The sequence below is a fragment of the Aythya marila genome, assembly GCF_965140915.1.
Source record: "Aythya marila genome assembly, chromosome: 4".
In the NCBI taxonomy this organism is placed as follows: domain Eukaryota; kingdom Metazoa; phylum Chordata; class Aves; order Anseriformes; family Anatidae; genus Aythya; species Aythya marila.
In genome coordinates, this window is record NC_139045.1 from 14,038,461 (window position 1) to 14,182,639 (window position 144,179).

At 41.7% G+C, this 144,179-nt stretch overlaps 1 protein-coding gene across 6 annotated transcripts; it reads right to left on the bottom strand.

The window, feature by feature from the left end:
- Positions 1–53,145: 53,145 nt before the first annotated feature.
- TECRL (trans-2,3-enoyl-CoA reductase like) lies at positions 53,146–117,937 on the bottom strand. Of its 6 annotated transcripts, XR_014317451.1 has the most exons (13): positions 117,657–117,937; positions 103,988–104,039; positions 84,739–84,783; positions 83,288–83,391; positions 71,963–72,078; positions 69,592–69,697; positions 67,802–67,874; positions 66,402–66,445; positions 63,216–63,273; positions 61,835–61,920; positions 61,384–61,429; positions 53,628–59,746; positions 53,146–53,551 (listed from the first exon to the last, which is right to left on the bottom strand). XR_014317451.1 is itself a non-coding variant. In XM_082759791.1 (12 exons), exons 1-12 carry the CDS (start codon positions 117,888–117,890, stop codon positions 59,619–59,621), a joined length of 1,077 nt encoding a protein of 358 aa, XP_082615917.1. In that variant the 5' UTR covers positions 117,891–117,937; the 3' UTR covers positions 53,146–59,618. The 6 variants fall into 6 exon arrangements, 5 of the variants coding, with proteins under 5 accessions (XP_082615917.1, XP_082615918.1, XP_082615916.1 ...); XM_082759791.1 differs by having other exon boundaries at positions 53,146–59,746; positions 83,303–83,391; XM_082759792.1 differs by having other exon boundaries at positions 53,146–59,213.
- Between the last annotated feature and the right edge of the window lie 26,242 nt (positions 117,938–144,179).

Genomic DNA, 144,179 nt, shown 5'->3' on the forward strand with positions numbered 1-144,179 from the left:
TGTTGGCATTAGGGTGCCTCATAGCTCTCCTTTCAGACAACGGGGTTGTTTCCAGGTCCGATGGCATTAGTAGATTGTGGATTTGCCCTTAAGAATAACCCAATTCAGGTCTTGCACAAGCAAGTTAAGGGAAAGCAGCCTCAGTCTTGGCTGCAGATCTCATGGCTCCTGACACTGGGAGCCACCTCCCTCAGCCTGAACTCTGCTGGCAGCAGGAGGTCTCTTCCCAGAAGCTGTCAGAAGCACAGAACAAACATTTGCTGCAGCAAATGTAACTTCTGGGGCAGGAGGATGCCATTAAACCCAAATCTGTAGCAGGGGCAACTTCACAGCATCTATCAGAAGGTTGCAGTAGCCACCTCTCACCCACAGTGTGATACTTAACAGGCTGCTTGGGCTGGCTTGGGAAGGCACTTCATACTCTGTAGTAGTTGAGGCATTGGGCTGGGGAAAGAGAGGGGGAAAAAAAAAAAAAAAAAGGTGACTTCTATCCCAGCAGCTTGGACACCTGCCAGCCAGAAGCAGCTTCAGATCACACAAGCTGCAAAAGAAGTACCCTTCACCAGCAGTCTTCTCCAAAATGTCAGGAAAAGACAAAATTTATCCACAGTGGTGGCGAAGGGTGAGTGGAAAAAGGCTTCCGTGTATATTTATTTTTTTACTTCTAGAATCATATCCTTACATCCCTTTAATGTGGAGCATGAGTATGTTAGTACAGAGGAAAAACTTGCTTCAATAGCAGGTTCTGCTGCGCAGCAAAAGGCTGTGGCTGCACAGGAGTGAGCCTCCAGCCCAGAGGAGGAATTTCACATCATCTTTGGAGGCTAATAAGGGCATGACCTCCTCGCCTAAGGAAAGAAAGATTCCCCAGGGGATGCTGTTCCCTGCTGGGTGTTTTACTTCTTGCCAGTCCCAGCCTACAGTTCTGGCCCTCCTTTGCAATCAGCAGCACTTGTGTTTTTTCTCCTGCACCACTTCCAAGACCAGCAGGTGCGGCTAGACATGGGCTTTGGGGTGAATGATCAGGAAAGGCTTTGCAGCCAGCGTGATCAAGAAAAATGGCAGCTGCTGTGCAGAAAGCATGGGACGTGAGTGAGATTATCAGAGAGAAACTTCGGGTGGCTGGGAGTTGGTGAGCCCCGTGTGCTTGAATGCTGAGCGCTGGTGTTCAGCAACTGGGGCAATGCAAGTGGGCTTCAGTACATCTGAGAAGTTTTTTTTTTTTTTTTCAGTCCTGGTAAAAAGTAAACTGCATTAAATGGGTTTTGAAGGTTCAGGGGCAGAACTGGACCCTAGAACGAGGTGATCTGGAGAAACATCGGTGGAGCTGATGTATTTACTTTGGTGTCGTTGCAATCCAAATGCTTCCTGAAAGTGAACTGATTTCTGTTTTTGTATTTTGGGAGGGGGGTAGGAGGGAGAAGAGAAGCTTTAAGGATGACAAAATATCCCATTTTGATTCTGGGAAGTCTCCCTTTATTTCAATGGCATCATTTTTAAATTATAATGCAATACACATATGCAATCTAAATGACTTCATAAGACAACGTTTAGATCAGTCCCAAGTAATTCTCTTTCTCTGAAAATGTCATAGTTAATTCTACTTCTTAACGAATTCAGATTTGGGAATCTCAAATCCTTGGATGAAACCAACTGTTCATCATTTTATGGACGGCTGTCTTCAGGTGCTCTGTTTCGGGCTGTGGCAGTCACTCCATAACGCAGACTGCAGTGTTTTCCACCTACTCTGAATCTTCCCTGTTTGGGGTGAAATCCCATCAGAAAAGGACTGCCTTCTCCTGTGTAAACTGTGAAGCAGAAAGGAGCAGTGATAGTCATCAAGTTTTCCAGTGTCTCCTATAGTACTAATTCATGTCATATATCTTGTAGCAGGCATTAACAACAAGTGTATATATAATGTTTGACATATTTGCGTTCTAACAACCTTAAACTCCAGGGATTCGAGCCAGCTTCATTAAAACGGTGGGAGAAAACGTTAACAAGTCATTTTAAATGGAGTTGGCACATATACTCCTTTTGACTGCGTCGCTCACTGTTGTCCCAGTAATTTAGTTTGGGTCTTCTGGCACTCTGTGTGGATGTGCAGAGCAAGCAGCGTGGCTTTCTTAGAATCACACCGAAAATTTATCAGGATCTTAATCTCTTCCTTGTACTCTATACGTATACAAGTGTGTGTAGGTAGGGATAAGTGTGTATTTTCAAATATGCAAAGCACTCTGAAGCATAAGCTCGGTTTTTGGTGCCTAAGTCTCTTAGGTGTTTTACATCTTGGTTGTTAAGACAGGTAGTGGGGTTTATATAATTCTGCTGTCTGTGCGTGCGTGCGTGTCTCGTTAGCCTAGCAGGCTTGGAAGCTACTGGCCAATTTCAATTACATTTGGAAGAGAAATAAAGGTGTTAAAAGGGCTATGCTCCTACAGGTTTTTAAGTATTTGTGGCTCATAGTGGAGCCACTGTCAAGAAAAACCTAACTTTTTCAGACAGCAGGAAAGCGCGGAGAGAGTAGTCAACTCGTTTTACTAGTTCCTACAGCTCATTTAAATTATTTCAATATACCTAATTTATACAGTGCAGCATGTGCCTATGCACATTGATCTGTGTATTATACACACGGATATTGTTCGCTGAAATCCTTCCAGAAATTAATTGTGCTCCCCTTTGTATAAAGCATAACCTCAGCTCCACCTGGTGGATGTGTGGATTAATAAGACAAAGCTGCTGAAATAGATCTTGTCTGTGAGTTTGCATTTTGTCTAGTAAAAAAAAAACCCAGGTGTATCACCAGTCATACAGATGTGTATTTATATATATATATTTATATTATGTATTAATTTTCCCTTCACCCCACTCCATTATCTTGAGAATAAAAGGTAGGGCTTTATGAGAAAGGCCAGATATTTTGTCTGAATTGCACTGCCCTCCTGATTTACAACTCTCCCACTGTGACCCCTGGAACAAAGCTTGAAGCCCACTCTAAAATCTGAAATAGTCATCAACTGGCAAATGCTACTAATTCTTCACTGTACTGTATTTTTCTAAAAGTCAGAGACTAACAGTGAATATATTCTTCTTTTACTCTGCTTATTTTAGGCAGGCATTGTTTGTAGGCTTTCTGTTATGCAAGCTGTTCTGTAGTCTGCAATTATTTTTATTCCAAGTGGGATAACAAAAGGAATTCTGAAATTAATTTTTCATCAAAAATTAGTGTGAGAGCTGGCAGAGTTCTTGTTTTGATTTTGATCACGTTTTTAAAAAGCAAAAATGAGAGCAATACACTAATAAAATAATAATAATAATAAAAAATAATCCCTTCTGTTCAGAGGACGCAGTCCCGGCTTCACGTTTTCAGGAAAATGAGTGATGCGAGTGGTTGAAACAGCATTTTGGTGAAAACTAAAATGTTTTGGTTTGTGTTGTGGCAGTGAGCTGTGCTGCTTCTGTCAATTTTGCATGAGGCCCTGGAAGCAGGACAGTGAGAATCTCAGCATGACTGAGAATCAGTCTGTAAGGTCAGCTGAAATGCTACAGCAACACTAATGAAGCTCTGGGCTACTTCATATCATTTAAATGCATTCTGAATTGAAGCAGATTTTGTTCCAAAAAATGTTTAAATGAAACAATTTGATTTTTGTGTGCACACACCCTTTAAAAATGTGTTTCTGGACCCGACTTGTTTGGATAGCCTCAGAAACAAACCAAAACAAACACGCTTTTGATTAAATTTAACAATGTGGCTGGCAAATACATCACTCTTCGCCCCATTTGTCAATTATTAGAATACGTGGTGGTTTTTTTAGGTTTGCAGATCTTATATTGCATGTAGCTAGGAACTTGGAAAAGCATTATGGATAAGGTACTGATCGGAGTAGGAAAGTGTAAGATGGCCTGATAAGGAGCAAGTCAAGCCCTATTGCTTCAGCAGATCCCCGCTGAGAGAAGAAGCAAAGCCCAAAGTTGTGGCATGGGGTAATCCAAGGCTGGAATTCACTTATTCATCAGTCATACTGCTTCTGCTGTACAGTGACGTCCTCGGTGTGGTTGGAGCTACAAACAATGAGCAAACCTGAACGCGGATGATAAATGGGAAAGACTAAGTTAAGGCATAGCAAAGTGCAGCAAATATCCAGGTAGAACAAATTTCTCCGAGTCAAGAGTCCTTGCAAAACAAGGAAATCTTGCAGGCAGTTTTAGTTGTTATTAATGTGTTCAAGCTTGTTATGGAAAGCATCTTGCTCATCACAGAAGTTTAGTCTCATGCGTGCCTGGCTTGTGCCATCATGAGGCATTTGGGAGTGGAGATGTTGCATATTCTCTCCTTTTTATACTTTGCATGTTCCTATTTCTAGTATGGTGAAGAGCTTTATATAGCCACGCGGTTTTATATGTCTTAGTGACATTTAGCCTACATCCTTCTCTCTACTTCTCAGTTTCCTAATGAACAAGCTGCAGGCTGCATATTTGCATACATTAATGCTTTGTCAACTCTAACTCAAGGCGGAAGACTGTCCCGGGCAGAAATACCATCTTGTTTCTGTTGTTCCTGTCAAAAGACTTAATGCAGAAGAATATTTAAAATATATATATATAATAATAAAAAAAAATATGCTCAACATTTGGATACTTTTAACCAATTCTTTGCACAGGATGCTTTCCTGCCTTGGGCATTTATAATAATACTTTAGACCTCAAATAAGAACAGTTTCTCAGTGCATGAAGAAATATGTGTATTAATGATTAGATACAACCTTTCTCCTTAAGCTGTGTACGCTTGTGGCTAGAAAAAGGCCAAAAAATGGCCATTGCTCTCTAGGAGCTGATGCAGAAATTACAAGGTGTGCCGAAGGTCCCCCAGTGTTCTTCTGTCAGAAGGGAGATTTAATCTCTGCTGCCAAAAATGAGACAACTCCCTCCCCCAATATAATTATATAAGCTTCAGGTTGATTAAAATGTGTCATCTACTACTAAGCAATTCACTTCAGAAAAGAAGAAAGTGGCACCAGAACAGTTATAAGGCCTTTCCTCTTGCTGGCAGTCATCAATGGGGTGCTCCAGAGGAGGGAGATGTGCAGAAAGTGAGAAGCAAATCCCTTGTGACAAAACTGTTCCCCTTTTCTGCTGTTTACATCCTTGCACTGGGTGCTGAGGGCACGATGGCATCTGCAAGATGCTATTTTCCCAGGAACAAACCAACGAAAGTATGTTAGGAAGCAGAGCTCTTCTGTGGTTTTTGTTTGTGTGTTTGTTTTTTTTCTTTTTAATTCCACCTCATGAAATTCATGTGAACTTTCCATGACATTTATAAAGCAAAACCCGAAACGACAAGAGGGCAATCCTGCCTGCGTGCTTCAGCGTTCACATGCAGGTGTGGCAGGGGATCACTGTCCAACAGGGCCAGGTATCGAGTCGGGGAGCAACGCTCCTTGGTTTGCAAGGATCAAGGACTCAGCACGTCACCTGTGGAGCCCCTGGTTCTCCCCAACCCTTCTGACACCAGCAACCTCGCTTCTGCTTCGCCGTACACAGTGCAAGCATTGCAGGTGCTCTCGGGGAGCCAGGCTCTCTGTGCGTACAGAGGCGAGGTTTGCTGAGGGGTGCTCCCTCAAAAAGGGCATGGGTTTACAAGCTCACCATCTCGTGTCCCCATGGAGGCCCTGAAATGCCAAATAATGAAGGTGTCATGGTTTAAGGACGCGTTAGATTTGTAAAATATTTGTTCTATAGCAAAAATGGTTTGATAATGCTGCTCCGTAAGATGCAGGGAAGGAGGCGGCCCTGACAGATAAGCACGTGGCACACACCTCTCCCATCCCCTGTAGCCAGACACTTTTCCGTGTAGGGAAACATCTTTATTTGTGGTCGTGGTCACTGTTTTGCTTGAGCAAGCAGAGAAACAGGCATAAAAAGTCAGAACTGCACGTCCATAGGATCACCGAGTCTTTTGTGGAGACTGCAGGATTTTGTAGCACTTCTTTACAGCATCGCACAGAGAATTATTGGCTACACAACATGGGGGTTATGTGGCAGCAGCAGAGGTGTTCACTTTCTTGGGTAGTAGCTAGCCAAAAACCATCCTTTATATCCTATTTTAACCAGAAGGGCAAAATCTGATCTGATCTGAGCAAGAAGAAAGATAGTGGGTGCAATGAAAGTGCTGAGAGCTCTCCCTGGGGCTGGCTGAACTCTCCATCCGAGCTGCACAGCTTTAGGAGGAGGCAGGAGAAGCAGAGATCCAAGGACGTGTTTAAGACCAGTGACTGCCCCATGGCAGTAATGCTCTGGTTTGTAGGGAGCCTCACACAGGCACTTCACAGTCCATAGATAAGTAATGTTTAAGGATCACAGAAATGCTAATTTTGGGGACTGGAAGAAAGTGCAACCCTTTTCAAACTAGTCTACATCTTTGTAGTGTTCTGCCTAGCTTTTGTTTAATTGAAATATCAGACGCGGTTTATGATCTGCCCTTTGCTGCTGAGAATTTTGGGTGCTACCCTAAAGAAAGCTTCAGACAGAGAAGGTAGAACCAGATAGCCAAATTCATCTGAGCTGAGCTTTTGAATGACTTGTATCTGTACTGTGCTGGTTGGAAAGCTGAGGTTTTACCATCCTCCCCTGGAGCAGGTTGTTATTCTTGGCATCAGCACTGATGTTATTGTCAGTGATCACTTTTTCACTTTGTTTGCATGCGGTAGCCCCACTCCTCCTCTCCGGGGCTGCTCCTTCCAAGGATGCTCGCAGGCAGACTTGACGCCCAGTCACAATCCCAGGGGCTCCTCCCTGACAAGTGCTTGTTGAAGACGGAGAGGCAAAGTGCTGCTTGGTTTAAGGAAGGGGATCCTCCCCAAAACTAAGATATTTGGTGCCAGCTTAATTGAAATCAGATAGCATGCAAAAAAAAAAAAAAAAAAAAGAGGCAGCAGAAAAAAAAAGGTGAAGCAGAGCACCTTGTATTAACGTGCAGCTGAGGGTTAGCTATTGATTGCGGAGCACATGTCAAAAAACGAGTTTTATTGTGTGCCCTACAGTGATTTTTGTGTTTGAAATGAAACCTGGTAAGTAGGCACTTGTTTACCTCTGTACATTGCTGCCACGTGTGTGACAGGAAAATAAAACAGTCATGAAATATCATTAGTGTTTTCTTTTTGTTGATTACCGAGTTTCTGTGGCTGCGGGAAATGTTGGGGAGAATTTATGGTTCCAACCTTTAGTTGAAAATTAATGTAATTGTTAAGCTCTGGGATTATGAAGAGCTGTCTGCATGTCAAGCAGTAACAAGCAGAAAGACCTTACAAAATAAAAAAAAGACGTGATAAGTCCGCCTGTGTCAGGGAACTTTTGCGCAATGAGAGTAATAATCTGCTTTAAAAGGGGAATGTATATGGCATTAAATACGAACAACTACTGAAGTTGGCAGGCAAAGCTTGTCATGAAGCTGGTCCATGAAGATTTACATTAAACACGTTCCCCCCCCCCCCCCTTTTTTTTTTTAATTCAGGATGATAGGTTGTGTTTGCAGGCTGTTCTCACTTCTGGGGACATTTTTACTCCTGACTCCAGCCCAGCAATTCCACTGGCTTTGGTGGTGGTGCTTCTGCCTTGCTCCCCACAGACATCAGCTCAGTAACACGCTCAAGCCTGATGAGAGAGAAATTTCTGTTCTGCAGCTAACTCCTACCAACTCCATTTTCCTGGCCCTGTTTGCTCGAAAATGCTTCCTACTGAATTCTGCCATCGTCTTTCAGAACAGTTAAACGGTGAGACCTGTGGCTGTACTAATATGATGTTTTAACGTCAGCTTTTGGGGTTGTTGCCTCTGCTGTCCATAACTTTTTAAGCTGTGATTACTGCACCATCATCTCCTTGATGACTCCTTTACCCCATCCACAGCGTGCTGCCCGTGCATGAGTTCTGTCTGTAGAGACTCGGGAGAAATGATGTCACTCAAATCTGTGAAATCCTTTAAAAAAGGGCATTTAAAAAAAAGGTCTTTATCTGATTTATTGTATGATATTTCTGTTCCTGCAGCATCTTTCATCTGATGATTAGCATCAAAGCACTTTGTAAACCTTGATTATTTAGCCTTCTCAATAGTCCCGGGGTATTTTGAGAAAAAGATTTTGCTTAGCTCACAGTTAAAAGGCAACTTTCTTTGCAATGAGATACAAGAGATACTTAACAGTACAGAACAAGGTGATCTAAGAGCTTTGGCCAGAATTAAAAACAAAAATAATAATAATAAAAAAATGGTGGTGATTGGCTAAAGCCATGGGAGGAAGCTGATATATAAACAGGACTGTAGGAGTTTGGTGCTTCACAGGCAGTGGAGACCTTCCCTTGCTTTTTCACCTCTATCTTATTTTATTTGTAAAGCTTTAGAGGAAATACAGAAATGGGTACTGAGCAGAGATTGCAGGCAACCTTGTTGAACTAGAGTAAGAACTAGAACTTGTATATGGGGTTGGAGACCATCAGTATTGGGTCTGGGGCCGTGGCTAGATTTTAGGAAAGGCAAGGGGCATGGGACGCTAGTTTTCTCATGGACAGCAGATGAACTGGATGAGCAGAACCACAGCCAGGATCTGTGGTCCTAGAAAATCTTCCGTGTATTGGCAGCTGAAAGCTCAGGAGTCCAATAGCTCACAGGAGGGCTGCTGGGGACCTGGTAAGGTAAAGCAAGCCAGCCAGGCTGGGAAAGGGCCAAGTGATCATCCTTCATCAAAAGGGACGTGTTCACACAAAACATTTTAATTCTGCCCGTTGCCTGTTTCTAATGGAAATAGGTTTTTCTGGAAAACAGCTACCCAATGATAGGTATAAGCCCTCAGAGGTATTTGCACACGCTTCTTACTTCACATCAAGGAACAGTCAAAAGAATCTCACTGAACCCATTCGTGGTAGGAAAATCAAACGTGCTCAGTCTTTGTAAGCTTGGAGGAGCACATATGACCATGGGATTAGCAAATACCCATCCGATTAGTCACCTCGTAGGCCTGGTTTTCAGACACCTTTAAAGAGTTTTACACCCAAAATAAAGGAACCAGATTTCTGAATGGCTCATCGCTCTTTTGGGAACTACCTGTTCCCCCCACATCATGAAGATTTTCAAAGGGTAGTCTGGCAGATCATGCTCTAAGCCACCGTGACACAGGCATGCATCTCGTGTAGCCTTCAGTCACTAAGTTCTAAAAGATGGTGCTGAAATCAAAAATGATTTGCAGCCTGCAAAAATCATGGCCAAATTTGTTTAACATCCTTTACGACAACGGTTATGTCACATAATTTTTAGTGAATCTTGTTCACTAGAGGCTGAGCCTGGGCATTCAATGATGTAGAAGTCTGAAGGGATCATGAAGAATTTGTCTAATTGGCATCATGCATGAAGGCTGCTGGAGCATTGGGAAAGGTTAGATCTTCTGCACCAGTAATGATCTTATTGCCATAGTTACAGCCGTCTGATTCTTATTCTCCCTGCAAGGCGGCAAATCACATTAGGAATATTTTCAGAAAACCTCAAAGTCTCACCTAGGATGCAGATAGCTGAGTGGCTGCATGAAAAGCCAGCTCTGCCTAAAGTCATGCCTAGTCCTGCTTCACCTCTGGCTGAAGCCTTCATTGCTGGTAAAAAATTAAAAAATAAATAAATAAATAAATAAATAAATAAAACACCTACCTGCCCCTTAATCCTTGAGCAATTGCTGCATGGGGCATGCTGAGCCCTAGGGAGGGCTATGGAGTGCAGCAGCAGTTTCCTATGTGCTTTGCTTCCCAGGGGAAGGGGCAGGTATGTGTAGGTTACGTATCTACGGGTGGCTGGGCAGAGAATCCTTTGGGGCCAGGGCGACGTGCAGTTAGCTTGTCTTGGCAAGGCTGAAATGCCACTGCAGGAGATGAGCTGTGATTCCAGCTGTTCCTGAAGTACGGGCAAATGGACCAATCTTTTATTCACTGTCAGGAAGCCATGCTCTACCTGAACCGTGCAGGTATACAACAGCACAGGCTGTGAGCGAGAACCAGAGCAAGGGCATTTATCACTTAAGAAATGTGCTTTTGACTGGAGATCCTTGACTTTTATTCTGTGAAGCAGAAGAAGAGGGAATCTGTAAAGAACAAAAGCTCAAGGAAACACAGTTGCTAACCCGCTATGGCGCTTTTATCTCCAAATCCCTGCTTCTCTGCACATGTTCTTGGTCCTTTCCACTCCAGGTCTGGGCTTGTGAATGTTCTCTCACCAGGTGAGCATGCTCTTCAGGGTGGCCTGACCTGGGCTAGCCACACTGCCCCTAAATCTGGGCTTACTACAGTGAACAGCCACAGCGGTATTTCTAGTTGTGTCAGCAGCACATGACTGTAGGCAGTGTTCAACTTCCTACATTAAAAAAAAAAAAAAAAAAAAAAAAAAAGCTTTCTGTGAAAAAGGCTTTTCTAATTATCATTATTATTATTTTTTTTTTTTTAAGCGTTTGCCTACATCTGTTTCACAATCAAACCCTATTATTCAGCAGCATGGAAGGGATGAACTCTGTATCTGCTTGACATGCTCCACGCTAACTGCATTATAAACTCAGAATATCCTGAGCTGGAAGGGACCCGTGAGGATTAGCGTGCCCTCTTTGACCTTATGGATTGATGTTTTGAACTGTCACCTGTCGCAGATTGAATAATGGCCATTAATACCTAAAAGTACGTGTGTATTCAAGAGGGAGAGGAGCAAGGACTCTCTTTTAGTCAGCTGAACAGCTGCATTACATCTGTATAATATCTCTGTGAAGCGACTGTTTTCCTCTTGGACTTAAACCGTGGCTTTTTGCTTGTTGAGCAAATTGATGAAGATTTCATCAGCCATGACTCAGAAGGCATTAGACCAATGAAATAATGATTTATATAGTATTATGTTATTCACAAGCTGTTGGAGCAATGGGTCAATAGTTTTTAATAGTTTGCAATAAGAGAACAAGTTGTGGTCTTCAATATGGTTTTTAAGGTGAACCCCACTGATTTAACTGCGAATGCAGAGTTTACGTCGGCAATCGCATCTTCAATGTTAGGCTATAACCAAGCTGTAGGAAGCAAAAACTCCATACTGGGTAAATTATAGAATACTTTATTTTACTTGATCTTGCCCAGCAAGCTAAAATAAACATGCGTCCTTAATGTATCAGAAATTCATGTAACATGTTAATTACTCAGTGTGCAGTCATTACACTTCCAGTAGCACTCATTACTCCGACAGCTCTCAAGTGTTTCTGCAGCAACACTTGGCTTGTAGCTGTAATGATACCATTTTGCAAGTTTCTGAAGGTGTTTTTTTTTTTTTTTTTGTTCTGACTTGCATTGATTGCATTTCATTTACCTTTTTGCCACTGCTATTGTTTATTACCAAGAGCTTATCAATTAGCTCAGTCAAGACCCAACGAATACTACTGTTTCACTCAGTAAAAATCAATAAGGAAACTCAATAACTCCTTCCAGAACCCAATAAAGAAGCAGCAAAGTAAAGTGTTCACAGCAGATATGTGCAGAGTGCTTTGGCTGAATAGTTTATCTCGTGAAAAAATGTTGTTTTTCTTTTAACTGTAACTACCTACTGAACTCAGCCTGAATCTGCAGATAATTTGTTCCTATCTTGCCCTTTTGTTTTTGCTTAAAAGTGCTGAAATCGAGGTGGCATTTTCGGAGAGGAAATATTTTGATTGTTTAGAAATCATATCTTGAGATAAAGTTTAGGAAATGTGAACAGGTTCCATTTTTGAAGGTTAAAACTGTGCTAACACCAAACTGACATGTTGTATGGAAGGATGGGAAGGATGAATTTTAATGCAAAAAAGGAAACATTATGCTTTTCAGCTCAGACCAAAACAGCCACCCTCTGCTTCCACTTCCTTTGATGATTCTATAGTTGTCACGTTGACCTTTTTGGACATCCATTTTTCATGTTTTATAAAGGGAAGTCCCTCTGGAGTATGTTTTTGAGGGCATGGACTGAAGCTCATTAGTTCTGCTTATGTTGAGGCTAATGTAGCAGCCTTTGTAGTAGACAGCAATAAGAAATTACTATGTCTTGTAGTTTGGGATGAAAAATTCAAGAGGAATATATTGGATGATGAGGTAACTAATTCTAATGAAGAAGCAGTAGAGCTTTTATAGCACTGTTACAGCAAGATCAGTTTTCAAATGCCATTTATATCTGGCCAACAATTTTTATTCTCTATACTAGTGTAGCAGCTCGAGGCCACCAGCCAAGCCAGGACTTGGTATCTTGTGATGCTGCATTGTTTGTGCACACAGTGCAAGACATTCCCATCCCAGATGATGTGCTAAACCGAACAGATAAGACAAAAATACCGAGGGAAGGAAAATACTTGTTTTGGTTTTGCTGGGCTGACCAATGGAGATAGGGGAGAAGTTCAGAGAGACTTTCTGGTTACCCATGGAGTTGCAAGCACAGCCCCGAGGCAGACACTAGTATCTTGGTTTCCAGCAGGATACTTTAATCTTGTGTTTATCCTTCATATGCAGAGGATTCAGGGCACAGTAATTGGGAAAAACCAGTGTTTCTCACATTTTGAAATGGTCTAGAGCAAGCATCCTTTTTTTTTTTTTTTTTTTTTTTTTTTCCTCACACAACAAAACAGCTCAAGGCTTGTCAACAATTAACAGTATGAGTAGAAGCAAAAGCATATATTTTTAAAATCTGCTTCACTTTGATCAGATTAGGAAATACTGTCAGGGCAATTAGAGGAAAGTAAGGAAGGATGAAACTGCTCTCGGAGTAATGGAAAAATAATCATCAGTGTGTTGGCCAATTGCATGTCATCCCTGCTGGATGCCAGAGGAGAAACATCTAATTTCAAATTGCTTTTCGGGCCTTATCCTCCATCATGCTCAGCCTGCTTGGTTCCCAGGCAGTACCAACGCAAACCAGAGGCACCCAGAAGGTGCCCCGAGCATCTTCTAGTATCAGCCACCCTGTCATTGACAAGAGCAGCTCACACACTGGCGATGAGAACGACACAAAGGAGTTGAACCAGCACATGAAAATAAAATGCGTTGAAAAACACGGTGACTAAACAAGATGGCATTTAATCCTGATTTATTAGCACGCTCGCTGCCATGTTTCCAGTCCTTGTTTGTTGTTTTGGAAAAGTGTTTCCTTGGATGTGCTTACACATTTCTGTCTGCATATCATCAGACATCTCCAAAACACAGCTCAGCAGCTGGGAGACTGCTAGTGCTCTGGAAAGTGTGCTCATCTCTGGGAGCTGGAGTCCTCTCGATTTTGGAGAGGAGTGGGTGGAGGTTGTTGTGGAAAGACTTAGAAACTTTGCCTTCTTACTCATATCATGCAACTCCTAGAACGCCTATGTAAAGAATAAAACAGGACTTATGGGGATGCCGTCTCTAAAGACTCCTACAAAAAAGACTAAAAATTAATGTATTTATTCACTGCAGTCATGCTCTGACCCATGAAGTGAACATACCTTGAACTGGTATGAAGTCTCTCCTCTTCATGGCCCAAAAAGCTGATGGCAACAAGAGTGCTTTACGACTTTCTGTCAGCATTCTTGGGCCCTTATAACTAACAACCAGGGCAGGAAGACTTTCTTAATACACCTCCTCGATGATCTGACCGGCAAATTTTTTTTAGCAGTGTTTATTATTTTCTTCATCTTTGGCCTGAGTTGTCAAGAATGATAACTAATTATATTTTATCTCTTTTTAAGAATGGTTAAGGCAGCTCTGCTGTGTGGTTTGACCTCCAGGTAACCTGCCATGGCACGAGATTTGTGCAGTCTTTTGCATGTAATTGTTTTCCTCTTCATTTTTCTGAACGTTTGTATTCTTCTAGGGGGATTTTTTGACTAGAAAATACATAGAACCACTCCAGTTAGGTTTGGAAGAATTTTTGGGGCCCACAAGATGATTCACTCTGAATATCACTGGAAATTCCTTTAGGCTTATCAGCTTTTCTACAGATCCACAACCCTTTTACTGAAACTAATACATAAAACTGCCCTGCCTCTTAGTAATTCATGATCTTTTTTTTTCCCCAAAGATAAAAGGTTTTGTTTTGTTTTCCTGAGGTCCTGCTCCCAGATGTTTCAATGAAAACATGCTTTTTCTTATAGAGGATGCTGAAAGAACCACTTTAAAAGCATATTAGAGCAGTGGAGGTTAACAAGGTCTTCACGAGTCCAAATTAACGCCAGAAATGGTGTTTCTGCAGTCTTGTATATCATCATCTTCTTGTGCTGAAACAGTAAAAATGAAATAAGGATGAGTAGATTTTCTTTCTTTACTGTTCCTTGATTTGAAAAGCCTCTTAAGTTTTTTTCTCCTTCCAAATCATTTCTTTTGACCTGTCTAACTAGACAAATCTGGCAGACACACCCATCTCTGCCTTGGAAGTACTTTTGATGTAGGATCCTAAGCTGTAGTGAGACAGACCTGGCAGCGTGATGGGGGACAGTATGCCTGAAGCTGTCCAACCTTCCTTCTGGTGTATTCTTGAGAAGCCTGTGGTTTTTATTCCCTTGTGGCTTCTCTTGCAGTCCCACTGGGTATTAGTTCACAGCATTTCAAAGGAAAATGTTCTAATTTGAAATACAGTAGTATCTGGTGTTGATACTGTAATTGCATATTCATAGATCACTTCAGAGCAGTTTGCTACTTGCCAAAGTAGTGAAATTGTAAGCAAAGATCCCATAAGTCATGAAATTGTCTTACAGTCATACACCATGATATGTGTATGTGTGTTGGGTATTTCTTCACGGTTTATGTTTTCAAGCTTTCTTCTGCCAGCTGAAAGGCAGGTCACTAATGAATAAAAGACAAGGAGAGAATTTCCTTCACGATACAGAGGGCTTCAGGAACCACAACTCGAGCATGAAATATCACTAGATTTGTAATGAAATAGAGAAGTTGGCTGCCAACCACTGTCCTTTACCTACTCCTTAAAAATAAAACCCTCGAAAATGGGACTAGCGTTCCTGGAAAATTAAATAATGCTATCTTTTAATACGTTCTTCCTGTTTTGTAGGCTTGTGTTTAGTTATTTGATATTAAGCACAGAGTTAGCAGCAGAGCAGAGGTGTTTAGTAATGTTAAATAGCTGAATATTTAATGTATCTCTTAGTCCCACTGACCTGTGTGTGCATTTCTGTTGTTGTTGTTGTTCTTTAACTGCTGTTCCACATCTGCAGTAAAATGGGAGAAAATGCTTTGAGAAAACTTTTACATTACTCCTTCCAAAGATAATTTTGTCCGCGTTCCAAGCTTTTGTAATTTAAAGCCAAGCATATGCACTGTCCATACATTTCAGAAGGCAACTCTGGATTAAGAGCCTTTTGGATGAAGTTTTAATGAATGATTGTGTTTTCTCACTGAATCAGTACAGGGAGTAAATTTTTAATCGCTCATTAACAAAGTTAATAGTTTTGAAAATCATTACAGTGTGGTTCTATTATTCTGTTTCTTTTTGCAGTGCAACTAATGCCCTATGCATCATAGTAATGTTTTTCTTTTGGCACTTCCAGCAGAAGTTGTTACAACTCAGAGCTTCCTCTAGGAAATCTGTTATGAACATGGCAATTTAGAAATACTCTGAGATTTCCACGAGTCTTTAATGGATTTAGGAGCACTATAGGCTTACTCAAGGGCCAGGCATTGTAGTGCATATGGGCCCCTTGAGAAGCAGATATATACCTAATGCTGTTTTCAAAAACCTAGCGTCTTGATTTCAACATGCATTAGGGACTGAATCTCTGTAGGCACTCTGTATAACCCTATAAGTTGCCTAGTTTAGTTTTCTTTCCTTTCTTCACTATTTAATATATTTTGCATGGTCCTAGGACCACATACATACTGATGCTGACAAACAGTCTTTTGCCTGGCATCACAAGAAGAGCTTTATTGTTCCACCCAGCATTTATACAGTACTATGTATTCCTTTCTGTCTACAGGCAGCATTTTCCTATTAACTGTGGTTTTTTTTATATATACAGACATATCTTTTATAGGCGGACTTTTTGCTACAGCTGTCGCCATGAAAATCATTCTGTTGCATTCAATTCAGATTGACTACTTCAAGTGGATAAAAAATATCTAAAATTATTTGCTGCAACTTATCTCAGAGAAATGCCTGTATAGTCCATTGCCCACTGAATGAAGAGTATTTATAGCAAGTGTTAGATGACAAGCTTCTTCCTTGCTAACTAGAGCATTACATTCATTGACAAACATTGTCGTGAGTTTGCTTGTAAGCAAACAAATGGCATTTAGAGGTAAGGAGAAGAAACACGAGGACACTGAAAGTGGCTTGGAGAAATTTGAATGCTTAGAGCTTGTAAGCCTTAGGGAAGACTTTTATCCCAACTGAAAATACACAGAGTAAAGTACTGTAAAACAACTGATGGTAGAGGAGATAGATCATTTTCCCCTACCCGTACTGAAAAGTATGTTGGTGTTCTGAGACACCAAGAGGCAAGTTTAAAACTAAGACACAGATGATTCCCACTGATTTGAGAGCAAGGTATGGTACTAAATTAGATAAATTCTGCTGGTGTTATTCTTTAGGAAGGTTGCATGCTGTGCGGGTTCATGCCCAGACTGCTCAAGAAGTCTGTTGGTATCAGGAGCAAGTATTTACTGTTTTGCAGATGATGCAAATATTGGAGCCTCTATTCAGAATACCTTGCAGCTTGTGCCTAAATGTAAAATAACATCAGGAAGTTGGCTTGCCCTCTCTTGCCTATATACCCCTGCCAAGCATTGTGTAACTTTGTCTTTTTGAGTTACAAGATCTCTGGGGTCAAGGAAAGCTCCTCTCCTGCAGCCCATACCTCTACTGAGTCCTTGAGGTACTGCTGTGGTGGCGTTATATTTCTAAATGATGTTAGCTTGTATTTCCTTGGCAAAGCATCTTGTCTCCGTATTTTATCACTTTACGTGCTTCTTACTGCTTTTACTGCTCTTTCAGCAGTGTTTTTCCTTGACCTGCATCAACTTCTTCATATGCATCTGTGTCATGATGAGGGCTGTCATCCAAGAGATCTTTATGGATGAGATTTCCTTTGTCTGAAAGAGAAAGACCCTGCAATATTCTCAGTCTTGTTGTTTTGCAAAGAATAAAGCCTGTTGTCAATAACAGTGAATTGGGTTACGAAGAGAAATGAATTTGGAGTGCTTTTCTGGACAGGACTACAGGGAATCAAGGTTTTATTAAATGTGTAAATAGGAATTTGTAAGAAACTATATCCACTTGCTTTTACCTACAGATGATAAAAATGTGTTTCTTTGGCTGTAGGCATATTATCTTGCTTGTCAGCTATACACAATACTCTATTAACCATTGTATTTAGGGTTGCCATTCACGCAGTACTTTTGTTCTCCTTTCAATAGATGTATGGGCATAGAATATCTTCGTGGTGTATATGTGTGTAAAGCTCTTTTGTGCTAATGGAAGGTACACGTGGCTGCATTCATGCAAAAAGGAATCATCATCACCTGTTGCTCTTTTATCTCTACTCTCCCTGTAAGAAAAAGAGACCCCATTTATTTAAAAAGGTGACTCTACTTAGAATATTTGCTTACAAAATGGAAGGAGGGAGTCTTGCAATGTATTGCTGGGCAGGGCTTGGAAAGACTGGTCTCAAGCTTGATCTGGGCTGCAGACTTGGCTGTTTACCATTAGACCTGGCTGCTTCTGCAGTTGTGCTGCGGTTGCTTAATGGGCTACTGCTGATATGTAGTTGCTACAGGTCATGCCGAATTTATGCACACAATTGTAAAATTTGCTAGGATGGACACATGTATGTTGAGGTCAATACAGAGTAAGAGCAAGCAGTGCTCGGATGGAGGCTAGTTAGCACGTGCTGTTTCTTACTGGACATTTAATACAAGGGGAGATTCAGCAGGCTTTGTCTTCATAAGAAATCAGTGAACTGTGCTGTATGCTAGAAAGCCTATTCAGAGCTCTTAGAAATAGCAGTGCTTGGAAAACAAAATGGACTGTTAGCATTGGCACATTCAGCATGGTGGTATTTTTAGGAGTGCTTATTGCTAATATATTGATTCTAATTGGTAGTTCCCACTTTTAATTATCTTACATTTAGTTACAGCAAATGGTCCCCTTGTTCTTTAAATCTAAATAAATTAGTGCAACCATGTGTTTAATGGCCTCTTTCATATTTTCCTTTTCACCAGTGCTGGAGTTAATTCTGCTCGAGCTAAGCACTTCCATGTTTTGTGGCTGTTTACTTATCTATCCTTCTTCAGGAAGTACCACAGTCGAGATTAATGGATTGGCACCATCTTGGTACTTGGGTGATTAATGTGGAAGCTATTTCTAAACCATTAGTTCGTTGTACATGGCATTTTATCTTTGTTTAGGAAAAAAAAATGCATGAAGTGCAGATGCTAACTAGAGATTAAGCAAACTTGATTTATTTTGAAATGTAAATGTCGTGAGAGGGGGTTGCCTCCGAAGGTAATTTCCTCACTCATAAGTGCTCAGTGAATAAAATGTCTCTGTTCTAAGCCCACTTACACTTACCAGTTTGTGAGGTGTCTGTCCAAATAACTGTGCATGCCAGAAACACCAATGTGTGTTTTAAAATTAGAAAAAGCAAACAGAACAACAATAAAGCAAAACAAACAACAAAAGAAGAAAGGATAAATAAGTAAATAACCCACCACTACTCAAAATGCATCTTTTTTAAGCATGCATGGTAGTGGGGACCCTGAATTATTTGGTATTCAAATTCCGATACAAGGTTTTGTATGCTTCACTTCTGAGTGAAGATATTTCATTGCCGACAATTCTTGTTAACACTTCTTATCTAACAAAAGCTGAAGGCTGTCCTTTAATGCCTTTTTTTTTTTTTTTTGGCTGATTTAAATTACATATGTGATTTTATAAAGCCTGGGTAAAGCTTTGTGTTGGAGTCCCTTGGGGGCCTCAGTTTTACTAGGCACAATTTCCTCTGAATCCAGCCAGTTAGTGAGGAATAAATTTTGATCCCGTTTCTAACCGAGCAGCACACGTCAAGATGACCAGCTAAGTGCATTGTGCAGTTGGGAAAACCTTTGGGAGAAAATGATTCTGGGGGGTACAAGCTCCAATACAGATCCACGGTCACTACTTGCAATATGTCCTCTGAACTTGTCAGGGAAGGCTGGTCAGTAGTGTGATGTTAATGAAATTGGTGGCATAGTTTTCATTTGTGGTCACACTGCTGCTGATAGACCGGTACCAACTGTGACGTCTTTAATGAAGGTTAGATCTCATGTGCTGTGTATTTAAAACTCATTTCCGTACTCCAGATCTATGCTTGGTAGACACAGAGCTTTCCAACAGCCCAAAATGGTACGGGAAGCTCTAGTCCTTGATCAGATAGGAAGTTAAACATACAGAGCTAGTTGATTTGAGTGATGTAGATGACAAACCAACGCCATGGTTTGGAATAGCACAATGAGTTCTGGTCTCAACCCTTAAATACTTCTTTTTCCCTTCCATTCTGTGCCTACGAAATATTGTAAAACTTCACTCTATGGTGTTTAAAAATGCAGCCTGGTTTCCAGAAGTGTTTGTCTCATAGGAGCAGCCAGGGAGATGGGAGGAGTGTGCCATGTAACTGGGGAGAGATCACAAACAACATCCATCATGGTTCCCCAAGGACAGGCCTACTTTGGGCTTTCCAGGAATCCTGATGGCTCGCGTGTCCTGCACAGCTCTGCAAGTCAGGCTCTGCATATTGCCACTGAGGCTTCCCCGTGCAGATCTGAGGTGCTCGTAGTCCTGGTCATCACGTTTCTGCAGAGTTTACACATACTAACCTCCTGTGGGTGCGGGCCATTCACAGGACGTGCAGACTGCAGAAATGTTTTACTGTGTCCTGCGGTCTGTCTGTCGTGTGTCATCTGAAGTCTTAGTAACCAGAGAGATAACTCTTCAATTGAATAGAAAATAATTTTGCGAAATGAGAGCTAGTGAGAAAAAAAGAAAACTTTATAGCAGAGGAAGATAGAAAACACTGTGATAAAAACATCAAATCATTAATGGATTAATCCATTCATCAATTACTCTTCAAACTCTATGTCAAGTCCTTGTCTTTTGATTTGTATCCAATGGATCAGCATTACTTCCAGGAATAAAGTCGTTTTTTTCTTCCTTTTGCTTTCCTTCCTTTCCTGTCTAGGACACATAATCGATATCTATAAATTTCTCCATTTTTATTGTTCCAATGTAAAATCTGTTTTAAAAATACCTTTAGCTAAGACTTAATAGGCAAAACTTCTCTTTTTCTTCCCCAATGATTGCTGAAGGCATCTTGTTTATTATTCCTGCTCAGCACCAGCAGTGCAAACTTCATCTGATAAGAAAGGGAAGGCAGGTCAGAAAGGAAAGAATGGAGGTTAACAGGAAAGGAAAGAAATTTTCCAGAAAGGAAAAGAACGGAGGTTAACAGGGAATGTGCATGATGTGGGCCTGTTGTTTATTCCTAGATTCCAGATTTCAAAGCTAAAAAAGATCATTCTAGTCTACCATCAGCTTTATTAATAGATCAGAGCCAGTAAATCCTGCCTGGAGCCTGTAGCTTGGGAAGAGATTCTCTCTCAAAAGGAGACACTGGATCCTTCTTGAAATGCTTCAAGCAGCAAAAAATCTATCTCATCCCTTAATTAGAATGTGACTGTTAATTATATTCTCTGCTACATATTAGCATGCAGTCCTCTCTGGTGTGAATTCAGCTTACCTTTCTGACAAGTAATCCCACTGTACTGTTGCAGGCTACATGGAGAAAAAAAACAGCAAGCAGCTGTTTTCTCCATGAATGCGTGATTAGGGACTTACAGGGTAATTCATTTCCCTGAGTGTAAGAAGTATTTCTTTTCTTTCACCATTCAGTAGTGGTTGCTGTATATCTCAGCGTATCGTTATATGAGGAAGGGGGACGGTATTTTGTGTGGGCACACTCCTTCATTTATATTGCTTCAATGTGGGAATTTTTGGGGATGTTTTCATGCTGTGAAGCCTGGGCAGTGTCTGAAGGGTGGGAGATCCTTTGTGATGAGCAGAAGGGGAGAGACACTAAAAAGTGAGGACCACTGGGCTGAAGATCGCTCACTGGCATTAAACCCTGTGCTAAAATAGATTGTTACGCTACAGCAGCTTGTATCCTACAAAAACATTTTAGTAAGTGTCTATTTAAATAATCTTTTCAGTCTGACCTTACCAGAGAAATGCCATATGGATGCAGTTAGAGTCAAAAAGTTGTGTGCTCCAGAAGATTGGTTGGTTCCAGGTATATATGTAGTGGCATGGATGTGACTGGATTTTGCAGGTTCTAGATTAGCTATTTTGGATGGAGAATTATTCTGTGCAAAACTCCTCAGAATGTGTAAAAAATGAAAATATAGGAGGAGCTGCAATAAGGACTGGTATTTGTAAAGAGTGTTGTCTGCAGGCAGGTCTGTCAGTTTGACTATTCATTGTCGTGAGGTATGTAGTGTGAAAAGGACAAAAAAAGGCGTGAAGTCTAGTAAATAACAGAAGTGTTTCCTTTTGGTCTGTTCTTTCTCCATCTTTAGTACAGTCTGCAGGGGTAATACAGCCAGACACAGGCTTGTGATCTTATTCTGGTGCCTACTAGCAAGAAAGTGAAATGGCATCACCTGTTCCCTGCAGTATGACGTCTTTATTAGCAGATCACAGTGTTATTGAACAAAAAGCATTTCTGAAGGAAGTTCTTTTATTTATTAAACTAATTTTTCTTGTTGTTTTGTTTTGTCTTAAACAGACTGGGAAGCCACCTTCTCCTGTGCAGGAAAAGGAAAGGAGCTGACAGATTCAACACAACAAGCTTCTCTGACCAGCGACAGCATGGAGGACTAAAAACCCAGGTAAGTCTGTGACAATGTAACAGGTAAAATTGCATTGACAGGTCATGTACAGCATTTGATCTACGCTTGTGCATAGTCAGATGCCTGCTTACAAACACCATCAACTAGATTTAGAAATAGCTTTTGAGTGTCCATCTGGATTGGCAGGGGGCATGTTACTAAATAGACATAAGTATTGAACTCTCTACCTGATAGAGTTAAAAATGTTTGCACATCTTGAAAGTACAGCCAATATTATAATGAATTACCTACATATTCAGTGTCCACTTTGTCCTCACTGTGCTTCTTTAAAATCTGGAGCTCTGTTTCTCAAAGTGCTGCAGCAGATACTTGGGAACAGACAGAATGTGTTCTGAAGGACACAAGCAGCAGGAAAAGAAACAAATTTCCCAAACACCTTTTTCTATATTTTTTAAAGGCTATCTCTATTAAAGTAACTGTATCTCAAAATTTTGAGTCACTTGTCCTTCTAGTGGTTGCACAGGTCAGAAAACTGTCCTGTGACTTGCTGTCTGTCTTGCACGTGAGAGAGAGGCTCAAGCTGAAAAAAAGGCAAAAAGATGCAGCAGGAGAAAAGTTCAGTGGCTACCATTTCTACATTTAGGGCTCAATGCCTTCAAATAGGGCTTTGTACGCTCATTCTACTAGCACATTTTTATGACTGCCTACAGTGGCTGAGGCAGGCTGGGGTGTTCTGAATCTGTTTGTTTTCATTTTGTGCAATTTCAGTGCATTCAGCTGAGTCACGTTCTCCATGGTAGCTAAAATGTTACTGTTTTACAGCATGTTTACCAAATTGCAGAGCACACACCTACTGCAGGTCTTTTTTTTATGTTGTCTTTCAGAGAAAGTGATTTATTTTTTTCCTGAGATAATGGTGTTCTTATAACAGACAAAAATTATTACAGTAGATCAATTACTAGCACAAGCAAATCTGTTGACTTCAAAGCTTGAATTCTTTCTGCTAAATGATACTCATTACCTTTTGGATTGGTATAGTTTTAACATAATTTTATCAAAAGTGGTTAAGAAATTATTTAACACTCAAAATTTCTGTTTTCACAGACTTGTTTTTCTAGTACATGTTAGTGTTTTCCTTGACAAACAACTAACTAATGCAGATATGCCTTCCTGTATGTATATCTGTCTGCCTTTGGCAGGAAGACCAGGTCTTGAATCTTCAGTTTTGCATTATAAACCTGAACAAATCTAATCAAAATCAGAACAAAATCATATTTGTGTTTCCAGTTAGCTGAGTGTCACTTCTTTCAAACCCTTTCTGATGAATTTTGAGTAGCTATAATTTCCATGAGATGCTGTTGTTTGTCTGGAACAGTCTGCCTAACTAGCTCACTACTGCAGGAATATGGTAGATACAAGCTGGAGAACAAATGATTGGCCCAGAAAACAAAACCTGAGCCCTGCATTTGCCTTGTCTTGTCTTGCCACATCATTGTTCTGATGTGTGTGTGTATATGTATATACATATATATATATATATATATATATATATATTATTTTTTTTCTAATTGTATTAATTAGCACAAGGGAAGATACCAATGCAAATATCTCTCCTATTCAATGTTTATCTTTGTCTCAAGAGCCCCATATAAACTTAATTCAGACATTTACATTATTAAAGTAATGAAAAGTGGTACGTGTATCTTGCTATGTCCCTGGTAGGTGAGCACTTGGCTAGCAAACTTCCACTTTACAGATATCCACTCCAGGGAGAAATATTTAAGGCCAACTACTGAAGAAGACACTGATAAACACACAGTAGCTGAGCCATACCGGAGCAGTGGATTTACACACATACTCAAGCACTTTCCCAAATAGAGATGTTGCCTTAAAGCATAAACCTGTTCACTAACTGAGACAAGATGTGTGTGTAGTTACCCGCAACAAAATGGAAGGAATGGCACCATTGGTGCAGGATTCTGCTGGGGAGGAGGAAATCAAGTTTAAAAATGGACATGTATTGCATGCTGGAAAAGAAAAAAAAAAAAAAAAAAAAGAAGAAGAGGGATCGCAAATATGTGCATGTCTACATGTGTACACTGACATCTGGCTCTAGAACTACTACTGTTCTTTATGGTCAGGGTTTGGGTATTAGGGGGTCTAGGACACATGATCTATGTCTCAACTGTGAGCCAGGCTCTGTTCATTGCATCCCAGCTGAGAATTTGACCTACCAACTTTTAGACTGAAAGGGGTGAGTTCCTCACCCCTCTAATTACAGCTGTTCCACTTTGAAAGCATCTCAAACATTCCCTGGAACAGGGAGAGCCTGTTGTGTGCTCTGGCACATCAGGTCATTCCTAGTTCATACCATTGAGAACCACTGGTGAGAGTTTGCCTGAAAAGGGACTGCAAGCACCCATGTGAATTCTCTAGCCACTTTACTTGTGTGACTGTTTGGTTTGCTGTCTTGCGTCGCATTAATATTTGCAGTTTTTATTCAGCTCAGTTGCTGCTCAGATTTTTCCTCTGTGTAAACAAAGCAGGAGTTACTGCAGAAATTGTATTATTTCTGTTTGAGATCTGCTTCTTGCAGTGGCAGCTTAAGTAATGTGAATTACCTGGAAAAAGCAAGGTTGTGACGGGACGCTTAAGGGCTCACTCCCAGCCTGAAGTGAATGAGTGAGTGCACATACGCATTTGGGGTGTGAAATACTGTAGGCTTATAGCGTATGCTTGTAAGTTTGTATAAGACATACAGCAGGCTTGCCTGGATAATAAAAGGTCTGAGATTTTGTATGTGCACTAACAGATGGCTCTGGAGGTGTACCATGGTCTCCTGGCTCTCTCTGCAAGAAATTTCTTGTAGTGCTTTATTCTGCATCAGAGTTGTGGTACCACTGCGGCTATAAATCCAAACATAAATGAAAAGGGGATGTGGAGCAGCTCTGCACCATCACTTGCTGGTCCCTTTGCTGTAGTGGCTGATGTCAAGTCACCATCCTGGTAATTCCTTCCTCTCTCCACTATGCAAGTCCAAAGGCAGTCCTTGTCAGTGGCCGCATGATAGCCCTTCTCTTTGGGACACCAGTTCATCGCTGTCAGTCTCCCTACACAGGCTCTGAAGGTAGTGTTTCACAGAATCACCTCGGTTGGAAGAGACCTCCAAGATCACCTGGTCCAATCTCTGACCTAACACCAACCAGTCCCCACTAAACCATATCACTCAGCTCTACATCTAAATGTCTTTCAAAGACCTCCAGGGATGGTGACTCAACCACTTCCCTGGGCAGCCCATTCCAGCCCTCCATTTGTTCAAAGCCATTATTCCTAGTTCTTTCATGGGTAAGGTTAGGTGGCAAAAATACAGGACCTAGCAAATTACAGCCCCATCTACCTTGTTCCACATGTTCCACATGACATTTTCCAGCTCAGGCTCTAGCCTCTCATCAGTGTAACATAAGATCCTGACAGTATCTTTGGGGATCAGTGTAGAGGTCAGATGCTACAAAGGAATGTTTAAGTAGGAAAAAAAAAAATAAAGACCAGGTTGTCAAAGGCAGCAAATGATTATTGTTTTTTCTTTTTATTTCATGATGTAACACTCGCTGCAAAATACAGTACAGACTGCAGTAGCTAGGCTTGGGTCTGGAAAATGGGCAGCCTGTATGCCTGCGTGTATGTGCCTCTTAGGGAGTCAGGTCAGCTGCATCTCAGGTGGACTTTGTTGGGTCTCAGCTCACGTTCCAGCAATCTTCAGATTTATATGCAGCTCTAGGCCAAGGAAAATGGGGGACATGAAGCTGGGATGACACATCCCTTGCTGTCCACCATTCGAGCTCTGTTTCAGGATGCAAGACGAGATGTGCCAACTGGCTGCTGGGAGTGGAGGTGGGTCTCTGTGGCAGCTGGATGGGAATCGGGCTGTGGTTTTGATTTCCCCATCCTTTGGAATCAATCCAAAGAGAAGAAAACTGCTGCAAGGAAAGGCTACACAGCCATGTGGCCACTGAATTAAGGAGGGGATGGAGGAGTGATTAGTCAGGACAGAGGAGGGTAAAATAATTCTGTGTGCACCATTGAGGCTGCCGTGTCATCTTGTTCAAAGAGTTTTGTAGGATTGTGATGTAGTATGTTTGCACTGGATCTCAAGGAAAACACTTTAGGGCCATGTTGTAAGTATGGTTTGGAAGTCCATGTAATCCATTGCTTACAGTTCTGGTATTATGCCAGAACATAGGTACTCAAGAGATGCTTCTGCAAAGCAAAAAGATAAAGTTATGGAACCTCTTTTAGAAATAAATGGGGTTGGTCAAGGTGGTGAAATTACATTTAACAGTGTTCTCTTTCTCAATTTGGAAAGACTGATGAGATCATTTCAGTGTGAATGGCTTTCCAACAGGCAACAAAAGGAAAACAAAAGTCAAGTTTACAAGAGATTTATGATTTCAGAAGTAATTATAAGGAGCAGTACTAAGATAGAGCACCTAACACAAAGTAACTGAATTGTCTCAAGAGATATGTATAACAAATTCTGTCAAGAATAATTAAGGTCACCAAACATCTTATATTGAAAAATCTCACACAGAGAAAAAAAAATAGAAAGGTTCTTGTAGTCATTAAACCAATTTCAAACCTGAAAGATCTTATAAAAAATAATCCCAACAGGAAAGGAGGTAAGAAAGAATAGGAATGAGATACCCATAAGGCAGAAAGTTACGACATGGAGTTTGAAATCTCTGGTTCAGGGTCCCTTTCGTGACTGCCAGAATGAGCCTCTCTTACTCATGTCAGAAAACTGTTTACCAGAACAAAAAAAAACATCAGATTCTATTAATGACTTAATGGCACTACTTCTGGGAGTGAAAATTCGGTATTAAAAAAATATGAGAAGTATTGGAAGTTAAGTTTCCGTCTGCTATCTCGACAGCCCTTTTCTCACCTGGAGTTAGAGACCGTGAGCTGTAGCACCCCTTTCTCCTACCCCTTCTTCATAAAACATGCTTGGAGAATCTGAAGCTCCTTTTTACCATCTGGATCAGTGCTGCGTGTTGGCTAAGAGGACAGGGGCAGCTGCCAGGGAGGGTGAGTCAAATTCCCAGCACCATTACGGATGCAGAGTCATGTTGAGCAAGCAAGTAGCAGCAAGCCCCCCGCACTTTGTTTTTTCCTTTGTAAATTGGAAGTTGAACTATTTACCACCTTGTGCATGTTGGGTGTGTACATAAGGAAGGCACTGTGTAGATGCTAAATATCTCCACTCAGTTGCTTAGCTGTAAACATTAATAGGCAGGAAAGCTTGACTCGGTGATCTAATCTGGACATTAAATCAACAGGCTCGCTGCTGGTAGCATTAAAATGTGCACTCCTTTAAAATCCTGACCTTTAATCACACACATTTAGTGGGTTAAATGATAACCTTTTTATGTCTAGAAAAGACTTGGGATGATCTAGATATTAAAATTCCAAGTGGTGTCTGCAGCAGCAGCGTTTCATTCAGCTTAGCAGGTCTTCACCTGCCTCGGCTGACGAATACATCCTTCTGCCAAATAAGAGGACACCATGCATGTCAAAGTGGGAAAAGAGTCTGACAGTGGTGGTAAGATGCTTGCATTTAGGAGGGAAGAGTCACTGGATAGCAAAAAGCCTCACCTGAATTGACAAGTTAGAAAAAGAAGTAGAAGGATGTAAAAGACCATTATGGTGGGCTGTGTTGTGCTTGATCGTGTTATATTTTGAATTAGGAAAGGTCACAATCTGGTATGGACATTTATTGATATTTGCTGGCATTCTTGCTATTAAATCTCTTTCAATACATCCAACTTGCGCCTGTTCCCGTCAAACTTGCTGTAGCTTTCAAAATTCACCTAAACAGAGAAACTTCTCAGATGTGATCTGAAGAAGATCTCTCAGTGTATGTTCATACACCAAGCTAAAAAGGATGCCATTTAAAAAGACCTGACCATTGCTTTGATAAGAGTTGGAAGGGGAAAAAAAAATATATATATATATATGTATATATTATTATCATAGTGAGTTTGCTTAACCATGAACAGAGAAGTGGAGCCTTTTTCTGCAGTTGACTCCCATATTCTATAAGTAAAAATCAGAAGAAAAATGTGGAAAAACAAGGCTTGCAACTGTAACAGTGCTGTTTCAATGAAATAAATTTCAAGGGCACATTTACATTTTGATGCCATTTTCAATGGAAAGGTGTGGAAGCAAATAGTTTGTGCATGTCACTTATGTAATGCTGAATTGCTTGTCTCAATGAGTTAAAACATTTAATTTTCATGCTATTTCATTTAATTCCATTGAGGCTTTTGTACTCTAACATTCATTTTATGCTAAAAAGCTCTATGTTAGCTTTTATATTGCTTCAGTGTTGATTTAAGACATCCTATTCTCTCTTTAAACAAAATGGTTCAACATTATCAAAACACAGCCGTTTGGTATTTCATGAGAAATCTCAACTCTTGTACTATTTTATAATACACATGCATTTCAAAATGTCAGAAGATCCCACTGAACAAAAGTATTTCCTTTCCAGTTCTGGTGGAGAAATTGCTTTTGGACTGTTACAAGTACTGACAGCATGCGTTATTACTTTTGCTGGGTGGTATTTCTTCATTATGTCCTCAGTCTGAGTTCTGTCTAGAACATGTTTAAGTAGTCTTAATGTTGGTTTTGTATCACAGTTTCTTTAAATGTACAGAGAAGAGGTATCCATTACTCAGTGCTTCAGTGGTCACAACATCACACCATCTATGAAGGTGGTGGTCCATGACCTTCTAAAAAGGCATTTTGTTCAATTCCCGTTCCTATTTTCCTAATATAGCATTCATTGCTGTTTTCTGGGCGGCTAACTACTATTTCTATTCACAGATCAAATAGCTTTTCCCATTAATCAGCCAGCTGGGCTCTCTGTTTGCTAGGTATAGTCCCTTTTCTTGGAAAGGACTCATTTTTATTACTTGTTTAAGTGATTCCTCAGGAAATCTGGGGTAGTTATGGGGAATGGGTGAGTTATAAGCTACTTCAGGCAGTATAGCCAGCAGGTGATATCTACCCTTTCTCAGGGAACATGAACCTTAATTCCAGTTGGCTTCTGTTGCAAACCTCTCATCTTTGTGAACCATGCCTTTGCTGTAACTTTGTCTTGGATAAACCCAGTCAACTGCCTGAAGCTTCTCACCACGAGGCAGGTGATTTATATCCCAGCTCCTCCCAGTAACTCTCCTGCACTCTCTTGAAGACAATCAGAGAAGCATGGAGGTAGGGTGGAGGTTAAATGCTTTATGTTATGCAGCTGTGCAGGAGCAGATGTGTTGATAGGCCTCAAGGACTGGCATGGCCAAGGCTAGAGCTAGGACATCTCAAGCAGTACTTTTTGAGTGTGGGGACTGGGCATTAACAGTTTCAAACAGCCTGATGCCTTGGAGTATTGCATTTTGCAAAATTCTTCATATAGGATTTCTGACTGAAGATTTCTGTAATGGTTTGGGTTTATGGTAAACAAGAACGTAGACTTCTTTCCCTTGTGTTTGCCGAGAAGCCAGCCTACAATGGGGAGTGCTACAAGTGTGCTTTCCACCTTACTTCTTCAATATTTGCAATCCATAAACACTTTCTGACTCGGTGAGATACATTTTGATGGCATGAGGACTATCAAGAAAGAATCCGCCCTCCTGTGTTATTCCCAGAGCGGGGAGAACAGGCTCTGAGAAATGTTGCAGCTTTGTTTTTGCCAAAGCTTACTCGGGGCAATACAACCAGACAGGCTGCTGATGAGATGTCTATCTACGTGTCTGAGCTCAATCAGATAGCCTTTTCCCTGTGTTCCTCTGGTGAACTCATCACTAAGCCTGCATTGCTGCATGGTGGGACGTAGTGGAGGGAAGAAGAGTGGTTGGGAAGGTAACTGCTATCACCGCCTAACACAGAATTTGCCACCTCTCTCTTTTTGTCAGAGGCTAAGTACTGGGGATGTTAGGCTCTGTCATTGTTGGGAAATTGTTTTTCCATTTACTTAATGCCCTAAGAGCTCTTAGAACTGTATCGACCCTCTGTGAGGGAAAACTAAGGCTGGTTTCCCTGACTTGTCCCTTTTTCTAACAAAACAAGCACCCAAAAGGGTATAGCTTGTAAGAACTCCAGAGGACACCGTGGCCTTTACTCCTGAGCTTTTGTGTAGGAGTAAAACTGAGTTTTTTAAAAAAAAAATGACAAAATAAGCCTTTCTAATGGTGGTGTTACGGAATCATTTGCTGTCACAGTGATGCTATCTCCATCAGCGTGTTGGATACAGGCAAAGTGTTCCTTGGCCACGCTGCTCCAGATCTTCCATGGCACATTTTCCATGGCAGATGGTCACGGCAGAGCTGGGGACAGCCAGGACGAAGAGAAAACATGCTGCCCCCCAAATCACAATTTCCAAGGCTACAAAACGGAGAAGTACAATCAAAGGCATGGCTGTCATTTGGTGACACTGGAAATGTTTTGCTAAGTGTTCCAGTAAAGATGATACAGTAATGGTGTCACATTGTGCATTTATATGTCACGGTGCTTTTTACAGTAGCTATAGACTTGCAGATACACTCCTTGATAATCCTACAATTTTATCATCAGGGAGTGATAAGCTCTCAGATATGAAAGCTGATGTCAGCATCTTCTGCCACTTTGATCTGCGTGAGTTGATGCCTTGAAAATTAATGAGAACGCTACATGTGAAATCAGAATCAATCTGCTGTGGAGTTTTTTCCCCTCTCCGCCTTTCCAGGAGTGCTGGCAGGGGGAGGAAGGGGGGGAGAGAGACATGCGTTATCAAATTTTAAGCGTGGCAGAGTATAAAGGCTGTAATCTCATCTCAGGATTCTTATGGCTTTAATAAACTCTTCATGCTTCATTCTTGCAGTTTACTGCATCATAGGGACCCTTCTGCAAAATTGCGGCCATAAATTTTTCCTTCTGCTGGACAGATTTTACTCCCTTGCTTTGGTATATATGTCATCCTGCTTTCAGCAGAGTCAAGACATGACAAAACTGATTAAACATTTGTATTACCTTTTCAAAATAGATAGAGAACTGCAATTTCTTAGGTGGAGGGAAAGAAGGAGAAGGCGTTGTGGAGTATGGTTCATAGGTGCTTCTCAAACACGCAAAGAAAAGTAAGACTCAACTCCTGCCACCTCTGGGGATGAAAATTCTTTGTCACTCAATCTAAGATGGGCAAAATATGTTTATTACTACTGGCATTTGGCAAAAGGTATTAGTCAATCATCCAAAAAAGCATTATTGTCCTGCCATCTGCTCCCACATCTGCTTAAGTCCTGATGGCCCCCAAGAAACTGTCTGCCGTTAGCAGTGATCCCTAAAAATAAAGTTCCTTTTACAATGGGTAAGCGAACTAAGTAGACCACGTTCTCCCTTAAGATGGTCTTCTGGCTGAGGCTGCGCATTAATTATGTTCTGGTTTGGCAGCTGTAATTTGCAGTGATTATTTGCCGGCTCCTGCTGGAGGAATTTGTGGGGTGGAGCCTGTTGCAGTCCCATCGTGTTTCCATCTCCCTTCTTTGTCTCGGCATGGCCTTGACTCACCCTGCTGCTAGCAAAGCTTTCCCTGTGCGTGCTGCTGACGTACGTGGCACGAGGCTGGTGGTACCGATGGCTGCTGACGCGAGAGGTGGTGGAGCTGGCTGTCGGGTGTGCCACCTTTGTGTCACTGCTCCTGTCACTTCCCCAGTGGAGGAAAGAGCCATGCTGCAGTTTCCTGGTCTACACAGGTATTTTTGGGAGGCTATTGTTCTTCTGAACCTCTAAGGCACTTAAGGTCCTGCATCCCCATTTCCTCCTCTGGCAGGAACACAGGGGCACTTTGTTCAGTTGCAGGCATTTTATTCAGCAGCAATATTGTACTGTTTTTGTCGAAGGGACGTGCTGCCATGATGTTAAGCAAAAGGAGAAGCTCTCGCATATGAACAGAGGGATGTTTTAGGAGTAAAATCCTTTTGCTTAGCAAAATGATCCCTGCTGGAAAGAGCCTCTGACCGGCAGGTAGGCTCAGTTACTTCACAACACAGCAGATGTCAGGAAAGGGAGGAAACCAGCCTGCCTAAAACTTGAGATTTGAGAGGGAAATCAGTTAATTTGGGGCTGTAGGCTTAGATGGTTTGTGCAATGTTGTTGCGTGTCCACGCTTCTCCTGCTCTCAGTGATGACGATCGCTGAATGATGGAGCTGCACGGATGGTATACGCACGATGCTGGGGAGATAACTTTTCCAGCTTCCTTCAACTTCCTTTCCAGGAAGGCAACCCCAGAGCTGCCAAGGGAGAGAAACTACAGAGTGCAATAGAGTCAATACAGCTGGCGATGTATCTGCTCCCGTGACAGCTGTTGGTGCACACAGGTGAGCTAGCATCAAATGAACAGCTGGAAATGGGAGCAAGCATCTCTGGGCACACTCCGTGTGTAGTCAGGTTGTGCTCTACATTACATGGAAACTGTACTTACAATTGGAAGTGGATTTTTACACGTTGTGTCCTCGTCGCAAACAGTTTTGAGCAAAATGTCAAATCAGCATTGAAACGGAGGGGTAGGGTGACATTAGTAAAACATTTGCTGTGTAATGTTTTTTTGGCCACTAGGAAATGCAATAATTAGAATCTAGCTCTTTGGGGCTTGGGGTTGATGTTTTGTTGTTGTTGCTGTTTTTTGAGGTGATCAGACGAGTTTTTAAATGGACAAAGGCATTAAAAGTTTCATGCCCATCTTCCTAAGGTTGCCAAGTAAGCTGTAAAAGAAATAGGGTATTTTTCCATGACAAACAAACAAACAAAAAAACTGCTTAGTGCTAAAACTTCAGAGTAGGAGTGTTCTTGTTTTTCTCCTCTTTCAGGGACTCGCATTCAAATTAATCGTACATAATGTATTGAAGTCTTTTTTTTACTGATAATGAAAAATAAATTCAAGTAATCATGGTGCCTTGGTATAAATGTCACAAAGTTTGAACACGCAAGTTTATAGTTTCAAAACTCAAAGGTCTTCCGATTAAGAACTAATTTTAAATGTGTAGCTATCATGCTGGTTTCAGCAGGTAGCACATCTGATGGGATGCAGTACATGAATTTAAAAAGCAGTTAAGATTTATGCATCTGCATTACCATTGTCAGAAGAATCTTGTGTGGTTTCTTTTCTCTTTTTTTTCTCTTTCTCCTAAATGGCTTGTGTTAAGTTCTTAGATTACAAAGAAGGGGAAGTAAAGATACTAAGACTTCAATATAAAGACAAGAAGAATGAGACAAAAACTTTTCATAGTTCAAGGAGGATTGTAAGATGGATGGGAAGGAAGCAGGATAGACAATTTCTTGGATTTTCTTCCAGCCTTATTTCCTGTGATCTTGTAAATCTGAGAGCTCATTCTGAACATCCATATCCATGGTGGGACCCAGTGCTGTGTGCCGGTGGGGGTGTTCCTATAGATTAGGAGTTTCCTGACCAGGTACAGTTGTATTTGTGCATGGACATGACTTGAGGATTGCTGTCTTCTCTGCTGTAAATGAAGAGCAGCATTTAAGCCCTTCTTTTTAGCTAGGTTTAACCCATTGTGGAACACGCAGCTCAACACAGCTTTAGATAGTCGATTGTATTCACAGTGTTCCTAGAACCTCTGTCCTTTGGTAAGGAAATGTGAATTAATTCAACTAAGAACATGTTCTTTAACAACTTCCCACTTTATTATTTTCTTGCTGTTAGACTGCGTGAGAGTTTGAGGCATGCCTTTTTCTACAGTGACTTTGCTCATCTCCTTACATAGCTATCCATGAGGAGCACTTGTGCAGTGTGTTGCACCCCTGGTCTGTAGAGCTCTCTGCTCTTTGTAGTCCAACATGCTGAACGGGGAACACAAATTCCTCAACAGCCTCTGTGTTGCCTCCACTATAAACCCTCTATGAGATCCATGCACTGAAAAGCCTTTGACAATCTTTATCACGTCTCACTGATGTTGTGCCTAACAGGTTGGAGAGAAAAAAAAAAAGATCGAAGTACAGAGCACCATATTTTCATTCTCAGTGGGTATTAAAAAACAAAACGAAGCTTTCCAAGGTAGTTATTGGGTTTTAGAAGAGTGGTTTCTTAGGAATTCAGAAAGCTAGCCAGGAAATTGGTATCCAAAAGCTACTTCAGAAAATCTGATTCCTGTTAGATTGCTAAAAAATGCACCAGGAAAACTGAAATGTCCATTTCGGGCCACTTTCAATATTTGAAATTTTAGGGAGCTGTATAATTACCTAGCAAGCTAATTTAAGAAGAGGTTAAGGTGTGTGTTATTCTGGTAACCTGTACCTCCATCCCTTTCCATCTCCTCTGGACAAGATGCCCCAAAGAACTGATATTTTTACAGAGATGCTGTGCTAAAATAGATGTAACTGAGCTGTGGAGCAGAGCCTGCCACCAGCACAGCCACAGTGCTTTAGGGAAGGTGCAGTTTCCATGAGGAGCCTGGGGCACAACCAGGGCAAGGAAATACAACTTCCACAAGCCACTTTGGGGATCTCAAAGGAGAAAGCAGCCACTGTAGCTTTTTTTCTGCCAGTTTTAGCCAGGCAAGGACTATGCTCATTAACCTTCACATCGCATTGCAAGGTCTATTTGCTCAAGACTTTGCTTGAAGGAGAGAGGTTATACGCTGAGCTGATTTGACAATAAAAGCATCAGTGTCAGTTCTGCATTCTTTTATGAACTCGTAATGTTTTAAATTGAAATACATTTGTTCAGAGACTGCCACGGGTATACATCCATCACAGAGGAAAATAAAGTATCACACTATTTCTGATTCACCAGCAGTTGTACCATCAGAGGGTGCTGATCTATGTCAAATGTGCTACTTAATCAGGAGGAACAGGGGAAACAAAATTTTCACAGACACATCCTCCTTGCATTGTCCCGCGGTGGAGTTTGCTGCATTTTCGAGGCAGTGGATTCCTAGCCAAAACCTAGCTGCTTGTTGGAAATCTTCAAAGACATCTAGCACAGCTCCTTGCCAAGCTTCTGCTCCAGACCTGTTCGTACTCTTGTGCCAAATATCGCAAGAGCCAAAGGCAGGCTGCAGGTTTGGTAGCAGTTTAGGCTATCTTCTTTTGTTGTCCCATGTTATTGCTGTCATTTGGCTTTTGCTATTTTTTTATTATTTTTTTTGCCTGTTATGCCTGTTCAGCTACTTAATCTGTTCTCACTGCAATGCTACAAGAAACAGGTTAACCCACACACTAATGTTTCAGTGCAATGCTGCAATTTGATAACAATAAACAGAAGCTTTTATGAGGCTGTAAATGTCTCTTCCATTTATAAATATTGTACTATAACTGCAGGCTCTGGGGTTATCACGCAGTCAAACCCTTTATCAAAGCCAAATATTTCCTAAAGTACCACTCTTAAAAATCTTTTGCAGGCATTAATGTTTCATTAGTTCTCTCAAATGAGTCTCTATGGGAATCTGGATGGCAAGTAAAACCTACCTCTAAAACATGGGAAAATTAACTGCATTTTTAATTCATTTCTTCAGGATTTACTCCACATGGCTTTTGGTGGTACATACTTGGTATTCCAAGTGAACCGTGCAACTTCTCAGTTTTAAGGTCGGCAGTAAAATCAGTAGCATTAGATCTATGAATGTGCACTGTACAAACAAGTACTCAAGCCTCCAGACAGGTTTCTCGCCCGTGTGCCCATCCATCCCTCCATCTCTCCCTTGATGTTCCATGGAGAGTATTTGTGCCTACCCCAAGCATGTGTATACCCAGCAGACCGTATTACAAAGCCTGCCAAAGCTCCAACTACAATTATACTACTTCACAGCACCCTGCAGGGACAGCTCATTTCATCTTGAAAAGCATGTCCTTCAGCTTGCAGCTCCTCCTTTGCAGGATGCAGCTCTGCTGCTAGTTCCAGACCTGCCTCATTTCTACTGAGCTGGAGAATCACTGTGCTGCGTGGGACCAGCCTGTGCACTGGCAGGTCTGTGTGTGCCTCTCTTCAGCCTGGCACCTCCTGTCTCTGCTTAATGAGCCCAAATTTCCAGAAAGAGGTGGCCAAACTGAAGTTGCACCCATGGTGCAACAACCAAAGGAGCACTCTCCAGGTATTTAACCTCTTCACAGATTCTCAGGTCAGTACCTCTAGCCGTGTGAAATAAGTATCCTCAGATCCTGTTCAGTGTTGAAGTGTGAGTAAGTAGCAACCTGTTGTTACTGCACAGTAGAGCAGGGCTTTGCAATTCATGTGAAAAAAACTGATTTTGTTGCCTGTAGTGACTTCATTTTTTCTGGTTCTTACATGGTCCTTCAAGCAGTGCTTAATATTGTTTGTGTAGCTTGTTCAGTAGACATTTCATATAAAGATCAGCAAGAGCGCGGATGGATGAGACTGAACCTGCAGTGTCCACTTCACGAGTGACTGACAGTTCATCCTTTCTCTGGACAGGATTTTTTGGGACTGATCTGCAAATGTGTGAGGTGAGCACCTGCAATCGATAAGGCCTCTTAGAAACACAGACAAAGGCAAACACCCGTGTGCTGCCCAACCTAGTATGGCAGGCACTGGAGGGAAGAGAAAGCCTGGGGAAGGCAAAAGCACACCAGGGAGCCGAGTCTGTCCTTGGCAGTGATTTTGCCCATCATTATACTTCGTGTCAGCATAACTGCAGATTTCTGCAGAACACTGATGCCCGTCTCATTCATGTCACTTCTCTGTTATTGAACCGATTGCAAATGTGTTTATCGATAGTTCCCCAAAAGCATTAGTAAACAGGGAGTCAGCAACATAAGGGTTATGTAACTGGTGGGTCTCCCAGGAATCTGGTTGGATGAATCTACTTGGACCAAGTCGTCTGCATGATCTGTTCCTGTGGTCTGGAAGAAACTGTCCAGCCTTTGCTGGAAGGAGAAAAAAAAAAATAATAAAAGTTGTAGAGTGAAAAATACCAACAGGGATAATGAAGTTATAAGAAGCAGTGAGACTGTGTGGTGTCATTGCTTTATTTGAGTTACATGCAGTCTTTGGTGTAGTCAGCACAAGGCCATGCATCTATCAGTGCCTGGTGTAGTAGGCACTCACTGGGTGGTGTTGAGTATCTCAGAGAGTGGAGTCTCAGCAGAGGAGCTGAGCACCTCAAGAGAAGTTGTCAGTGAGTTCCTGGTGACCTGTTGGGTTCCAATGCAAGAAGCTGTCTTCTGAAAGTAGGGTGTAGCCAGAGATTGAGAGAACTTGTCTTGTTTCCAGGTACAGAGTTATGGAAGCAGTTACGTGAATGGTGTGTCCAAGGATGTTTGGGAGCTAAGAAAGGTTCAGAGAAAAGCATAAAGCATTCATGGTCTATAAACCTGTTTTTTTTTTGAGGCACACCTATGCTTATCGCGAGCTAGTTTAACTCTTGTAATTTGATTATCCAGCCTGCAAAAACCTACCTGTGACAAATCATTACAATAGGCCCACAAAGGTGCTTTACAAACCTGTGCACTGAAAGCATTTCTGCTGAGCTATTATACGGTCATTTGCAGCGAGTATAGAATTGGTGAATTCACTCCCCAGGTTCTCCATATTTCTTTTTCTCACATTTTATGAATTTGCTGTCTGTGGCAGTGACAAGACACCTGCAAATACCTTGCAGGAAAGTTATTCGTCATCAGTGCAGGCAGTTTGAAGGCATAAGAAAACCGCACTTGGCAGGAATTTTTTTTTAATGAGAGCGGTTTGAAGGAATTCAATGTGAAAATTGTGAAGGGATTCTTTGCACATGCCTTCAGGTATTCAGTTGCTTTCCTGTCCACAAATAAAAAGAAAAAGAGAGAAAGAGAGAGAGAAAGAAAGAGAGAGAAAAAGAAGGAAAGAGAGAAAATGCTAATTTTGAAGTCATTTTCCCAAATTCTGGGCCTTGCTGATTTCATATGATGGCTTTGCCACTCAGCTTCTCACCAACAGGAACCACAGAAAGACTTCAGAGCTAGGGGAACTGTAGTTGGGATTGTTAATACTCAAAATCTCCACCAAAAAAAGGCATCGTGAAAATAATTGGCTGGAAAATGAAGTTGGCCAGAGAGAGTCTATCAATAAAGTGGGAACGTTGAACAGGGAAGGAATGACTAACCCCAAGTTGGGGTAGATGATCCATCTCTTCCCATGACATCTCTCTAAAGCAACTGCTTGTGCTCATGCAGGAATTACAGGGTCAATGCAGAGATTATTTGATATTGATCTTCAGCCTGCCTTTATGCAGATCATAAGTCTGTAAAATTAGAGCGGTCCTTGCAAATTTATTAAAATAGCTTAAAGCACCTATTAATCACTTTGGAAACGCAGGTCAGAGACTGTGAACTGGAGCAATAAAGCCGTAAGCCACTACCAATTAGCTGTGGAGTTTGCACAGCAGGGCTTCTGGGCTCCCTTGCGTGTGGGTTTCCCAGCCAAGCACGCTTACTGTTGCTTTTTTCCTAACTAAACAGGGCTGCTGGGGCTCCCCAGATCATCGCCGTACCCCACCGTCAGCCATTAATTCTCATTAAGGAGGGATACCTGTAGATTATCACCAGGACAGTCGTATAAATTATTAATATCAGAACCAAAGCGTGCCAGATGTGAGAAATGGGAGGCACTGGAAAAAGCCATGGGCATGCATCACTGGTCAGGGGAGCAACAGGGGCTGGCTCCTTATCTACACAGGACTAGTGGCTGTGCTGTCGTATCCCATTGCTCCTGATAAAGGAAGAGGTCACTGCCGTGCATACTTGCTGACAGAATGAGGTCGTCGACGTTATCCCTGATTAGCTGAATAATGGTTGTGACAGCTTCTTCGTTGTCTTGCCTTAGAAATGACAGTTTGTTTTCTATCCCCACCGACCTCTTTTTTTTTTTTTTCCTTAAAGGGAACAATGCTTGCAAAACAGGTCCCGAAACTAAGCTCTGGGGGGCTGGATTTTTTATTTATTTATTTATTTTATTTTTCTTTCTCCTTGTGAAAGGATAATGGGAAGAGGAGAAAAAAAAAATTAGCGGGTACTGTGGTGGCAGGCACCCCGTGTGTCTAGCAGTGTGTCTAAAGGATGCTGCTCCTCAGGTGAGGCAGGCAAGCAGCTCTTGGGTTATGCTACCAGAAGGATCATAGAAACAAGCTGAGTTAAAAGCAGTGCTTTTTTTGGCAGGGGAGGGTGATTGTCCCAGCAGCTCTGCTGTCACAAGTGGTGGATCTGCCACCCTGCAGGGTCTCAGGGGCACGTGGTGGCTGGAGATATATGCTGCTCCTCCTGCCTCTCCCCGGGGTTACGTCCTTGCAGCAAGGATCACCAGACAGCTCTCCCCATCCCTTGAGAAGGAGGATGGCAGTGCCATGTCCCCAGTGCATCTGCCAGAGCCCTCAGCTGGTCAAACTGGGTGTCACAGAGCCAGGCAGCTCTGCTGCAGAGACCCCCAGCTGCAAAAGCAACCCCTAAAGGGGAAGGTTTAACTCATTTGCTTACATGAGGAATTTATTGAGTTTGTCTTAGGAAGGTAATGTTAAATCATTGCACTGGGGCTTCTTATTTCTGATAAATTTAGCAACGTTTTCCACAGAACTTGATTCAAACTGGAGAAGGCACTTTTACAACAAAATGAGAGTTTAAGTTCAGGCTTTATTCATTTTCATAAATTTTGAGGCCAGGCGGACGCATTAGATCATCCGCTTTGCCCTCCACAGCATCTCACCCCGGTGCCCCAGCACCGAGCACAATAACGTGACTAAAGCTCCTCTTAACATTTAACGGCCCCATTAATTTTCAATTGATGCACCACTTAGACTAAGGGATTTGCACCCTTGACCTTGGGCATCTAACACATAAACTATCAGATTATGTTTTTGCAACTCTCTCGTACGCGTTCGCTCTTTCAGCGTCAGGAGCGCAGGCAGCTATAACCAGCTCAGTCAGCCGACATAAAAACCACTTAAACTTCCCTGGCACAGACAAGGCTAGAGACACAGGAGAAATTCAAATGTCCTTGTCTCGTTTAATAAGTTTGAAAGTGTTATTAAACATCGAAACGTGGCACACCTAGAGGAAGTTTGCGGGGAGTACCTTTTCTCTCTCTCTTTTTTTTTTTTTTTTCTAATTCCTGTTGAAGTCTCCTTGAAAAATGAGAACTGCGAACAGATTCCTCATTTTTGGTGCTGTATAGTGATTTGTATTGAAAGTGAACTGTTTTCTTTTCCCCTCCATCTGTATAGTTAGTGAATCGAAAACATTTTGCTGCAAAACCTTTAGGGATTGCATGGAGGATGGAGTTATTCTAACTGATGCATTAGGGAACTAATGTAATGCAGGTTCGGTTTTCCTGTGAAACTTCTCTTGAATTTGAACTGAAATGCAATGAACTAGATCACGCAGATACACTTTGGTAGGAATGGCTGGATTATAGAGAATTGGTATGAATGAAAAAGTTACAGCTGGAGCTGACCTGTGCCTGCTCTCTGGCACCAGACTTGGATAAATTTGGAGTTTGCATTTGTGGATATCATCGGTTATTCACTCAAGCAGCTCACGGGAACTAATAAAGCACTAAGAATTCACGAGGGCAAACTTCAGTGCATTTAGGTGACTTCTTTCCTAGAAAACTCTTTCAAACACTTCTTGCTCTACCTGCAGCAGGGAGAGGTGAGATATGGGTACGGTGGCCATCAATGAATGAGCTCCCTGGGGTGCTGCACCTCCAAGAGTCCTGTGCTGTGTGCAGCACATCTTGGGCTTCAGCAGGAAAGCAAGGAGGATCCAAGTCCCTCTGCAGTGCCTGAGCTGAGTGGCATTTTCCCCAACCACATGTGGGCTTCCTAGGTGCTGTGGATCTTTAAATGTCATTTGAATTCAGGCTTCTTGCCAGCGTAAGGTGTTTTCAGGCTGCTCACAAACCTTGTAGAAACCTGATAATCTGAAAGAGGGCCAAGGATAGTGAAATGCCAAAGACTTAAGGACCAGGTTTGTTACCCAGCTTAGAGACAGAGTCACAGTTGTCTTTGGTGCGAAGTGCTTGCAGAGCACCGACATGATGGGACTTGGGTGCAGGCACACACCATCACATCACCTGAGGGATATAGTTCATTATCCCGTATAATCCACTGCTTACACTGAAAATAACAACAAAGCCCTTTGTAGAAAGAGAGAAGGGGCAGCCTGGCATGGAGTGAAAAATAAAGTGAAAATCCAAAGTTATAACCACACACAGGCAAAATAATATTTTCCAAGGTTGGTATCAGGGAAAGTTAATAGAGCTCTAATGAATATTAATTTATACCCACATAGATGACTAACTTCTGTGTTTTTGCTGACATGGCGAGCAATCAGTATTTAAATGTCTAGTATTTCTTTTGATTTGCCACAATTAATGTTTCAGGGCATGTATGTGAGTTTATAAATTAAAAAAATTTAATTAGAAGTTGTCGCTTTTGGTTTTTTGTAAAGATTGAATGGCAAACAGAGCCATTAAGCCGTGCCATGCTCAGAATCAGGATGCTGATGTAAATACGGATAGATGATGCTAACGACTCTGAGTTATTTCTTTTTAATCTCCTCATATTTTGAATGGAAACATGGCTTTAAATGAAAATGCTCATTATACAAATTAGATGGATGTTATTACTAAGCACATTAATCATTTTTTCTCCAAATGTTCACTTTACAAATGTAATTATTTTTAATCATACTGGTTCCACTAAATTAGAGATTTGGTTTCCTTTTTGTACTCACATTTAAGGTCTTTGTATTTAAAAGCACATTATTTTTTATAGATTATTTCCTGCCATTTTACTTCAAAAGCACCTAATAAAATTTCAGTAAATGTGATTAAATAGCACAGAGAAGTTGCCATGGCATTTTTCTTCCTTTTAGCGTCAAAAAAAATAGCTGGTTTCTCTATTACAAGCTTGCAGCTTCACAAGGATGTGGGTGGGTAATTAATCTGATTCCTCTCCGTGTATATCACAAATATATTTTCTCGCAGTTCAGTGATTGATATCAAGCTATTAAGTGCTTAACCCTGGCAGAAGATCAGGACAAGGCCTATAGGGCATTCAAATAACACCTATAGCTTTTCTGAAAGTTTCACAAGGTGCTTAATCGACGGTGTTGTCACCTCAAAAGCAAGCGTGAATTGTACCCTATTCTTGTAAAAAAAATATCCCAAATCCTCGAACCCATGGGAGACTTTGTGGACTGCTTTTCCCCTGGCAGTTTGCAGCAGAAAAAGCAGCACAAGATGTTGTGTTATCAGCTGCCATCTGGCAAAATTTCTTTGTCTGAGCTTTTCACCTGCTTTATGGGGAAAAACAATTAAACTCCACACTGAAGACCGTTCAGCCTCACAACCGGATCCAGTCGTTTTCAGCACTGCCCCTCTGTTAGTGTGTATAATTAATACGGACTTTGAGACATTAAGCAACAAATTCTGTAATTGAAAGATATTTCATGTGCAGATTAGGAAGCAACCATCTGCCACCTTCTTTGTGCATTACTGTGGTTTATTTTAGAAAGAGAAGAAAAACCCCTAACATATCCGTTGTTTTGCAAAGACCAAACATGCTCCCAGGAGAGCCTGGCTTTGCCTTTGCTGGAAAGGTAGTTCAATGCTGAGTGTCGGTTCACGATCTCTGTGCACATTTTCCACAGCGGTTTTGCAAGTATGTTAAGGAATATTACTTCTGTGAGATTCTACCTCGCCCAAAGTTTAGCAGAAGATAACAAAAAATCTGTTTTATGCTAATGAATAGCATATTATTTGTCTGTGGTACTAGGTTATTTCTGTTGGCAATCCCGTCCTGCAATCTTGGTGCCCCATTCAGCGTCCCTGACCTTGATGTTGGATGTATGACCGTGCCCTCGCTTCTCCCTAATTTGCCTACAAAAAGGTTCATACAAAAAATGGAGTGAAGGTGAGAGAGATACTGATGAGATTTTGTAATGTGGGATGAAGCGGAGATGTGCTGTGAATATTTGTGATAGTTAAGGGAGTAGAGTGTAAAAGAAACCATCTATTCAAAACTATTCCTTGGGAAAACTCTGTTCATTGCATATGTTAGCAATTCAGTGCAACTTGAATATAGTATGGGAGACTGTTCTCTTTTCGTTTGCTGTGTGGCAGGCTGCTGTTGTACGGAGCATGGTGTTAGGGCATTAGTGATGGGTTGTTTCAAGGCATTTTTGAAAATTGGCAAAACATCTATTCAGGTTTTGTAAAATTGAAGAAAGGAAGAGCAGGGAAGAGGCTGGCAGAAGAGAAACCTCTTGATAGCTGTTCTGTGCACTGGCTCACGTGTAACCCGTAGCATGCAAGCCTCGGCACTGACAATGGCCTGAAGATGCCAGGGTGCTCTGCTGTGTCCTCTGTTACATTCTTCTGCAAGACCCTGAGGCTGAAACCCACTGCAGGGACATTTCAATTCAGTGTATGCAACTCCACTGCTGCATTTTAATGGTTTTTACTGAGATGATTAAGTCTTGGATTTGCAGGTAACGTTCAAGGAGGCAGGTATCCGTGTTTCCCTGAGATGTACTTGTCTCAGCCCCGTAGGGTTTTTGTAACATCCCAGCTGAAATACTCATTTCTCTTTTGCACTTCTACCTAGATCACAGAGCTTAGTTCCTTCTTCACGCCCCATAGCAGGGGACCCACAGTGGACTCATCCCCTCTTCACATCTCTGAAGATAAAAAAAACCTTATGGTGAATAACCAGCCAAGTCTAGTACCATAGACAGGGCAGTAATTATTTTACCAGTGTCACTGCACCTCAGCAGCACATTACAGAGCTGGCAACTCCATTGGCAGTGGAATGAATTTGGCTTGGCTTCCTCTGACTTCTTGTGCTGTGATAGCTTCTCGGAGGCTGATTTGGGTGACCTATCTGTTCCTTCAGTGGGATACGCTGCTAGCATGCAGCTTTCCCAGTGCTGTGAAGTTTACTGTGTTTGTGATGTCTGCCTTTTTGTCATATTTGATAGAAATTTGCAGATCTTTGAATTTAGTGAGGAGGGTGAAGGCATTGATGTACACATACGTGTAGCACAATTACTCAGGCTTCGTTCCCTTAGGGGAGCTAGGTGAAAATGTCCACTGCATCCTCGGTGCCCATCAGTGCATAAAATGGTGAAGCTGTCTGTCTTAAAGGGCATTTAATTATGGCACAATTTTAAAAGTGAATGAGTGATAAGTGAGTTCTACTTACCGTGTAGTAAATGAGCTTTTTTTTTTTTTTTTCCTTCACCCCTCAGAATCCTTGACATCTAACCTTTTGCTTATGTAAAACACTTCAGCTGTTCATTCGCAAGTTTAACTATGCTGAAGACTATCCAGTGGAAAGAAATCTTATTATCTTCAGCTTAATGTTTCATTATCTGGCACAATATGAGGATATTAGACTTTGATTGCTGGTTCTCTTTGGAGATTACAGCATTTAAGTTCTTATTCCTATCTTCATTTTAAATTTTATCTTTTTTTTTTTTTTTTTTTTTTTTTAACTAGTTACATTTACATTACATTTATATCTTGTCTTGCAGGGTTTGGGGGTAAAAAGTTTAGGCAAGAAATTAAATATTCTAATTATATTTGCCTTGAATTGCCCAGATTATTCTGTCGTTCATCCATCCATTTTGCATCCTAACAGTACGTAGACAAAACAGTGGGCATCGAGCAATTGCAGTGGTGACTCGCTACTTCACACATCACACATCTGGCAAAAAAATCCCTTCAAGAACAGTGTGATGACCTGAAGCACCTATGGATATTACAAAACCATTAATCTGTGACAATGTCACCCAAAGTTACAGTAAATAAGTTATCAAAGTGGTTTTATGGATGACAGTAATGTATCTGTTTGGAATCTGCTGTGCTCTGAAAGGCATATACATTCGCTATAAAAGGATCTTCAATCTTTCTGAATCATTTCATTCTTTTTTACACACTATAAAATTGCCACTTTTATGGCCAGGCTTGATGTACGATATGGCTGAAGAAATGTATGAGTTAATTAAAGAATAAAGAGCTGTCCCTCCTGCTGTGCATTTCTGTTCATGACATTAGCATTTTAGGACCAGTGGCTTGTTCTGTGCAGAGATTTAACTGTACGTGATTCATATGGGGCTGTGGGAGGTTATCACTGTGGTGTGCGTACTCATACTGCATGGGAGCTGGTGATTTCATCCAAAATCCAGAGGCTTTGTATCTCTAGGACGAGCTTCTGCACACCTAGGAAACATTTACACTTCTTTGAAATTGTCAGCAAGATCCCAGACCACAAAGCAGAGTTATTTTTGCAAACAATAATCCCACCAAGGAAGCCATCATGGAAAACTAGGGCAGGAAAGGATCACTTGAATTCTGTCTGCTGCAAACACAAATGGCCATGCTGTCTCATTCTAGCCAGGCATGCATCAGCCTCTGCCTTAAATCTCCCTGATATTTGCTTTCCATTTGTTTTTTGTTTTGGTTTGATTTGTTTTCTTTATTTTTGCTCTTTCTCCCGCCACTAGAAGGCTGTTCCAGGAACTCGCTCCTCAAATAGCTAGAAATCACCCTCAGCTTTCCAGCCAAAATTTATTCATGCCAATTAATGTTCATCTGTTCTTGTGCCAACATTGTTCTTTAGTTTAAATTGCTCTTCTGGCTCCCTGAAGCTTACCCCGCTGTATTTATAGAGCCCAATCAGATCTCTCTTGGTCTTCGCTTTGCTCAGCTAAATAACACAAACACCCTTAGTTCACTCTCGAGAAACAAGCTCATTATTCCTTTGATCATCCTTCACCTATGCCCAGCTAGGTTTATATTTTTTGCACAGAGCTGGCAAGAAATGTCCACTGAATTGCAGCTGAGGTCTCCCCAAGTTGTCCTGTATGGGAATTAATACTCTCCTCTCACAGAAGTGACCTATTTTTCATTGGCCTTCAGAAGCGAATGTACGTGCCCCAACACCTACCTCTGAGCCTCACACTAGCCATGTATTTCCCGGTCAGTAGCCCTCTTCTCATGCCAATGAGCAAAAATGGTATGACCAGGGAGCACCCTTCAATTTCTTATTTTTCCCCTTGAATTCTGGCTACTGTGCATTAAATAAGAAACTTTCTTCCTGTGTCTCATAAGCATGTTCCCTTTCTTCAAAAGATTATCGTTTAGACACCCAAAAGGATGGCAATTGTAGCATAGGATGATCATCGGAAAGAGAAAGATACAAGACCTCCTTTAAATTTTAGGAAACATGAAATGCTTTTTAGCTTGCTTGTCATTACTCAATATGAACTAAGGCATTTACAGAATGTATGCTCTCCAAAACAAATTTAAAAGATAAAATATTCTAATTGCTCTTTTTTCTTGTCTTTTTTTTTTTTTTTTTTTTTTTTTTTCCCTTTCTCCATATTAGTATTATTATTTTAAGAAAAATAGCAGAAATTTGTCAGGAACTGTAACTTCTTACTTTTCTGTATGACTTAGTCTTGTGCCGTAATTTCAAAGCCTACATCCAATAACGCAAGTTTCCTTTTAACAGCAGCTTTAATAAGTCATCCTACCTCTGCACAGCCTTTATTATTGCTGGGCTCTTTTTGTCTTTTTTTCTTCATGTAAATACCAGTATAGACACATTTTTAATATCCTATGGATACCAGTTTTCTTCTTGAGGCCATTTTGTTCTGTGGAAAGACATGTAGAGTCTTTAGTTTACAGTAATGTCTTGTTCCCATGGGGCAAAAGCCGATCCTCCTGTGGTCACTTTCCAATCTCGTTGTTTTGTCACAAGCAGGCTAGAAAAGCTAGAAATACAGTTACAGAAATGAACAGTACAGAAAGAAAAACAGCATAGGATTTCTGAAGCTATGCAGGTTACAGGGCATTAAAAAGTACATGGCTGTGTCGTATTTCTTTCTAGAACCCAGTTTTGTCTTCACGAGCATGTTACACAACTATTATTCCTCTCACATACTAGGCTTATCATCTCCGTGTCCTTTCCAGCCTTCTTCATGTCCTCTGTGTTAGCTCTAATAAAAGTTAATCCATAAGAAAAGGCCCAAAAGACCAAGCTGACCAAGCTCAATTAGTTCTCTGATGAACATAATCAAAGCCAGACCTTCAACTGAAAGGGGTGGCACTCGCAGAGACAGGATAGAGCCTGCTCACTGTGTGTTTGAGCACAACTTTTATCGGAGTCTTTTAAACTTAAAGCATTTAGCTTTATTACTGCAGTACCTTATGCCCACTTGCCCTCTACAAAAGCCAACTGGAAGGGCACTCACAGCCTTGCTACACGTAGACTTCAAGTGAGTGGCTAGAACTAGGCACACATTTTTATTAGTCTGCCCATGGTAAGGAAGTCCCCTTGCAGCATGCTGCAATGTTTTTGAGGCAGTTCTGTCCAGATATGTTGTGTTAAAGAGGGTGGAAAACAAGGATTTGGGCTGGGAGGCGGAGGGGAGGTAGTAAAGAGGCAAACAGCTGGGGCCATGGCACCAGGATTTGGGAGCAAAATCCTTGTGTCTGTACATGCAGGAGGAAATCTTAAAGAGCAAAACGTATTTTATTACATCTTAACTAGCAGACTAATTCATTCAGGGACGTCTGGGTCCCTCTTACTTCTATACCATGATTCAAAGTAGATTTTCTGTACTTCTCGTCACGGTGTGCAGTCAATGGAGTTTCCCATACTTATTTCTGCCCTGAAACATCTGCACGTGCAAGATACTATATATGTATTTGGAGAAGAACAGAGGAATACATATTTAAGGGCTTTTCAGACGACAAAGGTCACTTCTCAGAAGTTTTGTCCTGCAATCAAATATTTAAAAATGCTCTCACAGTAAACGTATGCCTGCCTGTGGTACTCACTAGCAGCTTGTTCTAACCTTACGATGCTGGAGACAGTCCTGAAATTCTCAGCGGGAGCATTCTCACTGAAGCCCTATAAAAGGTAATGGGTAATTAATATCATTCAAAATTCTTCAGTAATGGCTGAGGATGGCAGAATTTAGCTCATATTTCCTTTTGGGACCATGAAAGTTAATTCCTATACTTTCTGGCAAAAAGGCTGATCTTTCTATTCTGAGTGTTTTTATTTCAGCGCATATAAGCAACAGCAAATGCATGCACTTCTAGTTTTGTATCATTCTTATTGGAATTTAATTTGTCCCTTTACTAGTGAAGGAAGATCTGAAACATCCTCAAAGTTTAACGAGATGTTAATGTGCTAGAAAGAGCCTTTGAAAGAGCTTGTTTTAGTCAAAATATCGCAAGAGTGTTAATTCCGCGACTTTCAATAACACTAAAAATGTTTATTGATAAATGCCTCATTTTCTTTTAATAACACTTGCTTTAATGTTGCTGTAAAAGGCATCAACTTTGGCTTAATGATACAGTGTTAGTAGTTAAAAATCTACCTTCGATGGTTATTTGTATTTTAAATTTGGTGTTTTCATTTGATCCCATATGCTTTTGACAACCCTGGATTGAATTAAAGCAGGATCCTGGGTACCTTATAAAGGCAAGAGAGCAGCTAGATCCGAGAGGCAGCACCTGAGCTAATGTCTCTTTCCTAGCTGAGTGATAGCCTGGCAGTTTGCAGTGCCAGCAACTGCAGTTAAATCAAATTGACTTTTAGTGTTAGACCAATGGTGCTAATAGGCTGGGTTGACTGTCTATGAGTGGATATGGAAAGACAAATACATTAAAAGCAGAGGTCAAGCTTATCTTTTGCTTTCGGCAGCACAGGCTTAACAGTGTGAAGTTCATCTCCCCTCCAAGAAATTATCGTTCCTCCAGTTTATCTCAAATGAGTTTGCTAATGAAAATCTAGAAGGATTTTTCCTTGTCACACCATCCTCCATAACTCAAGACTTATTGCCCTTGCATCCCTTCATGCTCAGATGGGAGTAGGGATTGCTTTCCTTTTTGGTTTTGCATACCGCATCTAGCACGGTGATGTCTCGACCTTTGCTTTAGGTGTTAATGCTACAACTAATGAGGAGCAAGGAAAGTATGGGAAACATGGGGAGGCTGTGAACTGGCTGGGGGAAATATCTGGTAGGAAATATGGATTGTTGCTTCCTCCAACAGCCAGCAGAAAGGGCAGTAGGCACCCCAGTGAACCTGCAGCAACATTCCTCTGCTGCTTTCCTGAACTTTTTGCCAATGCTAAAATAATGGCCTTTTCACACAGCTGAACGCCGTGGGCAGTGGAACAGTCTTAATAGTCCTTTCAGTGTTGAATGTGATGTACTGAGGGCTGCAGAAGTCTTGGCCCATCGGTTCATACAGGGCTCGGTGAGCATGTGCCTGTGACTTGGCTCAGGGTAGTGCCCAGAAACCTCTGAAGACTCGCGTCAGGCAGATTAATAGCATCTCTGGAAGGAGTTAGCCTCAGTACTGAGTAACTAGAGTCAGCACAGCAGTAGCATTGACAGCACAGTAATAATGCCAGCGTGTTTGCAGCTGAAGGCTTGTACCACGCAGTGAGGCAGGACGAACAGAGCTGCGTTTCAGGAAGGACATCAGCAGAAGTGTCCAAATGGCTGAACATCAGGCATGCCATGCTGCCTCTCCCCTGTCTTTCGAGAGTACAGAGATACAAGGAATGGGTAGAGAAGGTGCAAGAGGTCTGATGCTGGAGAGACAGCATGGCCAAAGCCTTGTGCTCTTTGTACCCTCAGTTATTCAGCACGTTTCTTGGAGTTGGCCAAAGCCATTTTCCAGGGTGATTTTTCTTGGAAAATGCTCTCTCTTTGATATCTGAAAGCTCTGTAGGAAGATTGTCAAAAGCTGAATTCATATGGAGAGCTTTGTTTTGAAGAGTTTCATTTCACCCATCAGTAGTGCTGTCTGTTTGTATTAGTCCAGATGATAACAGACATTTTTAAATGCAGCTGTTGTACTCCGTGCTGGGAATCGCAGTGATTTTTACCATCTTGCAAGGAAACATTTCAACACTATGAAAATCCAACTTTTCACTCAAACATTTTGACACCCAGAAAGTTAAAATTTTGGTGTGGTAATTTGATGGTTTCAGTATAGACCAAGCTTGAAATCCTGCTCCACAGAACATTTTGAATGTGAAACATTTTTTTTTTCTAATTTGATTTAGAGAGGGCCAAATAACAAGCCAACTGTGTACCAAAAATCTGGAGCTTCTTGCAAGTTGAAAATTCTGTGTTTTGTTTCCCTCTAATACCAAGAGAGAAAAGGTTAATCTGAAAGTACACTGAAATTCACATTTACAAAATCCAGTCTCCACAAGGCCGTGAAATCCTTAATTTGTTTATTTCTCCCATAAGAATATAAATCACTGTTGCATCCCCCAAATGTTTGTGAGTTTATCAAAAGGAGCATTTATTCAGCATTCATTCCACTCTGTCATTAAATCCTCTGGATTATATGGCTGTTGTTGTCTTTTAAATTCCTGGTAAATATGTTGCTGACAACCAGCTGTTCCTTTCAGTGCATCATAACCAAGCCTCCTAGAGTAGATCATTAGTCTGCTCGCATCCATCTATTTTATTTATGTCAGTCAGGGAGATTACAACAGCCATCTGCAACCGTGGACAGCTTTTGTTTTGTAGGAATGCACTGCGGCACCATCGAGGGCAGGGGGACGTGGGGGACAGGACAGAGCTTCAAGGATATCAGCTCGCCGAGGGCAAGAAGGCTTTCCAAGAGCCCAGGGTAGGGACACCTTGGTCTCTGGTGACTTTTTCCCTTCTTGCCCCAAGGCTGCTTTGAGCCAGGCAGGCTCAAAGATGGGGAAACATCCAGGGGCTGGAAGCTTGAGCAAGGCACAGGGCACTGCCTGGTTATCCTTGGGAGCCAGCAGGTCTCAGAGAGCTTCTGCACCATCAGTTTCCTTCCCGATCCCCAGACAGTGCTACACGTTTCCCCCTTGGCAGCATGCTGACTCCTGCTGCTGCTTTGACTTTTCCATGGTCTGATACATCAGGCTCGGTTCACTCTCAGTTCAAGCTGTGTCAGAGACTCCCATGTGCATGGTGGTCAGAGGTTTTCTCTGCTGGGGAAATCAACCTTTATGTTTTCCAGCTTGCAGGATTCAGCCTGGCTGGTTCTCTCTCTGAAAGCAAGGGGATGCTGTCCCTCACACCTGCAATTTACAGGAATTAGCAATGAAGTGATGCTTGGTTTGAGGGAAAGAAGCACTGTGAGAAACTGGGTCTTAAAAGGGAGATTTGGAAAACAAGGTCCCCTCTGGGAATTGGTAAATTTTGGTTTCTGGTGAAAACATAAATATTTGACACTTTCTGTAAATCAAAAATCAGAAAAGAAAAAAAAAAAAAGTCATTTTGGATTGATTGAACTATTTCTCTCACAGCTTATGCTGAAATACGTAGTATTTCATCTGTCTGTGAAATGCAAGCAAACTGAAAGATTAGTTATATTAATTAGAAAAAATAGAAAAAAAAAAAACTAACACTTTACTTTCAAAGAACAGATGGCTTTCACTTCTTGCGGCTGTAGAGTGTTTTGCTGCAACATAAAGGCATGCAGCATCTCCTCTGGGGATGAAGGAAATTGAAATGGAGAGAAAATCTTGCAGGGAAACTCACTGGCAGCTTTAGGTAAGCAGTAGAAATAACAGGCATGATCTTTGCTCCCTCTAACCTTTGTTGGTTTCATTGCCTGCTGCAGGCTCACGGGCCCTGAATCGCTCTGCTCTGAATCAGGGTAAGGGACTGAACCTGGGGCTGCAGTAGACTGGTGGCTGCTCCTTCAGCTTAGAGGTTGACTTTCCTTCAGCAAGATAACCAGGGATTTCCCCAGCAAGGACAGCAGTGGACTGAGCCTGCCCAAAAGTGCCGGAGCAGCAGCCCAGACCTGGTGAGACCCTGTGCACAGACTGTGTTTGGGACACTGCAAATCACTGCCTGAGATCAAGGCGTTAGGACATCTGCTTGCCCTCAGCTCTCTGCCCTTCTCCCCATCAGGACAGCAGCAGCAGAAGCCCCGTCTGCAGAGATTTATTGTGTCAGAAGGTGGTTTTGTCTGTTTTCTCTACCAGCTCACCGGGCTTAACCTTTTGACCATCCTTCAGCCTGCCTCATAATGTGCCTATTTTATCGACAATTGCAGTTAAAATGGAAGGCAGTTTGGCCAATCCTGCCGGCTGCCGCTTTGAAAATTTTGTCGTGACCTTGTTTGTGTCCTTAATTCTTGCTGGAGATGCTCATCTCCTTGCACTGTAACCAATGAATCAATTTTATTTTCTCTGCTCCAAGTGGGGGGTGGGAGTTTCTCCCCCCTCCGTATCTCCAATAAGAAAACTCCTGCAGTTTTTCTCTCTTTGTAACTGCCTATTGATTGTGTGTGTCAACCATATGTTTGTGGATGCTGAAGGATCTGATTTTATTTCTGTTTGCTCAATGGTATCTGAAAAAAAATGACTGCTCAAAGGGCTGCTGAGAAGTGGGCATCTTGTCAGCATGTTTTATAATGCATTATTCACAAATAATTGCGACACGACGTTGTGATTACACGAGGCATTTCCTTTTTTCTTTTTTGCTTGCTTTAAATATGCCCTTTGGATGACATATGCATCTGCAGTCCCAAGGCTACAGAACTGCAGTAGGCAAGGTTGCCTCCTGTTGCATGTGCCTAGATTTAGTGCCCTTACACAAACTGTGCCAGTAAATAAAAGTAATTTTTCAAAGTGTTTGCAAGCAGCGGCTGCTGTGCTTGTTTTTGTTGGTCTGGGCAGCCCTGTGCCACTGAGAGCCAGTCAGCGAACCACCAGCTGGCACGTACCACGAGTTGCTTGAGGGATGAGAAACTAACATCAGTGGCTTCTTCAAGGATGACAAACTGCATTAGCTGTTTGGCAGGCTTACCGAGAGAGCTAAACCCATCTTGCATCGGGCTTCAGCACCTTGGCCTGGAGTCCACGGCACATCTTCTAGCAGAGATGCGGTAGGCTTGTGGCATCCCAGCCCTTGAGCTGCTCAAAGAGAACTTGGGTGCTGGAATAGCTGGCTGGGGCCACAGCCCCTGGGCATTCAGCTCTGAAAAGGAGCAGCAGTGGCTGAAATGGTCTTTGTTTCATCAGGGACTCAGGCCCGTCAGCACAGGAGCAGGGTGGTTGTGGAGAGCTGTCATCTCCTACCTACGAATGACTCCTGAATTCCCTCTTTCAAGCTCAAGCTCTCTGGCACAGTCGTGTGGCTGCCCTGAGGGTTTGGCGTCGCAGTTCATAAGTGCAAGAAATTTCACCGCCTTCTCTGGTAGGAATAGCACTTTATTTCCCTGACAAAAATGAAGACAAATAACTGCACATAATAAAACAGCATGCTTTTGTTTAGTCATTATCAGTAATTCCCTGTGTAACTTGCAGTACTCTGTGCAAGTCCATGGTGTGCTCATAGTGCATGCGTGAAAATTATTGTAAAATTGTCATTTCGAAACCAAGTGCAAGAATGTTTGAGGTACAGTTTCTGACAAATATTTGCATGTTATCAAAATAGATTACCTGTTTATTTAAGTGTTCTCAGGGTACTATGTCTTCTAAAGTTAATTTCAGGTCTGTAAGCAAGATCAGCACTGCCTTTATTACATTGCAGTAAATCTTTATTATATCTGTGCTTCCCTCTCCTGGGACAGATGTCCAAGGCACTGAGCCCTTGGGGAGACTGCAGCTCTCAGATTACTATGGTCCTATTCACTTCGTCCTTGTGTCTGTATTACTGCAATATCTTTTCCTTTTACCTGCTAGGGCTCTCTACATAAGGAAACATTTCAAACGTATGTGAGATTATGTTGCAGCTTTTATCCACAGATTTATGGTTTAATAGTAAGATGCTGTTACAAACTTGATTAGTTAGACCTGGAAGAATTATTCTTGTGTTTTGCAGGGAGGAGGCCATGAACAGCTGCAGAGGTTAGGAGCAAAGGAAATGTGTAGGAGAGTCATTCTGAAGTTAGGGTGTGTGGGACAACAGGGCTGAAATAGATAACACAGATATTTCATCCGTAGCCTTTTGAAATCAGGAGTTGGTTTTCCTTTGACATTACTGCGTTAGGTCAGAGGTTGGACTCGATGATCTTGAGGTCTCTTCCAACCTAGAAATTCTGTGATTCTGTGATTCTGTATCTCAAAGCTCTAATAGATAAATAGTAAGAGTTAGAATGAAAGCCATACTGGTCCAAACGTAAAGCACATTCTGCAAAGAGATGACGTAAACCAGAGGGTGGAAGAATACAGTGTTCTTATGTGACAGTATTCCCTGTTGGTTTCAGAACAGGTACTTTGTTTTTCATTAGATGCAATATTGGACATGTCATCTTTAATCCATTTCTGTCAAGCTCTGTTGTCAGAAAGAGTGAAATTTCTCTCCAAAAAGACATATCTGTTAATCCCTAAAAGCACACTGCAGCCACATTCTAGTCCTTCCAGCTCTCTAATCAATGTTTCATTCTGCAAGGATGCCCTTGAACCTAGGAAATGGCTTCATATTATGTCCTAGAAAAAAAAAATAACATTTTTTTCTTTTCTTGTCTTCAGGAGAGGGACACTTTTTAAAGTATTTGTTTATTTTGTAACTCAGTGTCATGGTGCTCCACCAGTCAACTGAAAATTCATCGACTTTTCAGTATGAGTAAGAGCAAAAGAATGCTTGACGGGGTCTGTTTTCTTCTGAGCCTGCCCTGTAGTGCTTTAAAAGAAAGAGCCCCAGATGGTGGGAGCTGTGATTTTAAAAGAAAAGCCTTCCTTGTTGAGAATGGCGGAGTATTTGGAACAGCAGAAGGGATCACAGGTAGAACTGTATTACTTCTTCCCAGGAATAATGTCATGTATTACGAGGAAGCTGGCTAACGATCAGAATTCTTCAACAAAAGATGTGAAGTTTGCTTTTTTAAATAAGGAATTCATTAGCATTGCTGAATACTCTTTATCATATTTCTTTTATCTATAAATGATTTCCTCTTGCTTGGTTACTCAGCCTTCAAATGCTTCAGAAGTTGGATAAAAGTAGATATATGTTAGAAATCTAGGTGTTGTGAAGGTGTTAATATGTGGTAGGTTTTTTTAATCCAAATGCACGTACTTCAGGACCCATTAGCTTGTCTTTTCACTTGACAAAAGAGGTTTTAGATTTACCATTATCTTGCAAGGCAATTCAGTGCAGAGTATTTCAGTCGCACGGTGACTGACGCCCCTCACATAGGCCACTTCTTGTCCAGACGGACAAGGAAATATTTTCTCAGAGCCATCCTCACAGGGCAGTGCCAGAGTAAAAGCCAGTCTCTGGTGAGCTAGGCAAATAAATAGCCAACCACTGGTGCCATGATAAAGGCCCAGGGCAGCTCTGCTCTTGGCTCCAACACCTGCAGAAAGAGTTACATGCCCAACTTACATACGTAGCTGAACACTACGTCTGCAGAGAACATTAGAAAAAAAAATATTCCATGGTGCTAAATCCATGTGTTATGAAAACTGCCTTTAATTGTAGCTATACAGCAGCCTTTATACACTCACCTGTGATAAACCAGGCTTTTCATAGTAAAATATTATTCATGTGGGTACTTGTCACTGTGCAGTGACAACACAACACTTCATTTACGTTTATCTGTGGAACGCTGGAACTGGCATACAGTACATTTCTCTAAAAGCTTTCATGAATGTTAATGACAGAGAATATAGCTTGGAGACAAAACTTGTGCCTAGGAAAATACAGAAAAGGGAAGCCAATAAAGCATCATGTGGAAAATATTAGCTTGCTGAAAAACTCTTTATGGTTTGAATTAATTTTTAGTTCAGCAGCACTTGTTAAAACTATAAATAGATAAATAGTCTCTTGCTTTCCTATAGCTTTCTCCCTCTTATAGTGTACTTTAGAAGTCCTCACATTCAGTGATTTTTCTTTTATTATATTTAGCTATCACTGCAGGCTCTCTTTCAGAGAACTACTTTGCTATCAGGTTGCTTTATCTCAGTTCCTAGTGTGATAAAAGCCAATTTAGAGTCACTTTCTTTATACAAAACAATGGAAAGTACAAGATATTTTGATGATAATAGCATGTTTAAAAAAGGATGACCATCTGCCTATTCACTTCTCCTGTTTTCAGTGTTCTATGGAGAGATGAAATCACTGAGACAATCTTCAGTCCTGTCAACTGGGAAGATGTGTTAACTGTCTTATAAGACAAGCATATGGCTGGGTCTTAAGGGCTTTTTCAAACTGGGCATCCAAACGCAGGCTGCCAAGCTGTGTACAGGAGCATCTGCCACTTTGGTTCCCCATCACAACGCCTCACTGCATCACCAGAGAGCCTGAGCTGGTGCCTGCTCTTGTCAAGGTCAGCATTTCATGGCAAGAGCAGGCCACAGAAATGTAGACCTGTGTAACCAAAGGCTCAACTTTAGGCTACCCCATTTGAAAGTCTTGAAATTAGACTTTGAGAAAGATGAGACTTACCCATCTGGAGGATCACAGCAGAAAACCAGCAGCAAGCTGCTGGGTGAACACAAAGGGACCTGAGTGTGAGGAGTCTCCACCGATGGGAGAGAAAGCAGTGCTTTGAGCAGTGGTGTTCACACCAGCCTTCCTGGGCAGGCCAGGAAGGACTCCGTGGAACTTCAGCTGATTATTTTCACACTGTCCCCGCCAGAACTGTTGTCTAGTAGGCTCACGTCTCTGTACCTTGCTGTATTTGTGGTCTTTTGGCTTGGATGGCCTAGCTTCTGAAGCGTGTTGAGCAGGAATTGCCCCAGTAGATAAAGGCCCTACCTGTGCCAGTATTTGTGCTGGCTCCCTGCATCTAACCTGAATCTGTCTCACTCCAACTCTGACCACTTGATTCTTCTGCTATGCATTGCTCTGCCTCCTGCTTCTTGTGACAAACATCATTATGTTGCATCTAAGATGAGGGCTGGCAGCAGCATCAAGGAAGCTCAGGCTGGCCACTGGAGCAAAAAGCAAGGGTAGAGAACATCCTGAGCACCACAGGGCTGTGGCTTCACTGCTCTACAGTCCATCACCTTTCCAGGTGAAGAAAAAAAAAAAAAAAAAGGAGTGAGCTCAAAGGGAAAGAACTGCTTTGTTTGTTGTAAGTCGTAGATTTCACGGCCCCCACAGGGGAGCAGGACTGAAAAATTTTGTTCACGTTTTCCTGATTATTTTCCCGTGTATGCCAGTGCATGCAGAGTGCTGTGATGGTGAGATCCTTCACAATGTCTGTTGAGTAACTAACTCTGTATTAAGGGGCTAAAGTAGGGTGCAACTACCTGAGCAATGGATCACATTGAATGTTGGCTCATTCCCTCTGACCTTGAAACATGATGATATTCTGGCACTCAGGTGACCCTGCCCCTGTCTTCCTCCTACTGATGGCTCTGAAGAAGTTAGGTCTGTGCCTAAGAGAGAATACTGCCAAACATGTTTTCAGTTAACCATTTATTTCCGCATTAGCCCTTAATACAAGAAAATATCAGAGTATTTTGAGCTCGATAAGAACTCTTTTTTTTTTTTTTTCCCCCAAGTAATTAGTAGTCATGACAAACTTTCCCAAGAAAATGTTTGTGTGGAGACAATTGTTTTGTTTCAGAATATACATGATGCTTGTGGCAAAAATTACTGGCAAATACAGGGAGATACGTTATCTGTTCTAAACACAGAACTTGCCCTGAAAATCACAGAAGGTAGAGTAATAGAGAAAGATCCATGAATGTGCAGGAAGTTGGATTTATTGCTATTTGTGAAGTGACTTAACACAATTTAGAGCAATTTTAGCTAGTCAAAATCACATCAACGAATCCCAATTTTTTATTTTTTTTTTCTGAGACAGCCTGTTGCAGTATATCTTCGTTTGTTATTACCTAGTATTTGCTCCTACCCTGATTTTAAAACTTCAGTCATTCAGTTAGGGAGCCAACACCCTTCTTCCCCTACCCTCACATACCAATTGACCTACTAAAAAGCAGAGAGGTAAACAGTTCCTGAAGTACTTACTTGGCTTAAACTAATTGTTGAAGAGGAACTGTGCTCCCAGCAGTTGGAGTCATGCCAGTAGTGTGCCTTGAACAGACTTAAAGCTGCAATAATCTCAACCAAGAGACTACTAGATAAATGCGTAATTTTACCAAGTTACCCTTCCTCATGAACTATTCAAACTTCAAGACTGCCAAAATGAGACATTTAATTAACCTGAAATTAAAATAATCCCAGTAACTGGAAAAACAAAAAGAGACAACAGTCTTATGACTCACATGTCTAACACTAGTTGGAAAAAAAGTTTCAAAATATTTCTGTTATGTATAAGGGACTAAAGAATACAGAAAATACTTTTTCTGAAACAGATCTTTATTAGTAGTCTGGGTTAGACAACTGGGTGTTCACTGTAACTCAGGTTTTCCATTGAGAGGATTAAAAATAAAATAAAATTAGGTGTTATCAGCTTAAAAAATAAAAAAATATGGAAAGTGATTTATTTACCAAGATGAAAATGAGTTATTGTTGCTAATGGGCAAATTGTGAGACTCTAGATTAGACATTAGAAGAGGAATATAAACACAAATTTGGGGGCAAATGAACTTTGTTAGAACACTTGGGCTGGTGCTAAGATAACATAGCCTCTAGGAGACAAACTGCCTACTTTGCATCTGCATTTTGGTATTTCTCTAACAACTAAAGGTTTTCTGGCAATCTTTTTCACAGGCTTAAGGGAGCCAAAAGACCTTGATAAATGTGCAATGGTAGTAGAATGAAACTGGAATTAAGATATACTGAGTTAGGCCATAAATGCATGCTTAAACAGTTCTGATTCTCTTGCTGTCTCTAACTACAATTGTGCTTCTGCATGGCAAGGATCCACTGATGTGCAAATGGAGCTAAAGAGAGTTTTCAGGACTTGAATAACAAATCCAGGGGATTCTAGAGGATCCCCTGGAAAATAATGTCCTGGAAAGCAAAGTAGCAGTGAGAACTTACTGGCCAAATTGAAGTGGAGCAGAAGCCATTCATCTGTGGCAGTTCAGATAGGGACTGAAATTTTGTCAAAATCCCTCTCCTTTTTGATAACAAGCTGTAATCTGGTTCACCTTGTGCCCAAGGATTTCACAGTGCTTGATACAAGTTAAAGTGAACGGTGTCCAGATGCAGTTGGGCATTGAACAAGAAGATCTTAACATGCTTGTTAGTCCAGAAAGTCTTCTGCCATTTCCAGAACTGTTTAATGTGAGAAAGGGGGTATGGATATATATGATGTACCCAAGGTCATGCAGCAAATTAGTAGCAAGTTGGGAAGCAGCTCACAAACAGTCCCCTCCAGGGACTGCGGGGCTGATCTGCCTACCTGAAAATAAAAGAAAACCAGATATCTCTGCAGTGAATCATTTTAAGCCAATTTGTATTGAACATTTTGCTATCAGAATCAAATAAAAAAGAAAGATGGGGGAAAAAAAAAAAAAAGTTGTAAAAGTAGTCTAAACTGTTTTAACAGCTTAGCAAGTCATCCTTTGATGTGATGCTTTAGAGGAGTTGAGGCAGGACATGCTGTTTCTGTGCAGTTTAATAGATGCAAAAATCCATGCATCTGGTCAACATCTAACGCCAAACCTTAAAATCACCAGATCTGAATGCATGCAGTTGAGGTGTATTCCATTAAAGTTTGTCCTCTTTGGTTACTGAATTAAATGGCTCATTTGCTCTGCATTAGTTATTGAGCTGTACACTCTAGGCTTCAACTCTTGTGAAGGGCTCAGAAGATGATAGGAATCATAGCTGCTTTTCTCCGCACCTCTGGATAAAATTTCTTCAGGTACAGCTTGTGTTTCTTTTGGGCCCAGAGAGACATCTGGATGACCATCAGGAAAGCAAAAATGCCGACTATCAAGAAAAAAGGGAACAAAGAAAAAAAAAAAGGATCGTGTTTTCTTTCAGTGTTTGTTTCTGTGAACACAGGAGGGTTTAGGGAAAAGTCTGAAGTCTCTTCTGTGGGCAGAGACAAGTTAACCCTGCCCTCGTTCTCAGCCTTGCAGTGGCTGTGATAACGTGTCCTGAGGCTCACAGCTGCCATGTCAGAACGTGTGCAGAAGATGTTCACATCTTCTAGAGACACCCTGAAACACCTCTGGCCTCATCATAAATCACGGCCTCCTTGGGCCTCATGCAGTCGCGGCACAGAATTCTCTGTGACCACGCACCGACTATTTCTCTGATTTGCTTCTGGCCTATAACACTTCTTCATTTTTACCCTCAGCCTCCAACCGCAACAGGGAGCTGTGCTGTAACGTCTTGTTGTACAGCTGGACCCTGGAGCAAGCAGACAGCCACAGATGAAGCTGTCCAGAAGTGAGGTCTCACAAAAGCCTCAGTGTAGATGCATTGGCCCCTGCTGTGGTCATCAAGGCTCAGTAAGAGGTCTTTTAGGTTCCCGTTCTTTCAGGCTGAGAGGTAAAGAATGTTTTCCTTTTTTTTTTTTCTTTTTTTTTTCTCTCCAAATTCAGTACCCGTTTTCTCCCTTAAAATGAGCTGGGGGATCAGATTCATCTGGCATCTGGCCAAGTTATGTTTGGGACAGTCACTGAAAGGATGTGCACACAGCATCCTTTGCTGTTTTCTGCCCCCAGGAATGCAGCCCTACAATGCCCCTGAACTTTCAGATCATTTCCATACCTGGACCTGTAGCACAAAAAAATGTTTTATCTTTCAAGCAAAATTAAAAGTTTTATTTTTATTTTGTCATGATGGAGTTTAAGCTGCTTCTGAAATCCCTTCCTTTTTCATTTGTAAACCACGTGGGGCTACTTTTTGCAAGTAATTTTTATTGTTTTCTGTTTTGGAATGGCAAGATAATTAAAAAGTGAATGTTCTGGAGAGCTCAGTCCCAGGGAGTTCAGTCCCAGGGACCATATTTGTACGGGTATTTAGGGCTCTAAGGATTCAGGAAAATACTGAGCAAGATCTGCAAACACTGCTAAGCAGGTTGATATTAGGAGCTGGGTGCCTGATAAAAGCAAGTGGGAAAATCCTGGCACCTTTGTGTGTCTTTGCTCATTGGAACTACTCAGCATGATGATCCTTAAGGGTCCCTTCCAACTCAGGATATTCTATGATTCTATGTCTTTTTAGCTCTTCCTATTAAAAGTATCACTCCAGGTTTACAGTGAAAAGAAAGTTCCCTGTATCATGTTTGACTACAAATGAAAAAAAAATATGTATTTTTAAATTAAATTTCAAAGTTAATTTTCACTGTGAAAAGTGAAGAAACAATAATACTTCACAAAAAAAAAAAAAAAAAAAAAACAGGTTTAGATCCAAAGAAGCTGACTGGGGGTGTCTCAGTAGTGTTTGTGCCCCCCACAACTTTCTGAGGGTAGCGCCTTGAAGGTTTGTACAGTCATGTCACTGGGGAGATTTGATGACAGTATTTTGTGTGCTATAAATTTGGGGCACTTTTTAATTTTACAGAATTCACCTCCACAAACAATTTCAGAGCTCTCTCTGCTCTATTTCAAACTTACCTGGCAGTGTTTGTGTCATCACCGTGAAACTAATCCAAGAGCCAACCTGTCGCAAAGGTAAAGGCATTGTTATTTGTATGCACAAAACAGAAGGGAAAATCTTCACAAGAAGAGTCTAACACTTTGCACTGGAGAGAGAAGGGGAAAAACAGCTAGAAAGGGGCCACCCGGTGTGCTGTGTGAGGGTGAAGAGATGGGGGTAAATCATTTGGTTGCTGGGGACTCTGCAATGGAGGAGAATATATTCAAAAGTCATGCTACACATGTGAGGGAAGAGAAGGGCTGGTGGAGAAACATTTGTGGGAGCAAGGAGACTCTGAAACAAAAAATATAATGCTTGATGTATAGGGAGATGTGTGGAGGAGCTGCAGACTTGCTGTGGACACAGGCTGAAAGTTTTACAGGACCTTACAACCCGCCCTTAGCAAAGAAACAGGAGAAAGTCACGTACCTCATATGTATAGTTGGGACAGGATACCAGCAAGAAGAGCCATGTGAAGGGGTTGTAGGTTGGACTTGGAAAACAGGCTTTACTTCCTTTATAAAAGAGGGAAAAGAAAAAAGAAAAAGACAAGCCCGTGGTTTTATTACAGGGAGGGGAACAAGGCCCTATAACAAGCTAACTATGTGACAAGGGTCACTTTGGTCAATGCTTCCAAAGTATAGCTATAGTCTGGAAATTTTGTGAAATCTTTGAGACAGCAAAGCTGCATTTATCCCAGTGAGAACACTGCTTAGCAAGCCACGTATCCGTTTGTACAGGAAAGGTTTGGCATGTCCAAAGGATAAGACCTTTGTTCAGAGGAAAAGAGAAACGAGTAGTTTAATGTGTACTAGCCAGCAGGAGAGTGCTAAGGGCACTCTTCTGGGATAGAAAGGACGCAGATGTATCTTACTCAGCCTGACTCCTGGCCATGAACCTGTCCCCTCTTGCATCCTCATCCTTCGTTCCTGAGCAGAACAGGAAAACAACTCCAGAGCTAACAGCACGACTCTCCGCAGCCACTGATAACGCTCATATAAATTGCGACATTTCACTTTTCGAGTTATCGCAACAGTTCTGTCTTTAATACTTGTAGGCACTGAGGATGCTTAAAAAAAAATGATTTTGCTGCTTTTAAACTGCTTTAGACTCCTTGCAATAAACAACATAAGCACCTGCCTAACCACAGTACATCAAAAGCTTTCTGGAACAGAAGAAACTGACTTCAGTGTGTGAAGTTGATTGTACCATGGTGAAGTATTTTCTTGAGCAGGATGCTATTGTGGGAAATTACACCATTATTATCTGAAAATATATTTTATTTTCTAGTGTATCCAGTATATATAGGTTTTGTTCGCAAGGTATAAAAGATCCTGAACGAAAAACATACCTGAAGCAGCCTTTAAAAGCATACACATGCACACTTAGATAGATGTCTGTGTAAGTATTCATGATTTTATCGTGTGTTTGTACGTATGTGGATGTGTATCTGTGCATGAGATGGGTATATCTAAAACCCCAGCAATTTCACTTTTAAAATTTTGAAACTGATTTACAATTGAATTCTCTGTTGTCAACAGGATGCTTTAGAGGAATTCCATGCTTAAATTCACACTTAAATTGTAGGTGTGTATAATTAAGATAAATTTGCTACAAGTTTTAGAACAACAACAAGTGTTGTTAATATTTCCTTGTCATCACATTTATTTTGAGCACATCATACTGATGGCAAGGTACCTACTTAATCTTTCTTTATTCCATGCTCGTAGATACATAAATTATTATATACCAGCAGAAGATGGATGGGTTAAGCACACTTCAGTCTTAAACAGACAAATATGAAACAGACCTGAGTGATTTTGGTGAGCTAACGCTACGTTGATAAAGTGATTTCCAGCTTCACACATCTGCAAGACATTAAAAACATCTTTTCAGTTGTATGCCTAAAATGCTAGCTGTGTTACAGTGCATAACCAGAGTCCCCCCCATCCTCTACAGCTTTGTCTCTGTCTCCAAAATATACTCTGGAAGGACTTCCACAGCCACCCTATGGGAGTGGATAATGGATAATAATCAGGAATTTAAAAGTAAAGGGAGCCAACATTATTCCTTGTTCTGCTACTCTCTGCTTATGCCATTTCCAGCCTAACCAAATTCTCACACTTGATATTTAATATTTAGTTGGTTAAAATCTTTAGAAGAGGCACCAGGTCTCCCTGTTTGGTTACATAGCATGTAGAACAAGGTGGCTTCAGGTTTGTCTGGAGAAGAAAACCAAGTAAATCAGTAGAACAACCTCATTTTGTATTTTTCATTTTTCCCTTGTTTTATGAAGAAAATCAAAATGGTAGTAGACATTTCAATCTCGGACTGAACTTTTTTATCCAGTTCTGGGTTTGAAGACCGATTTCTCCTCTCACACTGAAAAAATGCAGTGTTAAAAAGTTATGTTTTAGTGTATTGTTTATCACTCTTTTTTTTTTTTTAAGCTGGCAAAAATCAAGAAATTAGAATAATAAGGAGGAAGACTGCTAAAAGCTAGAGACATTAAAAGTGTAAAGTCACAAAATTAATACAGAAAAAAAGTGAAATATGATTTTTTAGGCCAATTATGAAAAAGGCAGCCATAACAAACTTCAATGAAAGCTAACTGAAAGAAATACAGAAGTTAATTTTGTACTGAAATGTGCCATTACCTGAAAGAACATTGCAGATAGCATTGCTGAAGAATTTTCCTCTTTTTGGCAGAGAGATTTCTGTGTTTTTTGTTAGGAAAGTTGAAATCAGTTCTCCTACTAGCAAAGCTGTTATTCTGCATGGATAGGTAGTCATGGGTCAAATCCTGCAGTCCTTTTATTTTGTTTTAATTACAACTACCTAGCTGTCATCTATCATAAACACCAGATGTAAAACATTAAATAGGCAGAAAAGGAAATTCTACTATAAAACATTATATCAGGAGCTGTAATTTTAGCCACAGCATTAGAAGTGCATTTAATTTAGGTGCTTCTGATTACAAACTAGGAACATGATTGTTTCCGTTTACAATTGCTTCAAAGAAAAAAGAAAAATGTTTAAAAGTTTAAAGAGTTTTTGTGAAACACTGCACAGATTGAAAGATGTGCTACCTATATCACTGTGGAGAAAAACAGATTTATACACTATAGATAACACGTAGTAATTCTATAATCGATTGTAAGTTAAAGCAGGGAAAGGGCATTTCTGCTGGGATTCTCTCTGGATCACCTTTGGCTCTGCAGCTGCATTCAGCTAGTAAGTAGCTCTTATGTCACTCTTTAGAAACGTGGCTGGTAATGCTCTAAATTGAAAAGTACTGCTAAACGTAAGCCAGTCTTCAGAAATATAAAAAGTGGGGCAGTGGAGAAGTGCAGACAGAAGCCTTAGCATCTTTATGAGGCTGAACTGTTGAAGTCTACATCCTGTTTCCCCTCTTTGCATTCCACGTGTACCCTGGAAGATAACCATCCCTGCACAGCTTTGAGCAATTTCTCTAAATAGGAAAATCTTTCAGAAGGGCCTGCTGACACTCTTCAAATTACTCTGTACTGTTGTTTACAGCAGCTATGGATGCATACACTTAAATCAGGATATGTACTAAAGACAAGTCCTTAAAGAGAAAAAATAAGCCTTACAAATATTTTATTCATATGTTTAAGAACCTTGTGAAAACAGCTTCAAATCATTTACTTTTGTATGTTGCTGTTTTAAGTTGTCAGAGAATCTGCCAGCACGAGGTCTGAAAGAGAAAAGTTTTGAGTTTCCTTGGGTATGAATTCCTCTAAAGAGCTGTAGGAATTCAGACCACAGATCTTCTGATGCAGAGCTCGAGCGGATGGCTGTATTGTGCAGCAAACATCCACAACAGGGCTCTTGGCTTGCCTTGATGGCACCCTTTTCCATGAAAGTTATAGCAGAGCATGTCACAAGAATGTTTCATTTAGATATCTGCTCCTTTGCAGAGATCTTGTCAAGGGCTAGTTTTACTGGGAACTAGTTTGCTTGGTTTCAAGTAATCCCTGAGCTTCGGAAGGGTGCAGACGGTCAGGCTCTGGGTGCACCACTGCCCACCACAGCCTCCTGGCACCACACTATGGGACTATTGCTTCCAGCTGCACAGCCCCATGAAGTAAGCCTCTTCATGTGAGGGTTTTGCATGTCTTTGCTGTGCCTTATTTGGGCAGGAAAAGCTGAGGACTGCATGGCCAACCCCAGAGATGAGCACTGCCAAAACTGTGATCTTTAAGGGTTCTGATTTACAGAAGCATTTAAATTTCACACAGGAGCTGTTTGAGTGCTTTTCAGAATAGTGTTTGTCTGAAGGACAAGATATATTGCTTTCTTCTCTTACTATTGTATTTCTGGAAATTGATCTGCAACTGATTTTCAAAGAGGCTGGCTGCTTCAGTTACCCATGCTTGCTTGGGTAAGTTAATACTCAGCCATTCCAGCTGCAATGCCAACAGAAGATGGAAGAGAATACACATTTTCATGTCAGAATTTCTTATCTTACTGAGCCTCTGCCCTAGGATATAGTTATGTTCATTGAAACATCAGGTTCAGCAGTCACCTGTGGGTGCAACTATGCATTTTCCTCTCTTCCCAGCAAAGACTATTTTGACTCTCCGTCTAATTTGCAAGGTTTTATATCTCTCAGGAGATTTTTTTTAATTTTTTTTTTAACCTGTGTTGAATAGCCTGTTTGAAATACATCCTCAGAATGATCCAGGTGAATTGTTTCTTACAAATACTTGCACGGCTGTGAGTAGTAATAATCCTGATGTAGTCCTCACAGCTTGCAGATGCAGTGCATTACATTAAGCTCTGTATAGGCACGTAATACGAGGAGACCTCCTGGCCCAGAAACCTTGGTAGATTATCACTAAATCCAGTCAAATGACACAGGACTGGGAGAGTGGACATATATACACACACGCATAGCAGCATTACTGCATTTTGCTAAATCATGAATTGTTCCTATTACACAATCATTAATATATATATTTTCTGTACTTACCAGAAAACCAAGGGCAGCAAGAGACACTTGTCTATGGCCAAATGCTAGAAAATAGAATGAAATGATAAATTGCGTTTTACAGTATGCACATGGTTTGCTATGGGTGAAATTAATCTAGTGCTGAGGAGCAGAAATACTTCTTTCCTGACAGGCTCTGCAAGAAGGAGTGGATATTATCACGCAGTATGAAGACAATGCAAATAGCAAAGGCACTCTAGAAATGCCAGTCTTTCCACCACTGATCTCAAGGCGGTTTTCACCTAACTTTTCCTATCATTTGTCAGCTTCACTCATCCAAGTACTTTGTCAAAACAGTTGGTGGTTATAATCCTTGGAAAGGCAAGGGGAGGAACAAAGTGAACATCAGTGGGAGAACCAGGCTGGCGGTTACATCTTTATCCCTATGTTTTGTCCACAGACCCTTCTATCTACTTGAGCAGAGAACCCAGGACATAAGCTAGACATTATTTTTTTGAGTAGTGAGGCTTTACTGTATCTGCTTCACAGTCTCACCATACAAGAGGTGTATTTATCCTTCACATTTTTTACCTGCCCTTCACCTGCCATCTCCTTTTCGCTATCGTCCCCAGACCACTCTAGTGCAGTACCATGTTCATCTCCAAAGTTACAGTTTTCCTGTAAACCGTGGTCATGGCTGAGGGCCATAAACCATATGTACGTCCCTCACTTCACTGACCAAGCCTCATCCAGCCTTTACTTCTGCGAATGTTTTTTCTCTGGCTGGTGCATGGCTCTGTTTGCCAAGGGCATATGCGAAAGCTCCTGCCCAGAATGGGCAGCACATGTCAACAGCTGAGTATGTAGCTGCTAAGCAGATGTTCTTCATGGGCCCTTTGTCAGCCTGGTCTGATTTACCACTCCTGCATTCCCTTCTCTAACTATCTGCTCGGCTTTCCTTACCTGTCGCCAAAATAACCATCTTCAGATGTGGCTGTGGAGGTCACCTTCTCCTACATCCAAAATAACTCTATCTAGCTAACTGTGCCAGAGGGCTGGTGATCTCCAGCGTTGACCCGTTATATAATTGTCATTTTATGGCATAAAGGAATAAACACAGCTTCTGGCTTCAAGCTGCATCTTGAGCAAAGAGTTTTCCCTATAAATAAAGTTGTACCTACTGATGGAATGGCCCAGACTGATAAAAATGGTGTCTCAGAAGGTTTCAGTCTTGTTTGCAGCATTACTGCCTTGCACATTAGCTATCAGGGACCCAAGAGGAGTGTCACCTGCACACCAACCTTCCTTCTGCCAGTCTCTGTCCAGGTTAGTCATGTCATCTGATGTGAGAACCAAAACATCTACCGATTTTGGGGGATTTAAGGTTGCACCCCAAAAACTAAATAAAACAAAGGTAAATTTTGCACTCTACTTATACATACATGGTGGCGTATATCGCGGATGGTTGATGTAGTATGCGATCCAAGAAGTGAATCCCCAGTAAAAGGCACAGCCCTGGAATGGACAAAAAATACTTTTTTTTTTTTTTGTTAGAAAGGATGCAAAGCAAGTGTGAACTGCAACTATAAATTCTCATAAGTGCAAAACCCAGATGACTACTGAAAGACTTTGCAGTGGCTTTGTGAGTTACAGAATATAGATCTTTTAAGATGTTATGAAGCCACTAAAAATAAATAAATAAATAAATAAATAAATAGAAAAGGATGCACAGTGCAGATTTTTCATTGTTGAATGTTTTTCATTCCTGTTGTAGGGACTGACATTTGTTTTCTTCTTATTATTTGATTCCAGCACTGAAGGGCACGTTTCTCTGAGTTGAACTATTAAAAGCCTGCGGCTGGTTAAAACAGTTGAGCTGTGACAATACCTTAAATTCAGTATTTCCAGGCAAGATAGAGCTAGCCAAACAGAACGCTAAAGCAGCTGAGATAATAAAGGGCACATCCAAATAGGCCTGTTTTAAACCTGGTGAAAAAAGGCCCTCGGTGCCTTTAAGCTATGTACTGCACCTATCACCATAGATTCAGCCTGGCTCCATCCATTTGTGAAAAGCCAGCACCCCAGCTACCTTTGCTCGGTGACCAAAGCCATGGGTTTGGAAAAGCTCAAGCAGAGATAATTTCATTGTGTTCCTGCCCTTCTTAAGGGTCATTGCTCCCATCCTCTGTACAAGGAAAAAACCCAAACTCACCAGCCAGCCAGCTGAAAAGACTGTGGAGGCTGGATAAAGCCTTTCTACGTGTCAAAGTTAAAGGTCCCACACTTCGTACCTTCTCAGGTAGTGTGCTGGCACTGGCTACAGCCCCATCCCAAAGCAGGGCAGCAAGTCAGACTCTTCTCAACCTTTCCATACAATGCCACTCTGGTGCATGTGCCACAGACGTGAGGGGACAACAGTTACTGTGGGTCTTTAACTCCCACATGCATGGATCACTGTAGAAATGGCACTCTGGCTCCTAAGCCAAATAGGTGCTGTAGCTTATATTCCTTTTTATTTTTCAAAAACGTGTATTGTAACACAGCATCTCTAGTTGTGCATATCTTCTTAGCTCCTTTCTGACTCCGAAATGGAGATATCCTGACCGTATGTTTATCTTCTTCACAGAAATGTTAAATGTCTTGCAAAACTTTGCAAGAGAGGCTCGACAGAGAGTGGGGTGATGCAAAATGACTGAGTTTCAGTAAGTGAAGTGAAAGGAAGGAGAGCTTATAATGACACATGGCTGAAATTCGGAGGGCTTTTGGGAGACAGAAGACTTTATGTAGCTTTACTGAGGCTTCCATCTATAGAATGAGATATATATATACTTGTATTTTTAATTAGCTTTTAACTTCCTAATGCAACAGCTGTCTCTTGCACTGTATTCCTATTGCACCAAGAAAGTGGACTGTGATTTCTGTCAGCATTGCTAGTTATTGCAGCAGCATATCTCATAATAAAATAGCATTCAGTCTGAAAAATATCCTGGACATGACAATAAGCCCCTTGGGTAGATGAGCCAAAGTGGACACTGACACGCAGGAGCTAAAATGGACATCGATTTCAATTCATGTCCTTGGGGATATGACCCTGAGATTTTTCTCATATTTATATTTTGACTAATCGTAATCGCTGGGGCTAGAAAATAAATATTTTTTTTTTCCTGTCTTCTTCCAAGGACTACTTCAACATGAGGATATTCTCTCTTGCCAAAATAATAAGCACAGTCACCTTTATCATATTTTTCAGAGGAGTGTGCCCTCCAGAAAACTTGTGAACAAATAACGTCTCCAGAAGATGTCTGATGTAGTGTAAACAATGGCAGAAGCAGGCCAAGCTGGAGGGGGAAAAAAAAAAAAAAGGAAATGAAGGTAAGCAAAAGATTTATTTTTATTACTTCACAGTTTAATGTCATGAAAAGAACGAGGACTAATATTCCAAAACTGCAGAGTCACAGTGAAACTGTGGGATTTAAGATTTTGTCTTAATTGAAGCATCTGGAACCAAAGATTAATAGAATCATTTTCAGTGTTATACAAAGTTGCTTTTGTGTTGTAGGGAAGCAGCTTATTTTTACTAGCCTTGAATCAAAAAGAGCTCCTAAAGCTCTGAGTGTGATACACAGCCCTGACAGGACATTAAAACAGGACAGCTGTGTATACAAGCAGACGTCTGCTTTTCCAAAAGACGTCTCCCATGTTTTAAGGCTACCTTAATGCTCCTGTAGGATGTGGCTGACATTTAAAAACATTCTGAATTGCTTCTGAATGGTTTCCTTGTCCTTTGCCAACTCCAGTATCTGCATGGAGGTAGTTTGTATTTCATTTCCTTGTGGACACAAAATGAGATTTTGTTGCAAAGTTAATCCATTCTGATGGCTTTTTTGTTCCCCGTTACAAAGAAATGAGGTAATTGTTGTAGGAATTATTATACTGATTCTCTTTTGAGGAAGATTATGAAACAATAACAGGCACTGCTGATTTGCTTCAGAAAATGAGTTGCGGCTCATAGAGATTGAGTTTCAAAAACAAATGTCAAGAGTGATTCCTGGTGGCATTTTATCTTGGTTACATTTACCATGCTACCAGAGCCTACCTCACTGCAAACCAATTATAAGGCATAAATGAAAAGTGGCTTTCAGCATGTGAAATCTCAAATACTTCTATTATGCATCTTGTATGGTAGCCAGAGTCAAAGATTAAACAATTTCAAAGTAATTAAACCAGAGAGATTTGAGCTAGGAAAATTTCAAATGATTAACAACTTAACCAAAGGCTAGAGCAAACTTCCAGCTTTGTTGGGAATTTTATAACCGATTTGGCTGATGATGAACCCATTAAGGAGGGGTCACTGGAAGGATTCCACACACCCCTTGCCCATTTAAAAGAAGGTAAAAGTATTTCTGACTTTTCTGTGCCTCCAAAAACTCTCTCTTTTTAAGCATGTGAGCAAAAGAAGGAAGGCAAATGCTTTGCAACTCTGGATTTGAAATCATCTATTCTGTGTTCTTGTTCCCAGCTCCACTAACTCCCTTAATGTCTCTCCACTAACACCCCCAGAATGGGGACAATCAGACTGAATACATGTTCCTTAAATGTGCAAAGTTCCCAGCCTGGTGCACAAACCACCATCCTGTGGAAGGGTCATGGCAGGTGGCAGCAAAGCCAGGAGCCTCTGAGGCACTTATGGTGTTTTGCTGCTTGCTGCTTTCTCATCTGCAGCAGTTCTTGATCACTCACATAATCAGATCTGCTTTGTTTCTTCAAGAGTCTTGCAAAAGGCTCGGGTGTGGCAGGGACTATCATAGGTCCTAAAAAGTTGTCTTGGTCAGCTGTCATCTCTTCGTTTCTTTTTGGTACACTCTTCAGTTCTAGCAGACGAACCAGGCTGCATTTCTTTGTGGTCAGCAACTATTGTATCATAGCTGAGGTGTTTTGTTTTTCTTGTTAGGGGTACTCTTACAGTGATGGAGAGAAACAAAATTGTCAGGTTTGTGCGTCTGTGTGAGCTCCTTTTTTTTTTTCTTTCTGTAGAGCTAGATACAACATGTGCTTTTCACTCTTCCATAGAAGTGGCTAAGCTCTTACTTTTGTTTGCTGTTTGAATTTAATTTCTTAAAACTCTCAAAATTCAAATATGTGGCACATGGCCTTGGAGAACAATTACTCTTTGAAGAGCTTAGCTTCAAAACTAAGGTGAGCACCTAGTTGAAAGCTGGCAGGAGGGCTCCCCATTGTGTGAGAGGGAAGGCACTGTGAAGAGACACCTGAAGAGAGTGGGACACCTGAAGTCTTGTCCTCTCCTCTCTGTCAAGCCTGACTTTGGGTTACTACCCCACGTTCATTATTTTACCTTCTGTTCAGGCTGCGTGGCTAGAGTGCAAACAATTTGGGGCAAATACTGCATTGTGATGCAACTGGAATTGTATTTTCAGCCAGGCTTAGGAGTTCTGCTAAAACTCCAATTTGCTATCGATGAGAGCCATCTGAAATTCTGAACACTGACTCTGGGGACCAGTTTCCAGGACCCTGCCCTGCAAAGCCAGCCACCACCCCTCTGGCTCCCTGTCCTCGAGGACACAGCTCACACAAGTGTCACTTACTGAACCACTGGGTGGCGGAAGTTCTTCGTACTTTCCACTTGATCATAAATAGTTGAGAGGCGAATGTAAAAGAGCAGATATATTAGAAGAGGCCCGGTGTACTCTGTTAGAAAAAACTAGAAATGAAAAAGAAAATAGCCAAATCAGAGTGGGAAATTGTGCCAATAAAGGCATGAGAAAAAGAATAACCCCATCCACAACACCCATTCATCCTTCAAGTGTCATTTCAGCTTCATTTTGAGGATTTAAATGACATATAGGTGTTTTTCTGCTGTCTCTTTAGCAGCGGAGTAAAATCCATCTAGCAAATGAGAAAGCTTTCTGTGCAGAACATTAACCCAATCGTGAAGGTTTTGTGAAAGATGGTCAAAATCACAGTTATCTCCTCTTTCTACTTCTGACTGTGCCATAAGATCCCTATTTTGAATCTAAATACCATTTAAAACGAATGCCCGAAAGCTGAAGGCAGCTTGCATTGCACCAGTGTTTTTTGCAATTATGCAAGGCACTGGTCCAAAGCCAACCAAGCACGACAGAAGGAAACATAGCTTTGAATCCTGGTTGCTAGCAGAGTCATCTGGAAGGGAGGGATCATGGCTTGAAATTTGGCAGTGGGTAGAAGAGCAGGGCCAGCCTGCCTGGTGTACGGTATTCTGAGCCTCTGTTTGCTGTTGAAAAGGGATTGCCCTATTCAGGCATCTCTAGAAGCATCCCATAGTGGGCAAACTGGACAAATAAAGTCAGTCTGTAGAGCAGAAAGCAACAATTTCATCTCTCCTCTGCAACCTCAGGTAGCCTCCAAAGCTGAGAGGAGGGAAGAAGCAGGGGAGGGAAGGGGGACATACAATGCCACGAGCCACTTTCAGGTTTATGTTTTGGCTCTGGTTTGCTACAGTCCTATCGCCTTTTGTCATGGCAGATCATTAAGCTAAAAACAGCTAGAGGAAGTAAAGCATGGTTAGGATGACGTGAGGTCTGGATTTGATCATCCATCTCTGCTGTAATGAAATAGCAGTACAAAAAGTACAGTCCTACATGTTTATGAGGGCCAGTAGCTGGTAAATCACAACTCAAGTGCATAGTATTGCTTAAGGTTTTTAACTAACGGGCTGTTTGGCTTTAAGGTGGCCATTTGCACTGCTGTAGAATTAACTGTAACAGGTAAGTACCCACGGCTTAAGGAAGCAACACTGAATTTAGACTACCTTTCCCAAAAACAGTATTTGGCCCGCACTCTGACCCTCATCTGTTCCTCTTACCTCTCTTCAGAAGAGCTTTGAAACAGAAAGTTTTTCGGGCACAAATACTCTACACGTAGTTTTCCTTGCTTTGGGACCCCTAGTACCGTTTCTTTTCCCCTACTGCAGGAGGAAGCTTTGGAAACAGCAGCCTTTAATAGCAAGACTGTGTCCAAAAGTAAAAAACTTGTGTGTTGTTTAGAGGAGAAATGTCACATTCTTTTTTCCATGTGACGCCACGACATTTGTGGAAAAAATGGAATTTAGACTCTGAATGAGCCCAAGAGCAGTAACGTGTCTGTGTGCATGGAAACGTGAGAGTAAGGAGTGTCTGAGAACCCACATTGCTGTAGAACACACCACAGCCACAGAATTATCAGATTTTTGTGTCAGTAACAGTTGTACTGGTCTATTCCTAGCAGTTTGTGAGCTTATTGTGCTAGGCATTCTGCAAACACTGAGAAAGTGCCTCTGCCATTAGAACCTAGTGCACTAAATATAGGCAATGATAGTACAGGAAAGAGATGTATAGATAATATGCTCTGGACAGGTCAGTGAACTGCTTGCTTCAGTGAAGCTTTTTCCCTCAGCCATGGGATGCACCACGAAATATGCCCGTAGCTGCCAGCTTTCATCATCTGCTTAGCGTGAGCACGCAACAAAGCTGCCAGGAAAAGACTGGCAGGACTTAGCACCAGGTTGTGGTTACTTGTCATTGCCCCAAGCGTCCCCTCCTCACCCCCTGTCTGATTTCAGGTGCTGAAAGGAAGAGGAGAGCTTCAGCATTTATTAAAAATAAATAAATAAATCCAGCCAAGGCTACAGGCAGCTGAATTCAGGTGGCCGGATAAGGTGATTTTGATATAGGAAGGGGGATGTGGGGCCACCCCTCAAGCAACCCAGAGAAGCAGCTGCCACGCTGACAGCACCGACAGCAGCTCCCAGGCTGGAGTGTTTTGGAGCTGAGCAGCATCAGCATGCTCGAGGTGCTGTGCAGGCCAGGGACAGCGTCCTGCCTCGTCTGTGTGCCCGTCACATCTCACACAAAGCGCTAATCACCCGTGCAGAGGCATGCACTCTGAGATTTGCAATCAAAGTAGGTATTGTCTAGTAGGCAGGACTGTATTTGCCTTTGTCATGACTGCTTCACATTTCTGGCTTGTAGCTACGATTGGTAGCGTTCAATTTTAGAAGATGAGTTTCAGTTTTACTGCTGTGGAGTATTTTCTTTTTGACACTTTGGGTGAGTTTCGGTCTGTTTCCCTCTGCTCCATCTCCCGTGATCCAATTTCTGCTCTCCTTCTCTGCCCTATTGGTTGTAAATTCACCAGAAGTGAGAAGCGAGTTCCAGAGAAACTCTGCTACAGAGCTCCCTGGTTCAAGCAGGAGGAAGAGAAAGTGGTCTTCAATTAACACAAAACTGCAATCAGTTCGAACCAAAGGCAATCAAAGACAAGCACTATTATTTTTCTGTTGATTTTCAATAAATAGATGCAGCTAAGCCTACCTAGTATTTTCATAACTGGGCTTGCAGGTTGTTAGTTGTATGTTAAGGATCAGTCAAGCTATTATTCTCAGAGATTCTCAAAACCCTGAAAAATTACTAAGATACTAGTTTTTGCTGACAAATCCTGAAAAAAATATTAAATTTTAAACATTAAAAAAAAAAAAAAAAAAGATAACATTGTAACTTGTGGTTTCTGGGGGAAAAGAAAAAAAAAAAAAGACAAAAAAAAGGGATGATTTAAAACATACAGCGTGTATGCTCTGCAGAAATTGCCAAAACAGCCAATATTCAGAAGAAAATTACTTTTTCTTTATCATCTCATGGGCCTGCCTAGATTATTTTGATATATTTGGTGCAGCCAGATATGGTAGTCCATAATAAACACAAAGATCTTTTCCTGGTGGAGCATTACATCTCTATTACATAGCTCAACAGAATTTAATTCATCATTAACCCCCTGAAGAAATAGAATAGGCGACTGCCTTTTTTTTTTTTCCCCACAGCTGCACACTCTGTATGTCATATTTCATACCATGCACAGTGTCCATTTCTCTTATCTTCCTTCTTTCAAGTGTCTGGCTTTACATACTTTGGTTACCTCTTACTCAGTGGCACAGGTAAAGTGCTGCTCTTGAATCAAGACTCTCCCAGGCATGAGCTCCATGCAGGGTGCTGAACCCAAGCTTTTGTAATCACCTTAGTTTTCAGGACCTTGGGAACCCGATTCAGTAATACCTAAACGGGAAGCATCTACTAATAAACAATTGAAATATGGTGAAAGAAAGCCAACATGAGCCTCCAACCTTGTCTCCTAGAGTTGATGAGAGAACTGGGAAAGCAATACGAAATAACTCCTTTCCAGACAGCAAAGTATCTCATCCTACATAAGCAGGATGGTACCTGCTTCCCTAGAGTTTCCAAAGGCCATTTTTTAAAAAATTTCCCAATTTAAAAAAAAAAAAAAATTTTTTTTTAAAAATCCTTTGTTCAGGTTATTATGCCAGTAACACCTAGCTAAACTAAGTAACAGCCAGGTCAAGAATTATAATCCCAGACCTGATGAGGCAAAGGATCTGTTTAGGGAGAGCTGAATGCAGCAGAGGTGAAAGGAGGTGTTTGAAGTGTTTCACTCCCTGTAACGCAGAGGGAATGCGAGGTGAATTTCCTGGCTGGTAGGGACAGCTGGCGCAGTGCCTGACACCATCCCAACAGGACCACTGCAGGCGATGGAAGGATTTCTGATGTGAGCTCATAGGACTGCATGTACAGCTTGGGAAAAGGCAGAAAAGGGCAAAAGGAAGCTATAAATAGAGGGGATGGACTGGAAGGAGCCTGAAAAAAGTCCAGGAGAACCTTTATAAATGAACAGCCCACAGATTAGCAATCTTCACATGAGGGCATCAGCTAATTCCTCTCTGTAATGTTTACAACATGCCCTTTTTGTAATACCATACGGCGCACCCGAGCTGGTATCATGTTGCCTTTTGGCATAGTCTCACATTATCTCATTTATGACAAGCTGGAGAGTGGAGCTGAGGAAAGGCTGTACAGCCTTGTCCACGCTGATCCCTTCCCGCAGCCTTTTCCATGCCATGTAGGGGCAGTTTCCCAGTTGGTCAGTGCTGGTTGCAATGGTTTCTCTCCCAGTGCCAATGGGATGTCTGGGTTCAAGCAGGGGAAGCGTTGGCTGTGATGTGAGGGCAATACCTGCAGCCAGGACAAGGATTTGGGGACACTGCCTGAAACTCTGAGCACAGCAGGAGATAAAAAAAAAAAAAAAAATCATGTGTGTCCTGGGTAACTTTGATGGAAAAACAGCTGCAGGATATAAATTATCTAACAGACGGAGCCGAGTTTCTCTGATAAATGTGAGACAAAGGCATTAGATGCAGGTCTGAGCCAGGGTCAGACTGAGACAGTACGTGCCACGTTAGGAGGAGGATCTCCTGATACCAGACAGGCCATTACCATAGGAGGGTGTACACACAGCAGCTGGGATTTCTGAGGAACCCACAAGAAACAGGCAACTGAATCCCCCCCAAGTCCCCACATCACATTAAACTTCACATCTAAACTCTCTTAGACTCTTTTTACAATCCCAGCCCAAAGTATGCTTGAGCTAATGATCATTAAAGAACTTTATTATTTCTGGACTAATTTCTACTTCATGTGCTCTGGTACCTCATTAAAGGTCGTATAGTTACCTGGGGATGATAATGGCATCGTTTTAGCAGCGTCTTTAAATCTTCACCTTTTAAAAAGTGTTGTATTTTCCTGTCTGCAGAAATCCTTGGCAGCAGCAGTTTTGCATCAGGTAGTAAAATTATTAAGGGCTTTTTGAATATTCAATGATTTTTCGTCCAGTTTTCATGGCACTGGACGACCCATTCTACAGGATCTGAACGGTGCAAACAGAGGCACCTGAAACTCTCCTTGTCCGGGCAGATTTTACAGTGACTCAGTATTTAGGAGTATTTAAGGTTTCATTGCAGTATTTACTGCAAATACCAGAGATAGGATGGATTTGTTGGAGGGTTTTACAGGCAAATTGCAGCTGATGCAGGAGCTGGAGAGAGAACAGCGATACACGCTGCTTCTTCCTGAGCCAGGCCTTTGTTTCCTCTGGGGAAAGAGGCAGAGGAAATCACGGCTTCCTCCCATCTCTTCTCCTGAGTCTGTCTGAAACATCCAGCAGGGCACAAGACAGCTTCATACCCTGCACAAAATTCTTCCCTGAGAGCATGTGGCTTTACAAGTTTCTCCTTAAAATGGAAACTAACAAATGCTCTTTTTAAACACACGTACACATGCACGTTATGTATATTTGTGCCTATATATACTCAGTGAAGCACTCACGTTCTGTGTGTAACCACAGACCTCTATGAATTCAAACTTTCTGCCAAGTCTTTACAAGGCTTCAATAGCATTTTGAGATCTGCTCTATAATCTGCCCCAAAATGCGTATCCGTCATCTGCTATGTAGACACCTAAATGAAATGGTGCTTTTAAACACCTGGCTATTACTAATAACCCCAACCAGCTCTTGCACAGCACTTTTCATCTCGAAGCCTCACAGTACTTTGTAAAGGAGGGAAATACTGTTATTTTCTTGCCACAGAGCTGGAACAGGAGATACATTCAGTCAAGGTCACCCCACAAGGTGGGCAAGGAGCCTCACTTCCAAAATTCTGGGTCACTCTTCTCTTTGTGTTCACCTTACCCACAGTGTAAGGTTGGACCAAACTTCCCCATCCACAATAATTTTGCCAGACTTCTACGTTTTAGAAGGCCTAAAGCTTCTCACAAATATGTGTAAAGATCGACAAATTGTCAATGTCCCTTGTTTTTCTGCATGCACCCAGGACAGGGTCTGTACTTATCAGCACCATACACTGAGTATCCCTTTGCTCCTTTAGTAGCAGAATTGGTTCAAAGTGTGTATAACTGAAAAAAATAAACCAGCTTGCTCTGTTTATGCGTATTGAATTCTCTCTACCTTCACTTTGGACTTTAAGCAGTAAAAACTCCAGGGTATTACTATGAACAGCAATACATGGGTTATGCAGCCTGTGCTCTGCTCAACAGCAGCTAAAACATTAATTTCTCTTAGATATAGTTTTTCTAGTAGCTCCCTAGCTCCCTTTGGCGCCTGAAGAATGGATCTTCTGGCATGGTTCATCACGAGCTGGTGGCATTTGTTGCCGAGACCGGGAGATAAAATTGCAGTGCTGTTTGCCTTACTAGAAACAGAGGCTGAGCAATCCCAATCATCCAGTTGGGCAGCCTCAGCAAAAGAGAGGTCTCCTCTTGCCTTATCAGCTCACTTCACGCTGCCACTGGGCAGTAACAAAGAGCCAAAAGTGTATGTGGCCCAAGGAAAGGCATAAATAATATAAAACTATGGCAAGAAATCAGCCAAATGCAAGCTGTTCTCTCCTGATAACCCTGGAGGTTGCAAACTATTAGACTTAATTAAATGAAAAATAAGACTGATCTTATGTATGTAGTTTGTCTTTGTGAAAGGTTACGGTGTTTTGCGGTGTTTGACTCCGATCAGCTCAAGACTTGGCCAGCTGTACCCCAGCAGAGCAACTCTCACCGTGTGCAATATTGTGTGCTCAAGCAGAAATCTCTGCCAAGTACAAACTGTTAGCTGTAAACCGGAGGTGCTTTGTGTTACCAATAATTATAGTTGGAAAAGTGGCTGTAGAGGAAATAATGACTTTTTTTTTTTTTTTTTTTTTTTTCCTGGAGATCGCCTGTGATCAAATTCTCTATTGATCCAAGAGTTTAAGCAATCAGAAAAGTTTGGGGAAATTTCTTGGCAGTTTGTGCTGTAGTCATTCTTAAGCTGCTCAAGGATTTACACAGAGTCACATGTTCTGTTTCTTGGGCATTGCTGCCAAGTCCTTCAGGCACCCCACACTTCAATTAAATCATTACTCAGTTGGAAGGGTCCTGTCCCGCAACAGCATGTGAATTGGCCCCAAAATACACAAGCTCTAACATGTTTCCAGTGAGAAATACCTTCTCTACCTATACATGCTGCAGATCCTCAGCTCTCTCTCCTACCTTGATCCCAAATTCCTTCCAAAGCAATAATCATATGAGTATTCTTACATTTGCCTTCTTCACACTGACCCACTGGTTTGCTGGGACTCACAGCCCTCCCACTCCTCCAAACTCCTCAGATCCTGTCTTTTTTCTTAAATTTTAATTATCTGTACTACTTATTAAATCCCATGAGGAGGACATAAACGTTTATCAAATTCTCTTCCCCTGTTACTGAGTTAGGGAAAGCATCCTAAGCTTCTCCACTAGAAGCTCAGAGCTGATTTTGGTGTAGAGGAGGCTAAGGAAAGGAGTCTACAGCAGTTTGGCAACCTCTTTTTCAAACCCACCGATATTCATAAATTGCTTCACAGCCCCTCATCCCACAGACTTCATGGGATTACTCCACATTCACAAGACCAACTCCTTGTTCTCAGCAATGGTCACAGCAAACTACTCCTCCCCTATTTATCACCCACCTACGCCCACAGGGCAGAAAAAAAAACAAACATTTTTTACTATGTGAGTAAGAGTAGAGGACCACGCTGCCTTTACCCCCAAGAAAACAGGCACACCTCATTAAAAATATGTAAATATTTTTAATACAATCTTAATCCTACTAAATATGGTTCCTTCTTTTTTTTTTTTTTCAGCCAGCTATATGGTTTATAGTAGCAGAAGTCTATTGAAATGGTAACTGTGCATGCAAATGGGGGGCAGGAAGGGGAGGGCTGTGCAAACACAAAGCAAAAAAACAACCTAAGGAACTAGGATAAGCAAATGGAGCAGTTTTGCTGCCAGCCTCAGTATTTTAAGGCTCCCAAGAGTCAAAGTATTTAAGCAATCCCTAATTTTAACTCAGTTACAAAAAATATTTACTGAAGCACTGTGTTTCAGGATTAATCTTTCTTACAAAATTCACAGACTTGGAGGCATAATATATTTTTCACAGCTCCATGTTGTTTTCGCAGTTCTATTTTGATCCTTCTGGTAGCCTGCCTGGATAGCAACTAGACAACAGAAGCTGATAAATCAGAAGCTGCAATCACTGTTCAAACAGGGAAAACTTTAACTCTGGTCTGAATTTCGGCAGGAAGAATGGCTTTCTTTTTCCTTTTGACTCCAGCAGCTGTACGCGTTTGTAGCAGTAAAATGCCAACCATGTTTCAAAAGTCACATGCTGCATCGCAGTGTATAAAAAGAGGTCTCTATCAAACATGCTTAGGCCCCATATTGGACAGAGATCTAAAATGAAAAGCCATCACCACAGTGGTGGGAATTTCAAGCACCTCTGGGGGTGCAGGCTTTGCAGGGAGCATACAGAAGAGATCTGTACACTCGGCTCTCATTCATCTCTCTGCAGATCAGTCAGCAAACCTCAAGCGTGCCACCCATGTATATCATTGATACTGTATTAGTTCCCAGAGTAAGGGAATTGATAAGGCTTGTGCAGAAGCAAATTAGGTATTTCTGCTAATATTTGTTTTACTAAAAAGAAGACAGATGAAAGGGATAGTTCTAACAACATCTATGATGCAAAGAACGTTTTTGTTTTCTCCCTAAATAGCTTTCTAGAGATGCACCTTGAGGGTCTGAATCCTTCTAAAAGAGCCAAGTGAGGCTGGTTTTATACCCACGTTATCCCAGGAAAGGGCTTCATTCTGGAGAGAGTCAGAGCTTAGTTGCTCCAGCGGAGGACAACCGTAAATCCTTCGCACCATTTTGTCTTTCCTCTCTTCCTCAGAGCAGCTCAGCCTCTGAAACTTGTTGACATTTGGGTAGCCCATCAGGGCTGGGGTGCAACCTGAGCCCAGGGGATGTCTGACCTTTCACAGCACAAACCAAACCTATTTGCACAGCCACCGTGCAACCGTGTTTTCAGAAGGCAGAGGCTGAGAAGGAAGCGTCCTACCAAGTGGCAACACCTAAGAGAGTAGGCAACAGGAGACGACAGGCCCTTGAGTCATCAAGGTGATGTCTGACAAGGACTGTAAATCAGAGACCATACATGCCCCACAAGAGAAAGTGAGGTTTCCTGACTCAGAGATGTATGTTCCTATACATAGGGACCCAAACTGTATTCACTTGGGAATGGACCATGGCATCGCCTTTTCTTTTACAACATGCCTGCAAAAGGGTGCTGCTCCTAGGAGGTGAAAGTGGGTAACCCTTTCCCCTAGCCTCTACCTTTTGAAAAACACGAGCTCCTCTTCTGTGCTTAAATCCCCAAGACTGAAGGACTTGGTGTCCTTCATCCTCAAGTAGGCATCTCAAGTATGATCCCCAGTGAGGTGAAAAGCCCCAGCACACAGACCTCTGTGCTTAGTTTTCCCCCAGCAAGATCCATGCCCAATGCATCATCCCTTGGAGCAACAGCACATCTCCATATGCTCCTGTGCCTATTTTTAGCTTACAGAACTGAATGTGGCCCTTTGTACTTCAGCTATCATTTTGCTGATGAGATAAGAATATTTTTATTCTCTGCCTTGTTTATTTAAATGTCAACCCTTTAAATCATAAGTGTCCCTCCCTGTGTGCATAAATCTGACGGAACAGCAAGGGGGTTTGAATGGGAGCTCTAAGCACAGTAAAAATAGCCGTAAAACTGTACATCCTGTGTGCAAATACATTCTTAATTGCTATTGTTAAAATACAGTCTTTTATGAATTTTTTCCTCTGTTGCTGTAGACTAGCTATAATATAAAATCTCTCCACTGTTTAAACTAAACGATGTGGCCAGGAAGATTTCTCCCACTGAGAATAGAGACGATTTAGCATGTGGAACAGGATGGGGTAAGATGAGTATTCAGAAACTCGTGGAGACAACTTTCTGCACACACAGATCAAATCGTAAAAAAAAATGCCACTGCCTGCACTATCAGTGCCTAGTCATAACTGCACTATTTATAATGGGATATTAAGCTTTAGTTATGTTACTGTCTTAGGCTACATAAACCACCGGGAAAGGAGAGAATAAATAAGGCTCGTGCAGATTACTTAGTTGCAGCAAACAGGAGGCCACGCTACTCACACTTTTTGCTTTTCAGGGAAATTCCACAGTTGTTTTTCCATCAGGGATATTTTAAAATGCTAGAGCAGAGATGGGATGGGAGCAGGGGACACAGGACCTCAACTAGTATTAATTAGTATGGCAGCATGGAAATCAGTGGGACAAAGCCTCAGCCTTGTCAAACACACAGATCTCTGAAGGGGTACAGTCACAGAGTGTGGGCTGCTCTAACTCCACTGAAGTAACCTTCTTGTTACAGCCTGGAGGTTTGGGTCCTGTGCTGGGGCTGGGAAAGACAGATACAGGTCACCTTCTTACTCTTAGGGGTTAAAGCTTCCCAGAGACTGTGCTGCTAGGGGCTACATGCTGACCTGGCTAGTAAGAAATGAATGTGACCTTAAGCAGGACAGATGGATACGTGACTTCATAGTGCTGATCCAGAAGCTGTTTCTTCCCAAAGTCAGAAGCAATTCTGGCAGAAACACCCACCTTGACTGTACTGGTTAATTGAAAAGGAGCTGTGTAATAGCATGTCCATTATATTAAGCAACTTCTAGCAATAGAAGTTAATAAAACCCGTAGTGACCCACTGTAGGACGTTGCTGTAGGACAGTCCCATGCAGTAATTTTCCTGCTTTAGTAACAGGTTCACCAGAAATCCGTATTTTATGTGTTTGTTAATATCATTTCAAAGCTGAGGAGCCTTGCAGCAAATGAATATGTTTGGCTACAGGTCCTGCACGGGCATATAAACCCTGGATAAGTTAAAAATGTTTTTAAAAATTGATCTTTTTTTCCTCAGGCAATATTGCTACGTCCACCTTCTAATCTGTAATTGAATGTTAGAGTTAGCATGTTGATAACTTGGTTTACTACCAATTTAATTTTGTTTTGATTGCTAATATACTAGTTACACTATTTGACATAGGGAAGGGAAGGGTGAGGAAGTTGGAGCAGTTTGATGCTAAAACACAGTGCACACTCAGATGTCATGCTTACTGTTACAAGAACATACTTACTGTAGTCCAACCAACCTGCTGACCCAGGTCTGTAAAATACAGTGTAATGATGGAGGACACTGCAAGGCTTTGAATGTTAACAGAGTCCTTCAGGTAGGGCCCATCTGTAAGGACAAAAAGGGAAGAGCAAATGGCATGAACAGCACGCGTCCTCTCAGTGGATCCTTTCTGCATAACGTGTAGGCTGCCCTGTTAATAGTCAAAGAGTTAAACCATTTTCTTCAATTCGCATTGCACTCTAGCGCCTATGCCTTACGTGTAAAAGGCACAAATTATATTGTGATTTATTTTGGTGACTTGGTCCTTATTCTCCAGGTTAGCAGCTTAGAGCATTTCTGTGGGAATTATTCTTCTCTCTTTTTAACAAAAGCATTAGGCTGCCATGCTGCTGGGCAGCAATGCACAGCAATTGTTATGATGCTATCTCTGTTCATCTGGATCATTAGCGACATGCCATGCAATCACGCAGTTTCACAGATCACTTTTCATTCTGTCTTGCAAGACTAATGGGAAAGTTGATGTTATACAGCCTCTTGGTCACTGATGCCTTTTGATAGTTTTTGCTTGAGTATTTGCATTCTCAGGGTATTTTACAATAGGTTGCACCATCATGATGAATGCAACTTCTTGGGCAAAATCCCCCAGTCCAGGATTTCTTTGTAAACTCTCTGACCTGGGCAGACCATGTGTATCTGAGCATTACGTTCCTTTTCACAGCACTCTGAAGTATCTGTTCCCGATCCTAATGAACCAGGAGTGAACAAGAAAACACATAAAATAGAAAGACATGGTTCTTTTTCAGAGAGGCAGTGAGCTGGATATTAGGAAACCCCAACAGCCACGGGCATGGGGTGTTGCCATGGCTGCAACACTTCTTTCTCTTTCCTAATTTACGTTTTGCATCTCCCTCTGCATCGGTATGTTTGTTCACTGTTTAGGTCAGGGAGGGTGCCAAATTCTACCAGCTGCTCAGATTTCACTTTCTAGGGCTCTGCACTACTGCACGTCAACAGACAAGTGCCACCTGGTCAGCGGCAGCTACAGCTCCCATGGCCACGTCCAGCAAGAACTGGTGTGCTGGCCCAAAAAAGGAGGCAGCCTCCTGTGGCCAGTTGTGTCTTCTGATGAAGCTGCGAACAAGAAGTGCAACTGGAATCACGGTGAGGGACCGACATGAGCAAATTTCTCCATGAATGGCTTTCGAAGTGCTTTATCTTCATTATCTGAGCGCATGCTGTATTCTGAAACATTTTTACACAATGGTTATGGAAACCATTAGACTCCTGTACTGATGAGGAAGCTAATAACTCCATGATTTATATCAATTAATGAAAAAGTACTAAAAGTTCACCTACTAACACATATCATCAGAGCAATACTATTAGGAGGATAACTTGCCAAAGGTTTAGTAATACGTTAGGGGTCTTTTTAACATCCACATGAAAACTTACTGCGTTCCAGTTGCAGGCCAACACGGGAAGGGTACCACTGGGGACCTGCTCAAATCACAAAGCACAGCTGTTAATTTCATGGTGGATGATCTAAATTTATCTTCTTGCTAGTATTCTTTTTAGCTGACGGATACAAATGTGAGGTAAAATAATAATGATAATCCTCTCTTTGGGTCTCAGCTATACAAGGAGAATACAATAGAGCTAGGAGGGATGCACAGCACGTACAGGTAAAACAGAAAGCCCTTTTCCTAGGTCCAGTGTTGGATGGGCCAGTCTCATTGCTGAATGCTCCATTAGTACGTGGAAAATACAATGTGCATACACCACTGGGGAGTATAAATAGGACCCTATTTATTAATATATTTGTCAAAACACCATATTAAATTTGTTAGTGTAGCCTTCACCCCCAGAATGATGCTTTTTGTACAGTCTGGTCCATAGGGGGTTGCTTTTTCCCATTTAGGAATATAAAATCTGACTAGGGACACACAGCTAGCACTACTTCTTAATCACAGATGCTCAGTCCGTAATCTTTTAGGCAAATAGTGAACAGAAAGCAGAGGCATCTGGGTAGCTAATACTAGGTCACACATGATTTCCATGGTATTCATCACCTTATGGATGTTTCCTAGAAGCAGCTTTTAAAATGGTCTAGTTTAAAGGCTGCTCCTGTAAATGTTAGGTGTCCTTTGATGATTTTAGATGGAGACCACTCAGTTTGTTCAAACAGGTACAGATCTCCAGCAGCACTTGTGCTTCTCAGTGCCAGAGCGAGTGGGTAAGTGCCAGGGAAGGACTGCAGAAAAGATTGTTGCCATCCAAATTGTTAGCTTACTCAGCTCTGCGTAGTGCCTGTATGCAGGAGGCTGTGACCCAGTGGCTGTGCTGGCTGAAGGGACAGGGTAAGCACACCTCCTTTGCATTGTAAAGAGACATAACATAGTTTTAACTGCCTCCTCCTCCTGCTTCAGATTTGCTGCCGAAGGGTTTTTGGGCTGATCTGGCACACTTGGCATTGGAGCATCCTTGGGAAAACTTACACAGCCCACATTGTTGACTGAGCTTTGGGAGCAGCAAAGTGTGACAGAGGAAAGGAAAGGACAGCTGTGCTATGGCATCCCCCAGCCATTTCCACGGTGCTTGTCTTTGTTGCTTTTGATGTGCCTTAGGACAGCAGATAGCCTGAAGGAATTTTGCTTTGTCTCTTCAGTTCAAAGCCTGAGTTAAACTGGTCAAATATAGCTGTGGTTTTCTTTAGACCCACCTTACGATGGTTGGTATTGCTGTATTTAAGATACCAGTATTCATGTACCTTAAACAAATGGAACAAAATCTTCATCATAAGTGTAACCAAACATGGGAACAGTTGTCCAGAGAAGCTGTGGGATCTGCTTCCTTGGAGGTAGTCAACAGGGGAAGACCCTGAGTTGTCTTAAATCAACTTTGAAGTTGGTCCTGATCTCAGCAGGAGCCTGTACCAGATGAGCCCAGGAGGTTGCTTCCATGATGCCACGTGCCGTGATGGTCAGGAGAGCTGGTTCACCCCTCCAGCTGGATGGGAAGGGGGACTGCACACCGAGTGCACGGCACCGACCCAGACATTCCCATTTCAAAAGCACTTGGGCTAGGCATGAATTTTGTAGGCAAGAACAGGCATTAGATGAACCCCTTGAACCAGGGCTAATAGCAGGAGGTGAAGCACATCCATCAAGTAAGGCGCAAACATTTTTTTTCAAGGTACCAAAACAATTCATGGCTATTAAAGATAACAAAAGGAAGATAGAGAAAGAGCAGCTGTCTGACTTGTCAAGGAAGATATGATTTGCTCCCGGACAGCAGATATCAATAGTTATTTGGGAGCCTGAAATGCAATGTACCTGCTTTAAATTGGAATCTTTCCCTCAGCCCCCCCAACTCATCTTACAGTATGTTTCAATAAAAGCCAATTTACCTGATCCTGTGGCAAAGTGCTTTTAGGTATGGCTCATCATCTGCACAAGGGCAAGCAGAGGTCATGCGTTTTAAGCACGTCATCCCACATTTCCAGTCCTCCAGCCTCAGCACGCCATTATTTTTGAGCATACTCGAAGATTTAGACAGATGGGAATGTGCCTTTGCTGCTGCTCGTCTGCAGTGACCTTGTCATTACACCACTGCTTGTCTCTGGTTTCCAGGCCATCTGTGGGGTGCTGTGTGTGTTTTGCTGGGGGGACCTGGGGTTAGCTGTCGGGATGTCTCTTCCCAGCTCTGTATGTTGGCAAGGGCCCGCTAGCTAAAGCCAGGTGGAAATGTTAGGCAGATGGAATGGGGGGACAAAGTGCAAACGCATCTCTTTTTGTACATATGCCAGTTTTAGTCTGGAGAGAAAGGTTTCTCGCTTTTAGTCTTTATTGGCCGCAGAGTTTAGCAAGGCTGTTCCACAGTCTTGGCTGCCCGGGGATCCTGCAAAAAACAGCCTTGCTTTCTGGAGGGAAGTGCGACTCCACTTTGCTCGGGAGGTCTCTCTCAGGGCTCTGGCTGGTCTGTTCTCCCAGCCTAACGAGAGACTCCTTTCAAGGAGCAAACCCCACGTGTTTCTAGGCCTCAGCAATTTGCCTGCTCATCACTGCGTGATGGTTAGCCAAGGGGACCCTGGCTCCCCTTGCCACCTGCCTCTTTCCCGTGAACGGGCGTTTTCCAAAGAGCTCTGACAACTCTGGATTTCTGTCTGGAAATTTGGGAAGCCATTCCAGTCCAGCCCGGCTCTGGCAAGCACACATTTCTGTCAACCCTGTAGGAGAAGAGCCTTCTTTTGATAGTGCAAAGAAGCCAACCACAGTGTCTCATCATCACCCCCGTTAATTCTTGCTGCTGCCTGTCAAACGGGGTGGATGGCTCTCTCTGATACCTCGAGCCAGCAGTAGCTGGCAGATGAGCTTCACCTACTGTCAGCAGGAGTTCACAAGTGCCCATGGAAAGTGCATGCTCCAGGCAGAGCAAACAAGCACTCATTAAAGACGGAGACATAGCTGCAGCTGCGGGCGGTGCTTATAGGCCTCTCTGCACTCCCACATCTGGCAGAGCTCCCCTTGCTTCCTGCTGAAGCTGGAGGCTTTCTGTTTTTTTCCAGGGATTTATATTTAGTAGGGTTTACTTCCCAATTTATTCTTATTAACACTCTCCTTTGGTGCCTTCTGTAGAGATTAATGGTGATCCAAGAGCATAGGAGACTGAAGCTTATCTTGTAACTCCTGCTGAATATAAGTTCAAGCATGTATTATTATCATCTACTCACTAATATTTTGAGAGTGCATCAGAGCTCAGTTGTGAGCTCCACATTGTACTGGGGAGGTCATATTTATTCCCTGTGTGCTCCTTGTGATCAGCAGAGCTGCTCAGTTCCCCCGTTTGGGGTTTATGGTTTTGGCTAAGCATTTCATGCTTGGAGGGAAGTTGTAAAAATAACGAAGTTTTCAGCCCACTTATATCCCAGACTGGTTTTAACTTTAAAAATAAATAAATAAATAAATAAATAAAAAGGCATAGGCTGGCCAGAACATAAGAATGGCCATCATGGTTCAAAACATTGGTCTGTTTAGCTGATACTAAATCTGCCAACATTTAGCCAATGTTGTGATTCCTCCATCGTATTCCCTAGATTTCTAGCATTTGTGTGGAATAGCTGTGGCTCCTTTAGCCCATCTTGCAGTGTGCTTAAAACAGCCATTGACATTGCTTCCTGGTTTTTCATCCCCTATTTGATTCTCTCTATGTTTTTGACTTATCCTAGAGGATACAGAGTGTTTGTCTCTGTCTTTAAAACCATCATCCCCAAATGGATGCACATAGGTACTTGAAAATTTGTTCCATTCCTCAGCTGAAAGGATATTCACAAATTGCTTGATTTTTTTTCACTGTTGTGATTCAAAAAATGTTTGTTCTGTGCGTGCAAGCTTCCTTTATTCTGGAAGTGTAAGCAATTCATGATGCGTCTTAAGCCATTTACCATATTCCTTCTTCTCTGTCAGGAATCTGTTCCAACTTGGTGGAATATTTTAGTCCAAAACAGAAAAAGACATATATCCATTATGAAAAAGTATAAATGTTTAAAGCATTTTAATTTTTCCAACACGAGAAGTTGATATTTTCTTGGAAAGTGACACTACAGTAAAGAAAGTAAAGACTGACTTTACTCTTTATATTATATTTAAAATAAGAAAGTGAAGAAAAATATTTAATTTTAGCCAAGTTTTTTGTTGTACATGGCAGTATTTAAAACAAAAATTTAAACCTAAGCAAGCTGACACATTAGAAGGAAGGACGTAAAAATAAATAAATAAAAACAGCCACTTTTAATTTGGCCATATCCAGCTAATAACCACCTGATAATATTGGAGATAAAAGGAGATGTACTGCTTGTACACTTAATACAATCCAAACACTTAATCAAATGGCAGCCTCAGTACCATATATGCAAAGATGCACAGGAAACCAAGCTCTGTTGGTCCCACTGTTTGTTTTTGTTTTTTTCACTGCATTTTTACTAGAATTTCAGTAAATGAATCAGTGGACAGTCACAAGAGCTGAGGACACTTTTAAAAGCCCATATGGAGTTTTAAAAGCATGCAAGGGTACTCTGTATCCACGCAATTTAAATTGACCTTAATGTGTGCTCCACTGCTTAAATATGACAGGAGGTTTTGAAAAATTAACAACCAGGAAATGTAAGTGCTAGGTATTTTCCAATAATTATGAAATTGAAGGGGTCACTAATTTTTATTATTTTTCGTAAAAATTCTTCAGCGCATTGCCTGTTCTTTAGTAAATTACTCGATCAAATGCCTATTTGTCACGTAGTATTTATGAAGTTACATGAACCTATATGAGAGCAAAGGTTAAAAAAATAAAAAAAAAAAAAATCATGAAGATCTCTCCTGCTGGGAAATTAGGTGCATTCCTTAGAACTCAGCCATGCAAAAACTGTTCCTCTGGGGGGTAAGGAGTCTAAGAAATGCCAAGCAGAGCTGACAGACATAGTTTGGAGATAATTATCAGATTGACTTTCCATGAACAACTAATTTTATCAGTTAAATTGTTTGCTTCTCATTGTTTTTCACCACCCATGCATCTCTAATAACAAATAGGCTTAATAATTACCAGCAATACCTGCTGTGATATGAATAGGATGATATGAACAACAAAATTACTATAATCAATCAGCAGCAGCATGCTGCTTAAATTTGCAGAAGTATGGGAAATTCTGGGGAACGTTGCGGTACCGATGTCCCTCACATGATCGCAAGGGGTCATGCAGTAGCTGAGCAAGGTAACAGCACCTTCCTGTACGACTTGAGCACAGCTGAAATGCACTCTGCCACCTTAACCAGACTGTTGATCTGGTATCTGTGTTGCAGTAATAAAAGGTTGCTAAAAAAGACTCATGCATTGCTGGGGGGTTGGTGTTTTTGTACATAATACATAGAGACAGACAGACATACTGACACACAGATTATCTTGAAAGTAACTTGCTGGGCTCTTTCCTTGACAAGTAAATGCTGAACAAATACAGTTATTCCGAGTCCATGACCTCAAGCAGCAATGGTCATAAACATCATCTCTCTCGGCTGCAGCAGGCGTGTTTGAGCACTGTTTCAATGTTTCTGAGGAGGCAGGTAAAGACAAAGAGATCACCGTGCGGATAGCCACAGCCTTTGCTGGACTGAAGTTTGCACACTCTTGCTTCACAGAGCTGACGGGCAAGCAGGATGCTGCACTGACTTGGAACCGTAGCTTTCTGCTTCTGTGGGATTTATTGTGCACTTGAGAGCTTCCTGAGCATGAAGGCTGTAAGTAAGGCACACCTAAGAAACCACAGTAAAACTAAGCTGGGCCACAAGACACAGACAGAAAGTACCTGAAGTTATTACTGTGTTTACTTTCGCTGTAATAAATGATAGGTACAGCACAGCTGTCCTTGCCTGGCACCATACTGAGCTTATGGGGGCCAGCTGAACAACAAAATCCTGCTTCCACCTCTTGCTAGGTCCTTGGGAAGGTACCTGCTGCATCTGGGATCTTTTGACTAGCCTGTGTTTTTCAGTAGGACCTTTGATATGCTGTATCAGAGCATTTTGGGAGGGAGCAAGATCTTGAATTAGATCAATGTTTTTATGGCAAGCCAGTAGAAAGAGCAGCCCCAGTGTGCCCTGTTGGGTAAAATCTCAGCAGGGCACTGAAAGAAAGGGATGTTGGTTTTAACAGCTAAAAAATATATCCCTTTTCTTTCTCAGCTTCTCTTTCCTCTTACCTGAGTTACCTATAAGCTTTCTGAGGATGATATTTGGCCACGTGTTTTCCAAAGGCATCTTGATCTCTACTTGCTATGCCTACACAAATACCCACTTTCTTAATTACTTGAAATTTGAAAGAGAATCCATTTTATCATTAGCATCCATTTCTTTCTTCTGTTTTTGTAATACATGAGTGCATCTAGCTACAAACATCCTGCTTGCACATGGAGAGCAAGCTGTGGGGAGGGCGAACTGATGCCTCCAGTACTTAGCTAAACCATCAGTGCTACAGAGAGGTTATGGATAGATCTGGCCAAGAGGCACAACAAACACACTTCCCAAAGCCTACAAAGCAAGTTAGTCCCAGCCTGACAAAGTGTCAGGTCATGTGCTTCCTTTTTTGCTGTCCGTTTGACCATTCCCCTTGGTTTTAGATGCTTAAAATCCATGAGCATCCATTTTTCCTACATGAAGTCATGTGTCTGCAGTGCTTGCCTGTGCTCAGAGCTGTTTGCTGTTACCCCAGCACCCACCTCACAAAACCTCACAAGGCCTGATCCTGGAGGTGTTTCAGAGCACACCTACCAGCTCTAACAACTAATGTACTACATTACATCAATCTCTGCAGGCACTCCCTAAAAAACAGTGTCATAATTATACTTTTCTCATCCAGGATTTGACAAAGCTGGTTAGCGCCATCCAGCTGGAAGCAGCTGTGGCTGTGTCCGGCTGTGCAACACCAGCCTGCGTGGCTCTGCACTGCACCCTGGAGCACAAATTCACCTGACTACATTTTCATCGACTTCTAACTTTTACAAATGCCTGAACCCACCGAGGAACACAGCGCTCCCCCCCGCCGCCACTCACTCAGCGAGTTTTTTTCCTAAAAAAAAAATAAAATTAAACTTTAGCTATATTCTGATCAGGCAATAATGGACAAATTTCTTAAGAGTCAGCAAAGCTTGTCTTAATGAAGATCAATTGTTATTAGTGGCAAACAGAATATTGTTTGTCATTTAGAGGTCGATTTCTGGCACTAGCAGATTAAGCTTTCAATTTTCCATCTCAAACAGCTTGGTGCTGAAAACAACTGGAAATTTAGACAAGCAAAAAGCATCAGAAACTAAAAGCAGGCAAGCATGTAAGCAACATTTATATATATATTTGAATAGTTTCGCTACATTGTTTCTTAAAAAAAATAATAAATAAATAAAAAGGGAAAAGGAAAGCCAGCCCTGTGCATTTCAATTTCCCATGTAGCCTGCTGCAGAAAGTATAATTAATTTTGATCTTTCTGTGTGGATTTGCATTTAAATTAATGTGTGTGGGCAAGGGAAGGGAATGAGGCTCACCTTTTATTTCATTAATAACAACCACAGAGCAGAATACAGAGAAACAAGCAAACAGATATTGTGACAATGATGGAGCTCGAAGCAATGTTCCCAGAAGGGAATGAATGCCCTTAAATCAGAACGGGGAGGTGAGGAGCTGCTGGATGCACAGCGCTGCGGCACTGCAGCAGCGCTCAGGCTGAGAGCACCCACCTGCAGCAGCACAGCACACACTGCCAGGCCCCGAGCAGCTCCCATCACCTGGGCATCGTGCTGCAGCTCCCGTGGCAGCGGTGGGGATCAGTCCGTGAAGCTGGACCCACTGCACTCTGCTCTGCGTAATGGGTTTGGGGAGTTTTTTGAGCAGGGGACCCCCAGGGAGAACTGCGCCCTGTGATCCATGCACTAAAATAGCACGGAGCTTGCTTGGTGTTATTTGCAGACACCTGGGTCCTGGCTCTGAAATGTCAATGCCAATGAAAAGAGTGACTTAGTAATTTATGCCGATTGAGTGTTTTAATTCTGGCAGTTATCTTTGCCTTTGATTCTTCTCTCTGTACAAGTTTGAATTGGATAACAAAGATAATTGCTGAGGTATCAGGGGGATGTGAGAACTCGAGCAGGATTTTCTTCCTCGTTACAAGCTGTCAGAGAAGTCTTCATTCAAAGGGTGACCCAAACATGAGACACTGCACATTAAGGAACATGCATTTGGCAAATGATGTATGTGTTTCAGGAACTACAAGATATCCTTCCTTCTCTATCTGCCTGTTCATATAATAGCGTGGGATTTTCAAAAAGGCAGCTTAATATTTGGTGGTTTATGAAATCGCTTATCATCTGTCTGTGTCCTTAACTGCTCAAAAACCTTTTCAGGTGTGGCATTAGCCAACCCACCTAAGGGTTTCATAGGCAGTAAAGCAGGGCATTTAACACAGGTATCTGAACATCCTTGCAGTCTCAGAAAACAAGAGCAATATAGAGGATATAAAAGATATAAAAGCCTGTTTCAGAATGACTTTTCTTTCAAAACCTTTGCTCATGTTCAGCCTGTGCCAGTTTGTGAGAGAACCAACCCGTGCTGTGCCTTATGACGAACATATTATGTGATAGGCCGTGTTTCAGGGCACTGATAACACAGGTCATTGCCTCCTCACTTCAGAAAGCTCTATTTTGGGTACTGCCACAATTAGCAAGCCTGTCGGGCACATTTGGACAGCAGTTCTCCACAGAGCTACACACGGGGCAGTGGCACCAAGGCCTTCCCTGCCATTTGCCTCTCTCAGGTGGGAAGCTCAAATTCAGTGAGGACGAGGGAGCTGCAGCATCCCTCAGCCTCTCCCTCTTCTTCTCACTCTCTTGGGGGTGCTGAGCACCCGTATGAGCTGCTGAGCGCCCTGCATGCTTGCTGAGCTCCACCAGGCCTCAGAGGGACTGCTGCTTTAACCTATGCTACGTGCCCGCTGCCTGAACACAGCGTGGGGGCCATGGAGCAGCCTTGGGGCTGTGCTGAGTTATGTTGCAGCATCAGAAAGCACCTGGTGCTTCAACGAGCACAGCTGACAGGGCAAAGATGGCTCAAAAGCTCATTTGTCCCTCCACCCCAGGTGTACTGGGCAGAGGAGAGTCCTACCCCAGGCCTTAGCTGTGTTTCTTTAAAAACATTCCTTAGTCAATTAGCTAATAAAATATGCTAATTAAGTATAATTTCAATATCTGACTGTCCAGGGGACAGCTCTTCCTCCAGTTTCTAATCTAATCAAGATGCATTCCCTCGCTAACCCCTAATCGTAGTGCTTTATGTTTTTATCTAATGACCGCACCAATGCTATCACCAATTAAATGAACGCATTTGAACTGACATGATTTCTTCCTTTGTGCAAATTAAATCCTCATAAATTCATTGGTAAATTCACCACACTGAAAGTTAATCCTCGCTAATAAGAAGGCTAAATTGTAGTTTCTCCATGGGCCATGAGGAAGAGGCAGCAGATCAGACACCAGCAGGTGAGTCACAGGCCCTGTCATGCTCCTGCGTCCTTCCTGAGAGAAGTTGATTTGGGCTGGTTTAATTCTCCCATCCCAGCACCTGAATTAAGCAGAGGCTTCTGTGCCTCTGAAGCACTGCCATGAAGCTTGTGAAACTGCTCTTCCTCCCTCAGCTCTATGACAGAGGACAAATACTTTTCCCTTGCATGCTGGAAAGAACTAAATGCTGGGATAAACGAAAGAAAGACCAGGATACAGAGGTAGGTGTGCAAAGAGCATTTAGAATTAGGCACCTAGCTTACACTAGTAACAATGCGAGTCAAGCAGTGAGCAAGGCCTGTCCACATTTTATATGAGCACAGCTTATGAATGAGCTGCAGACCCAGAATACTTCGCACGTCGATTATTTCAATGGTGAATTATTTCCAGCAGCAAATATATTCAGGATCATTGTAATGTGGGGACAATTTAGAAAGAGGCAGAACTCTCCTCTATCGCATTATTTTTATTGTAAATCATTTGTTCAGCTTCTTGTCTTTGATGCATTGCTTTCATTAACTGGAAATAATGGTAAATATCAAGTTTTATTTGAAAGATTTCTTATTTTGATTGTTCTTAGACTTTCTTTCCCTCTATGCCCAAAGAGGAAAATAAATAAATAGGCAAGCTGGGATCAAAAGAGAAAGAGTAAATGAATGGAAAAGAAGTCACTATCACAAGGCAAACCCAGGGGAAAATCTGAACCTAACAGCAGGAGCTGCTGCCTCTGCTGTGACCTCTTGAGCAGATGAGATACCATGGACCTTGTTGGTTTTTATTCATTATCCTCCTAAAGCTGTCCAAGAAGGAGGTAGGTTCCTCTCATTCTATCATGGGAGATTTGCTTCCTCTTCTGCCATCCCAGGGCCTGTTGGCTCTCTTTCACAAGAAGTCTCTGGCACATTTCGTGCAGACCCATTCCATGCAGCTCCTCCCAAAAGAAACTACTGGATCTTTTTGCAAAGCCATCTGCCCAACGCTGGTATCCAAAGGCATGGGGACCTCTGTGAAAACCTTGATGCAGATGCAGGGCATATTTGAAGGCCTGAAGTGATCTCTACCCTACCGTAATCAATAGGCATCTCTCATTAATGGACATGAGATTCTTTTCACAGTCATGAAGACCTGCTGAATGAACAGTAAGCCCATGTGAATGTGGTGGTGAACACCAGGTTATGGTTGGAAGTCACTCAGACAAAAATGTAATACATGAATTTACATTGATGTAGGAACTCCTTAAGAACAAAAACTACTTTGGCATCTTCTATTAACAGTTCAGTAGGCTTTAATTCTTCATTTTATCAGAGAATGCACGTTCTCTAGGGCCTGGATTACTTCTGTAGTACCTCATACTGCCCTTTTCTCAGTTGAGCCATAGGCACTGTAATAAGATACATTGTAAGTAATAACAGGCAATTCTGATAAACAAATTTTGTTGTTTCTCATCTAGATCTGTCAATTAAATCTACTGCAAAGGAAAGAAAAGCAAAGAATCTAGCTATGAAATTTCCTTTTCTTAATGAGGCATTTAAATAGCATCTCACATTTGTTCTCCAATTGTTTACATAGGATGTCATTTGTGATGCATTGTTAGAGTCCTGTAAATCTCAGCTGGGAACAATATCCCAGAGAGCAGAGAGGACCAGTTCTGCTTCAAGCTACATCTCTATAGATTCATTGCCTTTTCTTTTATTATATTTCTCATCTGAAATGATATCTGTAATCCTGCTAATGAAATGCAATAACATCAGATGCAGCATCTGCCAAAAAGAGAAATAATGTGAATTTCCATTTAAGTTTTTGAGTTGATCTTCACTTTTTCTATTTCTGGTTTGAGTATCACTTTTTTTTTTTTTTTTTTTTTTTTCCTGGAGGCCAGCTTACTTTCACAAGCATTTAATAGATAGCCTAGCTTTTGTGTTTTAGACACCTCACTGCCTTCGGTTCAATAGGTCATTAGGCATATATTTAAGTCATTCATTGTCCCAAATGTTTCTTAGGGATCACAGCCAAAACAGACAAAAGAGTGCAAGATGGATGAAAGGCAGGTTAATTGTTCTTATTTTATGGATGAGAAAATTAAGCTCAAAAAGGAGAAAGCGTCTGGCATAAAACTCACCCAAGTCAATAGCATGCTTCCCACTAGTTTTGAATTAAGCCTTGAAGAACTATGTCCCAAATATCACGTTTAGTTCAGTGTGAATTAGGCAACTTCAAAAATCTCAGCCAGCCCTTTAGCTTTTGCTGTTATCCTCAAAGACCAAAATGCCTTAAATAACTGACCCTAGAAGTCCTACTTAAGGTCATACAGGGCTAAGTGCATTGCTTTTACACTAGGTGGGTAAGCCAAAACTCAGCCATAGTTTCCTAATGCAGTACACACTGAAATCATTTTTTATAACCACATGTACATTTCAGAAAGCAAATCTCCAGGGACACACGATCAGACACTTCTCAGACTGATTTAATATCTCTTCCTCCACAACTTATGAGATTCGAGTGTTCAGCAAAAGTGGAATGCGGGTGCCTAGCCTGGTGTTTGCTCTCCTTATTAGTCAGACAGCTGGAAGCAAGAAGCCAGACTTAGCACCCCAGCCACAAATGTCCTAATGCAAGTTCTGGGCTTCAGCAGTGTCAGCAAGACACACATGGGTCAGGGCTCAAATGGAAGGTTAGGACCCAGAGCTCAGGTTGCAAAAAGGATTGTCAGTGAAGCACACACCACTTTCTGGAGGGCTACCCGGGAGCCTGCACTGTGACTGCGGCTGCAACACTCCCTGCCTTGCCTTTCCCTTTGGAAAAAAGGCCAGAATTGGTTTTCTGTAATTCCAACACAGAATGCATGAAGACTGAGAGTGGGGTATAAGCTCTAAATTTTCAGTCACTTTGAAAATCACAAGGCTAACTCAGCGTGGCTTCTGCTTTCTTCCAACCATGTTAGGTCAGTGATGCCACCCTCATTTCCTGGCTGGCCATTATAAAAGTGAAAGTATTCCCAGCTCTTAAAGGTATGCTTCAATTATTTTGACGGGTAAGCCATAAATTCAAGCTACACAAACCTGTGCCAACAGCCAGACTCTTGTATTTTGAATAGAGAGATTTGCATGGATGTGCCACAAAGAAGTTGATAGAAGGTCACCCTCCTGAAACTTCCTGCTGCGTAGATCAGAAATGAAGCCTACCAGACAGACTGGCCTCCTGGCTAAATCAGTACGCTAAGGCAAGAAATCAGGTCACCGGAGGACATGCACACTCAGGAGGGCCAGGAAGCAATTTATTCATGGATTAGATCTGATTGTGAGCTGGGGAGGAATATGGTAGTGATCATTTGTTGTGGTGATCATTTGATTTTCGTTGCTTACTTTGCTTAGCGTTGCAAAACAGAAAGTAAAGAGTTTAAATATATACGAGCCTCGCTGTGGCAGTAACAAGAAATTCGAGTTCCTGGTAGAGTTATGTCAACGGGCATAGAGAAGAAAAAAGTCCTTAGACCTGTGTCATTTGATGGATACTTACATTCACTGTAACCTAGTCTTCTATTACTATCTGCTGTCTGGCTAAGACAAAAGAAAAGTAAATTATAAAATGAAATAAATCTCATCATGTTTCCTCCTAATCTAGTCATTCTCATTTAGAAAGTCAACACAGATGAATGAGCAATTTACCCAGATGAAATCACTGTACTTCATAGTGCCCATTTGCAGTAACTGCCCGTCCCTAGCGACTCACCTTCATTGTTAATTTCCAGTTGAGTTATGAATGCAGAGAAGGGAAAAATTACTGAAAACAATCATTGGATGTGACTGTTAACCCAATGCATCCTGTGAATGTGTGACGCAGGCATAATGCTGGGCCCAAGAGTTCTGCACAGGAAGATATTACTTCTCCCTTTGAAAACTCATTCGTATATGAGCTGTGACTCCGGCGTAGCATGAACCGCTCAGGATAAAAACAGGGAGGAAGGACTTGGAGATTTGGTTAAAACTGTACTTTGCAGCTGCCTTTCTGCCTGGGGAGTGCATCCAGCTCAAGACAACTCATGCCGGGATCAGATCGTGGCTCTGTTTCCAAAAGGCTGGCTTTTTGAAAGCCTGGACTCCAAATAGGGGGCAGAGGAAAGATCCCTCTGGAAGGCTGTGCGCCCTAGATATAACTTATTTGGGTCTCTTCAGTTTGTGAGACACATGAAGGGCTCCTGGTTGATTGGCAGGCAAGGACTATGAAGTCAGCTTGGGAGAGCCATAAATAGCATAATTCAGCTTCTCTGTGTCCCCAGCAGGTGTATTCATTGGGCACATGAGTCTCTCCAGGCATCAGAATTGACAGATTTCATTAACTTTCTTCAACCTGAGAATCCAGCTGTAACAGGCAGCGTGGAAAAATCAGAGGAACTGCAGGTTCTCAGCAAGCCCGTGTTATCAGACACTCCTGATTACATAGAGCCGGTAGGCAAGGCACTGGCTTAGCAGTCACCGTTCTCACTGGTACTGCTCTTAATGACTAATCCCCACAGCATCCTTTCTCACCTCTCTGAGCCTTGCAGTTTAATATCACGGCCAGCCTCTAGATGGAAATTATATGATGCAGTAAGGAAACTCATCCTTTCCAGCGACGGTGCTGCATCCAGCTCTTGCATTTTAGCACCAGGCTGGCGAACATGGAGTTTTACCTTAAGCCCTTGCTCTTGCAATCGTGCTGTTAGTTCTCAGATGTCGTTAAAAACAGGAAAGGTGCAGATGCAGAACTTGAAAACCCTTTTCAGACTTGTTAGGAAGGAGAAAAGAAAGAGGATCCGCTCCCCAGTGAAAGATTAGTTTTAGTACCTCATATGCCTTAAGCTACTCTCACAAGACTGTCTCTGTCATTTCTAAGCAATGAGAAATTCTCCTCCTTCCTCTCCACCGGGCCAGCTTGGCTTCCACAGCTCTGTGTTTTGACGATCTGCTTCAGGGCTTTGGGCAAGCAAGGAATCGATGTTTCTAAAATGCTGCTCTCCTTCCAGCTGCCCAGTGCTGGCAGAGCTCAGCACGACTGGCAGGCAACTGCAGGGGGAGCAGAGCTGGCAGCAGCCACGGGTCATTTTGAGAAGGGAAGGAGGGAGACGATGCACAAGCCTCCCATACCACTGGAAAAGGAGTGTGTGCTATGGTCCTTCTGCTTACGTTTCTCCTCTGGGATGGTAAGGTGTCTCCTTGCATTGGGCTGTAAAGGGCAATCAGCATGAGGTATGTTATTGCACTGTTTTGCTCCTTGCCCTCTCTCTAGAGGAAAGCAAAACAAAAATATTTCAGTCATTTTCAGTCATTTCCATTGATGTAGCTTTCAAGATGTCTATAGAAATACCTGCAACAAGCAGTTGTAAGACTGTACCACAGACCACTGAAGTTGCATAGTGTCCAGAAATTATGATGTTTATTCTTGAGTGCCACCTACTGACAATTTCTTTCTTAATGATTTACTTTGATTAACATTGGTTATTCTATATACCCTACGTAACATTTGCTAACTTGGAGAGGGAGGCCTGCAGTTTTGGAGCTGAATGATTACGAGTTAATATCTCATTGGGAAAGCTGGAAGCTATGTTCCTTTTTCCTTGAGTACTTCATTCCCCTCTGCAGGCTGGGATGCTCTGCATGTGTTATTTTCATTCCATTCAGCTTCCCTTTTTCCTTCCATCCATTGCCAGGCTTCCTCCCATCTGCCCTTCTTTATCTGCCTGCTGGTCCTGCCTCAGGGGCAGTTTCTGGCTTCCCTAAACTCGCTCTTCTGACTTCAGAGAGTAGCTACAGTTGTGCTACTTCCTCGTGCAGGATGCTGTATCCAAGAGTTTGTTAGGTTATTGCTGAACTCTTATTTCCTTTCTGTTCTTCCTCCATTTTCAAGAGCTTTTCCAGAAACTTTTGTGTGCAGTAACCTTGAAAATATTTAATGATCACCGACTCCACTATACTACCTGTTCTAGACGTATTTTATTTTAGTTATGTGATACTTGGATTAGCATTATTATTACAGTTTTTCATTTTCTATCTGTAAGATTTCCTCCTCCACCAGCCCAATACATCTTGCAAAGATAAAAATAAATTAAAGGTGAAGAGTTATTGCCAAGGACAAGAGCTTGCAAAGTTTAGTCTACAAGGTATTTCTTTCCCCATTGAAAACATCATCCTTATAGATATGGGAAATGTCAGGTACCTGACTCATTATAAGCAACTGAAAAAATGGGGCAAGAGGATTCCTTCTGGTAGATTAAGATACTCGTGTGGTTTTACCTCTGCCAGCCAGCCAAAGGAATGAGGAAAACAGCAGTAAAGTCACCTGGTGCACAGCACCAATTTGATTAAGGCTTCTGTGGCCATGCCTTAGATGGTACAGCGTGAAGGTCAGTAACACCCAGGCACTCAGCTGCCACCCAATTTCAGGCAGAAAACAAGCAACAGAAGTGTAGGCATGTGGATGATGCCACCGTGAACAGTGTGGTTTTGTCCACGAAGCACGTATCGCGGAACTCCTTCCCAGAGGATTTTGCTAAGGTCAGAACTGTAAGTAGGTTTAGAAAGGATTAGACGGGTTCATGGTGGGCAGGTGTGATATTTCCTATTAAGCATGGCAGCCTGGATCTAGCATCTGTTACAGAAAGCCCCTGCAGAGCTAGGGCTGGAGCTCTGCGACAGGCAAACTGCAGTCCCTGCCACAGACAGTGGCTACAGCAGCCAGGGGCTGATCCAAAACTATGCTCTTCTGTCTGGAGAAAGCCTCTCATTTCCCATGAAATGGCAGGTTATCGTAGGTGGTACCTCCGCTAAAAGCTCATAGATCCCCGAATCCCCAGCGATCGCCCCACTGAACTCAGTGCCGCAGAAAACAAGGTGTTAGCCTTTGCTGGGGTTGTTTCCACAAGGAGGCTTCTGCTGAAGTGAGAGCTGTAGAATATTTCAGTATTTGTTCCTGGATTTCTGAGTCCGTATTCTTTCATATAAACACAGATCCAAACTAATGTTTGACTGACTTAGAAACTACTGAACGGTAACATGCTATGTGCCACTTGCATCCCATTTCTTTTATTTTAATGATTAGCAGTCTCCTGCTGCAATTCATAATTCAGTCTTTTTTTCCTCTTTTCTTGAATCAGGCAGCAAAAACTGATCAGTGACAGAGATGATGCTTGTGAAATTGCTGCACAGGGGTTCCTCTCACTCACTGAAGGGCTGACAAGATACCAGCTGAGGAGAAAGCTTAATTGCATGGGTGATCAAAGGAGAATGCACGAGGACAGGGAGACTGTAAGGGCGTGTGCGTAGGAGTGTTTTAGCAAGAGATTATAGGAGACATGTGAGTCTGGCACACATGAAATGACAGAAATGAATGCATGAACTAGCACAAATAGCACAGTAACCAAAGGCATCCACAGATCAGCTTCAGCCACTTCTCGGCTCTTGCCTAAAAGAACTGTAATATAAATTCTGTAAGCTGTCATCCTCCAAACTACACAAAGAGGAAAAAAGGGAAGGTTTGTTCTTTGCCAGAGGAAAAGGAGGAAGGGGGAACCTCATGAGACAGCAACATCCAGGCTGAGCTGGAAAAGAGAGATCAAAGCAATGAGCTGGAATGGGAAGAAATGACACAGGACATTGACACAGTGTGCTCCTGAGAACTAAGAAACTGGGGACTAGGAAAACTTTGAAGGCACATGCCAGCCTTTCCACATGTTGTAAAGGGCCACACTGTCAGAGGTTCAGTTCACGGTGTGTGTCATGCTTTGTTGTACTACTTATTGTCTTCCTCCATACACTGCTCAACTTACATCCCTGGATGTATTTGAGGAGTGAGGTACCTCTAAATATGAAAACAGGTGCCAATAAAATGGCTTATACACAAACTTTCACTATTTTATCCCAAATTAATTAAAAACCTTATTACAATTATATTGACATAAGCCTCTGTGCCAGTGATCTTCAGCTGATTTAAGCTGCATCAATATAAATCCAGTCTCAAATGATTTAAAAGAGTCTAAGCAGAAAAGCACTGCATTTCACAAAGTGGTGGGAGGACACATCCTTATTGAAATATTAAATCTTATGCACTCAGTCTTCACATATTCAGGTGCTGAGTTTTTAGACTTTTAGCCTTTTGCATATTGCAAGCTCTTACAGGGGTTGAAAAGAAGTGGTTTTGGAGCAGCCGTGTCAACATTTTGCTTCATTAACTGAACCTTTGTGCAATCAGAGGCCTTAAGCTTCAATGTTTTATAAAATTCTAAGGACAGAGAAGTATAATGCTTCTTCCACATATCCTACTCTGAACTTGATATTAGCATCTGACTAAAGCATTTCTTTGCAAAAGGCATCTAGTCTTTAGTAGCATATCCCTCCTTTTTTCTTTTTTTTTTTTTGGTAAAAATAATGGAAAGTCCATTGTCTAGAACTCTTACTCCAGCAGTAACCCATCCTGCATCTTGGCATCAAATGCCTCATTCCTAATTTGAGTTTGTCTGGTCCTCATTTCCAACCCTCGGTTCTTGTTGCATCTTTTTCTACTCAACTAAATACCCCAGTTCAGTGTAAGAGGCCTTGCGTAGACCTGCATATCCCATGTGAGTGACACTCAAGGTACGAGTCCTGATCACAAGCAGCACCTTACCTCCCATGGGCAGAAGCAGAAGAAACATTTCCTGGTCTAGAAGTAATGTTGCAAAACTGGGCTCTCTACAAATATCAGTTACAGCATTTCAGAACTCAAGGCACGCCATATACACATCTACAACATCTGGTAGCTTTCAGGTACATTTAGCCCCACTCCTCAAAATACTGACACAGCAATTCATAAAGGATAAATGAAAATGCCATCAAACCTTGGCACACAGCTGCTTGTCTTGTTCTTTCTCTCTCCTTTTTATCCAACACCCCTAGTGAGGGCAGAATATATGTGACTAGGCGGTGACAGAAAAGGAGCATCCAACAAAAGTGTTCTCTGACAGCAAGGAAAGAGGGATCTTCAAGTAGTATTGCTCTTGTATCTTCTCATGTACAAGGTCCACATCTGCTGTGCATATGTGCCAAAAATTACCCTCCCCTATACTATTTTCTCATCCTCATGGGTGTGAAAAACAAAAGAAGCAATAAGAAAGGGAGGTTGCCCTGACCATTAAGGAACTGGACAATGCTGAGTCAGTTGAGAACTCTGCCAGATTGCTTCCACGATCTCAGATATATCATTTAATCACTCTGTGCTTGAGCTCCCCACTACAGTAACTATTTGGTCCACATGGTCTATTTATAGCCAGCTTGAAGCAATCTAATGTTATCGAGGCTTATCTAATATAACATTGGGAGAGTGAATGCAGCTGAGGTCTTGAATTGACACTGTAATGTTAAAAACAGGATAAAAAAGTATCGCCCCTTATGGGCGAGCAATGATGAATTATGCAGTCCTCTCCTTCCAGCCTCTCATGTCTGCGATAGCTACAGGAGAACCTTACTCCGAATACTGCTCTAATTTAGCACTGGAGCTGTCAAGCCAGCCTCAGCTTTTGTGTGAGATTTCATGAAAAATAAATTTGACTACTTCTCCATGCTTAAAGGCTTCTAACCATGCCTCCAGCCTGCTAGCCAAAGTACTTACATGCTTTGTGAAATTTGTGTTTCACATCAAGAAGAGTAGATGATGGAGGTACCTGAAAGAGAAAACAAAATGCAAGCAGATTAATTGCTCTGCCTTCTCAAACTGAGGTTGCTTTTACCCTCCTCTAATGAAGACATGATTCAATTTGTCTGCAAGTTCTTTAGGCAATAACAAAGAAAATTAATAAACTCTTCCCTCACATGTTGATACGTTAGTATTAAGGATTGTTCACATTTGATTAATGTATTACCTGGGCCACCTTTGCTTATTCAATAGAAGAGTAAAATACCAAGGGCAAGAGGCAAAGCTGCTGGCCCTGCTGATACAGTGACTGCCCCCAAGATCAAACCAATGGGACAGCTTCAAGGATTAGCTTTAAGGTTAGGTTCAAGCATGCTAGGACCTGGCTCTTAGCCATTTTTTTTTTCAGGGGCCAGAAGTAGAGGTGTCAGGTTCTGTTATTTCTGCTTGAAATTGGTCTGGTTCCACACACTGTCATTCCTGTGCACTGAAGCACTTCAGGTGTCACAGTGTTTGGTGGCAGTCTAGAGGTCTTTTAGGCTGCATTTTGTCATGCTTATTAGTTTCTTAACACACTTTGTTCAAAGTGTCTGTGGATCATAGGATCACAGAATGGTTTGGGTTGGGAGGGACCTTAAAGCTCCTCCAGTTCCACCGCCCTGCCACGGGCAGGGACATCTCCCCCCAGACCAGGTTGCCAACAGCCCCATCCAGCCTGGCCTTGAGTACCTCCAGGGACAGGACAGCCACAGATTCTCTGCGAAGCCTGTGCTGGTGCCTCAGCACCCTCGTGGTAAAGACATTTTTCCTTATACCTAACCTAAATCTACCCTTTTTCAGTTTAAAGCCATTACCTATTGTCCTATTGCTACACTCCCTGATACAGAATCCCTCCCACTTTTCCTGTAGGCCCCCTTTAGGCACTTGATTTTCGCCACTGAAGCAAATGTCACCACCTTCTGGAACTATAAGGGATTTTTTTTTCTTTTCTGGGGAATATACATTGAACTGTATCTTAACCATGGGGATCCATTTTGGCTCTAACAAGAGACTTCATGGCTGCAGCCAGACAGCAGATGGCAGAAAGCTGCCTTCCGCAGAGATTTTAGGCACTGTAGCCTCAAATCTAGCCACTGGCTAAAAAAGCTAGAAATCAATACCAAATAGGAAGTTTTGCACTTATATAATTTGACACCCAATACAAGTATCCAATATACATGCCATTAATGCTTAGGAGCGAGCCAACATTTTTCCATCGACAATATGGCAGATAGCATGTTACAAATTTCAGTGATCTAAAGCTCTCTGTTGATACCTGTGCTAAAGTGGTATGCAATGTTCAGATTTTTGCTAGCTCTTTTTTTTTCTGAGTTTAGATGAGAGTGCTTTCTTTTCCAAAGTTATGGAGGAATTTACTGAGCACTATGGAAGTCCGTATTTGCAGTCATGCCACGCAACTTCCAGTAGAAAAGCACATCTGCATGTGCCTTTTTTTGTGATGTGTACAACTGTTGTGGACTTGAATATGAAAAGAAGGTGTGGTGGTGGTGGTTTTATTTGTCTGTTTTCAAAACCTCTAAAAATATCTGAAATTGCTTTCTTACACCTCATAATTTTACACCCGTAAAGTCTGGAGCCCTAAATCTGTCAGATATGGATTCAAGTGCTCTTAGCTAGGAACAACTACAGAGTTTACAAGGCTGCAGATGAAACTGTGTCAGATGTCCTAGCATGGTACAGGTTTGGAGGTTTTCAGAGCTGGCAATAACAGCTCAGGGAAGGGACTGGTCTTCTCCGGTGTGAGATAGGGTCATCTGGCTCTCTAAATAGAGTAAGCTGCATTACCATGGGGCCTGCCTTCCACAGATGATCGGCTATATTGGGATAGTCAAGGCTAACCAGTGCTCTAGAGAGCTGATCATCTCATAACCCACAGGAAAGTTAAAAGCCTTGGGTGCCTGAGAGGATCTGTGCTTACAGCGGCCTGCTGCAGTGAGCCTACCCACAGGGCATGGTGTGCGCACCAGACACCACATGCAGAGCTGGTGCTGGAACAACTACAGCTGAGGGACAGTGCTCCCTTACTACATCTTTGAGCAATGTAGAGCTCATTAGCAAGAGCACTGCTGTGTGTGGGTACATCCAAGCTGCCAGAGGCGACATCTGGCTTTAATGGTGCCAGCTCTGGCTGGCTGGTTGGGCTGTCATGGCCTGGTGGCTCCGGGTGGCACCGTGCTGTGCCGGCTGCGTGTGCCCGGGGCAGGCCTGGAGCACACGTTCAGCCAAAAGGGCAGGAGGACATCTGTGTTATCAGCCAGCTGGCATGGACAAGGGCTGTTCTCTTCACTTGAGGCAAGCTGCACGGACCACAAGTAGAAAAATAACACGAATACCTTCCTTCTTCAGAATGGGCTGTGACACAGAGGAATCGCAGCGTCTTTTCCTGGGCAGAATAATGAGGCTAGAGCCACAAAAGAATGAAATACATTTTTTTATGATCTTGATAATTCTGTGTCCTTTTTCTTAAGGACCTCGTAAAACAATGGGCGAAGCTATAGATTCTAATATTGATCAACGTGAAGATGGATGCTGAGACATCAGCTCACTACTAAGAGTGTCCTCTTCATAGACCATTAATTATCTTTGGTTCTTTTCATTGTACATCAATACAAACTGAAGAACTGCATGGACTGGAACAGCATCTGCTCTTATTACCCATTGTGCTATCTGAATAAAACACCCTGAAACATTTCACTGTAATTATTAGTCCTATTCTTCTTTTATCCTTTTAAATTATTTATGAAAGTGCTATAACCTTCCTTTTCCTCTAATTCAGCACTTTTCAAATATGCAAAGGGAAAACAGAGTGAAAGCCCACCCTTGGTTTATTTAAAACAAGATGAATTTCATTGTAAAAGCACCTCTTAGTTGGCATCTATCTTCTACGTTTGATGGTCAAGCCAGTTTTGCCTCTAACTTCTTAACTTGTAAGTATAACACCAGATTTCATATATAGCTTCCTAACATGTTGTCATTGTAATTAGGGTTCAAGAGTACTTTTTCTTCACCAAGAAAAAAAAAATGCAGATTTTACAGATATGGATTGCATTCATTACAATTTTCATTCAGAAAGGGTTGAGTTTAAAACCTCATATCCTGTTTTTCCTTTATCTTCATAGCAAAAATATTTTAACCTTTCCACTCAGGGCAACTTTTATTTTTTTAGGAGTTCAGGAATGAAAGGATCTTCTGGGTCATCTTTTCCATTTTTGTCCTTCCTCTATGCAGCAATGCACAAAGTATCACATTTCTTTTTAAGATTTAAAATACTGCATTGGAAACTTAGGCTATGACTGAAGGAAGAGCTCAAAATGGAAGATATTATGGGAATTTGAAACTGCCTTTTGTGAATGCAGGTGAATCAGATAGCTTTCCACTTTCATACCTCTTTCACATCTGTAAGTCAAGGAATTACTAATATGGTTATCTGTATGTAATTGCATCACAGTTCTCATACTAAGGAATTATTTCAGCAGTTACAGCTTAGAAGAATATCAATAAGAATTTGAATAATACAGTTTTAGCAAATAAGTGGTCCTTCATTCAACATTTCCTTTTAAAGGTTTTTTCCTTTTTGGGACATGCCAGTCTGACTGCACTGCTGAACCACCTGCTTTCCAACAGGCATCTTCTGTGACTGCAGAAATTCAGAAATTCTGTGTCTCTAGCTACTCGTTAACAGCAGGCAGTCCCCTCTGCAGCCAGGTAAATTTGTTCAAAAGGGTCACATCAGCTTATTGTAGCTGAGGATTTGATTCCAAAACAGATAACCAAGCTGGTGGGAAAGCCAGGTCATTTTCAAATTCAGCAGTCAACAAATACTTCATCATTACCGCTCTGACACCCTGTCCTTGCTTGGGGAACATGCTGTATTATTATAAATCTGCAGCCATTCACAGAAAGTTAATCAGGAAAACACCCCTTCTAATTGATCTCACATTTTGTGAGTTTGGCTTCTAATTCCAATTTTTCTTACTGTTAATTTTCAAGGACAGTATTAAAAATGGGTAGCATGAGAACCTCCCTCAGCATGTCACACAATGGGCTCTTTTGTTAGCCTGGTGAACCAGAGTGCTGATCATGTCCAAAGGGATATAAATACCTACGACATTTAGACAAGTAACTACATATAGGCAAGTGCTGTCAGCAGCTACACAAAGGAGTTATATGAAATGCAGCATTTTATTCAACGGATTGGAGTGAAAACTCTATACTAAAGAGCCAGCTCTGATCTCAGACCTGTATTTCCACAAACTGGAGAGATTCAGAACTATGGTTTAGCCCAAGCCTATTACAGCTATATTGCTCAGTAGTCTCCTGGAGATTATTTATGTTGTTACCTGAACTCTGGCATATGAGATAAGCCAACTGACTAACATTCCCAATGACCACAGGTCAAAATATCTATGAATGCACATAACTGCATGCTTACTAGGTGCGGTCATGTCAATTTACACTAGTTAAGTTTGTCTCTGAACATGTTAACATTGTTTTTATATGTCTAGCTGGATTCTTAAAATAAATAAATAAATCCTCTCCCTTTAAAAAAAAAAAAAATTAAAAAAGCGTCAGACACAGGTAAGAGCTTTTTCACCTTCTGTTAAAATGAGTGAGGAAGTAAAGAAAAAGCAATCTATTAGCAGATAGAGGGCTTGCAGGCCATCCCTCAATTTACAGAGTTCACCATGCCCAACTATTTTTTGAGCAAATCTGACCAGCATTGGCATGCCTCCATGCCTTCTAACCTTTTGTTAAAAAGAATTGAGTACAGTTCCTGTACTCACCTTGAGAGCTCAACAGCAGAACTAGTCAGAAAAGTTCTATCACAACACTTTTCAACTATGAAAATGGAATTGTTCTGGCAAAACTTTGGATGTGTAAATTTGTAGTGACTTAAATTTTTTAAATGAAAAAGAAAATGTTTGATTTTTGTTGTTGTTGTTGTTTTAAATTCTGTTTCAGAAACATGCTGAAAATTCATCTCACTGTGTTATTTTCAATTTTTTTTATTTCTCATCCATACAGAACTTTCATTACTTTTGCATTATTTTATGACACATCAATCATGATAGTGTAAAATAATATAACACCCTCTAAAACTATGGAAAATCACCTGACAGGAAATAACATTCAAATAAATGAATGCACTGTTAAATTGTAAAACAAATTGCACTTGAAATATTTATTGTGTCATGACAGATTGAAATATCCCAAAATTAATTTGTAATACCATCTTTCTCTCACAAATTCTATCTAGTTGAAAATTCAAGACTCATTTGTTTTCACCGTAATTTGCAAAGAAAACAACATTTGTGATATGCACTTAAGAACAAAACAAAACACCAATTTTGACCAGTTCTTCTTGTTTTTCTCAGGAAAAAGGTGGGATTTAGGGTTTGTCTGGATTTTGACTGTCAGTATTAAGCGTATTGCCCAGCTATGATATGATAGCTGTCTCTGTCTTTTCTATCAAATGGCTGTAGAGGCTTGTGCTTGCTTCTTTATACCTATGCAGACTGCGAATGTATATAATCAAGCAGTGCACCCAAGAAACTCAACCAGTACTTAGCACAGGATGGTCATGAACTATACTGGGGACTGTATGAAAACAGAAACAGGAACAAGATTAACCAACTCAAAGGAAAATTCACAGAATGCATATTGGCAAGGTAAATAGTTCCAGAAGTAGCAGGGCTCAGGAAGCTTTATAAGTCTTTTCCATTCTTCTCCAGCTGACCCATTACCCATTCCCTGTCTCCTCTAATGTTCCCACTGGGCAAGATGACTGGTGATGGTTGGGTTCAGCCTGTCCTCCCCACTCTGAAACACTGTGCTACCCAACCAGCAGCTTTCAATATACCAGAAGGAGCTAAGTAATCTTTTAAACTATTTTCTTCTCTTTCAGGTGTATTTATGTTCAGCCAATAGGTCCAAAGTTATGTTGGTGAGATCAGACAGAAAGATGGAGAGGCAGCCAGCCCCCTGTGGTCCATGAGGGTAAGCATGAAGCTGAGAAGCAGAAAAGAATGGGAAATGAAGGTGATCTATAAGAACAATTAGATATCATGAGGGTAATGAGAAATCGAAATGCTTTTCACAGTGTCAAGTGCTGTGAAGAGATATTTGCTGTACCTCTAGTACAGGTTCTCTGACTGCCAAAATTTGTTCTCCTGTAGTAATGGAGCTGTATATATCTAAAAAGGAGAGTTTGCATTTTAAGGACTTCTAAAAATGCAGAAGTGTTTAAATGTAGACATGTATGTTATAGCATTAATATATACTGTTAGATATTTATAGATCTGTTACTACATGGCTGGGGTATTTTGTGAAGAATCACAGCACTAAGGTTTCAGAAAGAACCTGAAGCATATTCTAATGGACTGATAAATCATGGGCAGGAGTATTTTAATGCTACAATAATGCCTATATGAGATGCCATTATACACCTAAATTTCCATCATGGGCTGTGCTGATTAACTATTAGACTAATAAAACACCTACAGCTCCCTATGGTCTTATATTGCTCCCGTACATTCATAATTTGCAATTATCTGTGAATTACCTTTGACGCAATAAGGCAAATGTGCAGCTGGGGTAAAATGTCATAACTTTGTGGGGAAAGAGGACATTTTCACACTGGTTAGAATCTGTCTCTACAGATGTACTTTTGGCAATATTCACCGCTCTTGTAGAATAGCTGGCTTTTTCCATTGCCAGAATGGCTAATGCTCATGAGGAGCTGGAGGACCATTGGTGCCTCAAGAATTCATTCTCTTGTTTTCACTGAGCTTTGAATATAGCTTTAATTTTTTTTGGATTATCTATTGTATTTCACTCTATCTCCCCCCCACGCCCAGGCTTAGACTTTTATAACTAAAATAAGAGGTACATAAAACCTGTCATTTAAAGGCACTTCTAAGCGTTGAAAATTAGTATCATCTGAAGCATCAGTCTTCACTAGTGGCTTCTCTAATTCTTTAAACCATCCCTTTAAAACATGAAATGCCTGAAGTTACCAGCTTCTTCCTTCCTCAGTCTCCCTCTTCTAGTCAAACCAAAGGCCATTTCTCCAGGTATTGCCTCTAAAAAACTGTACTGAAATAAGAGTGGTAATTACAAACAGAAATTAACATACCCAGTTGCCTCTTTTCATGTGAAGCTCTCTGTAGCTCTGTAGCTATATTGACATAAAACCAATGTGAATTTCTAGTAGAGTGGGAAGAAATTAATGTAATGCATTGCTTCAGTAGAATTTGAATATGTTTAACTAAAAGCTGAGGAAGAAAATACTACTACCAGCACCTCCAACAGTAGGAGCAGGCATAAGATTCAATTCTTACGGGCAAGAAAATGCATAGACTTCATAACATGTTTATAAATGTAATGTATTTATTTGCGGTGCCTACCAGCAGGGACCAGCTCCCTGTTGAGCTGGATGTGGTGAAAGCATACAGCAAAAGACACTGACATCACAAAAGCCTCCTTCCAAAAGAAAATAAAAAAGAGGATTTATACAGCAATGAGTCTGCATTCGGCCAGTTTATTGTCTCTGCTTCTTCACCTGCATTGCTGTGGGAATTCCTAATTTGTGGGACTTAGTATCAACATGTAGTCTTCTCAAAGAAGCCCCCCTCCTTTGACACAGTTGGTTATTGAATTCCTTTGGGCAGCACTGGCACAAAAAAGAAGCCCCAAACAGAAGCAGGGCATCTGTAAAGAGAGACTGCTTGAATGAGAAAGATGATGATCTCAAAAATCCTGCCCATGAAATGAAATGAGGCAGCTGTGGAAATGCATAGGCTCAGCTCATTCCCCACAAGAAACAAATTTACATTTACGAGATATTTTATAAATATTAAAATTACAAGATTTATTAAAAAAAAAAAAAAAAAAAGTATACAAGGCAATTAAATATCTCGCTTGTGGAAAAGGACTTCAATACTATTCTTCCCTAGTAAGAAGCAAATGAGAAAAGTCTGATGTGAAAGGCAGTGCCCTGGTACTGCAGTGAGTTTCTTTGCTGAGTTGCATTGCGTACTTCCATAATTGCATTTGCTCCCCTTATATGAATGTGGTATGTAAAGAATAGCCTCCAAGTTGTGATGTGAGAAGTTATTTTTATTTACTAGATATGAGTATGCAAGAAAGAGCTGGTGATGACTGCTCTTTTGGCTGCCCACTTTCTGTGATAGATATGCAACCTGCAGGTGAGAAAAAGAGATTTCTGATACTGCAGGTATTATTTCTGCGTGCATCTGATTTTGTTGTCATTCCAGTGTAAATCAAGAGAAACTCCATTTTATTGTTAAACTGTAGTGTGCAGATACAAGGGTGCTATTATTTTAGGTGCTTTACAAACCAAAATTGTGAACATCTTCAGGCACAGACAACTTTTCAAAGAAATCAAAATATGAGCCCTGCGTTCAGCACCCAGCACAAGGCCATGGACGCACTGGGGTGAGTCCAGAGAAGAGCAAAGAGGATGCTCAGAGGACTGGAGCACCTCTCCTCTGAAGACAGGCTGAGGGAGTTGGGGTGTTTCAGCCTGGAAAAGAGAAGGTTCCAGGGAGACCTTACAGCGGCCTGCCAGTAGCTAAAGGGGGCCTACAGGGTAGGTTTAGATGAGATATTAGGAAGAAATTCTTTACTCTGAAGGTGGTGAGAGTGGAACAGGTTGCCCAGAGTAGCTGTGGATGCCCCATCCCTGAAAGCATTCAAGGCCAGGGGGGTTGGTACTAGATTAACTTTAAGGTCCCTTCCAACTCAAACCATCCTGTGATTCTACATACTGTGTTATATTTAACAGCAAGAAGTTGTGTATATAAATGGATGGATTGATGTATAAGCTTGTATTATGCTTGGGTGCAACAAAAATGTGTAAAAAAGGGACAGACCCTACACAGAGATCTCTTAATTTAAGAAAAATAACAATGCTCACATCACTTTTACTGCAGACATTGCACGGCATGCCTATGTTCACAGACAGACAGTTAAATGCTCCTATAGTATATACTGCTAACCACAAGCATTTCCTACCAGTAACTCAGCTTTCCAAAGTCTGCCATCTGATTTGTGAATTTATGAATCGTGAAACAGAAAAAAATAGAAGTAAATCACGAGTTCTTTTTATTTACTTTGTTTTCTGGGTGTCCAGTAGTCAGAATAGAGAAGTGAAGTGTACCTAAAATCTAAATAAAATATTTTGGGATTTCCATGGTTGCAAGAGATGGTGACTTAAAAAATAAATAAAAGTGAGCTGTGGCAAAATTGCAAGAGGTGACAGTGTTGTGCTTGAAATATATAAAGAAATCAAATGTGGAGGTACCTGAGGTGGCGGAGAGGAGATTCCAGTGGGAGAAGGCACAGGATGCATGGAGGACCAGTGCAAGGCACAGTGGAGAACGAATCTACCCTATAATCTCTGCAGTACACCAAGACAAGAGACTCCTTCCTGCACATCTTAGGAAGCAAGTTCTCTTCTGTAGGCCTTAAGAACTTTTTTTTTTTTTTTTTTGGAAAGGAGTGCCACTGTGCAGCTGACAAAACCTGAGTTTGCACCTCCACTTATAGCTTAGTTGGCAAAATCAGGAAGCACAAAACTACTGAGCTCCAAGACTTTTGATGGGGAAAAAGCTTTCTCTGCTGGTTTCCCCAAAGGTGATTTATTCTGTAAAACAATATTGTGCAACATTTTCTGCCTTAAAAGCAACTCATGCAAAATTAATTACATTGCACTACATTTGAAGGAAAATACATTTTACTACAAGTTAATTTGAAGAAAAAAATATTATCCAATGAATGCTATAACAGAAACAGTTACAAGTTGCCTTAACGGAATTTATAAATCAAATCACTGCACATCGATAACCTTAAAACTAACCTACTTCAGGATCTTGGAATAATGTACAAGTAAAACAGTTTTTGAGTAGCTATGTATCTTTCATAAGTTGTGGCTGGCGATGAAAAATGTGGGTTATTTGTTTAAAAATACAGCAAAAAGAATTATTTTCTTTTATTTTTAGGACTTTGTGAATTTTTCATGTTCTGTTGTTTTCTTAACTTTTTGGAAGTAAAAATGGGACCCATAATCCTTACGCAAACTGGTTTTCATTGAAAATATTTCAAACAAAAATATTCATCAACTCTAAATACACGCCCTCTTGTTCTTTACAGACAGATGGGAATTTCTTCAAGAGAAAGCCTGCCACCTGAGGAGCAGGACGGAAGGAAGAGCTGTGACTGTTAACAAAATGGACCCACGCTCCTGGATTCCTGCTGTTTCACAGGCAGCGTGCAGTGCAGGGGGCTGCTCATGTGCACCCTTGAAACCTCAGTGCTTTGCGTGCCACTGCTGCGATCATGTAAATGTGCAGATATCTTTTGCTCACGAATCTGGTCCTAGGGTAACTGGTCTGAGCATTTAACTTTTAAGGACAGATGGATGGGCCTGTTAGCTCAGGTTTAAATTAGCTTTTCCTACGTCTTCATGAGTCCTCTTTCCATCTCCCAAGGGTAGCCCTTTCTGTCTACATACTGCCAGTGCCTGCTGTCTGCCAGAAGTAGTTTGGGTACATTTTGAAGAATAATTGGGGGGAAAAAATAATTGAAACAGATTTGTGTTTCCTCACGTCTCTCCATGCCCCCAAAGTCTGAAGCCTCTTCTCCATGACTTCTCACCTCAGAATTCATTTTAGTACCAAGAGCAATTCTGGGGAAAAATATCTTACGTTGGTTTTGTTTCTCATTTAAATTATTTCAGTAACTCATCAGAAAAGTTCATCTGCACCAAACTAAATGCATAATGGTATATCCATTGCAGAGAAAGTCGCCAGAGCAGGTTGACAATATTAAAGTAATGCTAGTTTTAAAAAGAATTTTATGTACGAGCACACAAGTGCAGAAAGACTTGACAGTGAATTTACATCAGTTTTTGCAGGATTAGGTATTCAAGACCCAGATCATGGAGGGAATGACTGTGTGATAAAATATCTGGGCTTTCCTCTTCTACTGCTTTCTTTCAGTATTTTTTCTGGCTTTCCTGACTCTGGAAAAGCCTGCAGTATGAAGTAAATGTGTCTTACACGCTTTAAAACCAGTCTAATATGTATTTATTCTGTGCCTTTAAGCCAATCTTCAAGACAATCAGGACCTTAGACTAACCACTCAGCTCAATTATATTACATGGCTGATCCTTCCCCAAAGTGTAAGGTGGGTAAGAAAGCCAAAGGAGATGATGGTATTATCATTTTACAGCTGGAGAATTAATTCACAGTTACTTATGCCTGATCCAGAGCCTTCTCATGTCAACTGATTGCTTGAGCTCACATAGCTGAACACGCCTCTTCCAAATCCCTGACACTGCACTGAGCACGAGACAACTTTTCTTTCTAAATACCAAAACCAGTTAGGTGTATCATCACTTTGCAGACTTTACAGAGCTTCTACTACTCTGAACTGGATTCATATGAATATGCAAGTGTCTTGTAGAAACTGAACCTCTGAAAGCATTGGCTGGTATTTAATCAGTTCATTAATCATCTAATCATTGCCTGAGTTTCCATTAGGTGGAGAAAGAAAGGGGTCTTTTTAACTTAGTTGTTTCTTTCAGACTTATTAATCTGAGAATATTACAAATACATTTGCTAAATCATAATATTCTAAACTACTAACAATATTCAATAAGAGCATAAATATACACATTTTAAAATGTATGGTTCCTATTCTCTCCTGTTATACATCCTAAGAAGAATTAATTACATGCAACCCTGAGAAATGAAGCTAATCATAATTATCTTACAAACAGAAAAGAGGCATTAGAAGTGTCAAGTTGGGTCTGTATCAATGTTGTATTTAATTAAGCAGAAGATTATGCATAATCCAGTGAAATGGTCTCTTGATTGCTCTAATAATCAGCTGAAATGAGGTTCACCAGTACTAACAAGTATTCACTGAAGTAAGGAACTCAACTGCATTGCTTTCAGGGTTGTCTTAGAAAGGGCTTATTATAGCAAATTAAGGGACTTAGATACCCAGGTGAATCAGCATTCAAAATACAAATTCTTTAGGCAGTCTTGGAAATCTCTGCCTTACACTATGTTTGTACTAATCCCTTGGGTACTGTGCCTAAATAAATAAATAAATACATCCATAAATTAGGTCGATGCCCAGAAGGGCTGGCCGTGGCCATGTAAATTGAACATAGCTTCCTGAGCAGACGCTTTCAGCTTACAGTTGCTATTGCTCCTCTGTGTGTATTTTACCTCCATCTGGAGAGTAATTTGCAATCACCACTCATAACTCTTTTTGCCACCACTACAGAGGCAGAGTCTATGTTTGGGAAAGGTGCAGAAAATGCTCAGGCTCATAAAGTTCTGAATAAAAATTAAAACAGACTGCAGATTGCTGAAGGATTCCTGAAATGTCACTCTTGGCCTAATTCTGTTTCTGTTAGTATATATATTTTTAATGAGAATATACAAAAGTTTAAGATAAGAAAAATGGTCACTCTTTTCATGGATTGAAGCCTCGTTCAGTACAGTGTTTAAACAGCCCTTTTTTATAATTGTATAAATATTACTTGGTAAATCAAATAATACAGATGCTGTCATTAGAACTGGTTTTGACAATCATCATAGTTGTTTGATCATTTTGTACATGTTGCCCCTTTAGCTAAACTCAAAAAACTCAAAAAATTGTTGGCCTTTTAAGAATGAACAAATCAGACATTTGCCTTTAACTAGGCACATGTTGCAAAAACACCCTTTAAGTGACCAGGAGCACTAGAAATCTGGTAGTATTCCACCCTGAATGTTTCAAAACCATTGAATTAAACATTGAAAGTAAAACTTATCCACCAGTTCCAGCTGTTGCCAGTGAGAATAAGGGACTTATTATTTTTTCTTTTTGCAAAACAGTAAGTCTCAAAATTCTACTGTGTTACAGAAAATTCCTGCAATCTAAACAGCTTAGGATTCCCATTTTCAATGGTATGCAAGAGGCCAGCTCTTCTGCTGAGAGACAATGAATCAAAACTGTAATGTAAATACGAGGTATGTTTTCAACTGCTGTTTACTGTGCTGTAAAGTTCTTTCCTACCCAGTCATCTCATTCTGCTTAGACAATTTGAATGTAGTTTATATCTTTAATGATTCACAACATAAAAAAAAAAAAAACTCAGCTAAGCCACTTTTTTAAAAATAGAAAATGCAGCAAGAGCCCATAACGTTACAGAAATGCTAAGCTTTGCAAATGTATTACATTTTAATATCTATTCTGAAGCAGACATTTAAGTATCATGCTATGAAATCATCAGTGTAATCTAAGCGTTATGTTCAGAGACATGCAAAGGACATATTTTGAGTCCAAAGCACAGTCTCATCTAAAAGAAATCAGTGTTGGTTCATTTGTAGAAATCCTAGAAGAAAACAGACAAGGATCGTGACTGAGCAGAAGTTTTGAGTATCTCCCAGAGGGAGGAATGAAAGTGTTTCCATTACAGAAGAAGATCACAGCAGAGAGAAAACAGAATCCCTGAAGTGGCACTGCATGTACTAGGCACATCCCCAGCATGCTGGAATAATACACTCACCTTGTCCACAATGCAGATCTGCTTCTTGCTTTGCACATCAAGGATTTCCACTTCAAAGTAAGTAATTTTTGAATGTTTGAGCACTGGTGGTGATTTGAGATTGCCAGCAGAGAGCACAAGCTGAGAAAAGTTGAAAAAAGAGCGTGTGTTATTGTGGGACATGGACAAAGTGCCTCCATGAGCTGCAGGATCCCTCTTGTGTTCGGGGGCACCGAGTTTCTGCCTTCTGAGCATTGTGCGACCCAGCAGTAGTGACCGTCATATCAACAGGGGACAGTTCCAGGGGGAAAATGTTTCCTCCCCGCATCAGTTAAATACAATCACAGACTGATGAGACATGAAAGGTCAAGTGGCGTTCCATTTTAAGAGTACTGTCTTATTTAGCAGGAGTGAAAACAATGGCTCTGTAATCCATGTCTATATTTAACCGACTATTGTGATGTGCTGTATTGCTGCTTTTTTTTTTTTTCCTTTTTATTTAAACCATCATTTAAAACAACACATTGTATTTATTCCCTAATGTGAGAAGTCTGACCCTGAAATTCCAGAGCCCTGGAGAAATCAGAAATGAGTGCAGCAAATTGCACTGTTATCAACTGAGACAGCTGTTTAAAAGTGCCCACAGATAGGCATATGTATAGGTATGTGCGTGTGTGTGTATATACATATATATATATATATTGTGTGTGTATGCACACCCATAATATGTAGCTGTAAAGCAATGTCAGAAATCATCTATTCTGAAAATCTTCCCTCTTTCTCATGGAGGCCCCAAGCACTTGCACTAACAAAATGCAAGGAGCTGATCAGCAAAACGTTGGGGTTGCCTGCAAATATTGAGAGGATTTTGTACCTGTTTGTATTTAGTACATGAACTGGCTGTTACTGAATAGTGTAGAGGTTTCCTCGTAGCTCCACCAGGGAAATTCAGCTGAAGTAATGGAAATTATAACCATAAAGACACTAATTCAGGGCTTTGATCACTTTTCTATTACTTTTCACAATGAAAGTCTGCAGGAAAAAAAAAAAAAAAAAAAAAAGTCTTAATGGTTATTAATAAGGATTTAATTAAAACAACATGTATTCTCTTAAAGGGCTTTCCCAAGTCTTGTTTAAACTTTATTTTTCCTTTTAGGGCTTTTTATATGTTTTAATGATAAATAGCAGCACTTTTGCATCCTGAGATTCTCCCTATCTTTCCCTGAGCTGCCTAGGATTACAGTGTTAGAAGGCCACCACAGATTTCTGCAGACAAGCATAGACTAAGTTATGAATACATTTCTATATGGCGAAAACTGCTATCACAAAAATCATATAGGTTCATGACACCAAGGAATTTTAATTAAGTGGAAAAAAAAACCTTCAACAAGATAAAGGGGACTACACAACTACACCCCCTCTGGGAGATGGGGGTAGAATCAGAACTAATCTCTTATCTTTGATTCTGCTATTGCAGAAAATTTAGTGGTCACCACATCTTTTCCAGCGGCACATGACAAGAAGTCGTCTGAAGTAACTGAAAAAATAATTGGTAAGTTTTTGCAGAAATTAAAAAAGAGAGTGAGGGGATCCTCCCCAGGGAAGGCCATTTCCCAGCTGAAGCTTCTCTCCTGAAAAAATTGTCACATATGCTTATCTTCATTTGCATGAGTCTAGTTGTTACTACATCAAGGAATAATCCATACTACATGCAATTTATAAATGTGCTAAAGTGCTGGAGGATCCGCCTGCATACACGAAACCTGTGTGCTGCGTATAGACATATGGAAAAAACATATGAGAAAGAAACAGCAACTTAGCAAATGCTGAACTCATGAGCAGGCTTGAGTTCAGTGGTGACAGGACTGGGCATTGCAACAAGCAGTAGTCTAATTTATTTATGATTCTTTAGCCAGATGTTCTGACTAAATAGGCTGGCCCCAACTTATAACTAAGATGCTACACGTCCATATGACATGGCAAACTTTTGGGTAGCTAAGGTCTGAGAAAAGCCCTATTATTTGTTGATGCAGTCGTGCAGCCTTTGAAATGCCTTTGTTGACTCTGTTAGTGGAAAGCGCTGATTATGGCAATGCAGAAATAAAATACTAGTTACCCAGTATCAATAAGGATGAAATTTTGGCTATACTGAAATCAATTAGTGTTTTGCCACTGATGGAAAACAAATCAGCATCCAAAGAAAACGTTGTCATTAGACTTGTACAAGATTATGTTGTGATCAAAGAAGTATGCCTGTCTCTGAGTCTAGATGAAAGGAGTGAAAGGAACCACAACCCTGGTAGATCTAATATAGCAAGCTGAGCAATTTTGCAGAAATTTTGGTACAAATTGGTCAGAGCGTGGAGAATGACAAATTATTGGCTGACTGTAAGGGCCTTAATAAAAACAGGTAAGATCACAGAACACATAGGTCCTAAATTGTCCTGAAGTGTGAGGTACACTTATTTCAACAGACTACTATAAGGAAACAGTATCAATTGCTGAACAACTGATGACACAAACTGATATAGTACCCCCTTTTAGCCTTAAAATCTATGAATCAGTCAGTTGTAATATTGGAGGTCTCTTCCAAGCTAGATGATTCTGTGATACTAGTATATCTCTAAATTTATTTCAACTGAAAAGCAAAAAAGAACCATATTGATAATTAAAACTAAATTCTGTGCATATAAGGAATTGGTGTTGCAGTCATTATTGTGGGTATATTTATAACGTTATTTAAAATGACAACTTCTGAGAAAAAAAAATTGATTTCCTGCAGACATTTAAATGGTCAGAATTTTATTACTGACCAATGAAGATTTCATGAACATGAATCAATTCCAGGAAAATGATATTAAAAAAAAAAAAAAAAAAAAAAAAGATTTTTTTTTTCCAATCTAAGCTAATGATATGTGATTTTAATATTCTGATTAAAAAGAATCTTTAGAGAGCCAAGTCCTTAGCTAACAGTAACTAGTAGGGTTTCCCTGAAGATGACTGTCCCTTTCTTCATTGTATTAAATTATGGATCTAGGGGTAGACTGTAGCACCATTCCTATACACAGTGAGTGGGGACTGACTGAAGGCAAATATAAAACTTGCATATAAGGTGTGTGAGAGCTACTCTACCAAAAATAATCAGGGATAGAGTTACCACCGTTAACCTAAGCTCTAAAAGAGAGGTGCATAAAGGCAGTGGATATTTTGCCATCGATGTGCAAGTACTGCACTTGCTTGCATGTCATCAATGGGTTTGGTTTTCCTGGCTTGATGTGAAGTAATTCAGCCTGTTCTATGTATAAGTGCACACAGAAGGGAAATGGTAATTATTGGACAAAAGGCACATCTTCACTTTCAGTGCAGTAGATGTACCTTGCCTCAGACCTCAATGCTGGAGACAGAGAGTCTCAGTGCAGAGGGGCCAGCAATCAGCCCAATGGTGAGATTTACTGATCAGCATTACATAGGTACGAGCTGTTGGTGCAGCAGCTTCTGGAAGCTCTGGTAGGGCTAGTAGCCAACAGACCCTGACTCCCTGACCTCAGCTTCATTCTGGGACTCTGAGAGGAGTCAAAGAGCACTCAGCAAGAATTATATCATCTCTGACAGCTTCAACTCGTGCACAATTTCCTGCCATATAAGGGGCCGATATTTTCAAGGGGCCACGCAGAAGGGCGTAACTCTCATACTGTGGCTCTACCTCCTCTCCTCACTTGGCAGTTGCCTGACATGAGCCATTTTGCAGATGGGCAGGCACTTTGTTAAGCCATCCCTCTGAAAGGCACTTTTTTTTTTCCAGATGGGGCAGGGCCATTATTTCTGGTTTACTGAACTGCTGATGTTTTCACAACACAAGCAACAGCTGCAGTTGGCTTTTTGCAATACTTCTCCTACAGCATCTTAAACAAGCATCAGGCTGTGCAGGCCATGACAAAATGTGTCACACAGTGTTGGGCAGGGGCTAGGACTTGGCATTTAGTTTCTGTTTAGGACACTGGATGTCCTGTGTGGTTAGCGAGCTGCTGTTTCTCTGCTGTCCCTTTCTCAGACCATGTTCCTTCTCTTGTGATGCTCCCTTGAGCTGTGCCTTTGTAGACAGCCTGGCACAAAGGGATCTCATGAGATTTCAGATGGGCTCTGAAGGTGCCTCTCAAGTACCTTTTCACCTTTGGTCATGTTTTGTACCCCTTCTTCCCCAGAGAACCGATCACCCCCTGTCGGTCTGCAAAATGTCGCCTTTTAAGTCAGCAGCACAGGACCATCTCTGTCACTCCAGGCGCTTGTCAGCAGCCCCTCACACGTCACTTTGTTATCTTGTGCACTCCGCATGCTTGGTGGAAGCAAGGTTATTCATTTCCAACTGGCTTCATGATGCCAAAGAAATGAGCAATGCGCCCAAGTCACAGACTCCAAAGACCCAAGTATTCGGTGCTATAGGTGCATGCGGCTCGAAGCAGATTCCCAGGGTCACACATACACACCTTGGTTCCTCGTTTTTAGAGATTCTGCCACTCCTTTTGCTGGGGAAGGAGGTGCTGAGAGCAACTGTGTCACAAACAAGCAGCAAGACCTCTTTTCTAAAGGAGATTCCAACGTTTCTAAAGGAGATCCCAACATTTCTAAAGGAGATCCCAACTGCTATGTCCAGGTGCCCCATGGCCTCATCACCTTCATTTGGCAGCCGTGCAGCCCATAGGCCTGGTACTGTGCTTGATCTCATTACAGCTGCTCCACATCTTGAGTCTGATGTGCTCAGAGCCAGGTAGGAAGGTAACTGTGCAGGCTCTTTTTGCTCAGCCGTCCAAGGAAGGATGTAAGGACCTGATGCAAAAGAACATTTGAAAAAACATTTGTAAAAACAGTAACGATAATTTGTTCGTCTGGCTCCTGGCTTCATCTGGCTGCGAGTTTAGGAATCGGTGTACTGAATTATTTTGGGAGATAATGCTTTTAAACATCGCTTTGATTCTGTTACTCATATCACATTAGTAACAACTAGAATGCGCCTCTGAAGCAGGGTAGGAATTTACACATTTAAGCCTGGCTGTTAGAAACAAAGGTCTAAGATTGCAGTGTATTGTACAGAAAATTTGATACCATTATTCCCAAGTGCCATTTTCTCATGTAATTAAAGGCTGCATTGTTTGGGGGGGAGGGAGGAGGAAGAAAAAAGAAAAACCTGCACGAAGAAGCTCTGGGACTTCTGTGCTTGCACATGCCTATGTTTGCAGCCTCAAACTGAGTTTAAAATATTCTACACGCACACATGCAAAGACACTTAGAAGAAGCGCTGCAGTGGCACTGCTACAACCACTTGGTACTTAAATTTTCTATTTTGAAGCTAAATCTCTTAGCCAATAAGAAATGGACGGGAAAGAAAAGCACAGTAGCACTGACTCTTGAACACAAAATAATCCTAAGGCTATTTTAAATAATTCTAAAGTCTGAACCAGACCTTAGTTTTATTGCTAGGGAGGGGCAAAAGTGATACACCCCCACGTTCCTTCCCTTCAGCTAAGCTGGCGGGGCTCTGCAGTAGATGATGCCAACCTTTCTGACCCTGTGAGCAGCACAACATAAACATCACACGACCAAAAGCCAAACGGCTCACGGTGCATCCTTCAGAGGCTGTGGGAAGGGAGAGCCCAGGGACCAGCTTGCCAGCAGGGCCTGAAGATTTCCAGTGCTGTCCCAGCCCAGCAGGAGGAGGAGTTTTTATGACTCACAACCACAGCAATGGAGTATTGTTCCCTGTTTAAAATCTCACTCTAGTGGCTTGGCTTTACCACTCTGGCTTTGAAAACTGACTTCAAACTTTGATGTGGGTGGTATCAGCTACAAGCAAATCTGCAATATAAATCAAATCCAAACCCGGCACTCATTTTGTCCCCCACAGACATCCGCAACAGACCTGAGAGAAATAAGGACAGCCAACAGACGGGTACGGGAATCCTATCTGCAAGAAGTACAAAGTGATACCTCCGCCCCCAGCCCCTCGCACACAAACACACACCTACCAAAATATACAGGGCTCAAATCCGATGGCAGTCAGGATATATTGTAAAAGACAGCTGTTGGGCTGCAGTGATGGAGAAGCCTCAGGAGATGCTCCAGGTGATGAAGAGGCCCAAAGGAATTATTGTAGGTGACCTGCTAGATCGTTCTCTTGATGTTATTGACAATAAATAGGAAATTATTCATTTACATCAACATCTACAGTTGTGTAGTTTAGGATTTTTGATTCTTTTGTAGTTCAAGTAAATCAATGCAAATAATGATATTTTTGATGTTACTCATTCATAATTTGAATTGTGAGAGGGTCTTTTCCCCAAAATATTAGGTTTTTGGAAGTATGTGACTGTGAAATACTCCATCTTTTTTTTACTTATCCATTCTGTTACTCTTTTTCACTTGGGTCACTGCGTAGCACTTAGAAACAGATGAATGTTTTGAGAACTTGGCCTCTAATGGTCTAAAAACAAGGATGCTTTTTTAAAAGTGTGTATGGTCTTGGGTCTTGGCACATAGCAGACAGTCGGAGTTGGGGGATTCAGCACTGTTCATGTTTTGAGTTTTATGCTGACAATATGCTTTGTCCTAATAGTTTCTTCGAGACAAAGATTAGAAAGCAGTCTGGGGAGATAAAGAAATGTCACCTAAGCTTGCTCAATAAATACTTATGAGTAAAATTGTGCTGACCTTTACCTGCAGTGTGTTCTCTACAGCATTACACCACAGCCTTTAGCATCTCCTGAAGCAGCCTTTGCCCTTTCAGTGGCAACAAGTGTTACTGTACATTGGTCTTAATACTGGTGTGATGTTCCCTTACTCCATTGTCAACCTACCTAAAACAAAAAAAAAAGGCACCTCCGTTATCAAAGGTTAGAAACTTACTTCTAACTGTTTGATTTAAATTCAGGGTCTCACAGCAGGCTTTGGGCACTGTGATGTGCAGTTGCTCCCTTAAGGAAAGCCACTGTTTTGACTCCTGTAACTCAGTGGTGTGATGAGCTCCCTGCCAGCCTGCACCCCAGTAGCAAAGCAAGCAACAAAGCAGCACCTAGGTTGATGTGAGTCCTCAGAGCGTGGACAGACAGCAAGTTTCCCTGCATTTCGTTGCAGTTTCAAGCTATCGTGCCATACCACGGACTAAATGGAGAAGACTGAGTGGATTAATGTAGGACAGGTGCTGATACCCTGTACTTTGCAGCAGTGTAAGCTTCCTTCGTGGCCTCACTTAATTTCAACTGAGTATATTACTGACAGCGTTTTTTAAATCCCCCTCGGAGAACACATCCTGACTGGATAATGGATTGTAATTTCACAGGGTAAGATCAAGTAACCACATTATCAGAAGCTGATCAGCCACTAAGTAAGGATGATGAAAAGAAATACAATAATGCAAAGCCATTTCCCACAAATGGCAGCCGTACAACACTGGCAAATCCAGGCTCTTACGGCTGAGATTAAATGCATCTTTCTTTTGTGTAAAGCCATTATGTGCAGCGTGAAGTCGGAGTTACTTGGAATAGTTTCAAGAAAACAAAATGTTGTTCAAATATGCAGTTTGCATTGACGCTGAAGCAATTCCAAAGATTTATTCATTCGGATGGAAAGATTTTGATGGTGCGAACAATCTGGTCTCTCTAATAATTTCTGACCAGTAAGAGAGAAGAAAAGCCTTGGCTAGAACACCTGCAGCATTCAAAAGGAATTATTTCAGCAACAAAAAATATTCAAAAGGTTTTGTTTGCTAATGTAGAATGTGGAATGTAGAAAATTCCTGAAACCTCAATAATTGGCACAAAATATAATCAATTTTTTTTTCAGACTTCTCTATCCATAGATGTGTTAAAAGGTTTACAATGGCAAAAGGAAACCTAGCTCCTGTTTTAGAATCTTACTTTTTATCTGAAGTTCTTGGGGTGATTGGTCTTTTATTGCTTTTTGAAATGTTACCTGTTATTTCTTCTTACAGAAGAAGCCAAATCGTTCTTAGTATTTTTCATTTCAGGGCTTCATTAATTGGGTTTCTGAAACATCTGTCAGCGTAACCTCCTTCTTTCACAAATTTTCAAGTTTTCAGAAAAGTTGCCATTTAGTATGACATTTTTAATATTCAGTCTCAGCCTGAAAATTAATCTTGAGCTAAAAGAAAAATGATCAGTCCTTTACTTTTACATGCATTGACTAAAAAAAAAAAAAATATTCATGTGACATTTTTCTCTCAAAGCAAGAGGATTCTGAGAAACAACAGAATTCCTGAAAACTTGGAATTAGACAAGCGAACAAAAGAGGATTTTATTTATTTCATTCAAGCAGTGCCAGTGCCAGTTTTTCTCAGGCTTGAAATGGTTGAAAAATGCAGCAAAATTAAAAAACAAAGGCAAACATGCTCATCAAATTGAATAACTCTGTGTGTGTTGTGTTTTTTTTTTCTGTTTTTTTCCTCCTGTTTAGTCTCTTCTACCTACACAGCTACAGCACCTGCCCCCCAGCTTAGTGCTCTTCTTGTTGCACACACATCGGATGTAAAAAGATGTTTCTCCTGAGATCAGACCGCTTTCCTGGCAGGTATAGGGCCCGGTCCAGCATGGGAAGCAGTGTTCAGACTGTTCTGCTGGAAGCAGAAGTAGGTGACAACAGCCCAGGCATTGCCTGCAATTTGGCAGCATCACCCTTTAAAGATTACCACCTCATCAAGCCTGCCATCTTCACAGCACCTGAGGCCACCACGTAACCTGAAATAAAGCCTGCTGAGACAGCTGCCTCCCCTGCGCAAGGTACAATGCTGAATGCCCCTCCACGACCTGCCTGAATGGGCTCCAAGCCTCCCTCAGTGCCACTGCTAATCACCAGACAGAAATGCAGACACCAACAAGTGTGCCTTGTGGTTTTAGGCCACACAGCATCCTGGAACTCGGAAGTTGAACGTGGAAGTTGAGAAGAACAGGGCTTTAAACTCGAGCTCCATGTGCAAACGGTACTGTTAGCGCCAGAAATGCTTCTGTGGCTTCTCGTGAAACACCTGTGTTCATAGTGAGAAAGCATTTTCCACCTGTTTTCCTATTGCTGACACATACCTGTTTATTCACGCTTTTCTTTATCACAAACAATGTTTGCACAGAAGCATTTTAAAGCCCCCAAAATTGCTGCCTGTACAGCAAAGTTGGCAGGGAAGAATGCACTAATTTGCGTGAAGCTAACGATGCGCAGACTTCCCTCATCCTTTAGCAAATCAGGGAGGAGAGAAGCTTGCTGTTTGTATTAGTTGGCGTGTGACAACTCAGCAGTAAGTACTTTGGCTCTGAGGAGGAGCAAAGCTAAAGCAGACGGTTGCCACAGCAGACTTTAAAACCTTGACAGGAGCCGATATGTGAGCTTGGGCTGCCAGAAGTACAGCACTTGTTGCTTGACATGTTGGGACAACAGTGTGTCACTCAGCACCTCTGGAGTCCGAGTTTCAGTTTAACAGCTCCTAGTCAGGAACGGCTGGGACCAGCTTGCAAGCAGTTTCAGGACAGCTACCGTGTGGTTACATCCAGCTGTCAGAATTATCTCTGCTTTAAAAAAAAAAAAAAAAAAAGAAAAAGAAAAAATAGCCAAATCTGCTGTTAGGCTGACAACTGTCTCTATAAGGCACTCTTGCAATTTCCGTAGCCGTTCTGGGGACAGGGTCATACAGACAGATGAGACAAGGAGAGCTGTGGCATTTAACAGCCTGGGAAACAACACGGGCAGATTACCTGTAAGCTGTCAGCGTGCTTTGCCAGGCCTTCCTGCTGCAGAAGGCAACTCAGTTCAAACAAACACCTTCAAAAACGCTCTAAAATACATCCCCTGGGTAGAAACAATACACCCCACTGTGTGGAGTACTCTAAATGGCTGAAGATGCTGCCTGTATGTAAAGGGAACGCGAGGGAGGATTTAGCATCACATTTGCAATCCTCTAGGACTAGAAATCTGCCAGTGGAAAGGGAAAATCAACATCTGCATAGTGGAGCCTGATGCAGTTACTATTAGTTCTCCAAGCTGATGAGATGCAGAATTGTTCAACAAGGAGGCTCTCCAAGCACCCTGGCTCACCTCTGCCACCTTGCAGTGGGAGACCAAAGTGCCCACATTTGGAAGTATGCACGCCCTTCAGCCCACTTGCTAGGTACCCTGTAGAGCTTTATTAAATAAGTGGCCCTTTGCCCTGTCTAAAAAGCAGTGAAATACAGCTTTGCTCCTCCTTTCCTGACCATCAGCTCTTTTTCCGTATGCCCAGCACCTCAAGCTGTCAGGCAGTTGGCAAGCCATGTAGTGCTGCAGATGTACCAGACATAATCCTGGTGTGATGCTCTACCGCGCTGACTGGCAGGGATGAGCCGACGAGGGCTCCTCGCTGTGCATGCATGGCAGAGCCCCGCTGCACCCTCACATCCTCTGCCTTTTTCTCTTTCCAGAGCTGCAGACGACCACGGGCATCGCTGCCGTGCAAAAGACCGTGCTCCAGTTTGCTTTCTGCTGTGACTTTCCACGGAGAGCAAGCCACGTACGAGCGCCGCAGATGCTGTGTGAGAGCCCACCCGGTTTAGCAGTCTTTGTGCCAGAGCTCTTGGCACTCTGTCAGCCCTGAGAGGAACTGGCTGTGCCTGCAAGTCTCTTTACAGATAAAGAACCTGCTTTGCTGATGCTGTTGTCAATAAAAAGGAATTGGGGGGTTCATTCTGTTCTCCAAAAGCTGATTTTGCATGCAAAAGCACAGCAGCTAAGAATGGACACTGAAAATAACTCGTAAAGGAACATGATCACAGTCCACTTTTTATTTTTTTTCTTTGCAGATTTAGCTGGTACAGAGCTCCCAGCTTCAAGGTGAACTGTTGGTGTATACAGTTTCAGTAATAAAAAATGGCCTCGGGTTTCTAATAAGCATGTGAATTCACAGCATTTACAGCAAAGCAGACTGACCCCTGGTGTATGAATTAGGTTAAGCTGAGCATGGGACTACCTAACTAGAGGGAACCACAGGCTCAGCCTCAAAATATTTCTTTCAGAGGACTTCCTTGGCAGACTGACACCAATTTAAAATTAAACACTTAGTTCTTCAGCCAGAATAAAAATAAAAATTTAATGAATAGGGCCAAAAAAAAAAAAAAAAAGAAAAAGTTTCTCTCAAAGTTTCTCCCAGAAAACATTTCTGTTTTCAGCTAGCTGTAGCACTGGAATAATATGAGATGTGCTCAAGGGTAAAGAAGAATCTGTGTCCAAAGAGGAAAATAGCAGCATTCTTGTATCTTCCTTTTGCACAGCCTACCAGTGTGCACTGATGACATTATCATTTTTGTTCTTACACGATAACTAGTGCACCACAGCTTTTTAAAACACTCCTGAACAAAGGGAGAGGTTCTTTTACAAAGAGTAGAGGAGGCCCCTGGAACCCTACAGACAAACCCAGCACGTCCTGTGTTGTAGGGGAATATCGCCAGGGGGATGCTGCACAGACCTGCCAGCCCCTGGGGTCAGGAGACAAACTGGGCTCCTCAGGCCCAAGTCTGAAGTCAGCACTGCTGAGATGCTGATAACGAAGGAGTCAGGCATCTTCCCCAGCAAAATATTTAGGGGTTGCTTTAATAATGTGCTGTGTGTCACTACTGGGCAAGTTCTGAGCCAAAAGTTGGCCGGTTCCTACTTGATAATCTTTAGACTTCATGAGATGAAGTTTTCCAGTTTGATAGTTTCTCACATGGAACTACTTTTTATAGCTGTCTGTTGAGAAATGCTACGCAAGAAGGCAAAATCTTCAGCAGCAGCATGTGCCTTATTTTCAGGAGCTCTGTCAGCTTGGTCCCAGAGAAGCTGAAGTACAGTTTACATCTCTCCCTCCTGAAATCGAACAATGGGTAGCAACAATACGGGACAATATAAAAGTGCCAGTAAAGCATCTGTAGCTACTTACAACAACAGAACAAGCAGAAAGTCATTAGTAAGACTACTAAAACCCACAAATTAAATTATGTATTTCTCCCCCGAGGAAAATGGGAGATCGAGCATCGTAACTATTCCACAGGCAAAGACCATCTGGGCAGGATTTTGAAAATCATAGCGAGTGCGTTCATGTGGACTGGGCGTTTGGCCAGAGGGAGCTTACCAAAAACTGGAGCCCTCAGGGGGCTCAAAGGCAGGTGACCTGGAGGCTCAGCAACAGGAGCAGCCAGAAGGAACTTGGTTTAGATTGAATAACGCCAGCATGTTTGTGTCCTTGAGTAAAAGTGTCATGATAAAGCAGTTAAAAAGTAAATCTCTCAAAACCTAAAAAAAGATAGTAACATTTTATGGGATAAAGAGTTTTTAATTCAGTTATTTTTAAAGCCCTCATTCAGATGTTTTTAAGCCTAGGAATGAATAAAACACGGCTGCTCACACCATCCAGCACAGGATACTGCTTGCTGCACCCTTCCTACATAGTCGGTGGATAGAATGCAAATCAAAGCCTCTAAACTGGTCATCTTCTCTTAATTGTCCTGGGAAAGAAACACTCTTTTCTTGTAATGTGGATTTGCATGCCTGTGGTTGAGCTCTCTGAATATCCCTCTAAATGTACAACTTGAGAAATCCACAAGGAATAAAAGCTCTGCTTTCTGATCCACTTCAGTTAGTTCATGGCCTAAATTTGGGGATTTGCAAACTTCTCAGAAAAAGGATGCAAGGATCCCAAACTGTAGACAATCAGAAACTGTACCTGAGGTGTCATCTCCTAAAAAACTTGCCAGTATGAGAGGACTCCCCCCAGGCTTAAGCCAAGTTACCACACTGCCACCACAAAGCGAAGGACAAGGCCGCCATTCCAAAGTTAACAGTCAGACAAGGTTTGGGTTTGTTTGTTTGTTTGTTTTATCATGAAAACATCTGCATGCATCTCTATTAGCCTCAGCACATTTATTTCCATTGCTTAGTGGGTAACCAGGATCAAAAATCTGGTCTTTCATTTTCAGCACATAGTTCTGTTAACAATAAATTTGTATATATAATAAAAGCCTATTTTGAGAGATGATTTTTAAAGACGAGTGTGTATGATTTTGTTTGCAAAGCAAATGGTCAGGTTAGGTTTAATTCATTTATATCGAAGGCCATGAGAGTTGCTATATGAGAGACAAATACAATTATCTTTACCACAAGAATAAATGCATAATGAAATCCTAGCCTTCCCTCTTTAAAGTAACACACTCCACAGTAAGCATGGATTTAGGCAAAGCAATGGTCCCTGGCCACACAGCACACGTTTAATGAAGTTACTCCTCAGCTGTTTGCTGCTGAACTGAACTGAGCCAAAATCGAGATGAGCTAACTGAGTTTGTGAGCACTCCTAGCCCGTTACGTGGAAGCCTCCTCTGACAGAAAACACTTTGCTGTTCCAATCTGAAAAGTTTGTCAGCTTATCGAGAGGACAACTGCTCTACCCCTCCACAGAGCAATTAGAGCAGAAGGCAATCACAGGAAGGAATTAAGAGGGATTTGTGGTCAGACCTCCCATTAGGATCGCTCAGACCAGATGGATTTGTACATGCCCAGGATCTCTCCCTTTGCCTTGCCACGTCCTGGCCATCAACAGCCTTGGCATGGGTGCACTGAGAGAAAGCCAACAGTACTTGTGTGCCTTGCAATTAATAAGCAAGGTTTTAATTTACCTATAAAAAATACATTCTAGAAAGCTGATGAAAAGCCATTTTATTAACTAAACAAAGTATTTTCTCAGGGCTGAATAAATGACCCCAAAATTACATAGTCCATCTGATCTCAGAAGGGAAGCCTTTTAGTTTCAGAAAAAAAAAAAAAATCAAGACTTTTTGCATGGAAAATCATGTCATTGGAACAGTATGCACTGCAAAATGGAGCTTTAATAGTCAATAAAGCCAGAAAAAGGCAGTGCTTGCTACCTCATAGCTAGCAGGTTTTCAAATTATGGAATTCATCTGTCACACTCCACTTAGCATATCTGTATCACTTCACTCAGTAATGCCACCATCAGATAGCTATTTTAATAGTAAAAGAGTAAATGAATAGTGTAAAGGGTAATAGAACGGGGGAAAAAAGAGACAAGACAATTAAATCAAGATCCTTTTTTTTTTCTCTAACACTAAAGATTTCTCTTTAACTTGTCTTTAAATGGGGACGAATGTAAAAAAAAAAGGGGGGGGGGGTCTTATTTAACAAGGTGATTCACTTGACACAGGAGGAATCTTCAAGGTTATTTCAGGGGCAGATGTCCAGAGGTGCTTGCACTGCAGAAGTGCAGGTGGACATGGAGGATTTCACTGCATGGACAAATGATTTGCAGAAAGCAAACTGTGATCTGATCTTCAGAGGGACTTAGGACTTGTCCCTGTAATTCAAAGCCTGCACCTTTACAGCCTTTTTTCTCTGTGGCAGATGACAAGCAGTGGTCTTTGGACAGCCTTCAAGGTCTAAGCCGTAAACTCTCGAGCCCCTTTGAGCAGGCTGGCTGTGCACACACTGCCTCCTGCCCGGGCTGTGATGGAGCCAGCTTAGTCCTTGGAGTCTCTGCAGCAGAAGCAGTTGAATATGCAAACTGGCAGGAGCCTCAGGCAGTTCTCCAAATGTGCATCTACATGTCCTCCCCTTCCCCAAATGCTTATATCACACCGGACAGGAAAAACACCTTTCTTGAAGAGAAGATGCAGAAACGGGGATTAAGCATGCAAACACCTTGCTTGCTTTGCCTGTTTTCATGGTGTCTGGCTTACAAGAGCAGCACAGACCACAGCCACCCTGCTTAGTACCAAGGAGGTACCCAACCTTGTGCTCCAAGCTGGGGAACAAGCATGCAAGCCAGCTTTACTACTGAAAAAGTGAAACGGTGGGCTCTCCTCACCCCACCACTCACATTTTGTTGGCACAGCTGAAACCATCAGGAGGCTTTAGCAGCCACTGGGTTTTGCACTGAAAAGCTGAGTTGAGTTTCCCTCAGTTCCTTTGGTTCTAGCGCTCGCTTGGGCAGGAGAGGCAGCACAAAATGCTGCCCCAGCCTGAAAACTGAGAGCTGCAACATTTCGTGTTTTGTTTTTAACCTGAGCATTCCCACACCATGCAATGCGTGGGGGCTCAGGGAGTGAGGATGGCAAAGAAAGAAGCATTCAGATAATTTTTTCTAAGGTAAAGCCCTAACAACCCCTGTTATGTGTAGCCTACACATAAAATCCGCAGTGCCACATTTACTAACCAGCCTAGTAGAAAAGACTCCTTGTATCTTCTTTACATCTTCCCGTGCCTTTTCATAAAATAAAGTGCACCTATTGCACAAGAGATTATCTGAATTTTTCAGAAGATCTTCTGTTCATTATTTAATAGAACAAGAGAGCATACATTTGGGGAATATAAAAATGTTTTATTCACTATCTTCAGCTGACTCTTATTTTTCCTCTACCCCGGTAATAGAGTTAATACATTTGTATGCATTCTCAATGTGGTATTTCACATTCCACCTGCAGATGTATCTTTTTGTCTTTGAAACATCTATGAAATGCATTAAATAATCACTGTAAGCCATCTTTTGTTGATAACTTTATCATTTTACTGCCCTGAATTATTCATACAAATCCAACATCATATTGCTGTATCATTGCAGGAAAGCAATTAAAGTAGACTGTGTGATTTGGGGAAAATGGAAACACCTCTATTCTGTTGCACATAGCAGGTACTCTCCGTTCCCTGCTCAGGTCAGTGTCAGAAAATATTGGTCAGAAGTTTGCAGATGTATTTGGGGTGGAGGTGAAGGGAATTGTTTTTTCAGAAGTGGTACACGGTTGGCATGGCACAGTCTGTCTCCAGTGAAGCTCATGGCTCCTGCCTGCTGCAAGGCATCTGCAGGTCTCAGATGGCAGCTCACAAAATCCCAGCTTCGTCCCGGCAGAGGGAAGTGGCCGATGTTAAAAATGCGGCCACTGGATTTAGGTGGCTTAACACCTCTGCAGTGTTTTCATGTACCTGTGAACGCCACTGATCCTTTAATACCAGCCTGTAAATTGAAGTCGACATTGTAACTTACTTTATGGAAGAATACTCATCAATCTGAGCACCAATCTACTTGCGTTTGTTTGAAATTTGTGTTTCTTTCACAGGGCGCTCTTTATACAAGAAAAAGAGTACTCAATACATGTCTGTTTTGTTTGTTTGTTTTGTTTTATTTTCAACAACTCAGGGTACACTGAAAAAAAATCAATGGCCGCTCTAGAATACATATTAAAGTCATGGATTTTGCTGATTTAAAGAAATCAAGACAGAGGAGTGGGAAATCTGCAGAATTGGTACAGTATTTGTGTTTAGACCAGATTCAATGCAAACATCCCAGAGGAAACAGGAATTGCCCCACACTGCCTCATACAGCCAGACATAAAAAATCAATCCCACTGATGAAGGGCATTAGCAGAAAATGGAAGTACTCCATAGGAAAACATCTCATGAAAGCTCAACTTCAAAAGATTTTGCTATTAGAAAGCATAAATACATTACAATTCTACATATATATATATATATTTCAGTGCTTCAAGTAACAAATTATTCTTTGTACTAGAAACACCAAAGAAGTTAATGAAGCATTTTCTTACTCTGTAGAGACCTATTTTAGGTAATAGCCATAAAACTGGAGGAAAAAAAAAAAAAAAAAAAAAGAAAAAAAAAAGAAAAAAAAACTTTTTATTTGAAAAGCCAAATCACATTTTAAAAAAAGAATACACACAGGAACCCCTTCTCTGCCCCTCTCCCCTACATCAGCAACAGTACCTTTTCTAGAGATGACAAGGTGGGACCACAGAGCACATGGAGACTGAGTAGCTAAGTGAAAATAAATAATAATATAATTCAACCTAGACTTAAAAAAAAAAAAAAAAAAAAAAAGTTCTAACAAGTCACTGTCTCTGTCATTTGCACAATGAAGCACTGGTGGTCAAATAGGCACTTATTCACATTCAGCAACACAGAGCATAAAAGAGCATAAAATAAACCAGGGAGTTGGCAGGTTAGCTGAACGTAACATGCTGGGTAATTTATTATACACAGCTCCCTAATGAGCTGTGAAATAAATTCAGATTTGGCCATTTTAGTAAATTCAGAATAATCTCCATTTCTCAAATATCTGAGCTAATGATTCACAGTTTGTTCACAAATGGAAATGTCACTCCCCTAGTCTGTTGCTACTGGTTTTAATGTCAAGGGAGCAGTAGCAATTCTGTAGCTCTTCTTTGCACTGTAGGGATGCCTAAACGCTTCAGCCAAGCTCAGCCTTCCTTCCTGACAGGACAGCACAGACTCTTCACAATGTCTTCACTGCAAAGTAGACATTTTCTAAGACAGATCTGAAAACGTCTTTTGATCTGAGAACTTTGGCAAAGGCTATCCTGCCTGTTTTTCTTCACATACTGATTTCATTGCCACTTTTTAACCAGAAAACTCATTACTATCTGTTTTGTGCTTGGGTTTTGGGGGTTGGATTTTTATATATATTTTTTTTCAGAAGTGAAAGGAGCAGTTACACACGAGCAAAGGTAGGAAAAACATATAGATACTTGCTTATGGTTCTCAAAAATACATGGCATAAAACCGTTCTTTGGCTTAGATGCACATATTATTTGTTATAACTATAGGGAAGTATTAAATGTGATGAGCCCAAGACTGCTAACCCTCAACTGGCTCAGCCCCACGTTAACTGTAAATTCATATGCCACAAACACACAAACCTCTCTTGACCTGCAGGATATTTGTATTCCATCACACCCCATTTTAAAAGTCTCAGGCAAAGGTGATTTTGCAGATCACACTATTTCATTAGCAAGAATCTTCCTGGATACTCATTTACAATTTTCTTTTCCTTAATTAAGTCCAACTACTTCTGGTTACACCTTTGTGTGCTTCATTAAATCATTTCATTTCCTCCTTGGTATTTAACAGCCTTTGGTTATTTGCAGACTGCTGAGCTCCATTCTCACCCTTTGGGTTGGCTAGTGGCCAAAACTAAACTAGCTAGCTCAGATCCTCAGATGGCATAAATCACTTTAGTACTTTTAATCTTCTCATACTGTACAAGTCACTCATTCCAAGTCAATGATCTGCTCATCAATTTCTTTCTCTGTCAGCTCTGACCTCTGCCCACTGATAACACAAGGCCCAGACTCAGCACGGCATTCGAGAGATGACTGCACCAGAGTATTTCTGTACAGGCAGCTCTGAATGGCACTGCCTTTTCTAAATGGGCTGCAAACCAATGATGTCTAATCCTAGATGCTATCAGCTCTGTCTCTTTCAAGATTTTTTTCTCTTAAGGTTTTGTAAGTTTTCAATAAACTCACTGGGGGGAAATAAATAAATAAATAATAAATAAATAAATAAATAAATAAATAAAGTAACTTATTTACACATACAGTTTTGTAATTTCTCCTTGATTCGCTATATTTGTCTTTCTCGTAGAACATAGTGATAGGACAAGAAGTAATGTCTCCAAACTAAAAGACGGCAGATTTAGATTAGATGTTAGGAGGAAATTCTTCACTCAGAGGGTGTTGAGGCACGGGCTGCCCAGAGAAGCTGTGGATGTCCCTTCCCTGGAATTGTTCAAGGCCAGTCTGGATGGGGCTTTGAGCACCCTGGTCTGGGTGTTTTGCACAACACATTGGTCTGGGCTGCAGTTTGAAACTACCCAGCAAACTTTTCAACTCATGAAACACAGAGAAAAGTACATTTTCTGTTGGAGAACTCTTCCTTCCTGAGCAGGATCTTCCCTTCTTTTCCCCCAGCTTTGCTTGGTTTAATTCTGCTGCTCACAGTAACATGCACCAACATGGCCACAGGACTGAGTGCCTCCTAAACCATCCTGTGCAGTAAATCAGACCTGCAGAGACTTTAAGCATGAACCTTGTAAGGCTGGAGGTTTTTGAGGTTTCCTGGAAAGATCAGCCTCTTGGAGTAGAGAGGTTATGTGAGCATATCAGCTTTCATTACCAGAAAGTTTAAGCTTCTCATCTTTGAAGCCCAAAGCATGATGATCTTAATGTCAGTGTTGGCAAGGCTGGCACTGTCTATCTTAGCAGAGAAAAGCTGCAAGATCCTGGAAAGATGCTTAATTTTACATGTGACCCATTCCAATGGGAATCCAAAGATGAAAATTTTCACCCATGCAAAGAATTCTTGCCGTGATGGGCAATCAGATGTGCCACAAAGGATTGGTCTCACCCCAACTTGCTTCCCCTGCCAGTCCAAATATTTTTAATGCTTTTCTCTTTCCCTCCACAATCCATACACATACACTCCTTTCTTGACATCTTTACTTCTGCAATCCCATAACTAACCCAAGAGTCAATAAGGAAGCTCCAAAGTGTGCACTTCTGAGGGAGGGATTGTGGTTTTATACTGTGCCTCAGCTTCTGCCAGCAGCCAGCTTCTCACTCAGGTAACCCCTATGAAAGCCTCAGGCAGCTACATGTGTGGTAAAAGCAAAGGGATCCCAACACAACTTAAGGTTGGTGGTCCAGTGCCTGCAACACTGGTTCTGCTTTCTCAGCTGGGGTTCCCAGTTTCTGCCACAGCACACATAAATATTATGGTAGGCCAGTGACACGGAAATAAGCTCTTTGCCTTCAGTTTTAGAGAAGTTTTATCTCAAGACCTTATCTAATTGGGATGCAGTCATTTCAAAAAGATTTGAGAAGGCATTATCAACAGCATCCCGCAATGCCGGTTTTAATTAAGCTGTGTTGAACCACCTGCACTTTGAGCTTCTTATGCCTTTGTTTGCTGGGTATGAATCATCTTCGTCATTTGTGATTTCATTCTTTCACTGATGGAAAAGATAGCAGGAAAGGATTCCTCAGCATTGATTAACTAAGCCCTCACCCCATTGCCCTTGGTAAGTTTAAAGAGAACTGGAGGTTATAATCATCTTTATCACTGCACGTTGCACAGCCACGCGTTTTTTCCATCTTTCATTTCATCACATCATGACTTTGCACTTAAAGGAGCTCTGCTAAAGCAACCATCCCCTCTCACTGAATCCCCCTTCACTGAACATGGTTTTATAAAAGTGCTTACTATGGTCTGGAGAACATAACATTAATCATTAATAAATCTCTGTGCCGTCCCACACTGCCTGCCTGGCCTGGGGCTGCTCAGGTTGGGTTATAGGCACAGCGGGACCGTGCCTGTTCCGAAGGCCGGTGAATCCCACAGGCCTGGCTTTGTTCTTTGAGGACAGCGCTGACGGCAAAGGCCTGAGCCTGCAAAAGCACTTCAGAGCCAGCAAGGTGCATGAGGGAAAGGAACAGAGCGGAGTATTTCAGGACAAATTGCAAAAGAGACCACTCAGGAGTTTCAGAAATAGCCCTTCCCTCAGACTCAGAGGCATAGACCCAAGTGCAAAAGCCACCTTAGCTCAGCCACTACAGACTTCATCTGGGATGAGCACAGCTGTGTGATTACAACTTTCAGAACAAGTAAAACTCTTTTGAAAGAGCAAATACTTCAATGACTGAAGAATCCACTATCTCTCAAGGGCATGTGGAGGACCAGTGGTAATATCCTTGCCATAAATTTAGCCTAACAAGAGCCAGCTGGCAAGGTGGGGGGTGATAAAAGACCCTAACTGCCCTCATCAGCCTTTTCTGGGACCTACTTGCAGGTTCCACCCATGGCCTAATGGAAGCCTGGAGAGGTCTGGGCCCTTCCCTTCTTCCTGGGAGCTGTATTGCAGGTAAATTGGGTCCTGCCCTTTTGCTCTCTGGGTTTCTGAGCTTGCTGTAGGAGCTGTTTCATCTGTGCATGTCTGCCTGATGGTCTCTGGAGTGCTGCTGGGACTTGATACTGCTACCAGCACTGCCCTTCTTGCCAGCATGACCATGCTGGTGAAGCTGCTGCCTTGCTTGCTCTGTGGGTCTCTGTGTTCCCTGCTTGTTCTCCTGGGTGGAGCAGCCCTGGTTTTCCTTCACCTGGCTGCTGGCCTCCTGACTCCAAAGTACTGTGTGCTCTGATGGCTGGATTATGCCACACACGCTAGAACAGGTCTTTGGGCTGGCTCTGCATCCCTGGGGCAAGGGCCTGCCCAAAGACCTGTTCTAGTGTGTGTGGCATAATGTCCCTTGCATGGTAGTGTGTGAGAAAGTCCAAAAAAATGTACCTGGGAAATGCATTAGGCAGAGCAACATAAAGGTGCGGGATGCCACTTAAGTCTTCTGTGTTGTCTGTTAGAGAGAGTTGGGTTGCTTTGTGAGAGCTCCTAGCCCCAATGTGAGGACCTGGCAGTCCCTGGACTGCAAGATGGCAGAACAGGGGCTTTAAGAGAAGCCACTGATGCTGAAAAGGATTTGGATAGCTCTACGTTTTTGGAGAAGAGAAAGCTGTTTAAATGAAGGTCTTGTTCTGTTTATGTGCTGATATTCCTCTCTTGGGAAGGCTACTGATGGGTAAATGCTTTTTGGAAGGTTTGAAAACCTGTTTTTGTGTTCTTCCTTGTGTTTAGCTTGTTTTAGGGATACTGAGATAGTCTGTAGGATCTGATGGAGCACTGCTTCCATCTCCTGGTCTCAGAAAGCAAGCTGGAATTTGACTAAGATTTTATTGTCACTATGAAGCTCACCAAGCCTCTTCCTGCTCCTAAGCATGAAAGCAGAGGAAAAAGGAATTATAAAGAACAAATACATGGACTGTGTTTTTTTCCAGAGTTTAAAGGTGAAGTTGTACAAAGATCTTAAACTAATTAAGCTGTCTGTGTGATATTTGGTTACCTTGGATCCTAAGAGAAAAATTGATTTCTGTTTCACTGAATTGAATTATATCTTCATACTGATTGACAAAAGCAGATTTTGAATCACCAAATAACCTGAGTTGGAAAGGACCAACCACAATCATTAAGTCCAAGTCCTGACTCCACAAAGGACCACCCAAAATCAAACCACATGTCTGAAAGCGTTGTCCTAGCACTTCTTGAACTCCAGCAGGCCTGCTGCCATGACTACTTCCCTTGGGAGCCTGTCCCAGTGCCCGACAACCCTCTGGGTGCAGACCCTTTCCCTAACCCCCAGCCTGACCCTCCCCTGTCCCAGCCTTCCCCTCGGGTCCTGTCACTGTCCCCAGAGAGCAGAGCTCAGCACCTGCCCCTCCGCTCCCCTCGTGAGGGAGCTGCAGGCCGCCATGAGGCCTCCCCTCAGCCTGCTCTGCTCGGGGCTGAGCAAACCAAGGGGCCTCAGCCTCTCCTCATACATCTTCCCCTTTAGACCCTTCACCATCTTTGTAGCCCTCCTCAGTCTCTGGAGAGTGTGGACACTCTCCAATAGTTTTTCCTTAAATTGCGGTGCCCAGAACTGCACGCAGTACTCAAGGTGAGACCGCACCAGCACAGAGCAAACTGGGACAATCCCTTCCCTCGACTGACTAGCAATGCTGTGCTTGGTGCACTCCAAGGTATGGTTAGCTCTTTAGACTGCCAGGGCACACTGCTGACTCATATCTAGCTTGTTCTCCTGCCTCTTGTTCTCCAGTCTGTACGTATAGCCAGGCTTGCCTGTTCCAGGAGGTGAATCCAGCACTTGGCGCTTGTTGAACTTAGTGTTGTTGGTGATAGTGCATCTCTTTAATTTGTCAAGATCTCTCTGCAAGGTCTCTCTACCCTTGATGGAGTGAATAGCTTCTCCGAATTTAGTGACATACAGAAACTTATTTAGTATACCTTCAATGCCTACATCCAAGTGATTTAAGAAAGCATTAAAAAGGCCCTGTAATGGAGTCCTACAGTGGCTGGATGCCAGCCTGATGTAACCCCACTTGCTATAACCCTTTGAGTCCAACCCATCAACCCATTGTTCACAAAATATCATGTATTTATTTAGCTGTATGCTGAACACTTTATCCAGAAGGATACTGGGAGAAACAGTAGCAAAATCTTTGCTTAAATCTAGAAAGATTACATCAACTGGCTTACCTTGGTCAACTAGGTGGGTAACCTTGTTATAAACATCAGGCTGACCACACATCAGTGATGTGCCCTTGTGGCCAAGAAGGCCGATGATATCCTGGGGTGCATTCATAGTGTTGCCAGCAGGTCAAGGGAGGTGCTCCTCCTCCTCTGCTCAGCCCTGGTGAGGCCACACCTGAAGTACTATGTCCAATACTGGGCTCTGTGGTACAACTGGGACATGGAGCTCATGGAGTGAGCTCAGAGGGCTATGAAGATGACTTGAGGATTGGAACACCTGTTGTACAAGGACAGGCTGAGAGAGCTGGGCCTGTTTAGCATTGAGAAGAGAAGACTGAGGGGAGACCTCACTAATATTTATAAATATCTGAGGGGAGGGTGTCGAGAGGATGGAGCAGGTCTCTTTTCAGTTGTGTCCAGTGAGAGGATGAGAGGCAACAGGCACAAGCTGAAGCACAGGAGGTTCTGGCTGAGAGGGGGCACTTCTTTACTGTGAGGTGACAGAGCAGTGGGACAGGCTGCCCAGAGAGGTCGTGGAGTCTCCTTCTCTGGAGATATTCAAAACCTGCCTGGATGCCATCCTGTACAATGTGTTCTAGGTGATCCTGCTCGGCAGGGGGGTTGGACTAGATGATCTTCAGAGGTGCCTTCCAACCCTGGCCATTCTGTGATGAAAGGAAATTAAGTTTGTTAAACAGGACCTTCCTCTCATGAACCCATGTTGTCTGTGACCAATGACTGCACTGTCTTTCAGGTGTTTTGTTTTTGCTTTTACTTGTCTTGCCAAAGTAACCATTCTCTCACTTTAGTTCTTCAGACTATGCTGCTGAACTACTGAATGATGCTATTTTAGCACTGTATGGTTGAACAAACATTTTGTCTGAAAGGTCTTATGCAACTATCACATCTTTTTCAACTAACTGGAGTTTTAGACTTTATTTTTCCTAAGCAAAAGAGTATTCTTAACATCTACAAAATTATGCTGTGCTGTTATTAGCTTTCAGGTGTGAAAACTTTGTGTGAGGGGGTGAATGCAAGTAACAAAAACTTGCTTCCTTCCTGAACTGCAATTACTTTTAAAAACACAGCTGCTGACTGGAAACCAAGCACTCATGCTCTGGAGACAGTCAGCTGTTCAAAAAATGTGTTTCTGCGCACTTACATTGGTGATTTTAGGTACTGCTCAAAACCTGTTGTAGCACTCATACGTGCCCCATTGCTGAGAGACAAGCCTGAGCTCAGGGGTTGCCTGGTTTACATTTTAGCATGTGCCAAAGGAAGCCCCTTTCCTTATGCAGGTGAACTCAGCCAGTGACAAACACATGTTCAAGTTGCATGGCTCCTTGCTGCTTCTAACACTCCCAGATGACACAAAACAGTCAGCTTTGGGAAGATGAGCATTCGTCTCCTAGATGGACTCATGTCGGCTGCAAGAAGGTGGCTGCGTTCCAAGGGTCCAATGGTCAGCAGTGCGACATGGATATTGTGCACATAGGGGGCAACAACTGCATTAGCCCCCTCACTGGCCTAATATACTAATTTATTTTTCCTGAGTTTCTCACTCAGCCTCAAATTTGAGATGCTGTTAAAGAGTAGGATCCCAGCTAGTCTTCCTTATAAGCAAGATCGTCAAACAATCTCTGGAAGCTAGCTCTTCTGACAGTCCATATTATTGCTCCAGCACAAAGGGAGAGGATGCTTGTATCTGTGGGTGAAGTTGCCAGTATCAGGACAAGAAAAGGGGAGGATGCAGTACACTGCTCTGAAGTGAACCAGGAAGATGGTCCTAGCAAAATGGAGAAGCACTAGAATATTTCTGGATGATACTAAAACTGCTTTCCTACTGTGAGAGAACTTCTTTTTGACTTGAGGGGAGAGGGAATATAGAGTGATCTGGAAAAGCTATCTTGCTATCTTGATGTACTTTGTAATGGATTATTTTGTTTTGACCTTTAAAGACCAGTTTGAGAATCCCCTTTCTTCCAATTGAACACAAGTACAGCTGGAAGAGCACTTGAAGTTGCCCAAGGTTTCTGGTTGGAATAACTTTCCACACGCCTGACTCTTTCCACTCATTCATGCGTCTTTTGGATTCCTGGTGATCTCTGTAATGGAAATTGCATGTGGCATGTCTTTCACACTCATGGGTTTATCAAGGTAAAGTTGACAAGTTCTCTTTTCCCAGCCTTTGACTCTGCATGACAACCTGTAGTAAGTCTTAGCCACTTCCAGACAGATGACTACTTCTGTTTCCCACAAGGCTTGGGATGCTTTGTTACACTGATAAAGTGCCTGTCAGAGTGCTGGGGTTAAGTGCTGTTCAAAATACACTAAAAGTAACAGGGAAGCGGCACAAGAAATTATGATGAGAGGGAGAAAGCACTGCTAGGAGCTTGGTCACCTCATGGGGAGAACTGCACAATGGACAAGCTCTGCACAACTGAAATCATTTTTCTTCTATCAGTCATGTGCTGTGCCTATATGCTTTCCAGAGTTACATACCTTTTCCAAGCACTGTGAACAATTTGGTTAGGCGAATCTGTGCCCAAGTAATTCACGTGAGAACCATAATATAGTATGTAAGGATTTCCTAACCTGAGAGAAAGTGTAAGGTCATGTCTTCATTACCCCCCACCCTGCATTTTGCACTGAGCAGCAAAGAAGCATCCATCCCTACAGTTCTGTGCTTCATGGAAGGCCTGCTGCATGTCAATAAGAAGGAAGTAACACTGTCCCCTGACAAAATGTTGTTAGAGTAACTCCTTACTTACCACTAGGGACAGCCTCTGTGCTATGGAAAGTGCGTTAAATTCATCTCATTTTTGTTTATTCTTTGTATGGTCTTCATTTAATAGGTACTACAGTAAAAGCATCACTTTGAGAAAGAACCTCTTAAAGAGTTACATTATGTAAAGCTCAGCTAAACACCATTCTACTTAAAGTACTGTTAGCAGAGCAGAAAGGTTAAAAGGCTGTATCAATTTGCAGGCTGTTCACTTCAAAACAACAAAATTCCCTTTCTTTTATGGAAGCTAAAGTAAATGCTCCCTTAGACACATCTGAAGAAAATCTCCTACTTTGACTAGGTATTATGACAAAGACTTCACAGCTTCTTATTTGCTTCATTCTCTTCACTTTGTGTAGTTGCCCTGGTTTCAGGTGGGAAAGAGTTAATTCTTTTCATAGTGGCTGGTATGTGCTGTGTTTTGAATTCAGTGTGTCATCAGTATTATTTTCCTTCTAAAGTTTTAGTTGTTGCAGAGCAGTGTCAAGGATGGACCAGGGTGGGACAACTGGTGCTTGGCTGGGCATAGGGTGGTGTGTGGTGAGCAATCACATTGTGCATCACTTGTTTTATGTGTTATTATCATTATTTTCCCTTCCTTTTCTGTTCTATGTTGTATATTATATATAATTATAATATGGAATTATATTATATAATTATTTATATCATATGTCTATCTCAAACCATGAGTTTTACCTTTTTTTTTCCCCCCCAATTCTCTCCCCCAGCCCACTGTGGGTCAGGGGGATTGAGCAAACAGCTGTGTGGTACTTAGCTGCCTGCCAGCTTAAACCACAACAGT

Bases quoted from the DNA above. Each gene is read 5' to 3' on its own strand.
- TECRL (XM_082759790.1), bottom strand. From the start codon at position 117,890: ATGCTCAGAAGGCAGAAACTCGGTGCCCCCGAACACAAGAGGGATCCT. The intron at 72,079-83,287 runs GTAAGTATGTTC...TTTCATTTCTAG, and splicing joins AGCAGGTTGGTTGGACTACA to TTTTTTCTAACAGAGTACAC. The intron at 61,430-61,834 runs GTACGTGACTTT...CCTTTGCGACAG, and splicing joins GTCCCAACTATACATATGAG to GTTGGCTCTTGGATTAGTTT.